This window comes from Gymnodraco acuticeps, unplaced genomic scaffold, assembly GCF_902827175.1.
Source record: "Gymnodraco acuticeps unplaced genomic scaffold, fGymAcu1.1, whole genome shotgun sequence".
In the NCBI taxonomy this organism is placed as follows: Eukaryota; Metazoa; Chordata; class Actinopteri; order Perciformes; family Bathydraconidae; genus Gymnodraco; species Gymnodraco acuticeps.
This window is the reverse complement of record NW_022992081.1, coordinates 3,367,507-3,511,685: the sequence shown is the minus strand read 5'-3', so window position 1 is coordinate 3,511,685 and position 144,179 is coordinate 3,367,507.

Sequence of the window (144,179 nt, the reverse complement as noted above, 5' to 3'; positions counted from 1 at the left end):
TGTATTATCTCTTCGATTTACACACAGCATCTATTGCACGTCTGTCCGTCCTGGGAGAGGGATCCCTCCTCTGTTGCTCTCCCTGAGGTTTCTCCCATTTTTCCCTTTAAACTGTGGGTTTTCTCTGGAAGGTTTTCCTTGTACGATGTGAGGGTCTAAGGATAGAGGGTGTCATATTGTCATACTGATATTCTGTACAAACTGTGCTGTTGTATTTACTGTATAGTGTCCTTACTGTAAGGTAATTATTATATGTACAGCACTTTGGCTCGACCAAAAATCGTTTTAAAAATGTGCTATATAAATAAAACTTGATTTGATTTGATACTCAATGTATTATAACTTTTCTTATGGTCGACATATTTAGCCATTCAAACATTGGGTTTTAAAAAAATGTATCTACATTTTAAAGGCTTTTCAACAATATTGTAGACTAAACAACCAATCGATCAAACAATAGTCCAATTAATCAACCAATATATATAGATATAGTCAAACGTATTTGTTGATAATAAATAATCGTAAGTTACACTGTTATTATAAATGGAAATCCATTCAAATGTCACCTGTTCAGGATAGGGTAAGATTTGAACTGGAAAAACACTTGACACAAATGCTTTTGTATAGAACATAATAATTAAGTCACTACATGCAAAAACACAGAAACAAATTAATTCTCCAAGAGTTCATCAAAAGTTTTAAAAAAGCATAACATGTATCTAGATGTGCGTTGTTGATCGTTGACTTCCACGGTGGCAGCCACAAAAATAACCATAAAATGTGTGAAAACTAAAGTAATTGCTGTGGTGTAAAACAAGCGACAGCATCACATCTCATGTCACATGTAGATCCCCCCTCCCCCCCCGCGCACACACTTCCAGTACAATTGGTCTTTACTGCAGTTAGAAAGGTAACACTGTTAGCATTTGTATGTTATGTACCACAACATATCATCTATTATTCTTATTTGTATCTATTTGTATTTGTTTGCACAGTTAAAATGCAGCTATTTCAAACATGTAAACATAAATAAACATATGTAATACAAACAATCACATTTACACCTGCACACATACAAAAGCCTGCACAACCCCAGATCACCAAGTAGATGAGTATAGGTAAGAAACAAACGAGCCATCTTGGTTGGTAACAGTGTGAGTGTAAAACACTGTTACCTGGTGGAAACAGGATGTGACCCATGGTCCTTATTCAAGCCGACCACGTTTCCCTCCCACGCACCACCCCCCCCGACCTCCACATATGTGAGCGTCACGCTACTTCCTGCGTTGGCAGTGATCGTTGGCATTTGGAATCGTGTCCTGCAGCATCAGCCAATATAAATGTCATTCTTTCTGAATTGTAAAAATGGCATCTCGTAGCCACAACAAAACGTTGCCCTACCCCATACCTACATAAAGAAAACAGTTTAATAACCTCCTTTAATAGGAGATAAACATATGAAAAGAACAAACAAAAAACGATTTAAAAACATTCATCATTACTTCCTCTTCAAAGTAATTGAAATATTAACCGACCACTTTCTGCAGGCAGAAAAAACATTGCCCTAATATTGCAACATCCTCCTTTTATAGCTACCACGTCACTGGATTTATATTTACTCTTAGCCGTCAGTATTTTTTAAACAGATAACTGTCACTCTATGACAGTCTAATGTATTTTATGGACATAGCATCTGCACACATGCTTGTTTTGTAACTTTGTTTTGTAATAATTGTTATTGCAAGATTGTGAAGCACCCCCCCAGGATTGCCAAAGCACCCCCAAGAAATATGTGGTTTTTTTTTTTCGAAAATTATTATTATTTTTATTAAATTAAATCAGAAAAATTATTGATTACATCAATGCAAATGTGAAACAAACAAATGTTTGACCAAAAACATAAAGCCAACACAGGTGATATGATTAGGCCAATGGCCAGCACCCATTAGACTTTTGACCTACCCATAGGCTAAATTACTTTGTGACACTTGAGTGACTTCCTGTTAGCTGGAGCCCCACATTATTTGCTAACAGCAAAGTGACAAATGGATCGTTTTTTAGTCCTTAAACGTCCACGTGTGGACACTCAATCAAAACCACCTAAAAGCGAGAGGGATTCTGCACATAATAGGCCTCGTGAGTACAAGTAGCTTACTTCTGGGTCTGTTTCATTCAAGCTCTGCTCTGTGTGTGTGTGTGGCACGAGCCATTTTGTGTGCGTGCGCAAGCGAGCGAGAGAGAGAGCTCGCGCACCGGTGGGTATCTACCGGAGATCGTTGTGGTTAGCATTGGTGCTAGCTAGCCAAGCTAACGGATATAAGGAGCTTTTTCAACAACAAGGTGGAGGGAGAACTCTCTCCTGTCAGACTGAGAGTCTCAGATAACCTCAGCTCAGGTGAAGTAAAGGACTCTCAGAGTTTAGTTAACTTTAGTCTAGTTATCTCAGTGGGTCTCAAACGGTTTGTTTTAAAAGGAGAGTGATTTGTAAAATATCTATAAAGAAATAGAAAATCTGTTTACAGTTCTGTTTCATATGTATGTTGAGAGATACTGTATATCCATAGATCTCTTCATTTTGGCTCTCAAAGTGCACCAGATTGATGCTTTTAACTTCAATATTTAAAAAAAAATCGTCCCAGACCCCACTAGAGGAGGTGAGGACCCTCCTAGAGGAGGTGAGGTCCACTCCCCACTTGTAAAAATAGTACTTTACCCACACCTATATGCCGTGAGCTGATTACCGAGCCTTCATTGTAACAGTCGCGGGTACACTGTGTGTGTGTGTGGGGAGTGTTGCAGTAGAAAATTCAACTGTAGCGCTGGTGCATTAATGGGAAACCCTTAATGTTTGAGCTTGAAACGTCAAGCTACCCCACAGCAACCCCCTAGAGAAAATCTCTGGCGCCGCCACTGTATGTGGGTAATCATAAGCCTTTCAACCCACATTCAATAGGTCATGATACTGACCTATTGTAAGGTTTTTACCATTAATATGATTTGTAAATACAGTTTGCTTTTCACAATTACTTGTTCAAAGTCTGCCGGTTTGAACAAATTGCAGTAAGCACCCTTCACCGAAGCACTTCATCTAGTCATCGGGAATCATTTCAAAACATCCATTGTGCAACGGTGAAACAGCAACTCACATCTTCTTCTTTAGTGAAAGCTTGAATATAGCAAGATTATTGAAAGAAGTCCTGGATAACAATTCAACAACTAAAAAGTAAAATGTTTTATCAATGCAATGCACTGAAAGGAAACTTCAAAGGTTAAAGTACTCATCATGTTAGCATCATTTTACTGCCGCTCAAAACGGAGCTTGTTAAATTGAGAGGGTACAACTTTAGTTTATAGCACATTAATTACTTTTTGTATATTTTTATAATAAATTAAAAATTAAAATATATTTTTGAAAAAGGATCTTGGACAATTTTCAATTCTTTAGTATATGTCATTGTTGGTATATAACGTTGTTTTATGGAATCTTTTGCTTTTACTATGTCAAGTAATGATATGTTGTCTTCGGTTTGTTTCATCTGTGAAACATGTGGGAAAAAAAGTGGTAGTTGAAGATATATATTTTTTAATCTACAATATTTCTACATACAATCAGGATTAGACTTAAAAAGATAATGCGAGTAAAAAATGTATAAAAAGAAGATAATGTTCTCACCATTTAAACATTGATATTTGGGATTAAAGCCTTTATAGACCATACATGTACAACAGGCAAAAGGCAAAGGCAAAACCCCAGAAGCACAAAAGGGCCTGTATAAGGCTACACACACACAGTGTCATTTACATTATATTACATACAATTACAACTGATGATTTAGTGCATGCATCTTGTATAACCTGTATGTATTCTGAAAGTAATTGAAAAGTTTCTCACTTCCACCCAACCTGTGATAGTTTGCATGTGAATTGCACGTCTGTCCGTCCTGGGAGAGGGATCCCTCCTCTGTTGCTCTCCCTGAGGTTTCTCCCATGTTTCCCTTTAAACTGTGGGTTTTCTCTGGAAGTTTTTCCTTGTACGATGTGAGGGTCTAAGGACAGAGGGTGTCGTATTGTCATACTGATATTTTGTACAAACTGTAAAGTCCACTGAGACAAATGTAACATTTGCGATATTGGGCTATATAAATAAACATTGATTGATTGATTGATGTGAATGACTGGGGGTGTGGCCTAAAGCTCAACTAATTGTGGTTTTAAATGAAAACCCCCTATCCAGCGTATACTGGGTATCCATTATCACCTCATGAATGGTGGATTTAAGTCAACCATTTCTGGCATATAATGGATGGGGGGGGACTGGGAAACAATTGGGCGCAGAGTGAGTGAAGACGGTTTCCCCAGTGACCATCCTGCCTGGACCATCAGTCGACATCGAAACAGAAGCTGCCATTTGCTTATCTTCCGCAGGCAGCAGGCTAACTATTCACTGAACAGTTGCTGTTTCCAAACTTCATTTAATGACATTTGTTATTTCAATTTCACTCCAAACAGTTTCCTCTTCAAGTTTCGCAGAGGCAAAGAGCGAGTAACAATCTCTGCCTTTCACATTAGGATATTGACTTTCCGTTTTCAGTGGCAGGGATGCTCTGCTCCGACTCTGTTTCTTGTTATTTTCCCTGCCTTCCCTATTTAGAGTTAAACAAACTGTTTTTTTAAGATGTTCCACTTTAGTTTAAATGTCGTCTCTCTGCATGGTCTGTAACCATAATCCAAAGGCCTTCAAAACTCTTGCATTAAAACTCATTTCCATTGCAAGGCAAAAACAGATGTGCATGAATCTAGATTATCATTTACATGCAGCAATATTTAAATACAATGAAGAGACATAGCATTAAAATATTAAAATGCTTAACTGTAGTCAGAGTGATTTCACATGAATTACAGCTAAACATTTATATCACGCAATTGCTCTCTCACTTTTAATCGTACATGGGTTTCCATGGTGAGCAGTGTGTAATGGGGATACCGACACCAGGATTGCTTACACGTGGGTTTTGGGATAAACTTTGGATTTCTGGATTAGCTTAAACATTAGTGCGGGTTAAACGCTTTGGATCTGGATTAAATTGTTTCCTCACATTAATATCAAATGTGTAGCTTTGCCCTGATAGAAGTAGCATTAAGAGCTTAGCACATTTGCTCAGAAAAGACCAAATTAATGACCATTGCAGAGATTTAGTTGTGCTTTTATTTCAGTTAGAGTACATTAAAGGGATTAAACTAGAATATGCATAATATTGATAAATGACAACCAAGCCCTACTCTTCTTCTTAACTGTCGATTCTCATGCTATTGTAACATTGTCAAGTGTGCCAGTACTCATACAAAATGATGAATATCTTAATATATAATCTCACACTCATCTGTCTCCTACCTTATCAAATTGATATTCCAACATGTGCATCTTTCATTATCCCTCTCTGCATTACTTAATATAAATGATTAGCGATTGTTATGCTAAGCGATTGTTACATGATAAGGCCAATCTCATTAAGAACAGATCAGAACAATATCAGACGGTGCTAATAATACAAATCACATTATTCCATTCTAAATGAAATCTCGAATGTTGACGACGACAACACAAAATGTAAAGACAAAGCCATTCAAAAGTTTAAAAGGGAAAGTTGTTTATTATTATTTTTGATTATTTGACGGAGCATGTGCTTCATGAATAATCGTTGGAATACTCTTCATACCAAATGAAATACTGCTCTTATTTGTTGCTGTCCTTGTATGTTCACCAAAAGTCTACAGCCATTATATTAACCACATTTACAATCTATGTGTATCTTGTTGGCATGCTAACATTAGCTAATTAGCACTAATCTGAGAGGAACTCCAATAGTTTGTTTGAACTCAATCTAAACCACAGCATTGGACAAATGTAATTGTTGACCTGATACAAGTGTTGACCTTTCATCCTGAGAGGTATATGAATCTCAGTACCAATTATTTATAGTGCAGTTAGAAATGTGTCAATAAAATCAATTGTCAATAAAATCAATTCAAACCAAAGTTTATAAACATATCCGTTTGTCTCAGTGGGTTTTACAGACATCAACAATTGATGACAGTGTTAACAGATACATACAATTGAAATGATAAAAACACAAGAAACAACATGAAATACAAGTAAAATAGATACAAATAAACAAGATACAATATAACAAAAGGATAGAATAATAATACTACAATACAAATATAGAAAAAATACCTCCGAAAATGTGAGTCTCCGAAGGACAAACAGGCAAGGCAAGGCAAGTGTATGTATATAGCACCTTTCAACACAAGGCAATTCAAAGTGCTTTACAACAATGGAAGACATTCTGAAAATGGCATTTAAAAACAGTCATTAAAAAGCAAAGATAATAAAATAAACATTAAAGAAAAAATACATGAATAAAAGTTACAGTGCAGTTAAAAGAGTCTTTTAAAACCAGCTCTAACTATTGGCCTTAATACAAAAGAAAGGTCTTCAACACACTCTTAACATTTCGGACACTGTCTGCCTGCCTAATAAAAACAGGAAGGTGGTTCAAGAGAATGTAATATTATATATTAACGAAAGTGCCATCGACAATTTGCTAGGTTTTGTTCCTTATGGTTTTCCATTTCCAGACCTCAAACGGCTATGTCACATTTTTATGCTGTCATCTAGTGAGAAAAGAAGATTCTACCAACTGATATCAAAATATTGTTAGACATTACAGTTACACGACAACAGAAATCATCCCTCGTTAAAATAGGTGGCCTTTCGAACGAGCTCTACAGAGAGACGCTAATAAGACATGCTAATGATGCTTAGTGAAGCCAATCGCTACACATTGACAGACTAACAAGCCAAAGAGCCCACTCTCCACAAATCATCTCTAAAACTTTGTTCAAAAACATGCGGGGAGACAGATGGACACATGTACATTCCAATGGATAGCTGAGAGGGGGCTTTGCACCATTTGTTAAGGCTCTCTCGCATACAAAAGCCAAAATAAATCTGTTTACACTCACAGAAAACACATTGTCACCAAAAAAAACAGAAACTCTTGACAGGATTTAATTTCACAGCAGAGCAGAATAACCACATCACAATCTGATGCTTACCATTAATGTGAAAACGACAGCCTCTATGTAATTACATTCTGCTCATCCTAAAGCACTCAAGGAATTAGTTTGACCCAATTATCAGTGAGACTCTGGCAGCGGTCCTTCTTCTTTTGTGCCTACAGGCCAATCACGCAGGCTGCATGGGGCCCCGCCTTGCGCAGGGGGCCCCGCCCAGAGGGCCTCAGCTGCTGTGCGCAGTTCTCCGCACAGTTCTCCGCACAGTTCTCCGCGTATAAGTCAAATTGCCAATTGCCATATTAAAGCTGCAATTCACGACATGAAGAAGGCAGTCTCTGCGTAGCATATAGGCTAATGGAGATGCAGTTATTTCCAGCATTCTTTATTTACCATTCATTCATTATGTTATGCCTTGTATCTGCTAATGTACAGGAGGAAGAGTGATACACTGTCTGTCTAGTTGGCTTACATAACAGTTAAAGTTTACAGCCTAAAAAACATGGAGCATTTTTTCCCCTTTTATTCATTTTTATGTCAATTTGCACATTTCATGGTGATGCTCAGCCTCTCCCCTTAACTCCTGCAGTCATCATCATGTCAACCACCACACAGAGAAATACTGATAGAAATGTGTGTGTAGTTGTTGATACATTGCTGACAGAGGGAACTACATTTTAATACAGATTTAAGAAATATCAGTTTTTGAGCATGTAATAAGCATGTTTTGTCTTAACTATATTATAATAAAATAATATAGAATTTATATTATTGAATTGATTATGATTATTATTATAAGTAGAAGTAGTTTATTTGCATTAATTATATTTGAATCTTTTTGAGGAAAAAAGGCTAGTATTTAGCAGGAAATGCAGACGTATTCACCTGTAAACGCATACTGAACGACATACATGCACATTTACCATTTACCTCACTGTATACAAAAGTAACTGTGTTGATAATAATAATAAACAGGAATTATATTTGCAAAGTAGCCTACATTGTTTCCAAAGAAAATGTGTTCACTCCTGTCGGTTGAGGGGGGGGGGGGGCCTCATCTCACAATGTCGCTTGGGGCCCCAAGTTGGCCAGGGGCGGCCCTGCCTGCACGTACTGATGTATTCACAGAGAACCTCAGCACACCTGTACGGTGGTAAAAGAAGATTCTTCGAATGCCTTTTATTGTTGACATACATGGTTTCTAATGGCTTTACCAGGTGTAAGACACTTCAAGAACTATAGCTTGACCTGCAGTACAGTAAAATGGCCCCATATGTGTCCTTTGAATTCATTTGAGCAAAGTTGATAAAGATAAAGAAATGAATGAACATCCAATATTTACTCTCACCTTTTCAACTTTATTCAGTCTTCTTTATTAACTTCCTTTTGACGTTTATTTTGCTCAGTACTTCCATAAAGAGAAAAGCTTGATCAATAAGCACCAGGGAACATCAACACTGTGCGAATTGTGCGATATGCGTCAAGTTGAACATTCGCTACACCTACCCTCTAGCTGTCCACAAAGCTCTGTACACAGATATGTGCCATTTTGCTTCGTATCCAAAGGTTTTCTGCAAAGGGAGCCAAGCCGAAGAAAGCGTGCCAAACTGGCAGCGCACAGTTGTATTAAGCACTCTTTTCATGTTAGAACGCCACACAAATGGGGCCATACAACACGTTGACAGGTTTGTCTTGGTAGAGGACTAAAGAGGAGAGAGGTTTTCTTTATATGTATTTACATTGTGGCACTGGACCCCTCAACCTCTGTATAAGTGTGAGAATAAAGCATATCATCTTGCAACTCTTGCCTTTGATAGCGTAGATTTGTTCACAAACGAGTCCTAAAACCCGAAAATAATTTTTTCTTTCACTCGTTTCGAAGCCAAAGCTTTTTTTTCAACGTGTTTGTGGCTAGTACCTTAAATAAAGTCAGTGGTTAAAACAAGGTAAATACATGTTTACGTTTTGTTCTCAGACATAAAACACGTCAATAATTAAGCTTGTATGTGTTGAGAAAATAACTGTGGATTCAGTTATATGCATATTTTACCCTAACAACTAATGACTTAACAGCTATAAAAGTGTTTGTACCAGGAAGTTCTTCACATAAAAAAAGTATACGCTGGTTTACAGACGTGTTTTTACCAATGTAAGTCAAAGGGAACAAGTATTTTATGGTCCAAAATGATGTGAGTTTCTGCAATACACTGACATCCAATGGGACAATCCCATTCATCTTTGTCAAGGGGCCCTTTGCAATGGTAAGATTCCAGGTCAGCCAATGAAAATATTTCATTACTGCACCACTCTATACACTTGGCATCTATTGTGAAACACACACACATGTTCCGATGTGTAGAAACCTTGAATTGCACCATACTCACAATGCTGTGACCCACCTCACATCATGTTGCTGGGAAGAGCAGCAGGAATGCAACCCAATTCCATTATTTTAAATGTAAAAAATGAAATAGATAACTAAATAAATAGAAATGTAACAATAATATAATTTGAGCAGGAACATTGTCAAAAGTACAAGCCATTGCTGAAGGGAATGACATTCCAGGGTGGATTTGTTTCCATGGAGACCCTTCTTTGTTAGCCATGCAGTTGTCAAGCAATTTTGCAATAAGTGCTCCATGGCAATGGTGTGTGTGTTCCTGTGTGTGTGTGTTCACCCATGAATGTGTTGAGAGGTTTTGTTTAAGGTGCATGCATGGTTGTTACTAATTCACAGACAGCCCTAGAGACTGCGCTATTCCACATAAAAAGATCACTGTTGCATATTCAGATGATCTGTCCCACGGGGGTCATACAAAAGCATGTTTCGAAGGAGCCAGCAATCCCTGCTGTTAATGAGCTATGGTTATGGCTTTATTAAAGCTAACACGTGTTAGCTGGTCTTTATCTGGTCTTTTTTTGAAAATGTGGGTGTTCTTTGTGTCCAAGTTCGTTTAGCTGAGGGAAATGTATGCACTCGGCTCACTGCCCATCAGTTACTCTAGACTTTTTGAATATGCAGTGTGCATTAACTGTGCGGTGTCAGTACCATGGCCCTCATATTTTGGGAACAGATATGCGCTGCCAACCTCATAAGTGATAGGAGACTTGACAGCATTGTAATTCAGTGCAATGGGAAGCGAGCCACCCGCCGACTAGTGACAGAGCTCTAATTATGGTGCGGCAGCTGAAAGCCTGTTGACAACCATTTCCATGCATTAGCGAGAACCACTGTACTTTAGTTCCATTAAAACAATGTCTCTCCAGCCACTCCTGAGCTGGAAACACGCCACTATACTTTGAATCTGATAAAGCAAGGTTATAAAACATTGCATTCTGATGCCATTATATATAAATATTTAAAACGTACAGTCATAGGATCTGTATGGTACTCAAACCATATACTAAAGTACAAGTATTAGTACTGCAGTGTAGAAATACTCTGTTACAAGACAACCTCCTGAATTTAAGTTCAAATAATAAATGTATTGGCAGCAAGTACTCCTAATCACAAGTAGCCATTTTTGGAATATTATGTATTATATCACTGTTTTATAATTAGTGATGCATTATTGAGGCTATAACTTACATTTTGCAGCTGGTGAAGGGTGAGACATTAAAGAGGCCCTATGCTTTTGGGCCTTTTCCCTTTCCTGTAGTGTGTTATATTGGTTTTTATGCATGTAAATGATCTGCAAAGGCTAAAATCCCAAAGTTCTTCTCTCCAACACACTTAAAGCAGGAATGCCACAGTAAAGGCACAAGGTATACATAGGTACCTGAAAATGAGTATAATAGGGCCCCTTTAATAATATGAATCTGATAAAGTAACTCTAACTCTTGTCAAATAAATATAGTGAGTAAAACGTACCATATTTGCTGCCAAAATGTAGTGGAGTAGAAGTATAAAATAGCATACAGTGGAAATCATCAGTGAAGTACCTCAATGATGTATTTTAGTAAATGTACTTAGTTACTTCCCACTAATGCACATGAATGAATTTCAGAGCACAAAGCGTTATCGGCCCTGCCTTTAATTCGTAACATTTTACAAGACAACGACACAAACATTTAAAAAAAGGATTTCTTTACAGAGTCTCTGTGATGTGAGTCATTATGAATACAAGCACCCAGGTGACTTCCAACAGTGCCATGACAACGTATGGTGAACTCATAAAGTGCATTTCTTCCCGCGTGTTGGCAGCGTAAATCTCTTTAGCTGCTGCACTCTTCCTTTTGATCTCGTGTCTGTCTTTCTTCCTACCAGCGTGTTTGTGTTTCGCTGTGCCGAGCTTCAAGTACTTCCTCTGGGGGGGGGGGGGGGGGGGGGGGTTGATCAAGAAAAAGCAAGAAAACATCTGGTGAGGTCATCTCAACCTGTTGTGCAGTCTGCAGAGTGTTTTCTCACTGATAAATGTCCTCACAAAAACCCATTTTTACTTTAAACACAACCGATGAGGACAGTGCACTTTCATGTATCTCTGAGTGAACAGACTTGTCTAAATGTGTGTACTCAATGCCTCTGTTTATCCACCTTCCTTTTACTTATTATAACCAAGTTAGCAAATACCATTATTTCAATGAACCCGTCGGCCTGAATAAGCAGACTTGCTGGCTTTTAAACATAATTTGCCTTGGCTGAATTACTTAATATTGCCTTTTTATATTGTAAGATTCCAACTTTTGCTTTTGGTTTGGATCGGTTTCCTTTTAAGTGAGGTATTTTTCTGCTTGATCACATGCTTCCAACTGTCAAAGAGTTCAAAGCAGCTCAGACAGTAAACTAGAGAGGCAGTGAGAATATGATGATCTCTTCAACAGTCGCTTTTCCTGCTATACAGGATGTCCCGCCTCACAGATAAAGACAGCAGGACCACAGAAGCAAAAACTCATCCAAGCCCAGCATGTTTTTCTCGTTGTCATGATGGCAGTTTCACGTCTGGGTTCAGAGTCAGTTGTACGGAGCTCGGGATAAAAAAACAAAACCCTACCATTCTGAGCTTTTCCACAACCACTCAAAGATGGCCCTGACGGAGCTCCTGCTGCTGTTTACAACAAATGTCTGTCCACACATGCCACTGGATCTTCAATGCCAGAGGCAGCTTGCTCCACATGCAGGCAGATACAGCTTGCCTGGTGTGCAGCAGCCACTGTGAGCATGCCAGGACAAGAGAGGCCAGAGAGGACACAGACAGTCTAACAAAGCCAATGCTTGGCTGTGGTAGTGCAGTGGGTGCTAAATAAAAGTGGATGAGGAGCAAATCAAAATAAGCCTCATAGGGGCCGGTGCTATGCTTGGATTCACCTGACTGACTAACAGATACTGTAAACTCTCAAATAAGGGACGAAACCTTATTTTCCCAACCATAGAAAATACCAAGAATATATTTAAAACATGCTCTGTTTTAAATGGTTGTATTTACCTTAAAGGGGACCTATCATGCAAAATGCACTTTTTAATGTCCTTTATACATCAACATGTGTCCCCTCTGTGTAAAGAGATTTGGAAAGTTTCTGGAAAAAAGATTCTCTCTCTTTTATCCATTTATATAAAAACCTGTCTGAAAATGAGCTGATCAGATGTTGGCCACTTTATGATGTCATAACGATGTTTTGGCTTGTGTAACCAGTAGCCAATCACCAACCAAGGTAACTTCCCCCCCCAAAATCTCTCTCAGAGGGGCGTGGGGAGGGGCTCCTTATTTTCATCTAAACTAATAGACAGAGAATCAGCACTTTTGAAACAGGGCTGAAACAGAGGGGATTGTGGGATGCTGCAATGATCTGTTTGGTGTTTCGAGAAAAACACTTCAGAGACATGTTTTGTATATATCTGAGACCTATAATACATTGATGAAAAACAGTATAATAAGGGACCTTTAAATCAAGGAGGTTTAGTTTTTCGGTGAACAGTAGGTTGGTTTGTTTGCTTGCAGGAGAAAAAATGTTAATAGTCGGCGAAAGAGTACGTTTTGGAGTGGATCCTAATCACTTGGAATATACCCATTATTTGTCACCTAAGGAGACGTCCTTGGTAGAGGTCTACGCCCTCTAAGTGCCCTTTTAGTTTACCAGGTTAAATATTGACAGTTTGCTGTTATTGAAAGAGGAACTCCTTCCATGTTTAACTGTCACCTAATGCACCTTGTTCTGCCTCTTATTACAGCAGTACAAGTTTGAGTGTGCCTTTTTTTACATAAATACTCAATATTTCGGTATCCATGACCCTCGATAGTTCCGATTTTTCAAATGAAAGGCTTTGCAGTTGACAAGGAGCATAATCCCTCCCTGTCGAAGCTTTTAAAGGGCCCATAAAAGGTAACATTACCTCTTTAATGTGATGTCAAATAGGACATTGAGCAATAAATGAGCTATTCATAATGGAGGGAAAGATAATTTGATTTGATAGGATGGAAAGTAAAGGCAGGATTGTTGTATTTATAGGCCTGAGTTTTAGATATCCCTACTTGTGCAGGATAACATTGACATTTGAAATGCACTGCTTTCCAGAAAGTTCAACTGGCCATTTAATGGCAGCTTGAATGTCAAACATCCATTGTTTTTATTGACATACAATACAAAAAGTACAGAAAATTAGTATTGATTAAAATAATAACAAAATTATTGAGTGAGAACAGCTTTTCTGTTAAAAAGAGATGCTCAAGGGTTGAACATTTACGAGTATTACAATGATTGGGCACCATTAAAGTACAGGCTCTGAGTAGAAAAGCGCTATATACGGAAAATATTATTATTATTATTATTTCCAGCCCGATGAGCGCTTTTATTTTTTTTTGAGTGCCGTGACTCAATTGAAATATCTCAACAACAGTCAGATGGATAGCCATGAAATATTTTACGTTGATGGTCCTCAGAGGATGAACCCTACTATATTGGTGATCTCCTGACTTTTCTTGTAGTTCCACTATCGTTTACTTTTGGTTTCTTAATGAAAGGTCCAGATAACTTGTGGGTGGCCTGCCATGAAATATGGTACATTCAGGCTCCCTTCAGGATTCATTTTCATACATTTGACAATCAGATTTTCCCTTTTTTTAAATCAGCTTTTTATTGTACATTAACTCTCCTCAGTTCTTATTGACAGATCTCCATTGCCTTGTTTCAAGCATTTGACTCAGCCCACCACATGTGACTGATTCACATGGCATTGTGAAACACTGTTTTCAAACAATCAAGCCAACAATCACTGTGGGGGACGGATGATTATTGAATCAGCGCAATGGTCAAGACTAAAGACGTTGTCGAGCAATGTGTATGTAGCTTTGCTCTGTAGACAGTTTCTCAATATTGCCCAACACATTAATTTGTTTCAAATTCGCTAGTCTCTTAAAACCCCAGCAAAATCCATTGTTTTTACGTTTCTGTGTCAACGTACAATGCTGTGATATTTATATTATATATTTGTATCAGGCAGTGGTCACCAGTTTCTTTATAATATACCTCTGTGGAATGTCATTATCGCCCATTGTTCACTGTGTTGTACCAGCACAGCCATTCTTTACATGCCTTCATGTGGGAGAGAGAGACATGCTAAACTAAGATGGTTGACAAAGCATCAGCATCATTGTGTTATCATCGTGAGAATATTTGTATCACTTTATATCTATTCACCTCACCTCACAGAATTGACTGTATCTTAAACTTTTATCAGAGACCATGATATATTTGTTAAGGCACTGAACTCCTGCATCCTGTAAACCTTTAATGTGGACATTTTGAGTATACACACAAATTTGTGTGCATTGAAGTCCCTGAACGACAATAGGGCCGAAAGAACGTTCTAGATATTCATTTGAAACTACCATTAATATATGATGGCATGATCGAGGACCAAAATGATTCTGAGAGCCAGAAATGTTTTACATTGTACTCACATATATATGTGTATTCCTCATCTGTTAATATGTATTTACCTTTTTGTATAAGCATTTTGTACGGCATTGTCATGCCGTAAGGGTAGGAAAACAAATAGTTTTATTTGAAAGAAAACCTCTTACAGACTGCCACCATTCATAATTGAAAGTGTGAAAAAAAGTCTTAGTGGAATCACAGAGACGTAATTATTCCTCTTTATTATTTATTAATATGCTTTGGTTTACATCTGATTGCTTTTTAATAGAATAGTTCTATTAAGATTGCGTGGATGTGTTTTTTTCTGGTCCACTGCCTCTGATATAAACCCCCAGACTTAACCCACCCCTAAATGCCGTAGCATTATGCAAAGTGGGATCTGTTATTTATCTTGCATTACTTTGAGTAAGGTACATTGATATGTATTCACATGGCCTGCCTTCCTGCACCTAGGGCTCCATTTGAAATGAAATTGGACCATCTCATCCCTCGTTGGTTGACTCCCCTCTCTCTCTCATGTGGAAAATCAGTGGCTGGGACTTAGCTGTCAATCATATGCGACGACTGACTCCTGCCTGTGATGCTTATCAATAATGAAATGGGCAATTTAACATTCCTCTAGGTCTCTCTCACTCTCTAACTTTGAAATATAACACTTAACTCTATGGCTGACATATATTGTGCAGCTTATATCGCCATCGACAGACTTTGTTTGATTCCTACACCAGCCTATGCTTTATCCCTCCATATGCGAACATGTGTAATATGCGGCATTGAGGATGCCCCTGTCTTACTTTGAAACACCTCTCTTCCGATGTTAGCATTACCCTTGTCACAAAGCGGAAGCCTATTTAAGACTGGCAGCTTGCTGTGATGGATGCCAGCTCAAGTAGATCAAGCCACAAGTGCCACAGGAGAACCAAATGGCACTCCTCCGACTCAGTGATGAAGGATAAGAGGGAGGTTTTACTAGCTTATTTTTCTCCTAATGATGAATTATTGAGATTGTAGTTATCCATTTCCCACTTTATAAAATTGGTCTTTACATTTGCTTTTTTTATTACATTGATATTTGACTCCGCCCACTTGACTGTGTTGACTGACTCACCTGGCAGTGTGAAACATTGTTTTATAGATTTAAACAACCCAATTGACCAACGTTGAGGACGAACAATTATCGAATGCGCCACATCGAGTTTAAAGACAGTGTCGAGCGTTGTGAAGCTTGCCTTGGGGCGTGTCACGATTGCCCATTTTAAGTTTTGTTGTATAACCACAGCCATACTTTTGATGCCGTCATGTGGGAGTTTATAATATGTACCTATTATTGTACTGTTCACGACATGGCAACAGCACAGGCAATTGGACAAATATTGAGAAAACTAAGTCTGAAGAAACTTCAAGATTGCATTACCATACTTTTTCAATATATTCAGTTTCAAGACTTAAATGTCAATATTTAAGCCACAAAAAGGTATTAACAATGTTAGCCTGAAAGCCTAACTTATTTTCTCACACAGCTGCTGAGAGACTTGTTCATTTGCATCTTCAGGGGCACATTGGTAAGCTCCGGGACTTACAGAATGTTGGCAAACTCACAGAGCGTTCTTGCTTCCTTTTCACTTAGTGTCTATTAGCTTTTTACAAATGACCCGCGTGCTCTGCGACGTGCGATGCCTCCTCAGTTTCCTCATATGGAATATGAAATGACTTGAAGGGCAAATAGAAGATAACAGTGAAATATATTCAGAGAGAGCTTGAGGTATATTTTAGGCTGTCTTTCTGCCCGACCTACAGGTCCCCGCGGGTGATTACGGCGCCTGGCAAGAAAGACGATCATTTGGGTCCTGACTGAATATGTCAGCAGCCTGAGCTGTACAAACTACCAGGGGCTTATTGGAATGTATGGCCAGGAAGAGGGTTTGCTAAAGCCGGAGTGTATTGGCCGCAGCGTAACAAAAAAAACGAGATACAATCCTCTTGTGTTATGCATGTCTGGCTTGGCTGGTTAGTGTTTGCTATGCATTAGCCGCCTTCACTCTTTGGAGACTGGCAGCGTCTGCACACAATGTCTTGCAGCAGGAGGACGTGCACGGGAAGGAGTGATACGGAAGTTAGCGACAGAGAGCAAAGCATGGATGGGAAAAAACTTGGCTGAATGGGGGAGGGATTGGAAAAAGTTGTTAAATCAAAAACATAGAGAGGGAGACACACAAGGGGAAGAAGAGGAGATCAAGTGATGTACAGAGTGAGATAATAATTGAACACAGAGAGCAAGACGACAACAAAGACAGACAGAAAGCATCCAAAGTAAATCCCAGTGGATCTTGATGTGCGTGTGGAGTTATTAACTGACAGATCAGAAGAGATCTCACATCTGAGTCCAGCCCTTTCAGAACATGACTGTAACACAACTCTGCTTTAACCATCATGCGAGAACAGGTGCTTCAGAGAGTGAAACTGTCCCTTTCTTGGCGTAACAGACTCATTGAAACAGCATCAAATACTCGTGTAGCTTTCTTTCTTGTTTTTGTCTTGCGATTGTCTTATTATGGGTCAACATAGCTGAGCCTGAATAAGGGGGTAAGAAGTGCCAGTGGAACTTCAAAGAGGTTCAACATGATGCAATTGGATGCAATGCAATGCCAAACTGTAGCAACGTGGCCTCACAATGCAGGTGTCTGAAGAAAGAGGGCAACACATTTTGCTTAACAGCGTGGACAGAAAACTGCCGGTTGTCATTATCTCAAACTGATCCTCGTGATAATCAGAATCAGGCCCGAGACGTGGCTTGATTTCAATTTCATTACGAGCGCTCCTCCGCGAGAGAGTCTGTGTCGTAAGACTAACATTTGAATGAGCTGAAATTGGGGTGCAATCGTGTGACACCACATCAATTGCCTCCACAGATGAGAAATTAAATGATAACATGAACTTGTGATCAGAACGGGGACTAGAAGCGAGCACCAGTATTTTTTTTAAAGGAGTACATTCACTGAGTTCAATCGTAAAGCACTAAGACAGAGGAGCATTTCACATGTCGAAAATACTGATGCACATTACCGGCACGCTTCCTTATTTCCCGTGTGATTTTCCAGAGGTGAGAACTTAATCGGAAAAAGCTTTGAATCGTTTAGACATCATCTAAAGCAATGTTGTTTAATTATAAATGAAATCCCATTTTCTCCAAACTGCCTGGAGTTATTACGTTCAGTGAATATCCAAATGAATTTGGAACATGAAAAAGCTGGTATCATTGACGAGGTCCGCTTTCCTACGAGATTAGCAATCTATCATCAGTTGTCGGAAATGATTAGTTTCTCCATCGGCAACTGATTGATGTTAAAGTAAAGCAAGGAATCGAGGCGGATGGAAGTGAAACACAACATAGACAGATATCAGTAATATTGGTTGTGCCCACGTTCATCGCAGGACTTTGTTGTTCACCATGTTGCCGGCCAACGCTCTGAAGAGCACTGCCCTGCGTGTGCACGAGGAGAAGCTTTTGTACACATACATTTACCATAATTAGCTGCGAGCTGTTTTCTAAGGCTGGCGGAAGAAACCCAGCCCTTTGAGATAAGGGCTCCTTTGTTTTTAATCAAAGCCGCAGTTTGAATGAGAAAATGTTCCAAATGACTAGAGTCAAAATGAAAAGGAGGTTTTGAGGCAGCCACAGAGCTTTTAGGAATCAAATCAAACCTCAGAACCACAGTGGGGGAAAGCTGTGAAAAACACAATGAACTTTTCATTGCTTTGCACAAAGTTATGCCTTTTATTCCCTTCCTGAAATATGGTATTAACATTCTGTCGGCATGACGTGCCCTGGACTGGCCTGACTGAACCATCACTCAGAATAGATAGAAGTTATGCTACTGATCTGAAATCCAAAAGTTGCCGGACATTTATCATGAGACCTTGAAAATAGGCTGTGTGTGTGTGTGCGCGCGTGCGTGTGCGTGTGCGTGTGATTGTGCTGCTGTGTGTGTGTGTGTGTGTGTGTGTGTGTGTGTGTGTGAGCAGGCTCGGATTGGCCATCGGGAGATTCGGGACTGTTCCCAGTGGGCTGCTGGCTCTGGCATACAGTAGATGGGCGGTGGACTTCCACAGCACCGGTACCGCATCCGCCACCGCAAACACCCGAGTTGCAAGCTGGGTCTGTCATCGGCATCAAGCTGGACACTTTTGAAGCTGTGGAGGACACTGGACAGGCTGTTGTCCATCATGGATAACCCCAACCCCCCCTGTCCACCTGCAGCTGGACAGACAGCGGAGCTCCTTCTCCAACAGACTGCTGCAGCTCCGCTGTCACAAGGACCGATACAGGAACACATTCCTGCCCACTGCAATAACTCTGTACAACTAATCACCTCTGGCTGGTAGAGAACTCTCTGCTCCATAGCTTCTCTCTTCACTGTACATTTTACATTTATATATTCAGTTTAATATTTAATATTCCATCTGTCACGTACTTATGTATCTATAATACCTTTCTTTATATCTTGTTATTGTTAATTTGTAAATTCAACATGTATATTTTCTACTTTCTTGTTTATTTCTTGTCTTTTAATTTCTATTGTACAATGCCATGTCTTTTTTATGCTGCTGCAACACAAACATTTCCCACATTGGGATCAATAAAGTATATCTTGTATTTTCTTCCTGTAGTGTGTTTTTATAGGTTCCTGAGCATGTAAATGGTCTTAAATGGTTAAAACACAAAAGTTCCCTCGAGATGGAGTTTTTTTGTACTTATGTGACAACACATCTCTAAGTGGTTGACCAATCACAGAGCAGGCTGGGCTCTGGTTTCAGACAGAGGGTGAAAAGAGGTGCTGCAGCACAGGCAGTATGAAACAAATATAGAGCTTTTTGAACATTAAAGCATGGAGACATGTCTCAGTAGAAGCACTAAAGACACATATTAACTAGAAAATTAGCATAACATTAACTCTTTAATTGTAGTGTTGGTTGTGTCACGCTGTAATGGTATATGGGGAAACAATTAAATGTACTTAACATGATAATTGTAGCTTTTCTGTTAGTGTCAAAAGTGTTCAAGTCTATGTAGCATGAGACTATTTTTGAAAGGTTATGACATTTCCTTTGTAGTCACATGACCTAAAACATATGTAACACACAAGACGCTGGGAATCAAAGTTGACTGGCAAATGCCGAAGTGTAGACTTATGGCTTTCATGTTCACTGTTCATGAGTCCCTTTGCAGAGTTTCATTTTACTGAAAGATAGGGATGCTCCGATCGATCGGCCGCCGATCGATATCGGTCGATGCCGATCGGGAGACCCGATCACATGACGTAAAATACATGACACTTTTCTCAGTGCGCGGCAAAACAAGCTCGCCAAAATGGCTTCACCGGCCTGGCAGTTTTTTAAGGTGGCCGAAAAAGACAATAAAATAGCGGTATGCTCCGTGTGTGAAGCAGAAATCCTGCAGCTCCGCCCGCTGTGACGGACCGGTAAGCGGAGCATAACACACTAAGAGTTAGACCTAACACACTTAGCTATTTTATCTACCTCTGGAACAAGCTAAACTAGTTATAAATATATGTATTCTTCACTGTCGGGTCACTCATTACTGGATCAGTGAGCTGCATGAGACGATACTGACGGCCTGTCAGGAGAGAGGAAAAGAGAGCGTTAATGTAAACTTGAATAATGTACTTCATTTGAATGTAATAATTATGTTGGTTGTTGTTTGTGGAAGCTCCAGCTAATGAGCCCCATTAACTGAGTTTTAAACATCACTTTAAATGGAAGATCCCCATAGCCCCCCCCACTCCATCGGATCGGCGATCGGTATCGGCCGATACTGATTCTGGCGATCGGCCCCAAAATTGGCGATCGGAGCATCCCTACTGAAAGACAATGGCAGCAATAAAGTAAGAACTTTGTTTCCATAGAAACCAGCAGGCCATTGTTGCCCTGGTAGCCTGAGTAACTGATCCTCTGACTGTGAATTCCTCAGTTTGATATCATTTCTCTCAAGACTTATTTTCTTGTTTGTTCTGTTGCTTTTTTCATGGCAAGGTTCACATTGCTTCTTTTCAGGTGGTTTCACACTTCTTTTCATGGTTGCCTCTGCCAGAGTTTGAGACAGCTGCAGTGTTAGTATTGGGCTAATTGGGTAGATAAATAACATAATAACGAAATGAACAAATAAAACATATAATGTATTTAACACTGCATGGATAGTATTCAAAACAAAGACAAAAATCACCAAAATGAGTGTAAGATGTTGAGTAAAACAAATTGTATGCATCTGCCTGGGCTTTTTGAATGGAAATAATAACATATTATGTTAATACTTTCTACCCAGAAGAATGCTTGGATTATGTCTTTTTTTATGACCACACTGTTATGTACAGTAAATAACATACTAACCCGTTGCCAGTTATGTTACAATATACTTTTTTTATTTAACAAACTTGCATATTATAACCCAACCCACAATTATGTTCTAAGCTTTACCACATTCTTTGGATGTCTAAACCTTAACAAATAGTTTTGTTTATTGAGTAAACCTAAAGGGAACGTTTATTTAGCAAAGACAGTATGCATGTAATACAAGCAGAAACTGTGTGGTAGAGAAACTCCATCTGTATGGAACTTTGGGACTTTAGCCTTTGAAGACCATTTACATGCACACAAACCTACAACACACAACAAGAAAGGGAAAACCCCCAAAGGCATAATAGCGTATCATGTCGACACGCACACTGAAATGCCCGTTGTTGCCTTAGTTGGCAGCGTATTCGTCTATTGCTGAGTTAGAACAATATTGTCTAAAAGCACAGTAAAGACTTTGAGAGTCCGTGAATCTACTTCTAGTGAATGAGGAGCAGATGAAAGGAGTCGGACGGATTGAACCTGTATTTTAGGGGAAGATTGCATCTACTGCTCAGCACTAATATTTTCTCTTCACAATGCCTACCTGCTGGTGGACCCCGGTTGCCCTGGCTCTGTGATTTCTTTTTTTTCCCAAAATGAGAAGGCCTCCCCCTTCTACATTGTAATGTCCAATAAGACATATATATATATTAGGTTAATAAATCGTATGCCCGCTGGAGATATCTCCATTCTAATGAGGTCCTATCTCCTCAGAGTGCAGCCAGTCTCAACACCCCTCTGTCTGGCAGGATGATGTATAGCTATGCTAACTACTGGACCACTTCACACAGTGCCACTGAATTATAATATTCCTATTGTCCCAGAGGAGTGATTCTAATCTTGTGGACTGGACAGGGCTCTAATACTAAATCTTCTTTCTTCATATTTATCAACTCACTCAACCCAAACCACCTCAACGTACTTTATGTATGCACTTTGAACTGGCCTTCCCTGTCCTGTGGCTCCTGTCTTTAAAAGGTCTGCGGCCCTCCGGTGTACGCAACACTATCCCAACCCTATCTCTGAAGGTCTTTTAGAAGTCACCACTAACTAGAAGCTGGGGAATAGGATGTCTGGCTTGACGGAGGAGAGATGGGGGTCCCCCCAAGAGGCACCATCGGTCCCTGACGCTCACACCTCATACAGATTCTCTTTCATGTGGACTATTAGCATCAGGTAACGCTGCAGCCCAACACTTTGAAGTCGAGGCAGATATCAAAGGATCAGACAGAGATGGGGGGGGGAGGAAAAGGGGACGTAGACGATGAGTGTATTTAGATATGACCGGCACGCTGCATAGGAATAAGTGGAATGTTAGCGTAAAAACTGCAAGGACGCAGCATTAATAACACCACTGAAGGCAATCACTACTCCGTGCAATCCGCTCATTAAAATAGCGCTAAATAACTGAATAAGCCTTTATGCTCATTGGTTGAATAATGGCTCGTTCAAGACATATTCATTTTGTATCAACAGAAAGTAGAAGGCACATGCAGTGGTCTTGATAGAGTTGAATATTATAGATACAAATAAAAGTAAGAAAACTAGAGCTGCAATGATGAGTCATCTAAGTAATACATTGAATACAGTTGAGCATGAAAAATGAGCAGTTTTCAGCCTCTAAATTCTCAGTTTCTTTTAATTTAATATTCATTTTAAATATGTTTGTGACAGTGTTGAATTGGGGAGACAGAGGGGATGACCGCCAGCTCTACCATCTGTGCTTTATAGTGGCCATCTTTTATATATTTCTAATATCTTATTAAACTGAAAATCTTTGTGTTTTTGACACAGCTTGGACATTAACCTTTTAACGATTTTCAGGCATTCTGTTAACCTACCGGTCCAATCTAAATCCTTTACGACCAATCCAAAAATCTTAAAAGATAACGGGCAAATTAATCGATATAAATAATAGTTAAAGAAGACCAATATCTTAGTCGAACCATGACAACGTGGCATGACACTAGCTGTATTTTCAACAGTGTAGGGGAAGATAGTGTCGAGGGAAAGTCGCGAACAGATGTCTGATACGCTGCAATCGCTCTGAAAGCTGATCCGCCAGTGTTGCATATTCCCCGTGTTAAAAAAAGAGGCTCATGACCCAGCACTCCAGATGTGTTTCTCACACCACTTTGGGCTAAGACTCTCCTCTGCGCGGTGAGCTTCGATCCAGAGCAGTCCAAGCAACACGAGCGCTGCAGGGGAGGGGAGATTTAGCTGAAGTGCTTCCACACTGCTATGTTAATCCTGTGGCTGCAAAGAGAGGGAGGATAATAGAGCGGCGGGGCGAAGGGAAACCGGGGGGGGGGGGGGGGTTGGGGGCTTTTTGCATCTAACCGGCGGTTGGTTGTGCAGGTTCAGCCAAGTGGGAACACTAGATATGTGGGGCATTGGCAGGAAGCCATATGCCCAGGGCCCCAGTCACAAACACTCTGCCCACATGTGCACACATTTGCTGTATAGGCAGGTGAAGTTGTGGGCCAGCACAATGTGTCACCCTCCCCACCCTCATATAGACTCTATATAAAGCAACAGTCCATTATGTGGTTGTGCAACAGTTGAAGGCTGTATTTCAAATCAGTCGATTCGCTACCCACTGCACTCTACTCGCCCCCTGCCTTTTTTTCTTTAGAGACCACATTGTAAGAAAGCTGACCAGCTTCACTTGATGACATGTGACATTTCCACAAAAAAGCCAACATTGTTGCATTTTGCTTAACCTCCCACAATGCCATTTTGCATTGAGTGGATTTGTAAATGGTAGCAGCAGTGGTTGTATGCTGCAACAAGCCATTATTTTTATTTTTTTATAATTTGTTCCATTTATTATGATTAGGAGTTTTTTTTCTCAAGTTGATGAATTCAAAGTAAATACATTTTGGGACCAATTCTTACATGTTTTTTAAGTTCATTTAAGTGTTGGAAATGTTTGTATCACACAAGTCATAAACAATTCTACACAGCACCGTACGGAGCCCCTAAAGGGACATGGAAAAAAAAAAAATGTCGGGATAACGGCTCTCTTTTTTTCCATGTCCCTTTAGTACGGAGCCCCCTAGGAGACATGGAGAAGGAAAAAAAATGTATTTGAAAAATATAATAATAATAATGTTTTGCGAGATCTCGCAATACTTTTCATTTAGCTCAATGTACTTCCTGGTCAGTTCGGCTGCTACGGTAACACAGAAACCACAACAATGGAGCGGTTTTATCAAAACATTTTTTTATAGGATATGTACATTTCGGTTAACCGGTTAACCGTTTTTTGGGGGGTCGAATATTCGAATATACATTTGCTTTCAAATTCCCATCAGCATTAAGTGCGGAATTTGAATGAATTTGAAACTTACAAATTATCATCACAGCCATAAACGCTACTCATGGTTCACACTTAAGGATTTCAGTCCTGACACCATTGGTTACATTGGTGTTGTTTACTACTACAGCAACTGCTTTGTTAGAAATACAGCCAAACAAACTCATGTTTCCATAGAAGTCAATGGTAATCGCAACCTCAATCCAGACTTGATAAAAACGTTTTTTACGTTGCTGAGACTTCCATTGTGTGAAACCTGTCTGATTGCATGATAGCTTGTGGAAACATCATATAATATCTGAACTGTGTATTTCATATGTTGTTTAAAAATAGCAGTGCAATACTCCCGCAGTCCGCACTTCAATTTCCTAATCGTTTCCAATAATAAAGATGATTGAGGTCAGAAGATCTACTACTGGATGTGAATATGCAGGCAGTGCGTGTCAGTGTGTGTGCTGCTGATCTGCACTCATCTGTCGCTGTAAACACACACGCAGAGAATCATTTTGATGATGTGGTGTTAAACACAGCTGCATTAGAACAATGAGTCATTCACCAAAAGCTGCAATTATTGGTATTAAAACCTAGTGCCCCTAACCCTTCCACAGAGTGGTTCAACAAGTCATCTCAGGAAACAGTGTGCACTCACACACTATGCACCATTCAAGTGGCCCAGTTGTATAACACCCAAATAAGTAGTGTAGCGTATTACTGAAAATTGCACAAAAACACGGGGGCTTTCATTATAAAAACACACACAAATGAAATGGATTTTAAGTTTACGCCCTTCGCTGTCTCCCACCCCCGAAAAATGTTTAGTGAAAGCGATATTAGGCGAGAAGCGAGTGTGGCTGGTGATTTTTGGTTAAATGTGGGGGTAATCAGCTTAATGCAGAGTTAAAGGGCCGATGGGACGGCGGCCAAATCTCTAGGCTATTAAAGTCGCACCATGTCCCCGGGAGTGACCTCATCCTCAGCTTTAATTATGGCAATAGTGTCTATCTGCTTTGGCGTCACCCTGTCTTCCTCAGATTCTTCGTTCTCACTTCATCTATTCCTCTCCTTCCTCCTTTGCAGCCCTCTGCTGTTCAACATTCCTCCTTGCTGCAAAAGTTGTAAACGTCATTTAAACTCGGCTCCACTTGCATCTGTATTTTCCTTTTGGTCTTGCTCCTTTCCTTCGCACTCTTGTTATTTTTGTTTCTCACTTCCCTTCCCAACCCACACTTTTCTCTCTCCTCATGCTCCAACCTATACATCCTTCCCTTTTTAATGTACATCACAAACCCTCCCCTATCTTTTATATCTTGTCTTCACTTTTTCCCCTAGTCATCTCTCCCCCCAGTGCCTTAATCCTGTGCCATGCTGTGCCTGTCACTGTGTCAGTGCATGCTGGAAGTGAGTGACAGCAGCAAGGGGAAAAGTGTGCCGCTGATATGATTATAAGGCAAGAGGCTGGTGTGTGGTCGGACACTTTATTGCCTGTTATGAAGAAAGGCTTTACGAAATAACAAGTTAGAAACCAGTGTAAAAGCTGCTTTCTGATTGCCCCAATGGGAAGCAGCAGTTTGGGTTTCTACTGAGCTGATACGACGCCATGTGATACTGCGGTAAGATCATCCTAAATGAAAAGACTTGTTGAACCCCTTCATAGGCAACTGAACAGAGGCACGTCTTAACTGCATGGTGCACAAAACAGTTTTTGGGCCTTCAATTTATTTTCAATCTTCAATTTTTTTGCTAATCAATACAAATGTAAATTTCGAAAGGATCCCGGGTCGAGATTGGGACAAGGAGCTTTGACCAATCACTATTCTGCGTTGATTTAACTTCACCTTCAAGTATTGGCCCAAGCTGCTTTGAACCTTCAAGTTCTATCCACAACTATTTGGCATTTGAAATCCAAAAAAAGAGAGTCATGGCATGTTCTTGGGTTAAAGGTCCTCTATTATACTGTTTTTTATAAATATATTATAGGTCTCAGATATATACAAAACATGTCTCTGAAGTGTATGGTTCCAAACACCAAACAGATCATTGCAGCATCCCATAATCCTCTCTGTTTCAGCCCTGTTGCCAAAGTGCTGATTCTCTGTCAGTTACTTTAGATGAAAATAAGGAGCCCCTCCCCACGCAACACACCCTCACTCCCTAAGCGTCCAGGAGCGACGTTTGGTCAGTGTCCGTGGCGTCCAGTTGTGACGCTCCATAGGCTCCTTCAGCGTCATAAAGGGACGCAAATAGCTTTCAACTGATTGCAATGTATTCCCATCTGCGGCGGGATTTGACGCTCATGGAAGCACGGCATTCGTTTGTGTCGGCTGCCCTTAAAGGCAATGTGAGCGTCCATTCCCATTGGATAACGGAGAATTGCACACCCGGAAGTAAGTATTCCTCTTACTGTCGATTGATTTTACAGTGATATCTGCACTACTCATCGACTAAAAAACACCAGATTATCCTTGTTAATTACACAACATTGATTGGTTTAAATTGTGTGCAATGCTTTTGTATTTTTCCCCTTCGATTCGGAGAAACAAATGTTTTTTCTGAGTAAAGGATGGCAGAAGACACTACACTACCCAGAATCCCCAGCTATCGTTTGGACTACACCATGTGCTCTGTTTGACAAACCCCCTGATAGTCCTCAAGCTCTGTGATTGGAGAGTGTGCTCCGAGGGTTACGCCGATTCTCGAACAGCACTTGAAATGGGATGGAACCATGCACGGCAGACTGTCCAAAACTGGATTTGAACGGGTCCACCGCGATGGCAGTAGCCATCGATCAGCTAAAAATAAGATATACTTTATTGATCCCAAGTTGGAACATTTGCGTTACATCAGCAAGCAACAGTTGTAAATATGCAGTGGTGTTTATTTGTCAATCATTTAGTATAATCACACAAATTCTGTGTTTTATATTTAACAATTCTGTGTTCTTTATTTATTGATTGTTCAATACCTGACAAGGCCGGAGATGAAATATCTACATACATCTTATAAGAGTATAATACATTATGTATAATATCAGTTAAAATAAGTGCTTCAACATAGTTAACATTGCTGGAGGTATGCACAAATATTGATAGATGTCTTGTAATGCACTATTGAGGAACCTGCGACCCAAGTTTTTCATTCAATGCAGAACTACACCATAGTTGTGTAGGCCTATATGATATGTCAATAAACCTTAGAAAATCTTGAAAGGGATGTGCAAAATAGTCATTATATACAGTCTTTAATTAACTATTAGTAGAGAATAACGAGTAATGAATATACTTTAGGGATCCTATTAATATCTAATAATACAAATAATGAAATTCAATAACATGCTTTAACCACTAGGTGTCCCTTTATATCAGCTGTGCACCTTTATGGTGTAAATACAGCCTATCTACCAATTGGATCAAATATAAAAGTCAGCCGAATTAGTGTTGATACTGCAAGGAGACGTATTGTGTGAAAAGAAATGTAAGATGTCGTTTAATGGCTGATATATTTATGATCCACGTCACGTTTTCAGTTCCTCATGTTTGTCTAGAAGTCTTCTCATCAGGGCTCTATAAATACAGAACTACGGCAGATATGTAATATTTAATGCAGCCGAACCGTGTATTACAATGCCGTTATGTGATGACTTCCAAAGAGAAAAGCAAGCACACTCGGAATAAAGTATTATTTTATTTTAAAAAAAGTTTTCGGTCTGTTTCCGGTATTTGTTAATGACGATGTGCTGTGAGATGTGAGACTGGAATTGCACAGGGGAAAATAACGTAGGCTATCTTTAGATGCGGATTTTGTTAAACTAATATGTTTGCGCTGTGGACCAACACTATACATTGACCGGAGAAGGGGGTAGCAATAAAGATAACACCATTAAACAGTTACACAACATAACAGAAATAATATCGATAGCAGCGTCCCTAGCAACCACCTTGGTAACAATAAAAACGTCGCGATTTCCTGAAGTAATCTTCGTAATAACTAGAAAACTAAAGATCATGGACATCCACTGCACACATAATCTGAAATAACAACTCATATTTCTCGCATCAAATGACATCAAAACGCATTTTAATGGCCAAACTAACTTTAAAATTGGCATTTTCCACCGAGAATAAAACGAAGTTCGGCCATGTTTTCTTTTTCTGCAGGGAGAAATTTGAAGATCACGTGACATAGACGCCAGCCATTGGAATGAATAGTGAAAAAAACGGGGTTTGTCAAACAGAGCACATGGTGTAGTCCAAACGATAGCTGGGGATTCTGGGTAGTGTAGTGTCTTCTGCCATCCTTTACTCCGAAAAAATATTTGTTTCTCCGAATCGAAGGGGAAAAATACAAAAGCATTGCACACAATTTAAACCAATCAATGTTGTGTAATTATCAAGGATAATCTGGTGTTTTTTAGTCGATGAGTAGTGCAGATATCACTGTAAAATCAATCGACAGTAAGGGGAATACTTACTTCCGGGTGTACAATTCTCCGTTATCCAATGGGAATGGACGCTCACATTGCCTTTAAGGGCAGCCGACACAAACGAATGCCGCGCTTCCATGAGCGTCAAATCCCGCCGCAGATGGGAATACATTGCAATCAGTTGAAAGCTATTTGCGTCCCTTTATGACGCTGAAGGAGCCTAGGAGCGTCACAACTGGACGTCACGGACACTGACCAAACGTCGCTCCTGGACGCTTAGGGAGTGAGAGTGTGTTGCCCCACGCCCCTCTGAGGGAGATTTGGTTAAAAAGAACATAATGGTGCTCTTCTAGGAGGAGATTCAGGTGATAAGGGGGGGGGGGGGCAAATCACCTTGGTTGGTGATTGGCTAATGGTTACACAAGCCAAAAAAATCGTTATGACATCATAAAGTGGCCAAAATCTGATCAGCTCATTTTCAGACAGGTTTTTATAGAAATGGATCAGGACAAAAAGAGAGAGAATCTTTGTTCCTGAAACGTTCAGAATGTCTTTACACAGAGGGGACACATGTTTATGTATAAAGGACATGAACACGTGGATTTTGCACAATAGGTGACCTTTAACTCTTTTCATTGTCTCTCTCAATTTTCGTGACTCCCATCTTCCTTGCCGGACATGCCTCAGTCTTTACCTCCCTCATGCAAATTCAACCACATCCTTTGTTGCTTCCCCTTGTTATCGTCCAGGAAAAGCACAATCAAGTTATATAACCTGTCCCTCTAATCATTCTGCATTATGATTCCGCCTCTCCACTCCCTCGTGCCACTTTACCCTCTCTATCTGCCTCACCTTCAATCCCTCTGTCAGACTCTGGGTAACTTCTTCCTTCACGGTCTCTATCATCTATCATCTTGTCTTTCATCATCCGTGTTTTTATAACTTATTGGTACTTCCCCGGAGGCCTCGCTTGCTTCCTGTAACAATGCGGTATCAATATTGCAAAGAGAACCACCGGTGGCCTCTCATGTTCCACCACTCACATAAATGATTAATTCCTCAAATTCATCTTTGTGGGCTTAGCACACATAGACACACACTTACTCTCAATCCCATGGGGAGATGAACACCAATTATATACACACACAAAGAATGACCAGACACAACATTTGGTAAAACACACACAAGCTAATGCAGGGACAAGCGCATACACACGAGTAGATATACAGGAAGTGTCAGACACCCATAACATCCCTGCCAAACATCTGTTGGCACATCTATAATTTCCACAGAACCCGGGTATGCCATTGAGATGCACACATTGCCAGATGGGCTTCCACTGTTGCCAGGATCACAGCTGCTGTGTGTGTGTGTGTGTGTGTGTGTGTGTGTGTGTGTGTGTGTGTGTGTGTGTGTGTGTGTGTGTGTGTGTGTGTGTGTGTGTGTGTGTGTGTGTGTGTGTGTGTGTGTGTGTGTGTGTGTGTGGTGTGTGTGTGTGTGTGTGTGTGTGTGTGTGCGTGTGTGTGTGTGTGGGGGGGGGCTCTTGTTTATGTGTGTCTTGGTGTGTGTGTTTAGCAAAATGAAAAACATCCATCTGATTGGTCTTCTTCATACACATAATTAGTGTGCATGTTTCTATACGCTGATGACACGTGTCACTTTCCACAACAAGCCAATCAGTTTCACAGCTCCACTCGTTAGCGACTCATCCTCTACTATACAACTTTGATGTGGAGCCAACAGTCCAACATGACAGCCAATGGTAAATGTCATGTGAACGACAGCACGTCTTTATATTCCGCATGCAGGATTTATTCGACCATACATGGTAGATATAAAAACCCAGCTGTGAGGTAAAGTGGTATAGATTTTCTCTGAGGTACGTTCCCCTTCTTGCATTAACTATCCTCTACAATTTCAAGGATTCCCTTAAACATCTCATTCTTACTGTTTCAATCCAATTATTTTTAGTTTTGAGCCCAGGATGATTGTACATATTGTTCTATATATCGTAGCCTTTATTGTTGTATCAATGCTCGGTTAATTTATGGTTGGGTCATGATTTAGTCAATAGATTATAAAAAATTAAAATAAAGTTGTGATTATGTGGAAACTTTAGAGATATCAGATATAAAACGAAAGGTCCGGAATATACTGCATTGTATTTTTGGATTAAAATGTTGAAAATATGCTTAATCAAAATTGCAAGCACATTTTTTAAATACATACTGTAAAAGCAAAACATATGCATACATAAGTCTAAGAATAGATACATAACTTAGATATCAATGTTAAGATCACTTAACATGTGTTACTTAACATTTGTTACTTAACATTGCTAAAACTCATGGATCAAGTTCCTACTAACAATCATGCATTATACCTGAAAAAGTACAATTATCCTTTTTACAGTCAACATTTTGTTAGTGACATGGATATATCTAAGCATCCAATGATATTATTGCATATTTATATGAGCAGTTTATGTTAACCAACAGATGACAATACATGTAAGCACGAAAATACCAAAGATATGTTTTGAAACATTGTTAACATCATTGTTTTTGAACCAACAAAAGTAGTTTATTTTCCACCTGTCATTTGCCTTGCCTTCACATTTATGTTCACACTTTCTCTGCTTCGATCTCTCAGGCAAAAAGCACTTTCTTTCAAGATAAGATCCAATCTTCCTATTCCAATCCTAAAAAACTATTTTCCATCTTCTCCACCCTCTTGGACCCTCCAAAAGCTCCTCCCCCCTCCTCACTTCTGTCAAGCGACTTTGTTACCCACTTTGAAAAAAAGGTTGATGATATTCGCTCTTCTTTTTCTGACTCACCTCTACTCACCGCTGGGTCACCAGACCCTCCTTCCACCAACACACTTACCTCCTTTTCCCCTCTCTCTCCAAGTGAGGTTCTTACCCTCATTACCTCTGCCCGCCCTACCACCTGTCCTCTGGACCCTATCCCTTCAAACCTCCTTCAGACTATCGCTCCTGATATTCTACCGTTTCTCACCCATTTCATCAACACTACTCTAACTTCTGGTCACTTTCCAAACAGTCTCAAGGAGGCAAGAGTAAACCCTCTCCTAAATAAACCCACTCTCAACCCGTCTGATGTTATAAACTACAGGCCTGTCTCTCTCCTCCCGTTCCTGTCTAAATCACTTGAACGCGCTGTCTTTAAACAACTCTCCTGTTATCTCAATCAGAACAACCTTCTGGATCCGCACCAGTCTGGTTTCAAGGCAGGTCACTCCACAGAAACTGCTCTCATTGCTGTCACTGAGGAACTGCACACTGCCAAAACTGCATCCCTCTCCTCTGTCATCATCCTGTTGGACCTGTCTGCTGCATTCGACACGGTGAATCATCAGATCCTCCTTCGCACTCTCCAAAAACTTGGAGTTTCAGGCTCTGCACTTTCCCTCCTCACCTCATACCTGAAAGACCGTACCTACAGGGTGACTTGGAGAGGGTCTGAGTCCGACCCTTGTCAATTAACTACGGGGGTCCCTCAGGGCTCTGTTCTTGGTCCCCTCCTCTTCTCCCTGTACACAAACTCGCTCGGATCAGTCATTAGCCCGCATGGTTTTTCTTACCACTGCTACGCTGATGACACCCAATTAATTCTGTCCTTTCCCCGCTCAGAGACCCAGGTCGTCGCACGCATCTCTGCTTGTCTAGCTGACATCTCTCAGTGGATGTCTGCTCATCACCTCAAGCTCAAACTTGACAAGACTGAGCTGCTCTTCCTTCCGGGAAAAGATTGTCCCACTCTTGACCTAACAATCAACATCGGCACCTCAGTTGTTTCCCCGACTCAGACTGCAAGGAATCTGGGTGTGACCCTAGATAACAACCTGTCCTTCACTGCAAACATCGCTGCTACAACCCGTTGCTGCAGATACACGCTTTACAACATCAGGAAGATACGTCCCCAGCTGACACAGAAAGCGACTCAGGTTCTGGTCCAGGCTCTCGTCATCTCACGCCTAGACTACTGCAACTCCCTCCTGGCTGGTCTACCTGCATGTGCCATCCGACCTCTGCAGCTCATCCAGAATGCAGCGGCTCGTCTGGTCTTCAACCTTCCTACATTTTCCCACACTACTCCGCTCCTACGCTCGCTTCACTGGCTTCCGGTAACTGCTAGAATCCACTTCAAGACACTGGTACTTGCTTACCATGCTGCGAATGGATCTGGCCATTCGTACATCCAGGACATGGTTAAACCGTACACCCCAGCGCGTGCACTACGCTCTGCATCAGCCAAACGACTCGCTGCGCCCTCGCTGCGAGGGGGACCCAAGTTCCCAACGGCGAAAACACGTGGGTTTGCTATCCTGGCTCCAAAATGGTGGATTGAGCTCCCCATTGACATCAGGACGGCAGATAGCTTGCACATCTTCCGGCGCAAGCTGAAAACTAATCTCTTTCGACTCAACTTCGAGCGATAGAACTATTAACGAAGCACTTTTATACTAATAAAGGACTGGCTTTTCTAAAGCCAGTTGAGTAGCACTTGAAATGTTTGGCTCTATGAAACCTGATGTACTTATATGATTCTGTTTTCTTCAAGTTGTATTTTGTTGGACGAACGCACTTATTGTAAGTCGCTTTGGATAAAAGCGTCAGCTAAATGTAATGTAATGTAATGTAATGTAATGTAATGTTAAAAACATATTTCTAAAGGAATTTTGTGAAAAATGTCATTAACATTGTGTTGTGAAAAGAAAATCAAGATTGGCTTGTTTAGAACAATTCTCAGATATCAATATCTGCATTAACCTCAACACATTTGTATCGTCAGGCTGTAATCCACAGTTGATGAAGTGGTCAGAAACATTGTAGATGTGGAATATACACAGTCATGTTATCTGGGCAATCACAGTCTTCTGATGATCATGTGATGTGTATAAAAGCTCCAAAGAAGCCACTGAACCGGCCTTGTGCTATTTTCTCCCCTAAATGCTGATTCCAATGACAAAAAACCAGACTATTTATTGTTTTATTTTCTTCTCTTATACGGATTCAAAATTGATCTTGCAAATGTTCTTTAATAAATCTACCCTCTCAGCTGCTGATAACCACTCACTGTGTAAAACTGAATATATTCAGGATGGAATGCAAACCTCCTACCTACTATTTTACACTTTCTCAAAGAGCCGATATGTCTATGATGAGGTGTTTTGGGAAATCCTTAATCTTTGAAAAAGCAAATGAAGAAATATCCAAGGCAAAGCACAGCATGAGGAGCAAAGTGTTATTCACAATACAACCTTTAAAATGTAGCATACTCACATTTTTCACCAACTACAAGCCTAGACCTACTCTGCTTGAAGGAGTTTAATCTATCACAGTGTGGAAAACCTTTGCATTTGAGTAGCTTTAGAAATATGAATAATGTGGATGTCATTCACATCCAAATTAACAAATTGACAAAGGCATTTGCAATAGAAATAAATAACCTCTTGTACTGATTACATTGTGTTGTTGATTGATATGGTTAGGCTTCCTTATACAGATATTATGCCAATGTGAGGTTGTTATCTATGTGGTATTCTGAATACGGTAAAATATTGATTTGCATGAAACGTGCATTGCTTTATCCATCAGATCTAGAGGGTATCTGTGAGATTGGATGGGTGTTTTCAGAGATATAGGTATTGATTTAATATCTCAGTATTCATACCTTGAGGTCCTTTAAAAGATTGGCAGGCTCAATTTCATTTTAATTATACCTTTAGGTGCTGCTGTCTGTATTTAATTGCTAAACATCTGAAATATTACAAGCTGAAATGTGGTATCAACAGACCAGTCCTGAGGAGTAGGAACTATTGTCCAACTGTTTCTAAGTCACCAAGATAACCATTATGGATGTACTGTATATTTGAAGGTGTTTCTCTCTTGCAGCGGGGGGCCTGTTAGTTTCTGTGTGGACATGGACGAAAACGGTAAATAAAGAACAGCAGGAGTCCAAAGAGCTGTGAAGTCTGGGCAGACAGCAAAAAGCTGGAGCAAGAGTTGGTAGGAGGGAGACTGACCGTGGGTGGAGCGTGAGTAAGATAGAGGAGGGGTATTTTTTTCAAAGTTATTTCTAACCTTTATATGTTCACTTTGAGTACATTTACTGCAGCAAGTAAACATATTTATCCATATATATAGAAGATGACCAACAGGCCTACTGGGCGGAGGCTCAAGGCTCCCCTGGCCTCGATCTGCAACTTATCCCTCCAAAAAAGATCAAATTGTCTGCATAGAAACATTAAACAACGAAGACATGCTGGGAAAAACAGCTGCAAAGAGTCAGAAAGAACACGAATAGACACCAAAAGACTACAAAGAGATCAAAAGCAGACGGATGTACACAAAAGGTGAAGAGACAGAAAGAGGCTACAAGTACACTCACAATGAGTACAAAAGACACAAGCTACAGACACAACACAATCACACAGAGACACAAAGTTAGTTCAAAGATACTTAAAACTCACTACAAAGACCCAAGTAACATCAAAAAGACTCAAACTGATGCAAACAGATAAAAACCACCACAAAGAGACACCAAGTGATTACTAAAGAACACAACTAAAAAGAAAAACAAACACAAACAAATACAAAGACAGGCTACATAAGTGTCAAACAACCTCAGAGAGAGAGAGAGAGAGAGAGAGAGAGAGAGAGAGAGAGAGAGAGAGAGAGAGAGAGAGAGAGAGAGAGAGAGAGAGAGAGAGAGAGCTAGAGAGAGAGCGAGAGAGAGAGAGAGAGAGAGAGAGAGAGAGAGAGAGAGAGAGAGTACACACAGCATTAAGCCACATTAAAAAAGATTAGGGCAAGCAATCAAGTATTGGTCGCCATGGCAACACCAAGCCTAAACTGTCATTAAGTGGAGCCGGCTGGCAAACCAAGACTAAGATTGTACAATGGGGATAAGCTAAATATGATCTGTCTCCCATCCTAAACCGCCCCCCCTCTCGCAGCTTTCTGCCTGTAATTCGGGATAACATGACAATCTACATCCCAGATAATCTTTGTCCTCTAAATGTATTTATACGTGTACTTGTTATTTATGGCAGCATGGATTGTGGGAAGCTATCTTTCCTGTAGTCTGTATCGTATGTATTCACATCTGTGACTCCACTGGCCACAGGTAAAAGTGTTAAGAGGTTCAAATGTAAGTGGAACAATTAAAATACTTATGTTCTTAAAAAGAGGATTTTCATGCTTTTTTAAAACTATATCCTGAAATTGTAGCCAACAGTATTTCCTGGCCCTTACTACAAGAAGTAGGCTTTTATTTTAGCGTGTTTATGTGAACAACCCCCATGACGAGAACTGTCCACAAATCCAACTATGCCGAACAACAAAGAGGGTGAGATGCTTTTCAGCCCTCAGCCTCTTGAAAGGCAGTCGGCTAAAGTGAAAGCTTAAATATGAGCGCTAAGCCACTGAGCGTCCAGTGAAAGAGAGGAGGGGAACATAAGGACACCATTGTGTGTAGTTGTGTAATTTGAAATGTTTTATTTCAGGCCAAGCACTCATTAACTTACTCTGCAGCACATTATGCAGTCAGGACAATAACGAGCCTCAGCTGGATGCTGAAGGATTCAGGTATTTTACTAAACACATTTCTTATATGATTTGTATTTCAATAAAAAGTGTGTTCTTTCCTCCCTTGTGTATTAGTCCATACTGACTTTACCAGGAAATAATAAAACAAAAAAGTATTTTTTAAGTATCTTTATTGCTTCAAAGTAAACATAATGTATTCACAAATATACAGTAAAACACCCATAAAAGACTAAAGGGCCTTCAAAACAAACACCCATAAAACAAAAAAGTGCATAAATAAAATACGAGATCTGGAGCTTCGATTAAAAAGATCTGGAGCTTCGATTCAAAATTATGAACACAATATGCTATAATAATTTCAAAACTGTAGTTTACTTTATTAAAGGAAAATGTCATGTTTTTGTTAAGCACCTTAAATGTGGTCTCAAATCCTTTAAACCTGGTGTCCTGTATAAGTGTCTTAATCATTGTAGTATTGACTCAAAGTAAAGTAATATGCCTTATTATCATATCAATGTATTAATTCCCAGGGAACATGTGAGTAGGGGAAATAATTTTTTTCATTTAATATATTATTTAAATCAGTGCGCACAGCTAGAACAGTAGTCATAACAAATGCTGCAGGTATAGCTAGGAATAGAAACCACAGCCTGACACAATGAGCGTTATGTCAGTTACAGTATGGTATGTACAGGAAGTGTTAAGGGGAGTTATTAAATACGGCAGCTTTGTCACCAACCCATACTTTAGGTTGCTCTATTAAATATTTGTATATGATCAACGTGTAACGGTGTTGCTCCTAGTAAAAAAGAAACGGAACAGATTAATCGGCCGACTTTCAACTAATTTCTTTGGTTTCAAAGCGATATGTTTCAGTTATACCACTCAACTATGTTTTACCCACTGTACAACCTCAATAACGAACAGCAGACGCACACATTTAGAAACAGTATTTTGACCATAGTGGAACAGGGTCCAACATTAACTTTTTGGTCGCACTGTAAATGGACTGAAGTTCTTAACCTGGAAACCAAACTGATATTCCCAACCGCTTATCCGTCAAAACCTTACTTCTCTTTCATTTATTTGAACCATTATTTCTCCCCTGCTTATTCTCTTAGGTTGATCTACAGTACAGTACTCCAGCTACTTGACGTTGGCGCAAAATGAATCCTACGAATAGTGGAGCTTTGTTTATAGCTAGACTGAGTAAACACCACTATTGCAATGGTTGACAGTGAGGGAGAATCAAAGGATTGCAATACTATATTCATTGTCATACGTTACATGCCGCCATCAATGTGCAAAGTCGATTGATCATAGAATGTGGTCAAAGAATTAGTGATGTATTGATGCACTTTTTTGCAAAGACAATGCCAGATGAACACAGTTTATATGCCAACGTAGATTTTAACCCATATTTTGGAAGAAGTGGTTGTTAATTTCACCCTCTAATGTAGCATTTAGCAGAGCGAAAGCCACCTATTTATTTCAGGAGATAGTGGAGACCAAAACTACGGTGGCCCTGAAGTGCAAGACACCACAGCATTTCACATAACCCAACAGCATTTCAGAAACATCACAGCATTTCAGAAAACACCACAGCATTTCACATTGGACGTAAAGGGTATTACTTAGGGAGAACACTTCTTGTTTGTGATTGGACAGAGCCAGCCAGAGAAGCACTGCTGTGATTGGTTGTTTTTGCTGCCAGTCAAAAAATGACGCTTCGTGATTGGCCCAACACATCAGCCGTTAGCTGTTAGCATACACTCAGAGCTCACAGCTCCTCATATCTGTTCATAAACTGGACAAAAGTTAAACATATACAAAACACAGACTGTCTATCTATGTCATGGTGAATACAGTCGCTGCTTTATTTGTGTCTGTATGACGTTGTTGTGAGTGTGGACGGAGCAGCTACAGGTTAGTTTAGCCTGATGGATCCGATTCCGATAGGATTTACATGGAGATACGCCCCGCCCCCTCTCCAGCGTCTTGTTTGAATGACAGGAGTAAACACAGAATTAATGCTTTATTAATTCATGTTTTTTAAGGGGCTTATCTCCATGTAAATACTATGGTAGACTACCCAATATTCGCATCGCTCTAATCGCTCGAGTTTCACCGCGGCTGTCAGCTGTGTTTGCTCCTGTCATTCAAACAAGACGCGCTGGAGAGGGGGCGGGGCGTATCTCCATGTAAATTATATGGGAGATACCAACTACAAATATGACATAAATAAATAAATAAATAAATCACGGTCAAATATGTTCATTTTGTTGTAGTCTACAACAACATGAACATATTTGACCGTGATTTAATTGTAATACACGTTTCAAAGTGATGCCGAAGTAACTACATACTGATAACGGTTAGTACAAATCATGAATTAACGCTTTGACAAGTCTGCAGACAAGACGGCAGGCGAAAAGCTTTTAAAATGCGTGTTTTCTGAATGGAATCGGATCCATTAGGCTAAACCAGAGCTAAACTAACCTTTAGGTGCTCCGTCCACACTCACAACAACGTCATACAGACATAAATAAAGCAGCGACTGTATTCGCCATGACATAGACAGTCTGTGGTTTGTACTTGTTTAACTTTTGTCCAGTTTCTGAACAGATATGAGGAGCTGTGAGCTCTGAGTTTGTGCTAACGGCTAATGTGTTGGGACCATGGTTGGGACATATTGCGCTGTCGGCCGTTGACCAATCGCGAAGCGTCATTTCTTGACTGGCAGCAAAAACAACCAATCACAGTAGTGCTTCTCTGGCTCGCTCTGTCCAATCACAAACAAGAAGTGTTCTCCCTAAAGGAATACCCTTTCCGTCCAATGTGAAATGCTGCGGTGTTTTCTGAAATTCTGTGATGTTTTCTGAAATGCTGTTGTGTTATGTGAAATGCTGCAGCGTTTCCTGAAATGTTGCGGCGTTTTTCTGAAATGCTGTTGTGTTTTGTGAAATGCTGCGGCGTTTTGTGAAATGCTGTTGTGTTTTGTGAAATGCTGTAGTGTTTTGTGAAATGCTGTTGCGTTTTCTGAAATGCTGTGGTGTCTTGCACTTCAGGGCCACCGTACAAAACAGAGCTAAAAGAGAGTCATTATTGGACAAACATTAATTTCAAGTAAATGACTGGAAATTGTTCCTTTTTTACAAATTCAGAAGACACAGAGCACCACTTAGACACAGAGCACCACTTAGAAGTAAACAATAGGTACAGTATGTTGATAGGTCAGTTGTGTTTTTACAGCATTTCTTTCTTTCTATTTCTAGGTGGCAAAAAAATCTGTTAATGCATTTTTAGTGTGAGCTACAGTACATTTCGTACTTTTTCTTTTCACAGCACTAAACTGATACTTTAGCACTGTTTAAGGCTGTAACGCTTAATTGCTGGCAGTTAGCTCGGTTATACACAAAAGCAGTAGAAGGTGTGAGACTTTTTTTTCTATCCCTGAAGCATCAGTGCAGACCTGCTATGTATCAAGTAAGAAAATGCAAGAGCACCAGTAGCCATAGTTTATCCAAGCGTTATGTTCTACCTCGTTATTAGGTCAACAAACACACAATCCCTGCATGCTCGTCATCCATTACACAGAAGTGTCGACACTGCTCATCCAGGAAGTAGCTTTGGCTCCCGCAAATTGAATTGGGAACATTAATATTCCGCCCGGGGCCCCGGAGCGCTCGGCCGGCGCTCTGCGCGGGGGAAGTGGAGAGAGCCGTATAATGTCCTGTCAGCATATGTGCTGGGCCCTGTCCATCTGTGTGATGGGGCCCCACAGCAGCACTAATATCCCTCTATACCGCCCTGGAAACCAGTATAGTGAAGGGCCCCATCGGGGGGGAGGGGGGTGGGAGAAATCAGGAGAAAATGTTCCCTGTTGTGGTGGAATCTCCACACTTAATCACCTCCTGGTACAAATATACAAGCTTAAACCACAGTTGTGTTGTTTAATAAAGAGTTAAAGCATTTAACAGAATCAATATATTTCCAGCCGGAAGGACAGATAACCTGTACCACTAATGTAGTACAATAATCTGACCAAGTTACACAGAAAAGCAAAGACTGTATACAGGGAAGAGACACAGGAATAGGATTCATTCAGCTAGGTAGTTTACATTACAGTCTTAAAGGTCACCTATTATGCAATATCCACTTTTTCACGTCTCTTCTAAATCAACACGTGTCCCCTCTTCTTCACGTCTCTTCTGCATCAACATGTGTCCCCTCTTCTTCATGTCTCTTCTACATCAACATGTGTCCCCTCTTCTTCACGTCTCTTCTACATCAACATGTGTCCCCTCTTCTTCACGTCTCTTCTGCATCAACATGTGTCCCCTCTTCTTCATGTCTCTTCTACATCAACATGTGTCCCCTCTTCTTCACGTCTCTTCTACATCAACATGTGTCCCCTCTTCTTCATGTCTCTTCTACATCAACATGTGTCCCCTCTTCTTCATGTCTCTTCTGCATCAACATGTGTCCCCTCTTCTTCATGTCTCTTCTACATCAACATGTGTCCCCTCTTCTTCACGTCTCTTCTACATCAACATGTGTCCCCTCTTCTTCACGTCTCTTCTGCATCAACATGTGTCCCCTCTTCTTCATGTCTCTTCTACATCAACATGTGTCCCCTCTTCTTCACGTCTCTTCTACATCAACATGTGTCCCCTCTTCTTCATGTCTCTTTTTCATCAACATGTGTCCCCTCTGTGTAAAGAGATTCTGAAAGTTTCAGTAAAAAAGATTCTCTCTCTTTTAGTCCTGATCCATTTATATAAAAACCTGTCTGAAAATGAGCTGATCAGATTTTGGCCACTTTATGATGTCATAACGATTGGTTGGCTTGTGTAACCAGTAGCCAATCACCAACCAAGGTGATTGCCCCCCCCCCCCCCTTATCACCTGAATTTCCTCCTAGAGCACCATTATGTTCTTTTTAACCAAATCTCTCTCAGAGGGGCGTGGGGAGTGGCTCCTTATTTTCATCTAAAGTAACGGACAGAGAATCAGCACTTTTGAAACAGGGCTGAAACAGAGGGGATTATGGGATGCTGCAATGATCTGTTTGGTATTTCGATGCCAGACACTTCAGAGACATGTTTTGTATATATCTGAGACCTATAATATATTGATGAAAAACAGTATAATGGGATCCTTTAAGAAAGGTGGGGGGCAGACATTAGGGGAAGTATAGCATGTTAATTACAACCCTAACATCCATAAGATAATTGCCTGACAATGGTCAAGGTGACACCCTTATGTCTGAGAACATTTTGTAGTTAGGGAACCTATATATATATATTTAATTATTATAAATTCCAATGACATTCCCTATGCTGTACTTGTGCATTGTATCTTGTGTACTTCTGTCCTGTATGTGTACCAGCGTGTGCGTTGTGTCTGTACTAGACAAGCTCACACATGCAAATCCTGCCCTTTGCTGACCATGCGAGGTCAGCAGAGTATACTACATGGCCCCGGCTGCCGTACTGTGACACAGGTCACCTGTGTGTAATCCTGGGGACTGCTCTGTCATTCTTTCTTCCCCCCTTTCCTATTACCCTATTAGCCGTTTCCCCAGAGGCACCATATCCTTACTGCCATCTGCTGGCACGGCATGCATACTGATTAATTAACAAACAACGGCTAAAAACAAGCTGGGCACTCATTCAAACAGTCATTATATAGGGCATCCGGATTCCTTGAGGTTTTTTTTTCATCTTTGCTTTTAGGTTCATCAAACTCTTAGTTTCCTTTTTGCCCTCGTCCTTTGATACCATTGGGGACCAGTGCTTTGAAAAAAGGAGAGGCTGGGGATCTTCTCAAAAAAGGCCGAGATTTGAGTGAGGACTCGAGGATAAAGGTGGAGGATTCCTGCCAGGCATATTGCGAGGCGCAGCGATGTCATATCCGACAGAAGTACAAGACGATTAAGGCTGAGTTATCAGCCTCCGGGGAGTTATTGGCTTTGGGATTTTTTACGGGCATTGTGTTAGTCGGAAAATTGCTTGGCCCTCAGTCAGGATCTTAGCATTATTGGATATATTTTTTAAAAGGTGTGTGCGCAGGAATGAGTTCATAAATGTGCACATTGTTAGAGGTTAACCCCCTTACACCCCCTGCTGCTCCTGGAGATTGAGATCAAGGTTAAATACCATCTTGCTTCAACACACACAGACTTATACACAGCATGCGGTAAAGCCATCTCTCTTTTATATAATATTAGTGGATAAGAGATTGGGAAGGATGGATTAATTGTAACTGATCTGGGTCGGGAAGAAGTGAACTACGAGAGAAAGAGAGAGAAGCGGTCTAAAACCATTCTGCAAGCATTATTCCCTCACACACACACAAACATAAAGCATTATCATGAAACATCTGTCCGCCCTGTTGACCCCCTGCTGCTCAGGTCAAATAAGGCCGATTACACTGTAGTACGATAGATGGCAAGATACAGATTGATGTGTGTATGTGTGTGTAACCCTGTCTGGACTTTATGTTGCGTAGTGTGTGTGTGTGTCCTAGGCCACAGGGCTACAGCAGAGTAATCCTGATAGTCACATTATGGCATATACCACTGGGAGGATTCCTCAAGTTCATTTTTAAAGCACAGCATTAATTGTTTCTGCATTTAGCAGGGGCGTTTCCTGGACCTGGAAACATTAGGCGCTTAGCCCACAGTGGCGGCACCAGAGATTTTCTTTTGAGGGTGCTGTGGGGTAGCTTGACGTTTCATAAAGGGTGTTCAAACATTTAGGGTGTCCCATGAAGGTACCGGGCGCTACAGTGGAATTTTTTAATGCAACACTACTCCCCACATACACAGTACACCCGCGACTGTTACAATGAAGGCTCGATAATCAGCTCACATATAGGTGTAAGCAGGGGTAAAGTGCTATTTTGTAAGTGGGGGTTGGACTTAAAGGTCCCATGTCATGCTTTTCCGGTTATTACCCGTCCCCTTGTGTGTTATGAAGGTTTGTATGCATGTAAACGGTCTACAGAGTCAAAAACCCTCAAAGTACACCCTGTAGCGAGTAAAACTCTAACACAGTCTATGCTGCCCCAAAACGCCTCATTGGAGATTTCTCATTTTCTACCTGGGTATCGCTACGTAGGGATACCCAGTAGCCACGCCCAGTAGCCACGCCCAGAGCTATGGCCGCACCCTCTGCCAGCCTTTCACGAAACAAAGCTTCCCAAACCTTTCAGCGATTCATGCCGGATATGTACAGCGTAGGACACTGAAGAACGATGCTGTTCCTACTTTGTTTGTACCAGCGGGAGATTCGGGTACACAACCTGTAAGTATTCATTGTTGTTTGTGTATTTATGATGTTTAAAACAAACAAGGTATCTACCACAACTGTTTAAATGGGTAAACGTTTTTCGGACTGCTAAGTTGGGATCGCGGAGAAATGCTCTCCGCAGACCCATGCTTACAGCGTTATAAACCTTTTTCTTACTCAATATCAAGCCACACTTATTGTTTTTACTTCGGCTGTGAGTGTTTGTGTGTGCTCAGGATGAGTTTAGCTTGTTCTAGCTGTATCGCCAAGCCTGTCTGCTCCTGCAGCAGTGTGTGTGTCTGTGTGTGAGCAGCAACAAGCCTGTCAGCTTATCGACCAATCAGAGCACACTGGGCTCACAGGGAGGGGGGGCAGGTGCTCGAACAAGCCGTTTAGGACAGAGAGTGAATACCGGTGAATACATACTTTACAGAGATGCTGTGAGAAACCAATGTGAGTTTGGAAAATTGCACAGTCTAAATCTATTTTAGTAGACCTCAACAATGGAATTATGATCAGTAGAAATGGCCATGACATGGGAGCTTTAATATCCTCTATGGGGGGTCCGGGGAAATGCTCCCCCAGGAAGATTTTTTGAAGTTAAAAGCATCAATCTGGTGCACTTTGAGAGCAAAATTAAGAGATATGGATACCTCTCAACACCCATATGAAACAGAACTGTAAACAGATTTACTTTTTCTTTATGGATATTTTACAAATTACTCCCCTTTTAAACTGTAGGCCTATTCTTGTTTTACTGCCATATAGTATTTCATAACTGTTTTTCATGTATTCTCTTATTTTTTTATAACTATAATGATCATATGAAGGTGTGCCTTGGAAATAACATTTTACATAATTTGTGACCAAACGGTTTGAGGCCCACTGAGATAACTTAGACTAAAGTTAACTATCTAAACACTCATAGTCCTTTAGCTCACCTGAGCCTCTCAGTCTGAGAGGAGAGGACTCTCCTCCAGCTTGTTGTGGAATCAGCTCCTTATGTCCGTTAGTGCAGCTAGCTAACCAGATGCTAACAACACGGTCCCTGCTGGCACCGGTGCGCTCTCTCACTCTTTCTCGCTCGCTCAATAACACTAAATGCGCTATTGCCACACACACACACAGAGCCGAGCTTGAATGAATCACAGAGACCCAGAAGTAGGCTACTTGTACTATAGCATATTATTCCCGAATCAATCGTTTTTCAAAGTATGAATGCAACTCTCTGATTGGTCTGGTGTCTTGCATCTGTTGCATTCACTGAACACGGGAAATGACAATCCCGCCGTCCTCTCTGTCATGATGAGGTTCAGGTAAACCACAGTTAATGTATTAATAATATTAAGGGAGAATTGGCCGGGGCTACAGAAAAAACCCAGGCCAGCCGACGCCACTGGCATTTAGTTATAATAAAATAGAGGCAATTAATTCCATTTGTAATCAAATTGAAAGCATAGTGGACATTCTGGTTATTTTTGTTATATAAGGAGGACACCTTCCCAATACATTGTATCTTATTAATGTCTCCATAAACTTCCCCAGTTGAATAATTACATTAAGAAAATATATTTAGCTTGACAAGATTCCTAAATGTTTTTGTTTAAATATGCAAATGAGGCGTTTTCTAATACTAACATTTGTTGAGTTTAGCATACATCTTCAGGCGTAACTAGTCAAAGTGCAGCAATTAAAACAAAGACATGTGTATTTTAGATTTTCTTCCCAAATATTATAAGGAAGTAAAACAGTCAAAACTCTCAACATTGCTCCACATTTTTTCTCTCAAATGAATTTCCTGGCTTTCAATATATCAATGAGACCTGGTGAACTTTTTGCAAAATGGAAAAAAAAAGGGATGGTGATTTTTCTGACAAATGAATACGTTTCTATTATATTGGGTATGTCATTATTAAGCTTACAGAACATGTGTGTGTGTGTGGTGTGTGTGTGTGTGTGTGTGTGTGTGTGTGTGTGTGTGTGTGTGTGTGTGTGTGTGTGTGTGTGTGTGTGTGTGTGTGTGTGTGTGTGTGTGTGTGTGTGTGGATGTGTGTGTGTGTGTGTGTGTGTGTGTGTGTGTGTGTGGTGTGTGTGTGTGTGTGTGTGTGTGTGTGTGTGTGTGTGTGTGTGTGTGTGTGTGTGTGTGTGTAAGCGTGCATGCTTAATTATGTGGAAAATTGTCAAAAAACTGACGACACTCGACGGGCATGACATGTTTCATGGAATGAAGGTCCTGACATGTCCTCTCCTTGATTGGCAGAACGTCAACTTGGCGGGTCTGCCACTTGTTTGTCATGGTCGATGGTATCTTTGTTCAGCCAGTGTGTAATGGTTCTTTCAGGGATACCAAGTGTAGAAGAAAAAAAGCTTTGCACACTTTAAGATTCGTTCATTCCTGAACTTTCAGTTGGTAGGGAAATTATGAACTGCGTCTGGATCCCTCACCAACTTTCTTTCTTTTGCTTCATGGCAACCTTTGTGACCAAAGTGGTGACGTATTACCGATGTTCTTCCCAGTTGTCCATTGACCAAACTTTCTGAAATATCCACTGCCTCTGCTCTTTCTGTAATGGATTGACAGTCTCGAGTTGTGACTCGTTGACAGAACTTCAAATTGCAGGGAAGGCCCATAGCCTTTGCAGCTATTTCTTTGCCACCTTTGGCCTTGTATGCCATTCCTTTGAGACATTTCTTCTTGGATTCATTTTGCTTCCATGTTTCTGGGCTGAGGTATTTATGTTGTTTCCTTTTGACCGTATTGTTTTCATACACATCCTCTAGATGAGGACCATAATGTTCTGAAGTTCATACCAGACTGTCTTCATTTTCAGGGACAGAGGATGGATTGTAGTTTGGTTCTGTGATAACATCATCATCATCATCATCTGTGTCTTCTTCATGGTGTGGACGGGTTTGCTTGGCATCTTCAGCAACACTCTTCTTCAATGAAAGTGTTTAGATTATTGTCTGCTCCATCTGATACAGTGTCTTGGCCTGGTACATGCTGCTCCACCTCTTTAACGCCGGTCTAATTTTTATTGGATGATCAAATCAAATCAAGTTTTATTTATATAGCACATTTGTAAACGATTTTTGGTCGAGCCAAAGTGCTGTACATATAATAAACATAGCCTACAGTAGAGACACTTTACAGCAAATACAACAGCACAGATTGTTCAGAATATCAGTATGAGAAAAACGACACCCTCTATCCTTAGACCCTCACATCGTACAAGGAAAAACTTCCAGAGAAAACCCACAGTTTAAGAGGAAAAAATGGGAGAAACCTCAGGGAGAGCAACAGAGGAGGGATCCCTCTCCCAGGACGGACAGACGTGCAATAGATGCCGTGTGTAAATCGAAGAGATAATACATTTTACAGCATATAGACCGAATGTTAGGAAATGCATGTGTCTGTAATAAGAAGATGAATCCACGAGGATGTCAGCTACAATCCTGTGGAAGCCTTCAGGGAAGCAGCATGACGAGACCCAAGGCAGGACCGCAGAGACAGGTTCAGCCACGACCCGAAGTCCACGACTTAATCCAGAACTCAGGATAGAGGATCCAAGACACAGGACCACAGCAAGAGGATCAGCCTCGACTCCGGATCCCGGCGTAGATATAGATACAAAACAAGAAACAAGATTTGGCTGGGTTAATCGGAACAAGAGAATACACAGACACAGACAGAGAGGGGAAATGATTCCTGATTGGTGTCTGACAAGTCAAGTGCATCTCCTACCAAAGAGGAGTAGGTGTATGGTCACAACTGTGTGATCATTATGAAAAACATTTTTGTAATTGCACTGTGGTCCTATGTATTAATACATTAAAGCTATTTTGATGAATAATATTTGGCCGAATTCAATACAAAAAAACATTCAATCTTTCCTAATAAGATGGAAATGTAATGTGGAAAAAGGAGACAATAATAATATTAAGAATTGAAACAGACAAACGCAAAATGTACTTTTCGTAATTCATAATTATGCAGTAATTGTAACCATTACTTTTGAAAGATTAGATTAGTCTTCATTGTCCCAGAGGGGAAATGTGTGCAGACTACAATTCCCACGGCGCCTGTGCTAACGCCACAGTGATGGGCAACCTGTTGAGAGACGCCGTCGAGGAACAGTTTTTAACCGTACACGTAACCGTACTCGTAACCGTACTCGTAACCGCACTCGTAACCATATGCGTACCGTACATGTATACAAACCGTAGAAGTACCCTTTAAGTTGTGAAGTTATAAGCATTATCAAGAAAGAAAGAATACCTAAGTTGTGTTGTTTTATTTGAGTTTTGTCTATTTATTTTGAATATTGTAAAGGCCTATTTTTCTTTGTTAAATGTGCAAAAGTTTGTTATTTTATTTTGAGAAAACACATTGCAACATCTTCTAAACCATCGGAGGCCAAGCAACACTTCAAGCTGTGAGTAATTTAAGGAAATAAACAAGTTTGAACTGTCTGTTTAAGGCGTCTAGTGGCTTGGTGGAAAAACAAGGAAGGAAGCCACGACAGTCATTAAAGGTCTCCTATTATACTTTTTCCATCAATATATTATAGGTCTCAGATATACAGTATACAAAACATGTCTCTGAAGTGATTGGCTCCAAACACCAAAGAGATCATGCATTGCAGCATCCCATAATCCCCTCTGTTTCAGCCCTGTTTCAAAAGTGCTGATTCTCTGTCTGTTACTTTAGATGAAAATAAGGAGCCCCTCCCCATTATGGATTATGCATACTAGGTGACCTTTAATAAAAATGGCATAGTTGTAGAAGAAAACAGGACATGATTGCAAGATTTGAGTAATTAGACTATTCTTGGAACAACATACATACGCTTTCAGAATATCCCAGTGTGTGAGCCCAATTTAACCAATTATTAATAAGACAAAATGAAAGGCAGTGTTACAAAGAACACCATGAACAAGTTATTTCCTCTCGCGCAGGAACAGAACGTACATAGTTTGCCGTTGGCTGTAGTCTCCGCAGTGTTTTTAAGTGCAGTAGTCCAAGATATCGTGACATGATGTAATGCAACAGCCCCGTCAACGCTAGTCCATAAATGTCTCTTTGGTCTGCCTTGTCCTTCAACTGTACATGGCTGTATTTACAGGGAACAAGTTGTTTATATACTTGAATACAATATTGAAAAAAATCCATCCAATTAAATATTGGTGGGGAAAAATGTTACTGTATCTCGGCCAAGGACACTGTGTTTGCAGTCGTGTTTGTCTCTTTGTTTGTTGCCTTGAAACTTTTGAAAACGTGTTAACAGATTCCAATTCAACAGCATCGCCACTTGGCCAAGACAAGTTATTAGTTTTCTGTCCTTTTTTTAACACTTAGCATTGAGAGAAATTTCTGCTTAATTTTATCACAAATATGTTCAGTTAAAAACTACAACCCATGCATTCAATAACTGGCCTTTCACCTATTATTCAGATTTATAATTTCTTAAAATGTTACTACTGATATTGACTAACGCAGCGGTTCCTTGCAAAACATTATGATTTGTGTGGAAACATTTCCATTATTAACATTATTTTTTATTGTAACCTCTTTTCCTTTCTCTTTCTTGATCCTCCTTGGCAACGGTCATTACAGTCCTTGACAGCGGTCTGTTCTACTGGATTTACAACGTGTCACATGTTCTGAATTGACCAATCAGAACTGCATTTAGCCTCCATATTGTTTATGGTTGAATATGGGCTGCACAATCTTTTTAGATTCTTAAGTGGGCCCTGAGTTAGACTAACACATTTAGATGCATGTGCAGTGCTTCTGGACTTTTTGTTCCATTTTGGGCATTCAAGTTAAGTCTAATTGAGTGGAATGTAGAAATGCCAAGTCATAGCACTTAGAGCACTGGCTGTTTGCCACAGGTAAGATTGGATGATGCAAAACATGCAATATGCAAGATTTCAAATCCTATGCCACCTCCTGCAGGGATGGGATTTCTACTTAAAAGCCAAAAGTTCAGGAACTAAAAATAATTACTATCTGTGCATTATAACTCAATCAAACCAGACACAAAAATAAACATGATAATATTTTCATCATTGAGTCGTGGCTGTGCCAGTTGCTGTGGTCCTGGATCATAGGTCCTGGATGGATATCCTCGTGGATTCATCTTCCTATTATACACACATGCATTTCCAAACATTTGGACTACCTATGTTGCAAATGTATTATCTTTTCAATTTACACACGGCATCTATTGCACGTCTGTCCATCCTGGGAGAGGGATCCCTCCTCTGTTGCTCTCCCTGAGGTTTCTCCCATTTTTCCCTTTAAACTGTGGGTTTTCTCCGGAAGTCTTTCCTTGTACGATGTGAGGGTCTACGGACAGAGGGTGTCGTATTGTCATACTGATATTCTGTACACACTGTGAAGACCACTGAGACAAATGTAACATTTGTGATATTGGGCTATATAAATAAACATTGATTGATTGATCACCGCATGACACATGTCTCTCTTAATGACACTCCTACATCCTCTGTAAATAGACTTTGCGATGCCAAAGCGTTGCTGTTTTTGCACCTCAAAGCTGCCGTAATTAACAGAAGCCTCGTGCTGTGGCATTTGTATTCTGACTTTAATGGTTTTCCTATGACTGATTAATCTTCTAAAAGCTATTTGTCAGATTTCAAATGCGTCTCACAGAGTTCCCCTGTGGCTCAGCTGTCTGGTGCTCTCTGCTGACTCTACCTCCACCCTGACTGCATGGTTGGACCAGCAGCTCCTGCTGTGCATCACATCTGTCTCTATTACTGGGTTTCCTGCCCCTTACAGCTGCTCTCCTGAAACACTAGTAAAACAATGAGGAGAGCTGAACTCTTGATCTCCTGATAGTTCGGATTGTTTTAAGTACAATTGTTTGAGGGTACTTTTTTCGGTGTGTTACCAAAGGTAGTTCGGTTGACACAACCCCGCTTCTAGAGATTCCTGGCGTTATCGCATTGAAGCAATGTACTGCTTTGGACGCAAAATATATTTAGCCACCTTACATAATCTATATTCCTAAGTGTACACTACTCTGCTGCCCCTTTAAGAGGACTTGCAAAGGGTTTTGGGTTTTGCACTGTGGGTGTTTCTCAATCTCAAGTATGCTTGCTTGGTAGCACATGTCTTCCGAGCGTCTTGCTTCAGAAGCGAGGCAAGAATACTTCCTGGCAATCGGAAAACAAAGAGTGGAACAAGCTAGCAAGTGTGCAGGTGTGCGTCATATGAGAGGCCCCACTTTACATTTTCCGTCACAGATTTGGGGAAATTGGTCGATGCGCAAAGCATTGTGGGGATTTTAAGACCGCGGAGTCTACACATGTGCAGCCTCGAAATGTCTCCAAACGAAGTACGCCGGGCTCGGTAGAATTCCAAGTATGCTGGAGATTGGAACAGTACTTCGGCGGCACTCTATGACATAGTATGCTTGAAATAGTGGCTCTGGAGCAGCTTTACTCAAGATTGAGAAACACCCCGTGTGTCCATAAATGCTTGCCGTAGTTTCCTGTTTCTGACTGTATATGGAGCACATGGGTTGTTCCTGTCTGTCACTACCCGATCTGCAGCTCTGCCCGATCTGCAGTGCGCATGTGCGAGATGGTCCGCCATATTGGACAACTCCGGACGGCAACCCAAGTAGGACAACATTGACACAGTGGCTTTTGGCAAAGCTCAAAAGGAAAACTCGAGAGAGATGAGTTATTGTTATTACAACGTGACTTCACTATTATTTAACAACTCTTTTTATTGGGTTCTTTTATTTGGGGTTAAGTACATTGTCAGAATAAGTGAGACATTTATTTAACTTCTGTTAGACAGCTATATGCCATACATTTTTGCACACATTCACAGTAAATATGTATTCAGTATGATAGCTGTCTAACAGAAGTTAAATCCATTTCTCACTTATTCTTAACTCATCTCTCTCGAGTTTTATTTTTGAGCTTTGTCAAAAGCCACTGTGTCCATGTTGTCCTACTTGGGTTGCCGTCCGGAGTTGTCCAATATGGTGGACCATCTCGCACATAAGCACTGCAGATCGGGCAGAGCTGCAGATCGGGTAGTGACACTGTCAATTCAATCCTTGCTCAAATCCTAGGGTCTTTATGTCTGTAAGTACCATTCCATATATTGTCTGTATATACTTAGTTGCACTTTTAAATTGATAATATGCAAACATGTGGAACAATGAATGTTGCTAAACTTGTTAGCCGGTGAGCAGCAGTTGAAATGTTTGTAGCATTTATGCCAACAGGTACTCTGCTGTTTAGTCTTGTTTATTTGTATTTAGTGCTTAATGTGACAACGTCTCATGACTGTGTGTTTTGTTTGTATTACAGTTTTTAAAAATGGAAATGGAAATTAATCAAGTAAACATCCGAAACTGACCTGCTGTCTCCTGGGTGTTTATTCCGGATCTTGTTAAGCTATCTGCCAAGTCTGCAATCCCAACATATTCTTGCAAGGGCAGAATAACTACATTTATTAATTTAAATGGCTCATTTTGTATTCAAATACACTCATTTTGAGACAACGGAATTTAAATAAATGTCTTGTAAAATGACACTTAAAAAAGTTAAATAATGACACACTTGTATTTTGTATCACACATTTTTTCAAGTCAATGTTTTAGTATGCAAATGAGCTGCTCACTTTTTGAGGATGTATTAAACATATTTAGACACACAAGTAGTAGGATAAACACCATGATGGGGATTTTTTATTGTTTTCTTTGCACTATATTAGACATATTTATGCTTTGTTTTCATCTGAGACCTGAAGCCATTATGCTCTCATGCCACCAGATTCCATTTAAAAAACAAACGTCAAAAAAGTATAGGTTACTTACGTAACCCCAGTTCTCGGAGTAACATGAAGTGAGATGTCTCACTATGGGATGCGCCTCAACGCGTATGCAAACAGAAGCATCAATCTCATTACGCCAATCCTGATTGGCTGGTGATCTTGACGTCAACGTCAGGGAATCCACCCACCCTGTAAGTAGCTTGCGCTACGACGCAGCGTCATTCAAAATAAGCACCTCTTCTCGCTTCGCCTTAGCAAGAAGGGCCGTCTGGTGAGACATCTCACTTCATGTTACTCTGAGAACTGGGGTTACGTAAGTAACCTATAGTTCTCATTCATAACACTCCGTTCGATGTCTCACTATGGGATATTGAAACTCCCGTATTGCTAGACATGCTTATCTCGAAAATCACCAAAAACAACCAGAAATTAACAGGTAGAACTCTGTCTCAACACGGGACCCAGCACTGCGCGGGCCACACTTGGAGCAGAGACATCTAGCCTGTAAAAGCGGACAAAAGTGAGCGGTGAGGACCAGCTCGCTGCTGCACAAATGTATTGGATGGAAACACCCTGGAACAAAGCCCAGGATGTAGCCAGTCCACGAGTAGAATGAGCATGCAGGCCCGTTGGTGCCTGCAAACCCTGACTCGTATAAGCCAGAGTAATCGCTTCCACAATCCAGTGGGAGAGCCGTTGCCTGGTAACGGGCTTGCCCTCCTGAGGGTTAGCCCAGGATACAAAGAGTTGGTCATTACAACGAAACTCTTTTGACCTGTTCATATAGATGCGTAAAGCACGAACTGGACACAGCAAATTCGGCCGCTGTTCCTCAGAGGAACACAGTGGCGGAGGAAATGCCACAATGTCAATGGGGGTACATGAGCAAACCACCTTAGGTATAAAGGAAGGGTTGGGCTTCAGCAACACTCTCGTTTTCCCCGGGGCAAACTGAGTGCATGAAGGATGTACAGAGAGCGCATGAGTGTCACTGACTCGCTTGGCAGATGCCAGAGCCAGTAACAGCACTGTCTTCAGTGACAGGTGTTTCATGTCAGCTTCTTCCAGGGGTTCAAATGGAGGTCGAGTGAGCCCATCTAAAACCACTGCCAAGTCCCATAAGGGCACCAGTGACCTGGAAACAGGGAGGAGCCTGCGAGCCCCTTTCATAAAACGGCAGACCAAAGGATGTTGGCTAGCTGTCTTTCCCTCAAAGCCCACATGGCATGCAGCAATAGCAGCCAGGTACACTTTGATCGTAGAGAAAGCTCTGTGTTTATCAATCAGGTCCTGTAGAAATGATAGAATCACCCCGACAGGACATTGAAAAGAGATGTGTCCTTTTTGAAGGCACCACTCCTCAAACACCCTCCACTTACAGTCATAGAGAGACCTGGTGGAGGAAGCTCTTGCAGTCTGAATAGTGTTTATCACCTTCTGAGGGAGCCTCACTGTATTCAGGTTATACCACTCACAGGCCAGGCCCATAGTGCCAAGCGCTCTGGGTGTGGGTGAAAGATCGCCCCGCCCGCCTGAGACAGTATGTCCCTGCGTAGTGGGAGCTGCCACGGCTGCCCGCACAGCAGCTGATATATCTCCGCCAGCCAGTACATTGCAGGCCAGTGCGGAGCTATCAGGATAAGTGTGTGGCGTTGTTCTCTCACTCTGGCCAGAGTTGGGGGTATCAGAGCCAGGGGTGGGAACGCGTACAGAAGGACCGGAGGCCAAACGTGCGCGAGCGCGTCCACGCCTAACGTTGTGTTTAAATCGTGCATTCAAAAGAACAGCTGACATTGAGCGTTTTCTTTTGATGCGAACAGATCCACGCAGCTCGGCCGTAACGCACCCACAGCTGACTCACAATTATTGGATGTAGAGTCCAGTCTGCATATAGTGGTGCACCTCTGGACAGCAGATCTGCCCCGAGGTTCATCACTCCTGGTACGTGCGTCGCTCTCAGAGAGAGGAGACGTCCGCAGCTCCATAAGATCAGTTTGTGTGCCAGCATGTGTAACTGGAGAGAACGCAAACCCCCTTGGCGGTTTATATACGATATTGTGGTCGTGTTGTCTGTCCTCACGAGGACATGATGTCCTCTGAGAAAAGGCAGAAAGCGTTTCAGGGTGAGGAACACAGCTAAAAGCTCCAGATAATGTATGTGTGACCGTTGGAGGTCTCTGCTCCAGAGACCCCTCACAGGTCGACCTTCGTATATACCCCCCCAGCCTGTCAGACATGCGTCTGTGGTGACCACCTTCCGCGATAGGACAGCACCCATAGGTACGCCCCGCAGCCTACTAGAAAAGTCAGGTGTAGCCAGTGGCACAGAGCCATTACGCATTTCATAGTGACCATCACTCTCCGCACGCCATGACGCGCGGGGTCCAATCTGAGGGCAGCTAGTGCTGAAACTCCCTCATGTGTAAGCGTCCCAGTCGTACCACCAGAATGGCTGACGCCATGAGCCCCAGCAACCGCAGACATGACCTGAAGAGAACATATTTGCGTGGCTGGAAATGAGCGAGGCAAGCCCTGAAGGCTTTCACTCTCTCTGCTGACAAGCGGGCTGTAAAGGGCACCGAATTCAGGCGTCGGCCCAGGAAGAGTACAGGCTGGGCTGGAGACAACATGCTCTTTTCTGTGTTTATTACAAAACCCAGGTCGAGCAGGTGTTTTAGGAGGACATTCATCTGCGTAATAGCCTCTTGCTCCGACTGTGCGAGAAGGAGCCAATCGTCCAGATAAGTTGCCAGGCGAATACCCTGTTGTCTTAACGGGGCTATCGCGGCTTCCGTACACCGTACAAACACTCGCGGGCTGAGAGACAGACCGAAGGGAAGTACTCTGTATCGTAACAGACACCCTGAAAGGCGAACCTCAGATATTTCCTGTGTGGGTAATATACTGGGATGTGGAAATACGCATCTTTCAGGTCGACTGATGTGAACCAGTCGTTTTGGCGCACGAGACGCAACAGAGATGTGTGAGTGAGCATTCTGAATTTGTATCTTTTGAGATATTTGTTCAGAGCTCTCAAATCTAGTATAGGCCGAATCCCGTTCCCTCCCCGTTTGGGAACGAGGAAATACTTGGAATAAAAGCCGCTCTGACTCTGCTCGGTGGGTATTATCAATATAACCTTCTTTTCTAGTAGCGAGAAAATCTCTTGCTCTAGAATATGGGCCGACTCTCCCTGGGCCTGTGAATACAGAATGCCCGAAAAGTGAGGGGGGGTGACAGCGAATTGGAGCTTGTAACCCCGTGTTACTGTCTTGAAAACCCAAGCAGAATCTGTGAGCATCCTCCACTTTTCGCTTCTCAAAGCGAGCGGAGATGTCACATCTCTGTCGTCTGCCCTCAGTGTCTCTATTTGTTGTGTTATGGGGCCCTCTAGTGTCTGAACACGGTGGTACCCCAGGTTGACAACCCCGGCCGACACTGCGCATGCGCGTGGCGGTGGTGCCTTCACAATCCCGTCTATTGTCCGCCTTTTGAGAGAGGCCGTAGCCGCTCTCAAAAGAGGGGCAGACGACAGACTGTTTATTGTTTTTATTGTTTTTCTTTTCATTTGTATTGACTGCGCCCTAGGCTTCAAGCCTGGAAACGATAGTGGAAAATGATTTATTTTGAAACAACAATGATGACATGTGTTTGTGTGACTTAAACAGGCAGCGGAGCTTGCTGTCTTTGATGTTAAGTCCATTTCCCTGATGGCGCAAACTTGAGGATGACGTTCTGGCATCACTCGAGGCGGCGGGAAGATGGGGGCATGGTGGCACCCCGAGAACACATGAGCATCTAACACTGGAATGTGCTCTGGAGCTGGAGAACAGGGAACTTCCAGCTCCTTCATCGAGGAGAGGAGGGGAGGCTGTCAGGCCGCCCGCTTCTTCTTCCTCGCCTGGTGGCTGAAAACCTGGGTCGGCTGCGCCTGAGCGGCAGATGCCGGGACCGGAGATTTTCTTGGCCAGCTCCCCCTCGCCTCGTGCCTGGGCTGGGGACCCGGGACGGGCTGTGGTCTCTGCTGCTTCGGTATTTTGAACCGGGCAGGACGTGAGACAGCTTGGGTGAAGGCCTGCCGCGGGACCATTGGAGGTGGCGGCTGGACCCTTCGGGGGAGACAGCGCTGGAGAGCCTCGTCTACCTTCCTTTTTGACTCGCACCTCAGCTGCATTGAAGCTAGAGCGGAACAATAGGCATGTCCAGAACATCCTCTTTTTCCCGGTCTGGAAGGTTCGTCAGGTTGAGCCACCTGGCTCTCTCCTGTACCACCATAATTCCCAGTGCTTTGCCCGTGGCTTGGACTGCACAGCGCTGCACACGGAGGCAAATGTCCGTGATCGCTGCGATCTCGTCCCACACGGCAGGCTCAGGTCTGCTCGACATGTCTTGGCAGAGCTCCGCCTGGTAGGCGGTCAGCAGCAAGGAGACGTTGAGTGCCCTGGCGGCCCATTCGGTCATCGCTGACTGGAACCGTCTGCCTTTGCCGGTAGCATGGGGTTCCTGCTCGGTGTCGAAGCCAGCCTCGGTTGGAGGTGGGCTGCCACCAGCAGTTCCATGGGCGGCATGCGGCGCAGGCTGAGCTTCTCCATACCGTCACAGTCCAGGGAGGTGGCACCCTGGATTGGGGCCTTGTTGCTAAAGGGACGGTCTCTCCACGAGACCGACACCTCGTCCAGCATCTCCGGAAAGACTAGAAGGAGCTGCCTCTTCGTCCTCGCTGCTTGGGGCAAGTTCTTCCCCTCGTAGTGAGATCTGGAGGTCTCCTTGGCCACTTCAGGCCATGGGATGTCCAGACTGGACGCAGCGCGTTGACACACGGCCTGCAAGTCTATGCTTAGGATGGGCGAAGCTGGTGTACTCTCGCCCGGGGGAGCGGACATCGCTCCCGGCTTTGCAGCCTGAGCCGATGAAACGAAGATGTCATCCTCATCTGAGTCAGACAGGAGGAACTCAGAGGTATCCTCTTCGTCCTCCATGTAGTCCAGCTCCAGGACATTCTCCGCGGGTGGAACCATGGTGAGGTCCAATTGGGAGCCACAGCTTGACACAGCGCAGGGCTCCACTCTCGCGGCTCTTGCCGCCACCGGGTCCCAGCCTGAAAAGGCGTGGGGCTCCGGTTCAGCGGCTGTCGCTGTTGTTGAGCCCCAGTCTGACACAGCGCGGGGCTCAATCTCTGCGGCGGACGCCACCATGTCTTGATTGCCGGCCGGCGAATCAGTGGACATGAGGGGGTCCTGTCCCGACAAGCTAGCTTGGCGTGCTAACCGTCGGCGGAGGCTCTTCATGGTGAAGTGGGTACAATGCCTGCACGAGCTGGGGTTATCGATAGCCTCCCGGGCGTGTTCCAGCCCGAGGCAGGATGAGCAGACCTGGTGTGAGTCTGTGCCTGAAATCTTAAACCCGCAGCCGCATAGCCGAGCCTCCGAGTCCCTGACTCCTCTGGTGTGAGGGATAGAAGGGTCCATCTTCGATCACCGGGGTGTCGGCGTGGAGTGGACACGCTAGTAACAGGTACGTTACTGAGAAAAAAATCCAACCTTGCCGTTAGTCCGAAAGGAAAAAAGGCGACGGTGTAGATTTGATTCTTTAAAAGAATATTAACTGGTGTGTTAATACCTTTTTTTTTATCTCTGTCTCCTCTGGTGTGAGAGAGAAAAGAGAACTTCCTCTTTACCGTGGTGTCGGTGTGGAGTGAAGAACAAACTAGCAACAGGTATGTTAATAGCTTGAAGAAAAAATCAAACCTTACCGTTATTTCGACAGAAAGAAACGGCGAGGCAGATTACAATATTAACTGGTGTGTTAATATTGCTCAGTCTTCTTGCAAAGCAAAAATGTAACCGGCAAGCGCCCGTCGACCGAATGTTAGCTTTGGGTTTAGTCTGTGGACCGTTAAGCTAGCCCGGTTACTGATAAATCGAGATGTGCTCTGAAGCGAGAAGAGGTGTTTGAATGACGCTGCGTCGTAGTGCAAGCTACTTAAAGGGTGGGTGGATTACCTGACATTGACGTCAAGATCACCAGCCAATCAGGATTGGCGTAATGAGATTGATGCTTCTGTTCGCATACGCGTTGAGGCGCATCCCATAGTGAGACATCGAACGGAGTATTATGAATGAGAACTGTAATTGTATCTGTTACACCATGACTTTTGTGAATCCAAACTAACAAAATAATTTAAAAAAAAGTTATTAACTAAGATGGAAGTACCTGTATGCAAGCAACCACATTGCATTACATTACATTTCATTTAGCTAAACATTTGATCCAAAGCAGTTTACAATAATACGGAAGAGGATTAGGGCCACATGATTTCTTTTTGTGGAGGATTTTAATTTAATTTTTTGAATTTCTGACTTTAATCTTAGAATTACGACTTTTTAAAAAAAAAAAAAAAAAAGAATTGGGAGAAAAAAAGTCAGAATTCTGACTTTAATCTCAGTCAGAATACCGGTAACTGTAGAGAACGGGCTTCAGTGAGAGATTTACACATTGCATTAGGCAACAATGGAGGACTTGAGTGAATTTCTGCGCGCCAGAGGGGTCCAAGAGGATTCATATTAATATGCTGATAATTCTGTGATTATGGAGTAAAAGGACAATGGCTCAAACCCCTGCGGTAACCCGTGTTGGGCAAGTTACTTCCAAAATGTAATATATTACATATTACTTATTACTGTCTTTTGAAAGTAATAAGTTACATTACAATATTACTGTCTCTGAAATGTAATGAGTTACACTACTTTAGTTACTTTTGAGATACTTTCACCAAAATAACCACAAAAGAATGGCTAGGTATTTTAAATGCCAAAATGTAGTTTAGTGCAGCTCATTATACATCCAGTGAAGGGCAATGTGGTATAGCATAACAACTGTGTAGGCCCTTAGGCTACTAACAACTTGTATTACACGGCTTAGTTGAATACTCGATTCTGATTGTAACTTCTTAACATGTGACACGTTGTTAATACAGCAGTACAGACCACTGCCAAGGACTATAATGAAGGTTGCTAAGGAGGATCAAGAAAGAGAAAGGAAAAGAGGTTAAAAGACGGAGCGCTGGACGTCAGATAAATCACCAGAAGAAGGCAGACAGGAAGTAAACAATAACAGGACACGGAATGGGCTCTGTAGTTTGTTTAGTATATGGCCGTGTACAGGCCCGGTTCCAGAACAAAATGACTCAGGGTGCCTCTGAGATTACAGGGGTAATAGGTATATGTTTACATGAGCAATAGTGGCCGGCAACAGCAATGACAAATAGCATTCATGGTCCCCAATGAACAGATTATGGCATTTGTTATGTTTTGAAACCAAGCAAGTGAGAACATTTCAAGTTAAAAGTGCAATCCTGAAATATTTCATTTAGTCCAAAGTGGACTATGGCAAAGAAAAGCACAAAAGCCTAGTGATAAAACAAATGAGAACATATTGTAAATTAAGGCAAATATTATTTAAACCAGCTCATGGTTTGAAATGGCAAACATTGAAAAGCAAAAAGTATTATTAAAACCATGTACTACATCATCACTTTGGTCCCATCATATACTCTGGGAAGAGAATATTTACTGTGCTTGAAAACTGGTACATCATGTGGCCCTAATCCTCTTCCGTACAATAAGACTTAAAATAAGTGGAATAAACCATATTTTTACACCATACATTTACTTAAAATAAGCCAAACCATTGGAATAACTAGTGCCTTAGTATTGAATGGGCTTAACCCTTAACCCCCTGATCCCACCGGAAGCGTCTGCGCTGCGGCTGCGCCGCGCTGCGACGCGCTGCGACCTCCTCCTGCGTCATAACCCACCAGGCGCGTTTCAAAACGTTGCGGAAGCGGAGCGTCATGTGTGCAGGCTCGCAGTTGTTGGATGAACGTTCCACTTCCTGCCTGCGCCGCGCTGCGCCGCGTCAAAAATAGGATTCATCCTATATTTTAGAAATTCCTTGCGGCGAGGAGCTTCTGGGACGCTTCGAGCCGCGGCGCAGCGGGTCTGGTGGAATAGCACCCATTGACTAGAGTGGCCGCGATCGCTAAAAACGCCACAGCCGCAGCGCAATGCAGCGCAGACGCTCCTGGTGGGATTAGGGGGTTAGGTGCATCATTTTTTATCAGCAAACAGGTAGGTTTTCTGTCTGACCCCGCACCATCTGCGAGGTACAATTACAGATATTTTCAATGAAGTCTGGTAGCTTTGAAGAAAGCATCGATACCGGCTTCAGCCCCCTGTTGCAAAGGGCTGTTCGACGTGAACGCAAAGCTGCTAAAATATTCACAATTCAGTGTACACTTGGACTAATATTGATTTGCTTTGCTTTAAAGCCGCTTCTTCTCTTACTACCACCATTTCAAAACATGTGAACCATCCCTTTAAGACCAAGTGTTCATCCCCTATTGAAACACTGCAGAGCAGAAACTGGAGTGCATGGGATCCACTGTACTGTACTTTATAAGCTTAAGCTGCGCACTGGCCTCCTTGATTATTTTCACTTGAGACTCAGGGTATGTGAGCTGTAGCCCCTCAGGCTCAAAGCTGTGCATTTGGAACTGCTCTGCTAAGTGATTGCTGCAAGCTAAGCGGCAGTCATGTCTGTGCCTATATACATTAATGGGATTTAGCCTAAATGAGATAGTAAGTGTGTTGTCTGTGTTAATTCACGTCAACTTTTCTCACAACACCAACACTCTGCTGTAAATACTGCATACAGAACTCTATAAGTGGATTTACCCCGGGTGTATGGTAAACATGTTATATCACCATGAAGCTTCCCCGGTCAGTGATTAGATTAAATGCAGGCAATTATATGTTTTATATTTAATTATTCAAATTGGGCATTATATCATTAAATATGTACTCATTTGCATGCATTTACGCTAGAAACATCTGCAGCTGTGTTCAAGAGTCTTGTCTTTTTTAGCTGACCTATCACATTCAAAGGTTTTCACCTTTTTTTAACACTTATTTAATCTTAGACTAGTTACAAGAGCCATAACACATCTAATTTCTAATCTAATTGTTTTTAGGAATAACATGTTATAAATCAGGTTATGGATGGTGTGTGAAAAAACATATTTGTACCTTCTGAATATAGATAGGAATGAAACTGGAATGTAAGGATTCTGCAGTGGATACTGACAATAACTCATGTTTAAAGAAATCACCCTTTAGGTCTTTAACAATGTGCAATTGCAACACACTACAGGTGAATAGGGTCAAACATTTACATAAAAAAAAAACGGAATATATATATATGTTTTGTGTTGCACATGTTCCTAAATGTTAAGTTTGAATATACATATGAGGCATTATATTATGCTAACCTTTGGAGAAATCTAAGAAAACGTATACACTTTTAATGTGAAAAAAAATAAAAGTATGAAGGACAAAAAAGCCCCAACTCTTAAAATGTACATTAATTTCATACATTTTGTCTGGCCTTGGATTGCGGCTAATCCAAAACCAGCAGCATTGAAGATGAACTCATAACACTCAGCTTGTATTTCATATAAAAACATCACATTGATATTGTTTCAAAGCGTATTCATTTCCTCTGAATGTGCATCATCTGCATGTATCGCTCCAGACGTGCTCCTACTGTCAGATTCTGCAAATCTGCACTGTTTTCCTCATCAAGTCCACGGGGGTAAAGTTAGCAAGTCAATACAAGCTGAAAGATCAAGTCAAAGGGTACGAGGGGGGGAAAAGAACAAAGACACAATTCCTTATTATATATTTAAAAGGTAGGCTACTGCAAAAAAAGGCCAACATCAGAGCAAATGCAAATGATCGCTCACAAACCTTAAGGAATTGCCAGGTTGACATCCACATCTACAAAGCTTCCCGTGTTATCCTCGCAATTTACAGTAAAGCTTTTTTACGATCTCATAATGGAATAAATAATTTATCAAATGCGTTGTTGACCTCCTTGTCACCCTGCACAGTACACCTCTGAACCAAAAAATCCATATGTTATAAACACACACACACACACACACACACACACACACACACACACACACACACACACACACACACACACACACACACACACACAAGGGGACACTCTTAATATGAGCATCGCAAAAGCCGCATCAATATTTCATATTTACCACACTTGCTGTATTTATCCACTTCGTTCATCATTTATGAATGTTATTCGGAGAGTTACGGTGCCCACGCGGAATATCTTTCTGTGTTTATTCGTCCTTTTGTAAGTGTGCCATTTAGATAATGTCAAGCCGGGCCATAAGCTCCTTTGGCATCTCTGGTGTACAGCCATGGACGAGGCTATTCTCCGGGAAAAAACAAGTGTCCCCTCTTCTCGACACTCACCCTTAATTATTCATACGGAGCTGAATGAGACATTGTTTATCAAGGCTGTGGCACTGGGGGACCTTTTGCTCCGGGCTATACACCTCTATATTTGTGTTAGTATGAGAAAGCAAGAAGGAGAGTGGAAAAGATATAGAAGTAGCTCGCATACAGCTAGCCAACTTTCTAATTGGTAATTAAAATACCTTTGCCAAACTCGCTTTAGCTGTCTACTCGCTATTGGTATGCTAATGAAGGTTGAAGAGGTAAACTGCGTTCCCACCAGAGGGGAAGAGAGGGTGAAGAGAGAGTGTGTGCTTGTCATGATGAACACGGCTTATTTTAGCACGACTGACTTTATTTGACCCAGAGCTGTCTACACACATTTACACATAAATTAAGAGTGTAAAGTAAGCCCACAAACAAACTCTGACATATATGTAGCTGTAGATTATGTGTTAGTTGTTTTAATCATCTGATTGAGTTGAGTTGTTTGGTCTATAGAAAATTACATTACTAATAAAACAAATTGTGATTAATAAGAAGCTGGAACGAGATACGTTTGAAAACTTATAAGAAACCAATTTTAAATAGTTTCCCAATGTGTTTCTGTCTAGTTGATTGATAAATACATATGTGTAGCTCTATAGTGATAGTTTATCAAATTACTTTAAAGGCGAGAATAAGAGGGCTACTAACCCTTATTTCCATGTCAATTCAGTTGAACATTGTTTTCTCAATTCATCCATTCATCATTTGTTCTATTAAATCCCTAAATCTAGAAGTAGGCTGGTGTTTTTCAAATATCTCTGTTGTCCGTATTGCTAATTCATTACATTTACCATCACATGAAGCAGAACAAGTAGTTAATTCAAATGTTGATAAAGCTATAATTACCAAAAGCGATTTATAGTTTAAGCTCTATACAAGGATGTAACACGTATTTTACGGCAGCCCTGTTTATGTCTAGCTATGGGTTTACAAATATATTCAACTTCTGAAAAACATTTGATAAATGTGAGCAAAGTCTTGGGATCTCCATTCGCCCCATTTCATTTTGTTGGCATATTAATTTTATAATAAAATAAACAAGTATCTGATATTGCGTATAAAGATACAATACCAGCTTTGTTCAATAATTCAGAATATGTGTTGTTTTTATTTTCCATAAAAGTAACATACAAAGATCTACAGTAGCAGTACAGTGAAGGAACGATGAAATCTCACTAGCACCAACTCAGTCCTGCTTCAAACTGAATACAAATTCATTATTTTAACAGAAAAGCCACAAAACTCATTAAATACACATCATGTTCTGACTTCTAAAGAGCACTGACATGTCCATTTGTCACGCCACTATCATTTCATGCTCAGAAAAACTGTTAAACGAAGCGCATAATAGTGTGAGCAAGACACATTTACTCATGTCACACCAGTCTATAACATGTATTTGTTTCAATGAAAACAGAACAGTGACATATGTATGTTTGAAAGCCTAATATATATCAATATAACACAAAGGTACTGTTATAGTTCATACATTTTGCCGATTCCATGTTTGTAAAGGTGAATTATTAATGCCATACCGCAGAGCCACATACACCACTAGAACTTATCAGAAATGTTACAACTATCATTTAGATTTATTTTTGTGTTAATGTCACTTCCAAAAATATGTGACATTTCAAGCATGTCATCATGTTTTAGCAGCTTAAATGCCACATTGCAAATAACAAAGGAATGGCAATGCTTTTATGCTACAGGTGTATCTTTAGATTTAATGCACTGCAGAGTTCTATAATTACAGGGTCGAGTTGGAATAAATGAAGAATAAAGGCTCTGCAGGGAGTAAAAAGTGGCCTTTCAGAATGAACTGCTGCAAAACAATTTGGTAGTTTTAACGTGAAAATCAATTATTTACTACAAAGACATCATGTTGACCATTATTAAGGGATGGGACAAACGACTGGGAACGATTATCGTACAGAAGGGACTTTTTGTGTGTCATAAAAAAAGAATGTCTTCTGGGTATCACAACTTTTTTTAATGCTTTTCATTAGTATTATCTTTGTGTATATGTATCCTTCTTAAATGTGAAGTTGCACTGCCATCATTAGTGTGAATGCTGTTTACAGAATTCACACTATAGTTCTTCAAATCTTTATTCTTCATCTTCTTATTTCAACCAATATTTTGCCGTCAAATAACTTCAGCCTAATTTCAGCTGCAGGAACCATTCAAATGTCAAACTATTCAGCATGTTCAGCACATGATGGGAAACTTTCAACTTTTTCAAAATATGTTATACTTTTCAAAATATTCAGCTTTTTAAACTCTTTTTTTAACATGGAACTCAAAGGGAGGAACCTTCAAATCCTCTTTTAACTACACCGTGCGCCAAATGCTACTCCTTCCACATACTTTCAGCTAGAGACCATGCATTCATTCATTCCAACTTTAAAATGATCACAAGCCATTCAGCTATAAAACATTTTAATCAGATCTTTCGTATCTTTTACACTTTTTGAGATATTTAACTTAGTTTGGAGCTTGGTAAAGAGGCCTCCCTCAGATTAACATTAGTGTGTATAGAGCAGCTCGTTAAGGCTACAGTGCGTGATGTCACAGCTAAAGTGGGGGACAGCTAGAGTGCTAGCTACAGCTTGAAATGTACCTTCATTTTTATTTTTAAACTTGCCATCATTCCCAAACCCTACACTCCTCAGACATAATCTTTCATGAAAAACGTAGGAAAACCTCTCCTACATTGAAACATTTAAAAACAAATTAAGAAACAATATTAAACAAAATGCCTCTTGAGGGCATGAAGAGACAAAAACGTGTCAAAAAGTCCACCTAGCTCCCAATAGACTCCCATGTAAAAAAAATCCGGATCTTTCTTCAGACTTGAGAGAAGTTATCTTTAAACAAACTGCTCCCATCTCCACATTTTACACACGAAACCTAAAAGTTCATTGGGGTTCCCTGATGCTCACGGTCTGGTAATTTTTTTATAGGAGCCATAGTTTTTGAACAGGTGGCAAAATTGTCAGATATAATCCTCAATGCTTTCTTAATGACACTCAGTGCTGCAGTTGGATACCATGGTGTTGCTGGGCAGATTGGGGCCACAAACCTGAGCGACATCATCTAATCAGAGCAGACACGCCCACAGACAGACTGGTACACCAGGGGTGCCCAACCAGTCGATCGCGATCGACCGGTCGATCGCGGGGAGATTCCCAGTCGATCGCGAGATGTGTCTAAAAATAGAACAACAATATTCGGTTTTATCGTTAATGTCCTATAACATAATCTTCCTGTGCCAGAAAAATGCACTTGAACGCATCAAAGATTTGCGATTGGCCGGCGTGACCCCATGTGTCGGGGCGTGGCTGGTGGGCAGTGCACTAGTTCGCTGATGTTGTCCGTGTCAGAGCCATATAATAGAAGAGTTACGACAACGGAAGTCCAAAAACGGTTATCGTCACGTGGTTCATGTAGAAGAGGATCGTTCCCCGGAAGTTCATGGCGGGCAATGTGAATGCATTGATAACAGGAGATAGAACTACGATTTTTGGTAATTATTAGTGAATAAAGGTTTTGATTTGCAATATTTATACAACAAATCGATATGTGTATGTATTTACATCAATATGTTTTAAAAAATAAAATAGAATTTGCTAATATTAAGTGATAATATTAGGATTAGTGTGAACAAGGAGTTTACATGTTAGGCTAACAGTGCCTTGGTTAAAGAGCCTGTTGCTGTTTATTTATAGCTTTGAATTCTTTAAAACCAATATTATCTTCTTAAACTTGTATGGTAGTCAGGAGCATCACTTTCTAATGTTTATTGATATATTTAGAGGGAGGGGATCTAAAGTAATGCTTTAAAATTCAGATTAGATTAATGTCTACCATTTTCTTAAATTCATGGTAGTTTCAGTAACCATGGTAATTGAGGACACAAATTATCTAAATGACTAATGTCATCTTTATGGCTTTCAGAAAGGACAGGTGACTATCAAAGGACTAGCAGCAGCAGCATGATGATGATGATGATGTTAAATGTGTTGTTTTAGGAACATCCATTGCAAATACATGGAATTCAATAAACATTGAATAGCATATCATGCAGTTTGTCTGTGCCTTTTCCTCCTTGTTGTCCTGGTTTGCTGTGCTGCCTCCCAGTCGCCACCATGGTTTGCTGTGCTGCCTGGGGATGCTCCAATCGCTCAGAGAAAGGAGTACGAATGTACAGCTTCCCCACTGACACAGAGCGGAGGAAGCAGGAGCAATTTCACGACCAACAGCAAAAAAATATGTGATTTATATACAAACACTGCATTTGCACTTTTTCACAAAACGAAAACCACACCATTGGGAAAGCTTAATGTTTTGTTTAATACAAAAAACAGGGAAAGGCTTGAAAAACACTGAGAGTTGAGACTCAGGGTGCAGGGTGAGGGTCTCAGTGAAGGTATTCAGGCTCCATTGAATCCCCCTCTGGTTCTTGTGCTGAAAGAGGGATAAACAGACAGGAGAAAGGGTTATACACACCTATATAGCACACCTATTGGATGGGAAATTGCCTTGGGGAGATAAGGTGTGGTCTTTGTTCCCAACTGAAGTTATAGAACTTTATTATTTGTGAGTTTAACAAAGTATGACAAATGGCATCAGTAACATATGTGATATGAATTTCTATAAAGTTGTCTCACATTCTTGGTCATATTGTATATACAGTATGTAATGAGTATAACATGTCCAGTAAGTATAAAGTGTTTCCTAATACTGTGTATTCAACCACTATGGAATATGTATGTGGGCAGACAAAACTGAGTTGTTCTGTGTGTGAAGTAACCTCAAGTCACTCCGCAGGCACATTTTGATGCAGACCAGTTTGTCAAGACAAAAAAGGGCAAGACTAGGCTGAGAGCAGAGGCTATACCCACCATCTTCGTGCATCGCCCTGTGGTCAAAAAGAGAAGGGCTCCTGCACCACGATTCACCCCGGGACCTGTATCTACAAAGCCCATAGCTCATGATCACAGCGATAGTGTGAAAGGTGACACAGGTATAATAAGTATGAACTCTTAGTAACAAAAGTAATATTTCTTATTTTTAAGTGGTATAATATTTTAAATGTTCGAACATTTACAGTGCCATGTCTTCTACTTACATTAGTCTCAAAGATTGAGGGAAGAAGGGAAGGGATCACTGCCCTCCACCTGCCAGAGGAGCGCAAACAACAAAAACAAGCAAGGTGTCCCGTCATGTACCTGGAAGTTTGGGTTGACAAAATGGAGTAAGAGAGGGACTTGAAAAACCTTGGTGGCTCTCTACTCATGTTGTTACAGTTGTCTTGGTTACAGCTCTCACGTGTTTTTTTGTTGCCATTTCCACATCTTTAGAAAATATGAAATAAAAAATTGAAGTGAAATCAACCTCTTCTCTGGAGAACAAACTTTGATTTCTCTGTCTTGTGAGTTTGCAGTCTTGCTCCTCCACCTGTAACATCACTGCCCCTCCACCTGCCATACAGTAGGTTACTAACAAGATTACTTATATAATACAGTGATAGAATACATGTTTAGTATGCTTACTTATATAAAACAGTAGTATTAAACTTACCTTGTGTTTTCACACTCACTTAAGTCCCTCTTCCTTTGCCATCAATCCAAAATCAGCTGAGCTGCAACATTATACAGGCAGGTAATAATCAACATAATCACAAGGACACAATATGGCTCTGCTAAAAACACTCACTCTTACACGCACCAAAGTTATATTTATCTAATATTTAACTCCCTCCACCCCCGCATACAATCCCGTTTAGAAGCCCCTCTTCTCTAATTCAACAACGTTGGACGAAATGACATTAAGAGAACGGAATTTACAATTAAAAGGCTGTTCAACGCGTGTTGCTAACTTGCTTCGGTATCCTAGCTTGATCTGTTATCTGTAAACGTTCCCTAAATCTACTGATTTAGGGATAATCCACTGACATCCTTTAACACACATGTTAATTTGAATCAGATGTACTGATAATATCCGCAATATAAATCTTTAAACTTCTTCTTACCTTTAAAAGTCCGTCACGAACGGTTATTATGCTGCAACTCTACCGCTCTGCTAGCCTTGGCGCTAACTTCCGGGGAACGAATGAGAGGCTCCACGATCCGCCATTGCTGTAAAAAAGTGGTCCATTGGAGTGAACGGAGATGTCATAACTCTTCTATTATACGGCTCTGGTCCGTGTCAACAGGAGTGACAGTCCGCACACACACAAGACCGCAATTATGGCAGAAGCAAAAAAGCCCAAAATATATAATTTTCACTCCGAGTGGGAGGATGATTATTTTTGTATCTATGCCAATTCAAAGTCCATCTGTCTCTCATCTGCAATGCGAGCATGGCTTTATCGAAGAAGGGTAATTTAGGAGCGGCATTTCAAAACAGTGCACAAACGCTACGAGACGGAATTCCCTCCTAATTCTGCCCTACGCTCCAAAAGGGGAGGGGCCTGAAAGGACAGCTAAACGCACAGCAGTCCATTTTCACCAGGCCCAACAACAAGAGCAAGGCTGCTACCAGAGCATCTTATCGTGTCAGTCACGTTCTTGCAAAACACATGAAGTCTTTCAAAGACGGCGAAGTTGTGTTAGAAGCTTTCCTGGAGGCTGCCGACGGGCTTTTGGGGGACAGTAAAAATAACAGAAGCATTTCAACAGGTTTTTGACATAATAAAAACTCAAGTTGGATACCGTTATTAATCAGCTGTAAGTTTTAGTTTGTTTGAACTTATTCATTATAATTATTGTACAAAATGGTATAAGAATGCAAACTTAAATTGATTATAGTCTATTATCAATTCAGGTTAAGAAACTAGTGTTGCTTGCATCCTATTTTTAAAAAGGCATTTATTTGTATACTCTACTAAAATGCAACAAAAAAAGGGTTTGATTCTATTAATGTTGTCTTTTTTATTGCACTTTGGCAGCAGATTCCTGTGTAGCTTCAGATCTGAGTTGTCTTATTAGTAAGCGTAATTTATACTTTTGTAGCAACACTATTTGTATATAATGGCAAAGAAAGGGTTCAGAGTCTTTTATTTTTTCTCTGTGTCATATGTGGCAGCACTGTTCAATGTTTCTTGAAAACATTACCCACTGTAGTATGTGACGTGTGAATAAACTCCAACTCTGTATCAACAGCACTGTTGTGTAACTTCAGTTAAATACTTGTATGTGTGTAGATTAGAAAGAGGTAAGATAAAGGATCTGCAGTATTTTATGAAGTATTAATCGTACAAAGGTCAGTTTTATACAAGTAGAAGTGTGTATTTACCTGGTAGTAGGCTGTCAGTAATGGCTACGCCTCTCTATTTGGACTGGTAGATCTCGGCAGACTGGCAACTTTAAAAGTAGCTCTCGGTTCAAAAAAGGTTGGGCACCCCTGTGGTACACGCACACACAAACACTGGAGGTTTGTATTATTATTTTTTCAACAAAAGTTGGAAAGCCTCTCCTTTCACAGCACATCTCCATAGAAACCTTTCATCTCTGGGCTCACGTAAACAGGTTTTTGATAACGTCGTCACCATGGTAACCTTTGATCTCTTACACCAATCAGCAAACTCTGGGGAAGAGCCAGGAGGCCAATAAGGAAGTGCCACAAACTGCAGTTCATCTATTGGCCGACAGGCGATGACTGCAGAAAGGAGCAATTTCCATAGACCCCCATGTTAAAATGGCCAACTTTACAGCAGAAATAAACATGTTTCTGCCCCTGGATGCAATACAAATTATTGGGGATATAGTTAGATTCCACCTTCATGATTATTAATTGGTGAGTGACTTGTTTTATAACGCAACCCTGTTATTTATATTAGGTCTTAAAGTTTTTGCATGAATTAGGGCATGTTCACTTTGATGGACAGGTACGTGCCTCACTGTCAGTTAACAGCAACTTGTCCACTCTGCTAGGCTACAACGTTAGCTAGTTGTAGTTACTGTACTTGATATATATACACATATATGTTTAGTTTATGATTCAGCCTTGGGTAAGACTTTTATAGTCTATGGCTATGACGCCCATAATGCTAAACGGGAGCAATTGTTAAAAGGGGACCCAATTATCCCAGTGGTGGCCGCCGGAGTGCGGCCCCCTGCGGCTCCGTTAACTCATACTAACACACACATATAGGCGGCGGCTGCGACGGCGTCCCTGCGGCGGCATCGGCGTCCCGGAGTTATAACTGGAGATCAAGGAATGCAGCGAAACGCGGACTTGGTTCGTCTGCAGCCCGCTGTAGTATTAGCTAAATAAATTGTGTTGAACAAGGCTTATTAAGCTGAACATCGCCACAATTATTCTGCTATGTATCGGTAGCCTACTTATTTTATTTGTGTATTAACGTGTGAATGACAAGCATTAAGAATAACAAAAAATAGCTACTTTTCTTGCAGATTGTCTCGTTTGATTATGAATGTAACGTTTATACAGTGGAACTACACTGTTTTATCAAAACCAAAGTGCCACGCAGTAACTTGGTATGCATGTATTTCAGCAGGAAATGTGCATGACATTTACCAACACAGACTATATAGAAATATTTGTAAAAGTTGTTAATGCGTTATTAAGTGAATATGGCATAACACCTATGCTTTTTGACCGTCACATTTATACATTTCAGCATTGCATCACTAATTTAAGTTCTATGTTTTGCTTGTTAAGCAGTCTGTAACCCTACAAACCTAACATATCACTTTTCATATATTTTTGTATAAAGGTTTCCTTTAGCTTAGCTTCTTAGCCTGAGCTAGCTCTGGAACTGCCAGCTCGGTGGCAGCAGGTCCCGCCTCGGCTCCGCCTCTTTGCCCTTATTTGGATCAGGCTGGAGCAGGTGGGAGTTAGACTCTGACGTTACTGTTGAGCCGTTAGTGGCCGACTCCGCCTACTAAGGGCTTCTCGGCAACTCTGCAGAATCCTATGGGTGACGTCACGGACACTACGTCCATTTATATATACAGTCTATGGCTTACACACACAGGTGTTTGTAAACATTCATTCACTACTACTTACATTTCATATCTAACTCCTTCAGCCTACTTTCAGCTACAGAAACCATTCAACTATTAACTTATTCAGCTATTTCAGGAAATTGAGGCTATACATGTTGTTGTTTATACCTTTTTTTTCTTTTAAATGTTAAGGTTCTTCACTATTTTTCCTACTCTTCCAGTTTAACATTTCACTTTCAAGTTTTCAACAAAGTCATTGCAATGCATTTGAGCTGTAAAAATGTGATTAAAATAATTTCACTTTTCTGCATTTCTCCGCTAAGTTCAGCAACACACTTACTGGTTTTTGTAGCTAAAAGCAGCTACAGAGACCATTCAGCTAATAACATATTCCACTTTTTCTGCATTTTCAGCTAAATTCAGCCAGAAATGTTCACAGTTTACAGCATTCGCACGCATTTTCTGCAGGAAATGCATTTTCTAGTTTATATTAAGTTGCTAAATTGTAGACCTTAAACAGACATGAACTACTAGAGTGGTTCATAAATGAGTCATACAATCCGGAAATGAGTTAGCATTTGACCACTTCTGGTTCCTTTGTCTCGAAGTGAAAGTTGTGTTGTTAGATGCCTGAAATAAAATATTAGGTTAAAACAGTGGTTCTCAAACTTTTTCTGTCATTCCCCACTTTGAACAGGTGGGCCTTTTCAAGCCCCACCTGTTCCTCATCGCTCCAATAAAATGGTCGGACAAGCTTAAAATTGTCAAATGTATCGTTCTATAACAGGGGTCTCCAACCTTTTTTAGGATGAGAGCTACTTTCAAAAAATAAGTGGTGAGCTACTTTTACTCCTCTTTTTTTGTTTTTTGCAGTGTATATATTTAGCACATTTTAACATGATTATATGCTTACCTTTAACTTTTGTGTGCTGTTTGGGTCTGTGGGACCCATTTTCAGTGTTTACTAAAATAACTTGTATGCAATCTAATTATTTTAACCTGCTTTATTGGGGGTGGACCTCACATCCTCTAGGGAGGTCTGGGGGCATGCACTGAATGCAAACAGACATCCAATGGTAATCAGCGTCTATATGGCAATTGTAATCCAACCGTAGAAACCATTGATGACATGTAATAGCACTGACAGGTGCTGAATGACATCTACATGTTCACATTACAGTTCAAACTAATGAGCCTACACACACATGCGCGCGCACACACACACACACACACACACACACACACACACACACACACACACACACACACACACACACACACACACACACACCACACACACACACACACACACACACACACACACACACACACACACACACAACACACACACACACACACACACACACACACACACACACACACACACACACACACACACACACACACACACCGCCGCGAGTGTCCGGCTGTAACAGTCCACTACCGCCCACCGGACCCAGGTTCGATTCTGGCCTGATGTCCGAAAAATGTATTAAAAAAAAAAATAATAATAATAATCTCCCGTTCATCGCGTCCATTCGCGACCCACCTGTCACATCTCTGCGCCCCACTAGTGGGGCGCGCCCCACACTTTGAGAATCGCTAGCTTAACACAAGCTTAATAGATTCCCACGTTTTGTTCTATGACATTCAATATGTCAGTGAATGTAGAAAACGTATGTCATAAACAAAGCAGTAACTAACAGATGACTAACGCTTCCACTTCTACTTCCTGCTCCTATAATTCCACCATTTCCTCACATTCCCACTTCACGCTGCCCTTCCCCTCCTCCACCATTCCCTACTTGTCAGCGGGGTTGTCAGTGTTGCACTGAGAAGTATGGGGCACATTCAGACACATGGCTGTTTGATCATTCTCCGCACATCCGCGCAGAAAGCCATCCTGAATAAGCACACACTTTAGAGATAACGTCCTTGTATCATTTAAATGTTAATAGGCTTTATATGGGCTCAAACCTACATTTATTATTGTGCAAATGAGCCAATTTCCCCCTATCTGTGCTGTCGTTAGCGCTGCATGTTAAGTTGTCTGAACATAATTAGAATTATTGTACTGTAAGGACTGGAGTAGAGGATGGAGGAGAGAAGAATAAAGGAGAGAGGGAGCTCATCGTCTGTTCTGTGTAGAGTGGGACAAGCTCTTTTGGTGAAAGTTCTCTTTGAGAAAGAAAGAAACATTCTCGCTTTTTGTTTCATCCCATAGGTTTGTGGATCATCCCAATTTTCCCTCTTCTTTTTTTCCCCCCCGACACGTCTGTTGGCACCATTTCTGTTAGGGAGTCACTTTCGTGTTGGCGAGGGGTGGATGAGTGATCTGGAAAGTCAGAGACAGTCACAAATAATGTAGCGCGGATATACAGTCGGTGCAGAGCACAATCAATGTGAGACGAATCACTTTCAATACCAGGGATCTGTTGGGGGCCCTGATGCTTTAAAGATGGCTCTGATGTATAACCGTCAAAGCTCTGTGTGTGTGTGTGTGTGTGTGTGTGTGTGTGTGTGTGTGTGTGTGTGTGTGTGTGTGTGTGTGTGTGTGTGTGGGGGCTCTTTAGTTTGAACTGTAATGTGAACATGTAGATGTCATTCAGCACCTGTCAGTGCTATTATATGTCATCAATGGTTTCTACGGTTGAATTACAATTTCCATATAGACGCTGATTACCATTGGATGTCTGTTTGCATTCAGTCTGTAGTCCTAAGTCATCAGTTACACATCAGTTAGTATATCAGTGATTGCTGTACAATTAAAGACATCATTTGATTGCAGGATATCTATATAGATATTACAAATATAACATTATGAAGGGAGCATACAGTAGCAGTGCATTTAATGTTACTTGTTGAAAATGAAAGCCCAGCATTTATTTTACATATCTGAGATCTTTTGTATATATTTACCTTACTGTCCTTTGCTTCTCAAGTTATATCTACATCTCATTTAAATTAATGTTGCAACAAGAAGGGCACTCGGAGAATGCCATCTCCTATTTCACAATGTGAACGGAAGAGGAAAACACTTTGATGGATACACCCGGGACTTAGATCCAGAATTAAATGGGCTCTTCTTTGGCCCTTGTTCCAGGTTTCTTGAATTGGTAATAGGGACATTGTTCTTTATGTAGTCATACCACTAAATGTGTCCAGTAACCAATTAGCATATTAGCCCAAATTAAATACAATTTCATAAGCTGTAAATTATGTTTGAAATACATATGGGAACTATTACATTCAAGAGTTGACATTTATTCCCAACCGGAGATCATATACTCTATGGAGTGGTACTGTTGTAACATCTCCTATTAGGAATATTGCATCATGGATGTTGCCTTTACATTCATTATAGTATACTTTTAGAATGAGCCAACACTGATAAGTACAAACTACCAATAATTACCAAAGTCACGATATGTCCGAATTAGTTCATAAATAATTATAAAAATACTAATGGCAAGAAGACATTTTTCTGTCCACCTACATAAGTCGAAAAGGGAATATTACTAGACAAACTACATAATTTAGTAAGCCAGTGTGCTTACATTGTGTTGCTTGTAAAGGCTTCAAGGATGAAGACCTTCTCTTTTTCTAACAGGACCAGTCTAAAAAGTGTATATCCTCAAATAAAATAGTAATTAGCTCAGAAGTTCTGAATTGTGAAGGAAATGCCTTCTGGGAGCTTCCTTGTGTATGTATTCCGGGTACTTCCCATGGGGAGGAGGCCCTGGGGGCAGACCCAGAACATGCTGGAGGGATTCCCAAGGATTCCCTAGGAGGAGCTGGAGGATGTGTCTGTGGAAAAGGACCTCTGCCACCTTGCTGCCACTGCAACCAAGATCTAGAAATGGAGTGGAAATAAACAGTGAAGATGGTATCCAAGAAAGAAAGAACATCAGAGAAACGACCAATGGCAATGGTTTGTCATGTTGACATAGCAACATATCTCCCATGTCTGTGTTAAGACATGTGATTTGCAGTAGGCTTTAGCTAAAAGGACTGTATCAGATTCTGCTGTCAAAGCATACAATCCGAAGAGCTGTCAATCATTCGTCTCCCTAGCGACAGATGACCTCTATCATATCCGTCTTTCTTCCATGTATCTGTACTGCACTTCTATCTCCTCACTGTTCCTGTCACCCTCTCTGTTTTCCTGTCTCTCCCCATCTTGCCTTGAACCTGCATCCTTCTGTCTGCCTTTCCATCATAGTTACCTCAATCCCCCTGTCAACCTCTCTCCATCAGTTTGCTTGTACAGTTCACCTGCTTGAATCTCCCTTTCCACCAAGAGATCTATCCCTCCCTCCTGTCCTCATAATCCATTCAAAGCCAACTAATCTCCTCCTTCCCGCTGTTTTCTCTTTTTTTCTATTTTGCCGTCACTACCTGCTGAACCAACTCATATTTTGCTGTCCCTGCATGTTTAAGTTCCCAGCACTTGTCGTTGCATTTGGTCCAGTTCTGGTTGCGCTTGTGTGGGTTCCAACCTGTTGTAGGCCATCTGTTAGCTGATCTGACGGAGCTGAGTGTGGCTGTAACGCTGGCAGTGGCCGTTGGCATTGGCACAGTCCAATGTCTGGCTGTGGCAGGGCAACCACACAGCCAAACAGGCAGCCAGCCTTCACACTGTTTATGAACAGTCAGATTGTTCATTCGCAGGCAACCTGGCGAAGATGCTCAAGACGGATTGTGGTTCAGTACAAGGATGAGGTTAATTGACAATGGACAAGCAAATAGCCCCTTACCAGTGGCGAGCCGTCAGGGCCCTCTAGGCCCTCTGTGAGGGCCTAAGATATTCTAAAAAATAATATTTGAAAACATTAAAAAAATAACATTTTTTTTTAAATATTTATTTTTATATTTTTTTGTTGTTACATTTTTCATTAGTTTTACCAAAATACCTTGATTTAATTGTATTTAAAATAAAATTTCCAAATAAATAAATCCTTCGAATCTGCCTGTTCAGTTTCTGTTGGAATGTGAAGGGTTAAATGCCGTCTCTGCGAGTTATGTGAAGACGGGAGGGCTTGTTGGTCCCTCTGTAGATTCACAGAGGGCCCTACAGTAACTCAATGAGAGAGTAATGTCAAATGACAGTACAATTGACCAATCATATCTTCCCTCTAAATGGGCGGGCTTTATTTTCGCGGACTTTATGACAAGTTCCGCCCGCTGTGAGGTCTATGCAAGTGGTGCAGTGACGCGTCCTAAAACCCGGAAGTAAGCTTCGCTCGGATTTCCTCGACAGAAAGCATTGGGATTTCTCCAGAGGATTTTGGAAAATAGCTCGAAATAAGGTCTGTGGAAAACGAACCTGTTAGATAAATGCACGTTTTGTTCAGCCGGATAATATCCACATGTCTATCCTACTTTTATTATTTTCTAATCATAAATCTAAACGATAGATTTATGATCGATAGATTAGCATAAGTTCGTTCATGATGGCTCACTTCAGTTAGTGATGGCAAAATGAAGCTTTGAATGAAGCATCGAACCACTTGGACAATTGTGTCGGAAATAGGTTAATTTCTCGAAGCTTCAGTTACAGCGACCTCTCCTGGCGAAATGCAAGGCTGCAGTGGGTTTAACGTATCTTTACCTTGAAAAATATTCGATGCACACACACACACACACACTAAGACTGAATATCATGTTCTATTTGCAATTAAAGATTGATAATTGTGTGTATTGGGTTATTGAGAAGAGACTAGAGAGTGCTGGACATTTTTTTGGGAGGAGAGGGCCTTTTATCAGTTATTAAAGTTGAAAAGCAATGATTAAAATACATCCATTCCGGGCTTTGAACCAGCTGCGCGGAGGACATCTCCGCATTCGGCTCCCCGGCTCTACACACTGGGCTATCTATTCCTTGAAATATTGAACTGTTTTTATATTACTGATAATTGTCTTTTTGTTCCCGAGCCAGAACGACCTATCTTTCTTCCTGGCTTGCTCTATAATGATACTACAATTCAAATGCAATACCAACAACAACTCAACAGCAACAACGCAAACTATGACAACAACCCACACATTGCGCATTGTTTAGAGCGGTCATAAAGTGTTGAAGCGCTCAAATTTGAAACTGTTTCAACCTGTCAGAATCGAGACGAGGCAGTGCATTGAATCGCGTGAATGGACCGCGAACCAGTCAAGTGATTCATTCAGGAAATGAAGCAGTTGCTGCTTCGGACGTCACATGTCACGTGATTTGAAGCAAGCTTCGAAGCACTGCTTCTATGGAATAGGAAGTCCAGGGTTGAAGCTCCGTTCGAAGCTTCAGTGTCAAACTGCCAACTTCAGTGATAGTGATGACATTGTTGTTGTTTCGAGGGAAGGGGGGTCAGAGGGCCTAGGTATAAAAGTCACGGCTCGGCTTTGCCCCTTACACTTTCTTTATTTCTCTGTTCCTACCTCCTCAACCTTCCCTCCAGAAAAAAAGTACCTCGACAACCAAGTATTACACAGTGTCCATTTCACCCTCATTTGCAATCAGGTTGCAAAAAGGTGTGAAATTGCTTACTGCTTTGTGAACCAAAATATGCGTGCTTGGGGTAATCCTGGTTTCTGGAGCAAAACCTACAAGGACTGCCTTACTGCATAACACACAGAGCGTGGAGCATGCTATTATGCATATAGCTACACATTAAAAGCATACAAAGCCGAAACAAACTGTCACACAGTGTAGGTTACAGTACAAACTTACACACAGACATACTGAGAATATGAATGTATACTTAATGCACATTCTCCTTGAAAAAGTATTACTCAAATGGATGTCAGTGTACTCATGAGTTGCAGTACTGAAGCACCCGTTTTGAATGTTAACTTACAGTAACATGGCCTTTATCCATTGTTTCCAACACCAGGCTTATGCTTTCGAAGTTGCAAGAATGTTCATATTTGATTGAACGAAAGGGTAGTAGTTTTTTACCTAACTTTTCTTAAAGGTCCCATGTCATGCTTTTCTGGTTATTACCCGTCCCCTTGTGTGTTATGTAGCTTTTTATGCATCTAAACGGTCTGCAGAGTTGAGTTTGGAAAATTGCACAATATAAATCTTTTCTAGTAGACCTCAACAATGGAATTATGATCAGTAGAAATGGCCATGACATGGGGCCTTTAAATAATTTATGTTTAACTTTGTTGGCTTATGGGTTAGGGTTAGGGTTATACTAACGGATAGGGTGTCAGTTAAAATAGTATAACCTTTCATTGTGGTTTTAAATAGACAACAAACCTTTGTCTTCTGGGTAAAAATCATGTAAGTTGATTGATACAATTTATTTCGGTACCGGTTGAACAGAGCAAAAACAAATGAACATTCACCCCATGCAAGTGTGAAAGTAACAGCCATGTGGAAGAACTGGAGCCACTGTTCTGCTCATTTGTCTATTTGCGGCTCAGAGATGCATTGTTCCAGCTTCAGCCTGTAAAAACAGTTGTATATTGCCTCTGTAACCCTAACCCTAATCCCAGAAGCCTGATAAATGTACCCCTATAATGGCATCACGGATAGCTTGGATTGGGTTAAAGAACAAAACTGCGTCACAAACTAGGTTGTAATGTTTTAAAGGCATGTCATTTTACCAGGCTTGGAGGTTTCTAAGGACAGTTGCAATAGGGACATTGTAGAAGGTAGTGTTTCCAGAGCTTGACCCTTTTAAAAAGCCCTTTCGAATGATGAAAAGTTGAAGAGTAAAAGGTTTATGGTTTAAATGGGCAGTTGGGCACTCTACTTAAGTGGCATCACTTGAGTGAGTGGGCTACAAATGTTCCAATATAAACTTAAACATATAGGGTTTGAAACACCTTGGCATTTGCCAGACATGGAGTAACGGTAGAAAGTTGCATCACAGGAAGTGTAGGATTTTTGCCTTGTCATGTACCTCAAATAGTGTTGCACTCATTTCAACATGACAAAAACAGTTTTTGACTTCTGCGCAAACATGTAATCGCTTTGTGAAGTGGGCATCCTTCCAGGTTGAGGCGCGTTAAGTGTCAAATCACAGTGAGAAGTACAATTGGTGTAAACAAAAGCTGCCGACCAACAGCGATCCATTACTAATGAAACATGTGGGTAACAGAAGTCATTATTATTCTTTGTATGCTCTTACTCAGAGTGTACATAATGTGATTAGGGGTTTGATTAAGAATTGATCGTGTTGCTCATAGGTAGCTTGTTAACAATGTGGGCTTAGTGGCAGAAAACGCACACACACGCACACACGCACAAACACACAGACACCTTCCACAAATAACAACCAACTTCAAACAAATCCAAATCACTACCCAGCAGCCACTGGTGACTTCAGTCAAATCAGTTGATTTGGCAATTAACATGGTTGAGTAGCTACTTTGCTGAAAAGCTTTCCATTGATTTGCTTTCATGTGAAGTTGGAAATTCATATCACAAAAGCTTTATAATCAAGGCTCCCATGATTATATGATTTGCGAGTGATTGCCCTTTAATTAAAGCTCAAAACAAATATGGATGGTGCGTCTACAAAGCTCGCAGTGTGTGCCACTGGTAAACTAAAACAATTTCTAACAATCGAATCAACTCTGCTCGTATTGGTTTCTACCGGAAGGTACATTTTGATTGAGATAGTAGAGACTCCCACTTCCTTTTAAAATACGTTAACATTTTAGCTGCTGTTTTCCATCTAAAGATAATTGCCTTCAGTGTCTTGAAGTGTGTAGTGTGAACCTGCCTACTTTGTCTATTACTAAACCTGGCTGTGCCTCTACATGTGCCACACAATCTAATTTCAGAGAGGGAACAGAGTCACAGGTTCCATTTAATCTTTTATAAAATAATATGTCATATTTAGTGCTTCAGCAGGTTATTCTAGGAAAGAGCTGGGATTAGCTGTCACAGGTGTGCTCACAAGACGTAAAGCGCGACTTGAGTGTTTTGATCTCTTTATAAGAATAAACATGAAAATTCCATAAGGACTTTGTGGCAGCTATTGTCAAAGCTCGGGTTTTGCTTCAATCATCTGATTTATTCACCATTTAATACATACAAAAGCAGCTGAAGAAAGAGATGGTTCCTCTTTATGTATGATAAAGTGGGCTTTTATTGAATTAGTTTACTCCCAAGGTTGAATTATGTTATTAATGAGCTACAAGAAACAACCTGGCCTTAGAGCTAGAAACTGATAGCTGTGGCAGAAGAGAACACATTAGGAAACACTATTGTAGCTTTGGGCCTGCATGCAGATAATACAACAGGGTTCATAATCAAATGACAAATAATCACTCTACCACTTAAAGTCAAATACATTTATACATGTGTCTTGCAAAGGGCAAAAGCAAGCCTATAGCTTTTCTCACCTTGTTGCACTCGTTATGCTACGCTATGCTAATCAGTTGCTGTCCAATGCTTCATACAGTATGTACTGTACAGCACAGGGATGCCTGATTCATTGTGCTAGTTAATGTTAGCTATTAGCAGCCAAAGTTCCATTCAATATCATTATGATGAGTTTATGCTCTTTTCAGTGAAACATTAGTTGGATAAACATTGGGTAAATGTTGAACCCTATTCCTGGTGAAAGAGATCAGCAACAAAACACGTGTAAATGTGGTAATACATGTTTACATTTAATGACATTGACTTTATGTTTCATATAAAGAATTGCTTTAATGGGCTATATAAGTACCACATTATTCTCATTTGCTAGGTAGTTTTATTGCTGACTGAAAAATCATATTTGCAGCCATTTATCCCAAACTTTTTTTATCTTGATATTTGTTATGGTCTTATTGGAGCTCATTCATAGATAGATGAAATGATTAATGACTTAACTGAATAACTTGATGTATCTTTCTATAAATAAACAGGAATACAATTGCCGATATAGAATAGAAAGTGATACCCTTTAATGTGTCAATGAGAATTAAAAAAAAATGGTTCCCACCACTTTTCTTTTTTTAGTACAGGGTTCAATTGAGGAGACCCTAAACATTCCCTTGTGACTCCTGAATATCTTTGTTTGTCCAACTGGCACCAAGCTAAGGTCAAAGAGGCGGCGTGGGGGGGGGGGGGGGGGGGGGGGAGAGAAAGGGTACCTCAGCTGATTAACATGCTCTGTGGCTACATCTTTATTCCTCCATCCTCACATGCTCAGCTTGGGATATCCACGCTCTTTGAGTGGCAAGCGTAAGCCCTTTTGATTCGAAGAGGTTTCTCCCCTCTGGCTGGTGGGCTGCTCTACAAAGTCATAACACAGCACAATGGGCTCCTTGTTGTCAGATGATTAGGTAGACTAGTGTGTCTGTGTGTGTGTGTTTGAGAGAGTGTGTGTTGTCTAGTTTGTCTGACAGCAGTTTCAAATGACAATACATGTCAGAGCGGGTGAATATGCAGTCTGACTGGCAGAGCCTTTTGTCTTCCAGACCTTTTCAATATTGTTTGAGAATGTCAGTGTGTTGATTGGGGATTTGCCGGAAGGGAGCACATATAGAGAGAAAAGTCAGCTTTAGTCATTTTAAAAAGCTTAACACATTTTTCGTCTCATCTAAAATAACTTTCTGTAGTGTGTGTGTGTGAATGTTCTTTCACCCTGAGAGAGAGGTTATTGTTAATCATAGACCCTGTAGCCATCAAAGACAAAGGTGGATGAGTGTATTTCCTTTTCCCACATTTATTTAATTCCACCATGAAGCAACTTGCCAATGTCTCTAGAACACATCTTGCCGTGACAGATATTGTATTTGCTTATATCCTGTTTTTTTCATCTAGAAAAAGACAACACATCTTGAAACAAGCATGATCTCAACGGCTAATAACTGTCTGAACACTAATTTGCATGTAATTGTTTTGTAGCAATTCCTCTGGCAAAATTGGCAGCAAATTAGTTTGGGGAATAGCGAGTAAAGTGCTGAACAAAAAAGCACTTATTTGAACACAACAATGAAAGAAAAGCACCAAGGCAGCTACAGGGGAAGAATTGCGGGATGACAGGATGTGAGAGGTGGAGCCGGGAGTAGCGGCAGGGTCTTTAACTGCCTATCAGGTCATTGAAATCTAAGCCCCCGGGGCGCAGCCAAACCAAACATGTCCCACCCGATGAGGTGCGAGCGCTGAGACAAGTTCTGACCTTTTGAACTTCAACCTCTCTGTGTTTTGGAGGAGGTCAGGGAGCCACATTTACCTCTCTGTTTGACATGTCTAGCCCTGAGGGGGAGTGTTTTTAAGCTGACGGGGACGTATCGGCAGACAAGGAGATAATGGTTGATAGCAGATTTGTTGTTGTGTGTGGTTCTAAGCACTGAACCCTTTTTATGCTCTGAAGGTGGCCTATTTTCGCACGTTTGCAATGAGTTGTAATACAATGGAGGGTAAATGTGATTTTCGCTCATTTTCTTTCAGTAATACATTGCATTGTTCCCACTTGTAATATTTAGCTATTACTGTTGCTATATCAAGTTCGCTGAAGCGGAAAATGCGATTCATGCCACTTAACCACCATCACCTTCAATTTATTGACTTTCTGAATGGTTCCCAACGGACATTAAAACGGATGTTTAGCTGGTAAAATGTGAAGTCCCACAGGACTCCACTTCCATTCATTCATAGTGAAGTACTAAAATAGCAAATGGAGATAAAGTTAATTCTGTTAAAATTAGTTTCATGCTTTTTATTTCTCCCGCATTGACCCCCCTCAACCCTCTCTTCTCATTCTGGTTTCATACTGATTTTATTTCTCTCCACTGTCTCCATCACACGTTGCAGTAATCACCCATGTATGTATTTAGCTAAAAACGAGTGCAATTAGGACTGCTGAATGTGTACTCTTTGGCAGCACTGTGTCTGCCTTGGGGCTGTCTTGATATGGATGGGATTATTATAGCGCAGACTCTGTTCCTGCACAAACATGCATAACCCCAAAACAAATAAACACACACTGAATATATTTTTCAAAAAGGGTTATTGCCAAGGTATGATGCCACCTCGTTTCGTCAAAATCAGTTATCAGCTGGGTGGGCTCAGTGGGGTAGAAGTAGGCCACAAGAAACAATGTGTGTGTGTCTGTGAATGCACACATGCTCCTTTTTACGTATCATCAATTCAGTGTGAATGATATCTGACCTGAAATAAGACTGGGGAATTACAGGGGCAGAAGAAATCAAGAACATTTAGATAATGGGAAATAGAGTAAATGAAAAATGTAGATGATCTGCACTTTCGAGTCTATAGTAAACACGAAGTCAGGGAACGGGGATTAAAACCGGCACTTATTTTTCTCGAATCGGAACAGCATTGGAATTATGTCTTGAATCATGACATTTTTTTTAATTAGTTTATTTTGTTGTTTGCCAAAAATTGTGAAGAGAAACTTGATATCACTTTCCAATGTGTGAGACTGACCGTTGAGCGGCCCAGACCAAGCAAGGAGGCAGAGGCAGAACGTCCAAAAATATAACCCGACGTGGGCATTTATTAAAATCATGTGCACAAAGTTCACAGCCTCAATCCTGTTGTTCTCCTTGCACACATCCTGCAGCCACAAGGATCTCACACACCCTACCACCTCTCAACAGACAGGGAAACAGAGCCTAAATACACACACTCTAATCAGCACAACAAGACACAGGTGAGCGGGGAGGAGACAACACAGGACAACAGGTGCACACAATCATCAGCCACAGACAACATATGTACTGTGCAATCACGCTAATAAAGTGCAATATTACCCGGCCTGAAGCCGTCAGTCCATAGTGACGAAGTTATCTTCGTCACACAATGTCTGTGTAAATGTAAATGAAACATTCCAATCAAATCAAATGGCATCTACAACAAACACCTTCTTAGCATATTAGCAAAAAGACTGGAAATGGTAGTACCTTCAAAAGCTTTTTTTGTTATGACTTTGTAGGTTGTTTATTCAATTTGTAAAACATGTGACAGAAGACATAGAATTGTTTTACACAGGGATTTTGTGCGGGACTATTTCTTGTCTTGAAGCTAGCTAAGCTAGCCTGCTGCTCACGTTAGCTTCATATCCAGCCCACAGGCAGAGACTGGTATCTTGGCAAGACTGCAGATAAGCATATGTCCCAACATGTCAAACTATTGCTTTACATGCTTGTTGAACTTTGAAACAACACATTCAGTGAGTCTCAAACCTCTGTCATCTTTTACTTCCATTGCCATTTTGTCTGTGTTTGAAACGGAGAGCGGATAACAACTGTGGGTGTGTAGCAATCGTAAGTGACGACCAGAATAATGAGTAGTCAGGGGTGAAATGCCAGCGCAAGTAAGATAAGAAAGTAACGAGGAAAAAAAAGAAGAAGATCATAGCTGACTCAAATTGTAATTCTCAAGTCTTCTCTCTATTCTACTCTTTTCCTCTCATGTGTCAGTCTCTTTTAAGGCCCCTCTTGCCACACGTCCACCTCATCCCTCGTCTCTTTTATCTCCCTGTTTCACCCACTCATCTTCACCTCTGCCTCATTTACAATTGCTCCTTTTCCTCCGGGGAGCATTAGCCTCGTTCGTCCGTTCGTGGAGCCCTAAGGCCACGATTAGAGAGAGGGAAAAGAGATGGACGGATAGACGGAGGAAGTGAGTGCTGCTTTAAAGGTGGGTGGCTGGGTGGGGAGGGGAGTCGGCATGTCTGCAATGCGCACAGGCCTGACAAAGCTAGAAACCCACCAATCTTCCCCAAAAATGGTGCCGTACATACACACACCTCACTTGCAGAAAGCGCTCCTCTCACAAATACCGGAAGCTCTGTGAGTCCAAAGAAAGTGAAAACCTCTTCCAACGTTCACACCTGGAGTTACACATCCCTAAAAAGATGTGACGGAACAATTTTTGTAAAACATCTCGGTTTGCAATATAGAATCAGAGGCCTTGCTCGCACGTTTCCTGCTTCTGGCCAGCTGTCGGTTTCCCTTGCTAGACTCCAGTAAAACAGTGTGTACAACCATAAACATCTCGAGTTCCAGATGAAGGATCATCAGGAAATCAAATGTAGGCTGTTCTCAGAGCATCATGCTGTCGAATGGGCCTAATGTTTTGTTTGCTGGTCTCTCGCAAGATGCTAAGAGTGCTTCAAGTTAGGGCTGCATGATCTATTGTGTCGTGACGATAATCGCGATATGCACATGCGTGATATTCACATCGCAGGACGTGCGATTTAAAAAAAAAAGTTTTTATTTTTTGTTACGACGTGCGATATTAAGTAGGCAAATTAACTCAAACTGTTACAATTCTTTTGCTGCTTACTACAAAAGGAAAACTCGCGCGGCTCTCATGTCAGGGGTACTTGAGTGCGTGACAGTAAACCACTGTAAGGGTTTAGTGTTTTTTCTGTTTCTGTTGATGTTAATTGCTCTACTCTCTCTCTCCAGGTGTCGGCACTTCCTGTCCGTGTGGCACCTGCTAGGCTGATTGTTATTCCCGCCCCTGATTGTGTCCACCTGTGTCCCATTACCTAAAGTGTATATTTAGTCCTCCTCTCCCTTTGTCTGGTGTTGGTTCGTCTTGTCTTTTCGTCATGTCCATGCCTGTATTCCATAGACCTGTTTTTGCACTAGTAGAACCTAGAGATTCTTGGAGAGTCCTAGTAGATCCTAGAAGTTTATTGGAAATCTTTGTATTCTTGAAAATAAAGAATATTACAAAGCAACAGAATCGAGCATCTGAGTTCTTACGAGCCCATCGTGTCAACCACCAATCACAATCAAATCTCCAAAGCAAACGGACCTGGTGATTAAAGGTAGAAACACTGAATAAAGTAGTTTCATGTGTTTCTCCAGGGCAGTTCGGCGCTGCTAACCGAGCTAGATCAGCTTGTTGCTCTGATAACTTAAGATCCAGACGTCCGTGACTAAAATCCTTCATCCGGTTAAACATAGTTAGACAAATACCAATTGTATAGCATTAAAGTTCAAGAAAGGATTGTTTGCGGACAAAAAAAACGGTATTTTCTTCAATTCCTGTATTTTTTCATATCGCAATATATATCGCAGGAGAAAAAAAGATATATCGCAATATCAGTTTTTTCCAATATCGTGCAGCCCTACTTCAAGTGTTCAATTTACCTTCAACGCAGCCCCCGTCTTTCTTTTTTTTACAAAGTGCTGAAAAAGTCCTTGATATTCGAATGAAACACATAACCATGTCTTTGTGATTAGCCTGTGCTACCCGGTATAGGGATTCAGGGGCTCAATAACCTGGTGTTTGTGCCATTAAAAAAACTGAAAATGCACTACATGACTATCATGGAAAATGTAGTGTGTGTCACAATGACAGCTCGAGAAGTGCTTGTTGTGAGTTGTTAAGCCCTCAGCGTTGTCTCTCGTGAGTTTTGATGTGTGTGTCAGCAGCTAATCTTGACCACTACTGACCAATCAAACTAATATCTTTGGAACACATTCATGACTGTTTGGTTAAGGACCTCTCGTTGCTGCGGTGATTCACATATGAATGAACACGACTGTCACTAGGGCAGCGTTTCTCAAAGTGTGGGGCCCGCCCCACTGGTGGGGGGCAGAGATGTGATAGGTGGGTCGCGACTCGCGAGTGGACGCGATGAACGGGAGATTATTATTTATTTTTTTAATAAACCTTTTGGACCTCAGGCCGGAATCGAACCTGGGTCCTCGCGGGCGGTAGTGGAGTGTTTACAGCCGGAGCCCACCAACGGCAGCGGCCCACCGGGAAAAGTCCAGAAGCTCCCGATGGCCAATCCGAGCCTGCTCGCACGCACGCACGCACGCACACACACACACACACAACTGAAACCATTGGGCAGAGAGCTGTGCACATTCTTCTTCCCTTCGCCACATCTCATCTCTGTGAAATGCGTTTTTCAGCTGTTGCAACACTGAAAACAAAATACAGATCTAGGCTCAACATTGAGCACGACTTGAGAGTGGCATTATCAAGCCTGCAACCACGTTTTGAAAAGAGGTGTAGTGCAAAACAGGCTCATTGCAGTCACTAATAATCCAGTGATGAGACTCATGCATTAAATTGGTCATTTACATTGCTGAATGTATTTCCTGAATGTATGAATGTATTGATTTGTCATTGATTTTCTCTATTTTGAACTGATTTGGAATGACAGAAAAAGTTTGAGAACCACTGCACTAGGGTGTATTGGCAATGTGGGTGTGTGATGGACATCAACACTCCCAGAGGCTGAGGGGGTGAATGAATGATTACAAAGGCAAAAACTAGAAAGACAAAGTTAAAAATACATATACAAATTAATCACTAACCATAATCGAATCCCAAAACTGACAGAATTTAGTAAAATCTTATCAGAAAGATAAGCTAATTAGCATTAGCTAGCATTTTGGGTTTTAGCTAACTTTTCAGTTTTAGCTTGCTTGCTTTAACATCTACATGCTACCACTGGCTCAGATAATGAAAAACAACAAAATAAGTTACCATAGCTATGTGGATGACACACGAATGTACGTAACAATTTCAATTTGTTACTGCTGCTGGTTTATAAAGCTGTATATAAATGGTTTAGGCCCAAAATACATTTCTGACCTCCTGCTAAATTATGAACCATCCAGATCTCTCAGGTCTTCAGGGACTGGTCTGCTTTCTGTCCCCAGAGTCAGAACTAAACATGGTAAAGCAGCGTTCAGTTATTATGCTCCAAATATCTGGAACAAACTCCCAGAAACCTGCAGGTCCGCTGCAACTCTGACTACTTTTAAATCCAGGCTGAAGACTTTTCTTTTTGTCGCTGCTTTTAATTGAACTATTCATATCTTAGACTGCACTGTAACTTTTATCCATGTACTTTTTCTTTTAATGTTTAATTGAACTATTCATATCTTAGACTGCACTGTAACTTTGATCCATGTACTTTTTCTTTAATGTTTATTTTATTATCTTTGTTTTTTAATGACTGTTTTTAAATGCCCTTTTCTTAATGTCTTTCATTTTTTGTAAAGCACTTTGAATTGCCTTGTGTTGAAAAGTGCTATAAAAATAAACTTGCCTTAGCTTAGCAACTGTAACAACAGTTTTTTTCAGTGATACCAGGACTATAGAGTACAGTACAAAACACACTGGCTCGATTAGTTTTATGATAAATGATACTCAAAGTAACTTTAGTTAATTAGCTAGCTAAACAAGCCAGTGCAGTGTGATGTTTAACCAGCGGTAACTGGCTAGCATAAAGTATTTTCAATTGCAACAATAATGCTGCTACACACACACACACACACACACACACACACACACACACACACACACACACACACACACACACACACACACACACACACACACACACACACACACACACACACACACACACACACACACACACACACACACAACACACACACACACACACACACACACACACACACACACACACACACACACACACACACACACACACACACACACACACACACACACACACACACACACAAATCATGGACCAATGTTTGTTCTAGACACACAGGCACATGAAAAAATGTCTAGGTGAAAGGTAAACAAAAATATATATATTAGTATGGTGCAAGTCATTTCCAAATCAACCTCAGTTTTTGACTGAAGACCAAGATAAGAATAAAGCAACAGAACTCAAAACATGTTTAGGTCAAACTCAAAAAGAACTTTCTCTCGCAATATATTTCAAGGAATATCATGAAGCTTTATATTTCCTTTCACATTCCATTGGAATTATTTTACTAAAACATTATTACATTCATGCATATGGTTATTTTGACATAATGTCAGTTTTCAAGCTCCATAAAGAATGCATGAGTGCTGACGTAAACAGTTCGATTCAGACAATTATCCTGCTCTACGTGTGAACTCCTGCCATCCTTCATTGCATGGCTCACTTGACCTCCATACTCTCTCCTTCCCCCATTCCCCATCACTAAGTACATATAGATCAATAGATGGACAGATGGATGGACTTAGTCCTTTCACATGGTTTCCTTCGTGTATATTTTCATCCTCAATCTTTTCATGATCTCCATTCCTTCATCTCCAGTCTACTTACTCTTCTTCCTCTTTAAGGCACATGTCAATCCTCCACATCCATCTCGTGACCTTTGTCCTGTGGTGAATCTATCCTTCCTAATACATGTTTTCTCTCGGATCATCATCCCCCTTTCCTCACCTCTCTGATCCTTCTATGTATATATTCCTCCATCTCTTCCTCAACTCTCCTGTCTGACGTCAGACCTTCTGCCCCCCCCTCTGATCATCCTTTTTTTTTTCTCTTCCCGAATATCAACCCACATTTCAATCCTCCTTACATCTCCTTGCCTGCCATCAGGCTGCTCTGATCATTCCTTCCAGCTTTCGTTCTCCCTCCTCCAACCCCCCCCCCCCCCCTCTTCCTCCCCTCCCCCCCCTCTTCCTCCCCTCCCCCCTCCCTCCCTCGCTGGTTCCTGACCTCCATCCTCCCTGTGATCATGCCTCCAGAGTTAAGGCCATCTGTTCCTGAGAGAGAACCAAGTGCATCCTAGCCCCCAACGCCAGCCAGGGTGTGTGTATTAATACATGTGTGCCAATTTATCTGTGTGTGTGTATGTGTGAGTTTGTTTGTGTGTGTTAAAACGCAACCATATGTGAGCAAATAAATACACAAAAAAGTATTGCATATTCATGACACTTAGGCTGGAGTAGTACCATTTTCTACCTTTTATGGAACTCAGGCGTGCCCCTTCACTGATGGATCGCTGCATAGACACAATCACTTTGATGTCTAATGCATGATGGCTACATATGGATTATATGGAGATGATTATAGCTAATACAGCTGATACCTGTGCACGCAATTTATCTAAGTATTGGTCAGTGTGCGGTGTTGTTTTTTTTGCATGCGCGTGTGTGCGTGGTTACAGTGAGAGTTCAAGCCCTCAGTGCTCTCCCTGCTCGATTAGGAAGTAAACCATGTTTATTCAGGAGCAGCTGTCTAAGGGAGATGGCTGTATGCACGCACACACACACACACACACACACACACACACACACCACACACAGTCAGAAAGATGAAGACTTGAAGGCTTGGAAAAGAGAGACGGATTAGTAGCTCTGTTCAGCCAAGGAAAGGCCCCAGTGGAGTGTAAACACACACACATAAAAACACACATACAAGCATGCACAAGAAAAGGAAATGAATGCAATAAGTCCACATGCAGCTACTTCGGCAGGCCAGCATTTAAAAGGACCATTGTGAATAATCCTGCTCTATTGAGAATCATGGGCGTCATTGAAAAGATGCTCGCTGGCTCCTCAGCACGTAACAGAAACAGAATGTGGAACTCAAAGTGAACTCTCCTCAAAGAGAAACATCACTCTTACCTTTTTCTCTCTATAGAAACACGTGGGAACCTGCAAGCTACTGTTTACTTTTTATAAGAAAGAACATTATAAGCAATATAGGGAGCTGGTATTTTCATTTAATTGTAAAGACAATAAAAACATTATTTGTTGTATCTAACAGATGTCAGAGTGGAGGTGCAAAAGGAAAGCTGATTTATATTCTGAGCCACGGTATAGTCTCTTTTCAGATTTTTTTGTTTGACAAAGACTTCTGAAATCTGCCGTTACATTGAAGAGTCCATCCACCTCTCCCTTCACCCTAGTATTAGCAGCAGCTGTGCGTGTTCCTCCTCGGGCTGAATCCGCCACTAGCAAGAAGGCCGGCTTTACAAGAATGACCCAATTTATAAGACACAGCCCTCGCACTGTTGATGGATATAATTAAAAATCTGTGTACGAATCGTATAAAGGCCGGCGGTAATCATATTTACGGTGTGAGATTTCATTCATTCTCTCGCACTGATGAACCAGGATAATCCATCGCCTAATGTATAAAAGGGGCCTTTTTTGTGGCAAGTATGATCCTTTCAATGTCTACTGTTGTTTTTTTTGTTTAGCTGTGACATTGTTTTCAGTCACGCATGACTTAGCATTGACTCAGGCGTGATAGCAGTGAATATGCAGTATTGTAACCACGATTCTTTGGGATATAATGTTTAAAAAAGCTGTCATTATATATTATACAGCAGGGATTCGGGGAATTCTTCAGTGAAAAGCTGTTGCATTTTACACAAAGCAAAGATTCATTTGACTGAAAAGCTCTCAGTGGATCCCCATGTGAACTCCGTATTGGATAACAGCATGGCGGCCATAGCCAATTCCACTTCCTGACACAAATGTATTTTAAAGATATGGATTTGTTTAAATGTGCCCACCCCTCTTACCGCACTTCTGCTATTTATTGTGCCATCAAATTATTCTGATCGGCTGAACCAACCCCTGTCAATACATTACGAATATAAGCGCTTCTATGGAGGCTTTGTGTGTGTTGAGACTGGAGGTACTTTAGCTCATTTCCATATTACGTTTCATCACACCCACTGTGGATGGAGTTGTTTCTAATGGACTCTGAAACTAGCTCCCAAAGCTTCAAATAACACTCAGCCACCCTGCCGCCTGCATCGGGAAATATCATTTTTAGTTGGTGAAATATCCACCATCTGGGAAACAAATGAGATGCAATCTTGTCAAAGCAAGTGAGGCGAGGCACATTTATTTGTATAGTAGATTACACACATAATGGTTATTCAAATAAGTAAAGAAGTGCATTGGAGAAAATTACACTGCAATGGGAGATAATAATTGAATGTTGATTTGACAATAGTTGAGGTTACTGCTCAGTTTTGTGGAACCAAAGCATGCAACCTCTAACAGGTAATATGTCATCGCTTGCTCACGGACTTTGTTGACCTTTGTGCGCATCGTGAACACATAAGCAAGCAGTTAATTATATATAATGTTGGGGAATAGTTTGCCCTGCATGTCCTCCTTCGCCCTCTGTTGACCAACCTTGAGCAGCCGTTATCTCCCTTAAGGAGGGACTGCCCAAGCATTTTGTTGTTGTTACCAGATGACCGGGCAACTGTCGGTCAGAGATAGTTATTGTTGTGGGACACCTGGAACACATCCTTCTCGGGGTTTAGATGACCCCGAGCCATAAGCGACAACAAATGTGATTCAGTGTCCTCGGCTGTTTAGTCTATCTATTGAAGAATGTTGATTATTACGCTCTGAACTAGTTAAAACCTGGAGCTACAGGAGGGTTCAGGCTACAGCTCCAAATAAACCGCCAGTGTTTGCCATCAAAGCTCCAGCTCTCCTCGTGTCTCTCTGAGTCCTGACTCCAATTGCTTCAGAAGTTTCCCCCACATATAACATATTCATAATCAGCAGTCTCGGCAATACATTATTTTATTTTTGTTTTGAACACATTTAGTCAACTCCCACTTTAGTCTTTCTTTAAAAAAGGTTTGCCTTAAGTCATTTGTTGTTTCTATTTCATTGTTGAGGGTGCAACTTTGGGCTTTTAATGTTCCAAGTAGCATTGAGACTATAAACTGCTACCTTTTTCCCAGATTCAGAAAAAAAAGATCCATTGTTTGCTGGCAGGAAGCCAATCACTGCAAGCATTCTTTAATTTAAAGCAATGTGTGATTCGCCTACTAGCACAGCTGCCTCATTCCTTAAAGTCTGTAATGTTATTGGGAAGTTAAGCGCAGTGTATTTCAAGAAGTCAGAAGTTCAGCATGCAGACGGGACTTGTTCCATGCAAAGACTACTTGAATCATTCATATTTTATACAAATGATTAAGTATTGTCAATATCCATAACTTGTATGTATCAATAGTGATGGGCAGGAAGTGTAGTACAGTCTGTTAAACCCAGTTTTTGTTGTAAACAGCTGCCTGCTTTGGGTTAAAACAAGGATGTTTAGGGCTGTTAGACTGAACCAAAACAATGAGCTGAAAGAAACTAAAACGCTCTGTAGAGTTAAAGGTAACTGCTGAGTTTCGAAATAATTCTCTGTGGGTTTATCACTTTGACTTTCCACAAACATCCATTATTATTTAAATATAAGAATTATAGCAGGTTAAACTTTTTAAATGTCTTTCTAACTGATCTCGGAGACCAAGAAACCACTAACGAATATGTTATACTTTTACATACCAACATATTTTGTTGTGTTTGTTGATGTAATGGTCCTTGTCACAAACACATCTGCTTTCAAGAAGTTAGCCTGTGGTAAAAAGAAAACATTTGAGAACATCATATCTCCCTGGAGTTCTGCTTTGTAGGTAGTGCCATCAATTCATAACAAATGATGGATTTTGCATTCTTTAACTTGCTGGCCCACAGCTGGCACAGAGATGGCTCACGGTTGGGAAGCCTAAATAGTTGTATTGCAGTAATTGTGTCGCTCACTCTGCAACAAGTAGAATTGTTCCAGTTATCCAGATGGCTTATCTGGTCTTTCACATGAATATTTACTCTGAAAACATCCTCTTTCCAGAGAAGTCAAGCAGCTTGATGTCATGCATGCTCCTTAGACAGTGAGTGACATCTAATGTTACTCAGTGCTTTTGTCATTGTTATTCACAGCTGAACTACTTTCATTTCCCAAAACATTATTCAGGGAACTTTAACACTGCGTCAAATGTTCATCGTCAGTGTTTGGAGATCACACAGTGCATTATGGTATTAACTCTAAGCAGCAACATGGTGTTCTGTTCATTGTTATGCAATTTGGCTCAGTGTTTTTGAAGCATTCATTTGTGAATGCTGTTTGTTTTAATGTCAGGCAGTTTATCCTACTGGCTGGTGGTACTGTATAGCCTCTTAATGTCACGCTTTACAAATCTTGTTTTCATAATTTAATGCTTTACATTTGTGAGAGAAAACTAATTACACTTTTTCTTGTGTTTTTCTTAACTTGACTTATGCATTTTTAGTAATGTTCTGTTGCTGCTGCCTGATATGTTTGGCCCACAGAACATTGTGGCTATTAGCGCTGCTTGGTCTTGTATCATAATTTTTTTTGTCTATCTTACTCTTGTTCTTTCTAGTCTATTTCCCCCCCACCACTTTGCAAATATGAGCTTGGAGCACAACTGAACAGTCTTAATTAAAAGGGTTGTTTGCACAAAGGCTAAAAGTCCTGATAACATGATGTTTTCCACCCGTCTAAAATGAATGCTGCTCTGTGTGATCGCACAGCTCATGCTGAATGCAATTAATTTTGTTATTATGAAAGACAGAGGAAGAAATAATAGTCACTGGCTAAACCAAAAGGTGTTTCATATCTATACACTTGGTTGCCAGTTAATTAAATCCAATGGAATATATAAGAAGCATGATATAACAGTAGGATTCCAGTAAAAATACTGATAGATATATATCATTCTCCCTGTTTCAACCCTAGAGGATATTCTCTAGTGGAGCTGGATCATACACTGTATTAGTAGTGGACGTCCCATTATTTTGTAGACTACAGTGTTGAGGCAAATGGCCATATATTTTGGGTTTTTAGTGGTTGCAATCCGTTTTATTTAAACCAACAGTGACTTAGGGGTTGAGCTACAATCTTCTAAAACTGAACATTGAACACAGCAATTTTCATTAACTGAAAACACACTATAAAAACGTTTATGTTCCAAGACTTAGACATGGACAACACCCAGATAAAATGGTGGTAACACCAGTACTGACATGGTAGCCACACCCTAAGTCATACCCTGTTATTTATTGTTGTCATTAACAAAATAAAAATGATGCTGTATTGAAGATGACTTGACACCAGTGATCAAGACCATCAACTCATTACAAACATGTTTACTCGTGTAAAGAATCAAGTGAGATGTAGGGTTTATTTTCTCATAGACTTCTAAACAATAGTTCTTCAGAGGCTCTTCCACATTGACTTCCCTTGCTAGACCCGGAGGACATGTCATACATACCTCCAGCCAAGATTATTTCCAATTAGTCTCATGCCACTCATGTGCCTCACTGGGAAACATCCAGGACTGATCCTTGAGCACTGTTCCTTTCAATGTCTCTTAGGCATGCCTGTGCAAAAAGCCTTGCAAAATGACTTAATTCAGCTGCTTATAAATGCGTCATCGTGTGGTCACTGCCCAGAGCTGAAGACCCTTGGTGAGGGTTGGACTGTGCCTTAACTGGTTCTGACTTGTAATTACTGGTAATACAAAAGCAAATCTTTGTTGGCTCCGCAACAATGGGCAACGAAACAAGGAATTCCTTCACTGTGCACTTCACAATGAGCTGCAACACCACCCCAACATGTGTATGGGGGGTCACAGTCAACGCTACATCCTCTGCCAAACATTTTTTTGATTCAACCCCTCCCCCCCAAGGGATTACTGGAGAGAATAAGGAGCTCCCCACCACATCAGTCTCCTTTCCAGTGTCAACAGGCTTGCTGAGAAAGCCTAGGCAGTGTGCCCCCTTGATGCTTATATTGCTACAGCATACTGTCCAATCCACCTTTGTAAAGACAGGACACCACCAACTGCCAGTCCACAGGTTGGCCAGGTGTAACATTATCCTCCTGAGTTCAGCTTTGAGAAAGCCCGTCCTCCCTATCCTGGATACCGCACCAGAAGCCAAACTAAATATACAACAGAAAATATATATTACTCCTTCTGCATAGCTCACATGACATGCCAGTTTATCTTATTCCAGACACATCTAACTGCATTGACTGGTAAGCCCATTAGGCATAATTTACCTCAACCCCTCCTCTCTTCTCTTTTTTCTCTCACACACACTATAACAGATTACTAATAAAGTCACTAAGCAAGCTCTTTTGCAGGCAGGAGTACATCTTCACCCCTTCTCTTTCTCTATCTTACTGTCTTTCTATTTCTATCTCAAAGACACACACACACAAATGCCAACACAGCTCAGATACATAAAACAAAATTGTAGAACCATGTCTCTTTCTTAGAACAGAAGGTTCTCTTGGGTATTGAAGTATGTACTTGCTGGCATGATGTCTGGAACAACAGATGGGAAACATTCTCCCAGGTGAATGAAATATCAGAGGTCTTCTCTAAGAGAACACGGAGAGAGAGAAAAATAAACTGAGGATTTTAGAAGCAGACACACACAGAAGTGATACAATCTTGTTCAAAATCTGTACTCTGTACCCAAATCCGCTTATATTTTTACTGTTAATTATATGTATTTTTAATATGTTCACTAAAAAACAACAATGTACTAAAACTAGGGATAAACTTAATTATGAAATGTGAAAGGTCTAGTTCTCGAGGCTATATGTTTGTAGCAGGACAGGGGAAAAAGTAAACTCCTACAGATTCCCTGAGAAAAAGGGGAGTGGCTAATCAAGCCACCCCTGAGAGAAACTAGAGGAAACCATTCAAGGAAATGATTGGCACCTGTGTACTGTTAAAAGGAGCATGTCATTCAACAACAATAAAAATAACCAATAGGAAGTCGGATCTAGCAAGGAAGAAAGTGGATTCTTATGGACTTCATCAGAGAAATCAGGCTATTGTTGGGAATGTTGTCACTGAACACATTTCACTTTCCCCTTCCCAGTTAAAACCTGCAATCCGGTGATCTACTCTGGCCTGTCACCCTCAGATAAGTTATTCTCATTACACCAATATCATTTCCCAACACACTCTCACTCCCTGATCGTCCAATAGCGACGCTTGGTCAGGGTCCCGTGGCGTGCAGTTGAGACGCACCGAGTCTCCTTCAGCTTCATACACGGACGCAAAGAGCTTTCAACTGATTGCAATGTATTACATTACATTACATTGCATTTAGCTGACGCTTTTATCCAAAGCGACTTACAATAAGTGCGTTCGACCAACAAAATACAAACTTGAAGAAAACATTATCAGGTTTCATAGAGCCAAACATTTCAAGTGCTACTCAACTGGCTTTAGATAAGCCAGTCCTTTATTAGTATAAAAGTGCTTCGTTAATAGTTCTATCGCTCGAAGTGGAGTCGAAAGAGATGAGTTTTCAGTTTGCGCCGGAAGATGTGCAAGCTATCTGCCGTCCTGATGTCAATGGGGAGCTCATTCCACCATCCTGGAGCCAGGACAGCAAACCCACGTGTTTTCGCCGATGGGAACTTGGGTCCCCCTCGCAGCGAGGGCGCAGTGAGTCGTTTGGCTGATGCAGAGCGTAGTGCACGCGCTGGGGTGTACGGTTTAACCATGTCCTGGATGTACGAAGGGCCAGATCCATTCGCAGCATGGTAAGCAAGTACCAGTGTCTTGAAGTGGATTCTAGCAGTTACCGGAAGCCAGTGAAGGGAGCGGAAGAGCGGAGTGGTGTGGGAAAATGTAGGAAGGTTGAAGAACAGACGAGCCGCTGCATTCTGGATGAGCTGCAGAGGTCGGATGGCACATGCAGGTAGACCAGCCAGGAGGGAGTTGCAGTAGTCTAGGCGTGAGATGACGAGAGCCTGGACCAGAACCTGAGTCGCTTTCTGTGTCAGCTGGGGACGTATCTTCCTGATGTTGTAAAGCGTGTATCTGCAGCAACGGGTTGTAGCAGCGATGTTTGCAGTGAAGGACAGGTTGTTATCTAGGATCACACCCAGATTCGTTGCAGTCTGAGTCGGGGAAACAACTGAGGTGCCGATGTTGATTGTTAGGTCAAGAGTGGGACAATCTTTTCCCGGAAGGAAGAGCAGCTCAGTCTTGTCAAGGTTGAGCTTGAGGTGATGAGCAGACATCCACTGAGAGATGTCAGCTAGACAAGCAGAGATGCGTGCGACGACCTGGGTCTCTGAGCGGGGAAAGGACAGAATTAATTGGGTGTCATCAGCGTAGCAGTGGTATGAAAAACCATGCGGGCTAATGACTGATCCGAGCGAGTTTGTGTACAGGGAGAAGAGGAGGGGACCAAGAACAGAGCCCTGAGGGACCCCTGTAGTTAATTGACAAGGGTCGGACTCAGACCCTCTCCCAGTCACCCTGTAGGTACGGTCTTTCAGGTATGAGGTGAGGAGGGAAAGTGCAGAGCCTGAAACTCCAAGTTTTTGGAGAGTGCGAAGGAGGATCTGATGATTCACCGTGTCGAATGCAGCAGACAGGTCCAACAGGATGATGACAGAGGAGAGGGATGCTGCTTTGGCAGTGTGCAGTTCCTCAGTGACAGCAATGAGAGCAGTTTCTGTGGAGTGACCTGCCTTGAAACCAGACTGGTGCGGATCCAGAAGGTTGTTCTGATTGAGATAACAGGAGAGTTGTTTAAATACAGCGCGTTCAAGAGATTTAGACAGGAACGGGAGGAGAGAGACAGGCCTGTAGTTTATAACATCAGACGGGTTGAGAGTGGGTTTCTTTAGGAGAGGGTTTACTCTTGCCTCCTTGAGACTGTTTGGAAAGTGACCAGAAGTTAGAGAAGTGTTGATGAAATGGGTGAGAAACGGTAGAATATCAGGAGCGATAGTCTGAAGGAGGTTTGAAGGGATAGGGTCCAGAGGACAGGTGGTAGGGCGGGCAGAGGTAATGAGGGTAAGAACCTCACTTGGAGAGAGAGGGGAAAAGGAGGTTAGTGTGTTGGTGGAAGGAGGGTCTGGTGACCCAGCGGTGAGTAAAGGTGAGTCAGAAAAAGAAGAGCGAATATCATCAACCTTTTTTTCAAAGTGGGTAACAAAGTCGCTTGACAGAAGTGAGGAGGGGGGAGGGGCTTTTGGAGGGTCCAAGAGGGTGGAGAAGATGGAAAATCGTTTTTTAGGATTGGAATAGGAAGATTGGATCTTATCTTGAAAGAAAGTGCTTTTTGCCTGAGAGAACGAAGCAGAGAAAGAGGAGAGGAGAGCCTGATAGGTTAGGAGGTCGTCACGGTGTTTGGATTTCCACCGTTTCCGCTCTGCTGCCCTAAGGACGGTTCTATTAGCACGCAGTGCATCATTCAGCCAGGGAGCAGGAGGGGACTGACGAGCCTGCCGAGATGTGAGAGGACAGAGAGAGTCCAGAGTGGATGAGAGAGTAGAGAGGAGAGTTTCTGCAGCAGAGTTTGGAGGCAGGAGTTGGATCGAGTCAGAGGAAGGGAGGGCTGAGAGCACCGATGAGGCAAAGGTAGAGGGGGAGAGGGAGCGAAGGTTATGGCGGACAAGTGCAGGATGAGAAGAGATTAATTTGTTATGTTTGGAAAGGGGTAGAGAGAATGAAATGAAGAAGTGATCGGATGTGTGGAGCGGGTTTACAGAGAAGTTAGAAGTAGCGCTGTTCCTTGAGAATATGAGATCAAGGACATTGCCAGCTTTATGAGTCGGTGGGGACGGAGACAGTGAGAAAGCAAAGGCGGTTAACAGAGATGTTAGTTTGTCTATCTTCCCCGTCTGGAGGTTGAAGTCTCCGAGAAGTACAGCGGGAGGGCCAGTTTCAGGGATGTGTGAGAGGAGATTATCTAATTCCTCCAAGAAGTCCCCCAAGGCGCCTGGTGGACGGTAGAGAACAACAATGGTTAACTGTATAGGATGGGTTACTGTGACGGCATGGAATTCAAAGATGGAAGGAGTGAAGTTAGGTAGTTTGAAGAGGGAAAAGCTCCATTTGGGAGAGAGCAGGAGACCAGTGCCACCTCCTCTGCCAGTTGGTCTGGGTACATGGGAGAAGGAATATGCAGTGGAGAGAGCTGCTGGGGTGGATGTGTTGGATGGAGTAATCCAGGTCTCAGTGAGAGCAAGGAAATCCAGAGACTGCAGGGAGGCGTAGCCAGAGATGAAGTCAGCCTTAGGAACAGCTGACTGGCAGTTCCACAGGCCACCTGAAACTAGATGTTGGATCTCAGCGGAGCACGTGGGATAGACGAGAGCAGGCCGGTTATATCGATTACGAGATACACAGGGCCAGTGATAATTGCGAGAAGACACATGAACTGGAATGGAGAAAATACACATGATTATAGCATGAGGGGCTAAACAACCAAATAAAATAATAAAATAAAACACCAGCGATACTTAGCTCAATCAAAGTAGGATTTGCCTCCTCTTTGCCTCCCTCGTGACTCCCACAGGACTCTAATGTCTTTGCCTGTCTGACGCTGAAGCTGACGCTCCAGGAAAGTGCTACCTAAAATGGACACCTGATTGCTGAGTTCTCACAGCTGTGGGGCAACGTCCCTTTAATAGTGCTTGAATTGGAATGAAAAAGGTGCCAGTACTCTAAAATCAGCAACTTTTTCAAGTCAATTTTATATACAGCCCACAAACAAGAATTTGGCTACTATAATGCTGGTGGGTTTGTCTCTTTACTACTGTATATTTTAGAAAGGTTCACTGTACTTAACATTTTTTATGATAGGCAGCGGATATGGCTAAAGCTCAGTAAGGTCAATATTAACTGAAAATATAGCAATCAAAGTCTAGATCTTCTGCTGAAGACACATGAAGCAGAGACCTTTCAGGTGAGAGCCCCTCTGGTGGTGTTCAACATTAATGACAAGGAAACAAAGCTCTGGTCAGAAGCATTTTTTATAAAAAGCTTTAACAAAATTAAGTATTTCTGTACATTTTGAATGCAATCTAACTTTCCAACTCAGAAAACGAAAAACGAAAAAGTGCCAAAAGTCTTCTCACATGGCTGAGATGCTTTGCAATATACTTCACCACTGAAGAATACAAATATGTATAAAGTAAACTATGATGCAATCTAACTTTCCAACTCAGAAAAATGATAAAGAGCATGAACAAAGAACATGTAAAAACAAATGCAAAATTTGCACAATCTAAAATGAGAAACTGTAACTGCAAGTAACAAAGTCTGAGCCATGGTAAAGAGTTACATTGAACACCAAGCTGATCAGATAACTCCCTGGTTGGTCTGAAGTCCTTCTATCTCCAGGATCTGTACAAATCGGCACATTATGCCAAAAGTCTTCTCACTGGGTGAGCTGCTTTGCAATATACTTCACATTGTTAGAAAAGGCTCCAGAAGGCCTTGGGGACATCAGTATCAGGGGCTGGAGCTGGACAGGCTCTTTCATCAGCACTTCTCCTTCCCTTTGCCAGCCAGGACCTCACATACTGTTCCGGATTGAACTGTCCTAGTGATGGTCCATTACATTTAATGAAAACCAGGCTGGACAGTCGGCTGACAGAGAGAACATTCCTTTTTGCAGTAAGGATATCGTTCATGCAGCTGAATGCCCGCTCACACTCACTAGTGGAGACAGCGATGGTTCGGACTGCTTTCAGTAGAGGCTCCATGGCAGCAGGTGTACGGGATGCCCTGGTTTCCTTGTATTCGCGAAAGCCCTGAACAGTCTCTCTTCTGTCCACTTTCAGCACTTCGCACAAACGTAGCACCTCTACGTCCCCATACTGTACGTCTAACTCCTCTTCAGGCCAACTTCCAGGATGGATAACTTTCATGTCCTGGATTAGCTGATTGTCCCGGGCCTCCCGGCCATGTAATGGGATTTCTCTTGTGCTGACATGAGAGGAGGTTGTGGAAGTCATTCTGTGTCTCAGATGCTCTACCATACTGCGGAAAAACTGACCTGCATGAATCTGTACAAGCCTGCCATTCTCACGCAGGGCAACACCCTTGAAGGACTTCTCAGCTAGAGCTGTATGAACTGTAGTCATGTGTGGGCCAGGCATGGTGACTCGTATTTCTCGAGTTAAGAGCCTATCTGCTGTAGGCAGTGTCATCTCTCTTTTTTGGAGTTGCCGAGAGAGGTCGCTGAGCTCTGTGAGCGCATCGTACATCAGTCCCAGATTGCTGACAAACGTTGCAGATGTGAGCACATCATCCAGGCCCTTGTACTTTGCTCTGTCTCTGGAATCCCTGCTCGTGTCGTTTGCAGCATTTGTGAAGTGATCATGAAGCACTCGGTAGTTTTCCCAGACTGCTCTGACGCTCCTTTCACTTGAAGCCACCCAGCGGATGGACAAAACACGCCCTATCACCAGGAGACGCTGTCCGACTGCTTGCGCACACTGCGCTAACTGCCTCTGATTTTTGGGGGAGGCATGGAACAAGGAATAGAGTTTGTCAAAAAAGATCTGGAAATGATTGAGCCCTGAGACCTCCTTGACCACATCCCCAACTGCCAGCTCTAGACGATGATTGGAGCAGTGCCACACAAACAGGCTTGGGAATTTACTACACAACTGGGTAGCAACGCCTGTTCTCTTCCCTAGCATGACTGAAGCCCCATCACATGCAAAAGAAACGAAACACTGACCTAAAAAGTCCTCGTTAAAATCTCTTCCAAGACACTCCATTAACGCCTTTGTGATGTCAACAGCCGTTGTTCCATCCAACTCGATCAGTTCCCAAAAAAACGTTTCGGGCTCAGCATCAGCTAATGCTGAGCGTAGACACACAACAAGCACCGTTTTACCACTAATAGTGGTAGATTCATCGACCAAAACACAGAGTTTTCTTTGGTTTTCTGTAATGTCTTTTGCCATTTTTTTCTTCAGCTCATGAGCTATGTGGTCGATGATTTCGCCACAGGTTTTATTGGAGTGCAAAACCCTGCCCACGTTCAGCCCATTCAGTTTCTGTACATTCAAATCAATTGGCATGTCTGTGAATGGCCGGCTATGTTTGCCAATTGTATATGCCGTTCGAAAAACTCTGATAGTGGTGTCTAATTCAGATTTATGCATAGACTGCACTTGATGTTGAATAGTTTCACGTGAAGCAGATGTAAGGATGTCAGCAGCTTTTACATGGGCTTGTGATTCTTTATGTTCTTTGATTTTTTTTCTCAGGCTAGCTTGTTGTTTGCCCTTGTCAACACCGAAATGAGACACTGCACACTCACCCCATTCAGTTGACAGTTTCAGTCCTTGTCCAGTGTGTATTCCCAAAGATTTGACATCTCTGCATATCCGACATTCTAGCTTCTTATCTTTAAGAAGGAGCCATGCATTGGTCTTGCAAAAATATTGCACCTGGTCCGTTGTCCAGCAGTCAGGTGCATCGCTTTGCCCGGTGTTGGTGGTGGCAGTTGCGCCAGCAGCAGCTAACGTTAGAGGCTCTGGAGGAGGCGGCGGAGCTAGTGCTAATGCTAATGCACTAGAACTTGGAGCAGGAGGATCAACCAAAGAAAGCTCCCCATCAGACACAATTTCCAACACAGGCACAGCATTCTCTGTATTTGAAGTTTCTTCCGGCGACAACCGCTGTCTTTTTGCACTTTTATTAATCCACGCTAACATTTTAGAAATGCTAATTTGTGACGTGACTTGCTTTCCTTCTCTCGGGGGCGTGCCTGCTCTGTTCTATCACTCTACATAGCCACCCACTGGGTGGGAGTTGCACTGCATAAACACAACACACGTGCATCTAGGTATGTAAATTGTAAAGCATTAAAACATGGTTTTACTAACAGTTTTCAGTATGTTGTTACTTCGGCATTATTATTATTAATATTTTGTAACGTGTATTACTATTAAATCACGGTCAAATAGGTTAATTTTGACATAGTCGTTTCCACCACAGTATTTACATGGAGAAGATAAGCCCCGCCCCCTCTCCAGCACGTTCTGTTTGAATGACAGGAGTAAACAGCTGACACCCGCTGTGAAACTCCAGCGGTTAGAGCGATGAGAATGTCCGTTCGGCACCTCATGACGCATCTACTGAGTACCGGGCGGCTGTAGGCTATATATATATATGGATGTATAATAAGAACGGCGGGAGAGTGTTGAGTACTGGTACGGTGCATGAGTACCGGAGTACCGCCAGCATGCCGGTACTGAGCAAGAAGTGCCGTACTCCATGGGTCAGAACCAGAAGTGCCGGTACTGCGTACCGGTGAGTACCGGCCCAATTCCAGCACTGCCGGCCTTTAATTAGTTAACTCTGCAGCTGGTGGCCCTCAAAAGGAAATCTAGACTGGCTTCCTCCTGATGTGTTATTGTCTTTTAAGTCAATTACATTAAACCCTAAGTTATAAAGTTATGAGTTTAACCCTTAATACATTTACACCTACTCAATAAAGCTCTTAGTATTCTACAAATGTTTAAATCAAAGTTAACCCTAGCAGTCAGTTAGTTCACTTTTAAGGTTTCAGTCAAATGACTTGTCCCAAGTTTCTGCCTGACAGATACTGTAGCGGTTTTGAGTTTTGAAATCACAATTCCAGTCAGATCAACTACAGAGAATTGATACAGAGTACACACACTGAAACAGAGAAGTCTAAAAACACAATGTTACTCACACAATTCTAGAAGTCTCCAGTAGCTTTCTTGTCAAAATCGAGTTGCACACACCACACTCTGGCACTCTAGCTTTCTTGTCAAAATCGAGTTGCACACACCACACTCTGGACTGGTATTACCATTGACGGCGGTATTTGACGCTCATGGAAGCACAGCATCGGTCCATGTCGGCGGCACAATTTAAACCAATCATTGTTGTGTAATTAACAAGGATAATCTGGTGTTTTTGAGTTGATGAGCAGATATCACTTTAAAATCAATCGACAGTAAGGAGAATACTTACTTCCGGGTGTAAAATCCTCCGTTATCCAATGGGAATGGACGCTCACATTGCCTTTTAACTGCCACCGACATGGACCAATGAGCGTCAAATACCGCTGCCGATGGTAATACATTGCAATCAGTTGAAAGCTCTTTGCATCCGTTTATGAAGCTGAAGGAGCCTCGGCGCGTCACAACTGCACGCCACGGGACCCTGACCAAGCGTCGCTCCTGGATGTTTAGGGAACTGAGACTGTGTTGCATTTCCCCTCCTCTTGCACTATACACCCACACACCACACTCTGGACTGGTAAAACAGAATTTTACAACTTCACTTTCACACATCCCTATCCCCTGAACTACACTCTTAAACTGAGTGACAAATGACAGAAAATACTTCTTCCCCCCCCGCCCCCACACTCACTCAGTCAATCCCCATGATTTAAACAATCGTAGGCTCTCGGAGTCACATAAGTAATTGATGTTTTGTGAGTTAATTTGACTTATTTGTTTGTATTTTTGTATCTATTGGATTTCAGTTTTTCTGGTAAATGGTCTGTGACATGAGTTGCTTGTTTAATGTACTAATTATTATTATTTGGGGTTAAAAATACAGACATTTTATGTTGAAAGTTAATTGGTTGATTATTATTTTTCCTTTGTAAACTTCAGTAGCTAGGTCACCGGGCTATCCCTCTGTTTCTGCGTGTTTAAGCATATCATTTTTTTGACAGCTGGCTAAAGTAAATATTCCTCTGTCTGGTGCCCAAATTAAATATATTTGTTCAGGGATAAGACCTGCGCTACATGTTAGTTTAAACAAATATTAGGTTTAAGGTCTTTACCTTTGCTTTTGTTCAAAGTGCTGAATACTGCAGATACAGCATATACATATACCATATATATATATGGGATTTCAAAGGATAACACTATCGGTCCAATAGCAGACATCTCAGCTGGTATTCCCCGAGGGAGAAACATACACAGCAGGATCCAGCTTTTTCTACACTGACAATAAGTTATTCCCTAGGCTTATAGGATTCAGCAGTATTAATCCTCTGTAGAATAAGCTCACAGCTACAATGCCTTAGCCCTGAACTGCAGTCGATTCTAAATTCACTAATAAAATCAGCTGTTACATGTTTGAGCCATGTTGACCTTTATGGATGCACATTTGACGTTAAATCAACTCGGTTTTCTATAGTACTGAATGTCACAACATCCCACTTCCCAATGTTTTCATGTCTTAATAACCGTGACCTTCTCCGTTTGCCAATTGGACGTTGTAAGAATCAATTTGCTGGTTCTGGTAAAGCAACTGATATATGGATTTTGTAGGAGGTTAATGGCCAGCTGGTCCCATTGGTCACCATGGAGGAGAGCGCGGTGATGGGAGCTGCCAGTTTGTACAACTCGCTTCAACATTGGATTATTAAGCAATAAGGAAGGTTGACTCATCCATGTGCACATATTGTTTCCTCCAAGGTTCCAAGCAAAGGACAAATAAGATGATCACAAAGCTAACGTCATGCCCCCCGGTTCAATACTGTTTAATATTCCTAAGAAATTGTGTTTTTGTTTCTTTTTGTTAAAGCCTTGAAGCAATAATGGTGTGACAGTTTGATAGCGTTTTTGGCTTGGACAAAGAAGAGATTACGAAATGATTATACCTCAGTTTAGCAAATTCACTTCCTGTGGCCTCTTCTCGTTGTTTTGCAAATTCATAATAAAGACTACTTAAGATTTTGACTTGCACATAACCTCTGTAAAACTCTGTTGTTTTTACATCATAGAATGTGATATTTTAGTGAGCCGTATGCATCTTTTATTTCTTTTACATTTGAATAGAGCCAGGCTCTCTGTTAACCAAAGCTTCCAGTCATTGTGCTAAGATAGGCTAACCCTACAGGCATAAGAATGACATTGATATCTAACTGTTACTTTAAATGGGGTGATTGTATTTTTTGACGAAAAAAATGACAAGCCCTATAGTTGGTAACATTATTTTCTTAACTGCCAAGAAAGAACCTGAGGTATAAGTTCGGTAAATTATGATATACGCGACAATATGCTTGTTCGGTGTCATTGACATTTTGCCATGGTGTAAAAAATACAATATATCTGGTTCTGATGTATTAAAGGGGCCCTCGAATGTTAATTTGCAGGTTCATTTTTGTATTTTGTGCCTCTCCAGACTTTTCTGCCTCTAAAGAGACTACATTTTCTGAAATTAGTTTTCTTTGTATAAGCTGTGGTATTTATGACCCCGTGGTTTTTGACTGAATGTATTAAAAAAATGAAATGTTTTAACTATTCTCTGACAAAATGTATACAAGATTATTGAATGAAATTACTTTTTGATTAATCAATTACTTACTGAATATAATCTTCCCCTAAACCTCCAAATGATTCAGTAATTATTGGACATGTAAAATGAAGTGTACACTTAACAGCGATATTAACTAAATCCTCATTGTCAGCATGGCAGTGAACACTGCCTTCTATTTTCATGGCCTTGTTTTTGTACTTACATGTAAGCTCAAAGTAATCCTGTTTTTGTCTTCGGAGAAACAAACAAATCCCGTTTTTGTCTTTGGTATTAGATTAATAGAGAGCTCAAGATGTTTGTCATTGACACTCTGTTTCGGTCTATTTTAGCATTACAAATGAATATTAACCACATGGGGGGCAAATGCTAAATCAAAATGTGACATATTTATAAATGTAGGGGTTGAGAGTTGATTCCTCATTAAGACACCGAGCCAAATAAATAAAAAATTAACATGGCAAAAACAAAGGAATAAAGAAGATGTTGCTTGATTTCACCGTGACAGCCGAGTCAAAAACCTTAAGTAAACGACCCAAACAAACCCCCCGGTGTCAAGCTAAAAAAGTCTGATGTTGACACAATGAAAATGCAAACTCCACTATTTCATTTCTATGTTCTTCCCTTTGTTTCTGTGCTTAATGCTGTGTGTCTCTAACCTTCCCTCGCCTCGCTCAAGTGTTTATCTTTGTTGCCTTAAGTTGACTGACTCACAGGTCACCGTAAAGTGGATGTTTTTACTCTCCTGGAGAAATTATTCCGTCTTTGCATATTCATTCACTTTGCTCAAGCAGGGAATTGACTTTCTTGGGAAAATAGGGCAACTACAAACAAAACAAAGCTCTGAACGCCTTTTTGTATTTACTAAAATACTGGCAGTACTGTACACGGAGTGATACAAACCTTAGTAATGCATTTTGGAAGCCCCATCCATCTAATAGGTGAGGAGGATTATGGTCACCCAGTGTTTTTATTACTGCAAGCTAAGTGTTAGTTTCTTAAAAATAAGATGGCTGTATGAAAAGAGCAAAGCCTTTTTTCTTTTTGGAAATACAGATGCAAAATACACGCACAAACACATAATTCAGCAAGCTGCATTTCCCATTATCTCGTCTTCAGTGTTTTTGGGTTAGCGACGGTCCCGTGATTACAGCATGTATATTGATAGACATTTTAAATGACACAATCAAAACCCTTGAAGAAACAATTTTCTCTTTTTTCCTCATAATTTTGAGGAATAAAAACGTTTTTTCCAACAACTAACTTTGGATTTCAAACCAACATGAACACATGTGCCTAAACCTCAGTGTAAATATCCTCTCTGAAAACATTTTAAAGATGCCCTTAATGCTTATTTGGGGTTTACCTTTCCTGTAGTGTGTTATAAATGTTTGTGTGCATGTAAATGGTCTGCAAAGGCCAAAATCCCAAAGTTGGCTCCAGAGGGAGTTTCTCTCCCACATAAACCCCCCCTGCATGAGACGCAAACAGTCCTTTGTTTATTCTGCTACAAAGGGACGTCACTATTTAACACTCGTTCTTCTATTGGTTAGTGCTTCAACATATTGTACGTTATAGCCTAAAGGGCGGGACATCTCTAAGTGCTGCAGTCAGAGCAGACTGGGCTCTGGTTTCAGACAGAGGGTGAAAAGAGGTGCTGCAGCACAGGAAGTACGAGACCAATAAAGACCTTCTTGAACATTAAAGCATGTCTCAGTGGAGGCACAAAATACAATTCTGAAAACTGAAAATGAGCATTATAGGGCCTCTTTAACATTAGGAAAAAAACGTCAGTAACATTTACTTTTGCTTTTATTGTTAGTGGTAAAGGTTACAATCAGCATGCATTACAGGGGGAAAAAACAATGTTGTATGTATTGTCTGAAGAAGACAATATAAAATAAACAGGATTTTTGACATTTATTACATTTAATTAACGTACTACACTTCGACAGAAACTTTAAAAAAAAATCAATCGCTGCAAACGCTGGTTTGAGATTTTGAAAGACAGACTAATTAAGTAACAGATGTAAATAATGTGACCCCCCCCCTTACAACCCTGCTTCACACCAGAAAGGCATACTTGCTAATAATAATAAGCAAGAAGTCTATCGCCTTTTTTCCCATGTTAAAAAATAACAGCCTGTCCTCCTACAAAAAACGACCATATAGCTCGATTGTTCAGCAGCTTAGTACGACCCAGAGTCACGTTTTAAAGTGTACAGTAGCACCTCTAGTGGTCATGTAAGGAACAACATGCTCCTGTTGATTGCAAATGCTCCGGAGGGTCGTTTATTCATAAATAACCCTCTCTAGCAAGAAGTGTATATTGTACTTTTATAATCTACGTCCAGTCGATGTGTAGGATCTATAGTTTGATAGATATTACGAAGATGATCTGAGATCTCGCCAGGAGAACGTGTATGCAGCTTCCATGTAAAGATAGCGTCAACCCTCACGGGGTGAAAACAGTACATTTCCAGTCTCAAAGTTTTCATAATAAAACCGGAAGTATTCCCCTCACTGTCAAATGATTACACAGTGATATCTGCATTACTCATCCACTAAAAAACATCAGTTTATCCTTGTTAATTACACAATATGGATTGGTTTAAATTGTGTACAATGCTTTTGTGTTTTTAACCTTCAATTCGGAGAAACAAATGTTTTTTCCGGAGTTTAGACACTACACTACCCAGAATCCCCAGCTATCGTTTGGGACTACAACATCTGCCTTGCTTTACAAACCCCGTGATTAGTCTCAAGCTCTGTGATTGGATGTTGGAGTGGCAGTGCGACAAGGTTACGCCGAGCGTCAAACAGCTCTTTCAAATGGAATGGAACCACGGCAGACTTTCCACAACTGGACACGGACGGGTCCAAATCGATCATCTTAAGATAAGATATGATATACTTTATTCAGATTCTGATTAATGATGTGAAATATAAACAACCCTTAATCAGACTTTAGTTACACCTGAGTCAAATTCAGGGAAGGTGATCGTCAAGTGCCAAAATAAACTATGCAATATATTGGATATTAAGTACTTTGTCAGACTTCATATTTATCTGTGGATAACCCCAACGTTTTTTTCTTATTCAAAAGAAGACCTTAACTTAAAGTATTCTTTAATGTTTAAATAAAGCCTTATTAGTTTGTCTGCTTTGCACATCCTCCTGTTAATATCTTTGGACGTCCTGCACTAAACTGTTTTATTGTAGAGATCACTACAGTATCTTCTTGATATTTTCTATTCTATATTTCTATCATGCCTTCTACTTTCCCCCAATGTTGTATGTAGGCTACTCTTAATATTTAAATGTTTCATCAAATAAAACGTATTCAACAACTAAATTCAATAATGTGCGGGTTAAAAAACCAGTGGTGTAGTTAATAAAACATAATAATATCAAACATAAGACTATTAACTTTATTGTGAAATTAAAACAGAATGGTAAAGGAAAATACAGTTTCAGTCTCTCGATTTGAAGCTTATGCATTGTACCATGAAGCTGTATAGACCTGTAACAGTCAACTGCATGAGGAGTTGGAAAGGTAGTAAATAATATCTTTAAAAACTACAAAAAAATCCCTGTCTATCAGCTGTGCACTGTTATCTACCAATTGGATCAAATATAAAAGTCAGCCGAATTCGTATTGATACTGCAAGGAGACGTATTGTGTGAAAATAAATGGAAGATGTTGTTTAATTGCTGATATATTTATGATCCACGTCACGTATTCAGTTTCGGCGGCATTTCTTCCAGTTTGTCCTGAAGTCTTCTCATCAGGGCTCTATAAATAGAGAACTACGGCAGATAATAATATTTAATGCAACCGAACCGTGTATTACAATGCCGTTATGTGATGACTTTCAAAGAGAAAAGCAAGCACACTCGGAATAAAGTATTTAATTTTTTAAAATGTTTTCTGATTTAATATCGCATAAACTCCATATCCCAACGTGCATTGCGGCTAAAACATCCAGGATTATGGGTATAGTTCGTTGTTTTAGCCTATCAAACCCAAAAATAAATATGTCTCTCAGAATGGAAAGAGAAAAACCTATTGGAAAAACAAAAAAGCAGTGTACACAATTTAAACCAATTAATGTTGTGTAATTAACAAGGATAAACTGATGTTCTTTAGTGGATGAGTACTGCAGATATCACTGTTGAATCATTGGATCATTGGTTTTATTATGAAAACGTCGAAACCGGAAATACTGTTTTCACCCCGTGAGGGTTGGCTAACTTTACATAGGGGGAAAGACATACACGTTATCCTGACGAAACCTCAATCATCTTCGTGATATCTATCAAACTATAGATCGGGGCGTTGGTGAACTCCAGTTCGAATCCCGCCTCGGCCGCCACTGCGTCGGGCCGTTGTGTCCTTGGGCAAGACACTTTACCCGCATTTGCTCCTGTGGGTAATGTCCGCAGTAATGACTCTTACATGTCTAATATGTGTAATGTGTACTTGTAAAGCGCTTTGAGCACCTGTAAAAGCGCTCTAATAAAAAATGTAATGCATTATTATTATTATTATTATTATTATTATAGATCCTACATATCGACTGGACGTGGATTCTAAAAGTACAATATACACTTCTCGCCAGAAATCTAATCAAAAAGCGTTTTAATGGCCAAACTATCCTACAATTTAGGATTTTACAGAGAGGGTTATTTGTGAATAAATGACCATCTGTAACGTTAGCATTCAACGGGAGCACTAGAGGTCGAAAACTTTAAAACGTGATTATAGATCGTATTACGCGCTTGAACAATCAACCTATTTGGTCGTATGAGTTGGAGGACTTGTTGAAAAATAAATTTATATGTGCACATTTTGGTGGGAAAAGTATATATAAGACGTGTTGAATGACGGCCCGTACACACAGCAGCTTTTGGCGATTTGTCCACCGCTTCCAGCGCGTCTCCGCCCATTGACTTTGAATGGGGATGACATCACTTTCCCTCGCTTGTCGCCGAACTGCATTGTGGGGGGGCGAGGCGAAGATTTCCAGGATTTCCAGGATGTTCAGGATTCCAAAGTTGAACAATGTTCAACTTTTGAGGCTGAGCTGGAAGCGACAGCCAATCAGATCCGTTTATGCAAATCTGACAGTTCAAGCGCTAGCCAATCAAACCGCGTGCAAGCTGGGAGAACCAGACCCGCAGTTCATTTCTATATTCCACAAAAATGGAGGAGAACTTAGTTATTGCGGTAGCAAATCACCCGGTTCTTTATGACCAGTCCCTATTTACTTACCGGGATACAAACCGGAGGAACCAGGCATGGAGGGAGGTGGCAGAGGCAGTGGGTGAAACTGGTAGGTTTTCGCTTGTTTAGGGATTTTATATCCAGTTTACTTCGTTGCTAGTTTACTTCGTTGCTAGCAAGCATAGACGGTATCATTAGCCAGCATGGAATGTAGCATAAAATAGCACCATAGACATTAATCTCATAAATGTTCAAAATGTTAAAAAAAGAAATAGTGGAGAAGCACCAGGGTTTTTTGCTTTGTATGTCGGGGGCGGGAGATTCATGTGATTGGTTGTTGGTCGCGAAATCCCCAAGCTTTCAGACACGCCCAGCTCCAAGATTTTCAAGATTTTTGAAAAGCTGCTGTGTGGACGTACCGTAAGCCTCTGAGGGAGACTGGCCTATGGCTGACAGCTGAAACATTTTGTTGAGAGAGTACTGAGCCGAATACACACACATAAGCACACACAAATGTGTTTTAACTGACACACTCAGTGACACCTGCACTGTTTTGCAAACAAACAAATGCAGAGACAGATAGGGATGGGTGAGGTCATGTGCATGCACACAAAAACATGAACACACACACACACACACACACACACACCTACACTTCCTCAGCTCCTGAGTTGATCAGAGGCTGTAACAGTGTCACCTCGCTCCCCAGCTCAAACCCCCCAGGAGATCACTCTCTGTCACTGATGCCAATCTGTAGACAGCCTCACACAGCCCGTGTGTGTGTGTGTGTGTGTGTGTGTGTGTGTGTGTGTGTGTGTGTGTGTGTGTGTGTGTGTGTGTGTGTGTGTGTGTGTGTGTGTGTGTGTGTGTGTAGGGAAGTCAAATAAATGTTTCCTACCTGTGGAAAGTTTCTACTTATCTTTGAACCTTTCTTCCTGTGAGAATTTTAGAAGTGTGTGCGCTATGAATCCAACAAGCAACACGGCATTAATCATATCAGTTGAAATGCCTATGAAGTAAAAAAAAAAGTAAACAGTTCAAATATAGAAAGCCTTAATTCTTTTTTCCAAAACAGCTGATGCAGTGAACTTTAAATGAATAAATAACATGTTTCCCCGAGCTGCAGTTCAAAGTGTCTAAATGTACATCTTCTTTTACAGTTTTTTGGCGACATAAACCAAAAAAATAACAAAGAAGGTTGTTTACTGTTAATATCACATTGTTTCCCAGTTGAGAAGGACAATATTCTTTTCATCTCTCACAAGGCCCAGGGAAATGTGGATTTTGTGGGCACAGAGCAACAAAGAAATAGCACAAACTCTTGTAGTCCCTCTGTTTTGACATCTCCAGGCAGAATGCCACAGCTGAGCTAATGGTGTGGTAAGCGATAAAATGTAGGTTTATGAGGGATTAGTTGACAGTGTGTGTGCAACATACACACACACACACACACACACACACAAACATAGACATGAGCGTACACTGAGGCACACGAGATTCCCCAAGTTTAGCGATGCATTAGTGGTGTTTACGACAGCTTTGAGTGTAGCTTACCCCCTGCTCCAGCACACGGCCCACCCTCACCCCCACCACAAGCAACAGCAGCATCACTACTACACACACTCTCAACAGAAGCTGCAGAGACCAGTATGACGCGGGGTTTAGTTAAAGAGCGGAATTTTAAGTCACAGATGGTCAGGTCACTGAGATTGGGAGGGGTGGTGGTGCTTAGCTATGTTTCAATACAATTCCAAGGGGGAGGACACAGAGAGAGGATATACTTTGCCACGATACAGGGAGAGGGGAAGATGTTGTTTGTGGAAGACAAAAGTGGGCCGGGGGAGGGGGAGAAAGATGACCAAGTGGGGCAAACATAAGGATTCCTGAAGAGAAGAACAGCTAAGAGACTAGAGCCAGGGCCAATGAAGTAGTCTGGGTCCCCACCTTGGAATCTTGGACTTACCAGAGTCAGAGGTTTTTTGATAGTCAAATATAATTGAGATGGTCACTGGCCCCTGGACAAGAGCCTCTGGTATGAAGTTACTCCTATATTTCTTGCTGGAAGGATAATCAAACCACTTCAAAAAGACACAGATGATTAAAAAGAAACACAAAAATGACCACACTGAGATGCTAGATCACCTCAAATAGACATAAAGCAAGCCATTTGCAACATTTATCAACTTCAAAATAACCCCAAAGACATGCATAGCAAACTATAAGGGATGCGGTGACCTCCATCGACAGCCAACTGAACCAAAAGAGATGCAAAATGCCCCAACATACATGGGAAGTTAGCTCTAAGGGTTGCTAACTAACTAATAAATCAGAAAACAAACTAAAAGAGATAATATACAACCTCAAAGACACACAGTATTACTTCCAAGACACGCCAAATGACCCCGAAGACGCTCAAAATGTACATGAGGGATGCAACGTGGTGCCAAAGAGACGCACAACAATCTCAAACAGTGGCACCATTTATTAAGAAAGAGAAAGGAAAAGAGAGGAAAAACCTTAAAGAAATGCAATTGGAGCCAAGTCAGAACGTATAAAAGTTAGCGCTGAGCTTCAGTGTGCAATGTTCAAAACAACAGATAAAGCCAGAAATCTAGGTGTAGTCATGGACTCTGACCTGAGTTTCAACAGTCACATTAAAACTGTTACTAAATCAGCCTACTATCACCTAAAGAACATATCTAGGATTAAAAGACTAATGTCACAGCAGGATTTGGAAAAACTTGTCCATGCTTTTATCTTCAGTAGACTCGACTACTGCAATGGTGTCTTCACAGGTCTCACTAAAAAATCTATTAGGAAGCTGCAGCTGATTCAGAACGCCGCTGCTCGAGTCCTCACTAACACTAAGAAAGTGGATCACATCACTCCTGTTCTGAAGTCTTTACACTGGCTTCCTGTGTGTCAAAGAATAGATTTCAAAATACTGCTGCTGGTTTATAAAGCACTGAATGGTTTAGGCCCAAAATACATTTCTGACCTCCTGCTAAATTATGAACCATCCAGATCTCTCAGGTCTTCAGGGACTGGTCAGCTTTCTGTCCCCAGAGTCAGAACTAAACATGGTAAAGCAGCGTTCAGTTATTATGCTCCAAATATCTGGAACAAACTCCCAGAAACCTGCAGGTCCGCTGCAACTCTGACTACTTTTAAATCCAGGCTGAAGACTTTTCTTTTTGTCGCTGCTTTTAATTGAACTATTCATATCTTAGACTGCACTGTAACTTTTATCCATGTACTTTTTTCTTTTAATGTTTATTTTATTAGCTTTTCTTTTTAATGACTGATTTTAAATGCCATTTTCTTAATGTCTTTCATTTTTTGTAAAGCACTTGGAATTGCCTTGTGTTGAAAAGTGCTATATAAATAAACTTGCCTTGCAACTTTCAAGACATGCAAAATGACCCTAAAGACACAATAAAAGGGGTGCCAAAACTTGCAGAAAAGATACAGGGAAGAATCTTGATGAGAGGTTGTGAAAAGGCTGAAAAAAGGGATAAAAAAACATTACTTAAAGGGCAGAAAATGTATTACAAGAGATGACAAATGACACTAAATGTATACAATACAACCACAAAAACACGCAAGACAAGCAAATTGACCCAGAAGACACATAAAGAGAAACTAAAAGGGATGCAAACTGGCCCCAAAGATGGTCTGAACCAGCTCAAAGAGAAGTCCAAAAACATTTGAGAGATAGAAAACGAGATAAATACCTATCTTAATGACAATTAATAAGACTTCCAAGACACACAAAATGACCCTGTAGACGAACAAAATTGCTCCAAAGATAGACAACGTAACGTCAAAGAGACACAAACGCAAAATACATAGTTTTTTAATCTCGATGAATTTTAATTCCCATCACCTCCTGGGCCCCGCAAGGCACCGGACAACCCCCCCCCCCTCCTCACTCCCCAGTGCTCCGGGGCGCTGCCCAATAGCTGCTCTTTCATTAAAGAGGGTTTCATCCCTCCAATTCTATAAAAACAACAAAGTGAAAGAATCACAGAGCGAGATGCACACGGGGAAAGAAATTATGTAAAGTAGAACTTAATTGGCTTTTCCAGTTTGACTACAGTAATCTTTTCCACATGCATTATTGATTTATTATTAAATTCCCAAACAGCTTGCATTTAGCGGGGGCACACACACATGCAATCTGACAGTCCACGGCTGGGATTCACAATTGCGCTCGCAGCCCAGAGCGCCTCAAAGCAGTCCGTGCCAAACGCCACAAAACATCTTATTTACTCCAACACATTTTGTGTCCAGCCAAGACATCTAAAATAAAAAAGGTGATTTATTTCTGAGTTCAGAAGGGATGTTGTGCTGCAAAGTACATTTAGATTTGTTTTCATGCTGAGCCACAGTGACTCCATTGTTGTGAATGTGTTATTATGATGCCTTTGTGTTTTTTGGAGGTGTGAGTTGCTTTATTTTTGCCATTAATTTCTTGTTATGAGAAAAGTGAATAGCAAATTGTACATTACAGTTATTTCTCTACAACAATCACAAAAGAAGCCCCTCCCTCCTCCCATCTCAAGTGACAGATTAAACGTGGTGTCTTTATGATGCAAATGTTATGTTTGGATTGTATCTAAAAGACGAGCTGTGCTTGATATAGGACACACACACACACACACACCCACACACACACACACACACTTACTTAACAGATAAATCTTCTTAAATCTATACTAATCCATTATCCTCTGGGTGCGCTGTTTCCTACTCCTAGCAGTGGGATGGACCAGCGTGCGTGCGTGTGTGTGTGTGTGTGTGTGTGTGTGTGTGTGTGTGTGTGTGTGTGTGTGTGTGTGTGTGTGTGTGTGTGTGTTGGCGTGAATGTGAGCCATAGTTTGTATGCAGCATTATGGCAGTAGAACTACATATATATTGAGAATAATTATGATAAATGTATATTCATTTAATGTCCATTCAAGGCCCCATTATACAGTAAAACACATTCTACAAAAAATCTCATTTGAAATCCAAAGCAACACATTTTCCACCACGCCCCCTTCCTGTACATGATTTGGATTCAGACAAGACTTGGTATGGGTAATGAGGCAGCATCTGTTGTGTTCTCTACCACCCCGAAACACCAATCAAAGATGATTATGATGTTGACAAAGTTACCCAGCAGATAGCACTTATTCAGCCTCCGCAGGAGCCGACTGTTTTAAATGGAGCCACGGAAAAAACATTTTTGTTGGGTAGCTTTCGGTGGAGTTGGTATGTTTGGTGTTGCTAGTAATATAAAAGGATTTCTCAGCAACAATAAAAAAGATTATTCTGGATTTGATGCTTTGTGTCTAAATCAAGACACATTTTCTGAAAATATATTCATACATCATTCAATGTTGTGTTAATTAGAAGGACACTCAGAGAGTCCATACCTTACCTTTCCATTAGTCAAACATGAAGTATACTTTAGTCTTCATTGCTCTGATCAGCGACACATTTGTATATTTGCTTCTCGGACAATGCTACGTCCTTCCACCAAGTGTTATGTAAATCAAGACAATATTGAATTGTTCTGTTATTTGGCTGACAAACGGACAAATAAACCAACTAAACACTGGAAGAATGCATACAGTAGCCAAGAGCCTTCCCTATTTCACGATGCTAATGAAATTAAAACGTTCTTTGTATGGCCATCCTGTGATTCAGATTAAGTTAAACAATGTCATGGTTTCTTACGAGGCCTGTGATTCACCCTTCCACTAAAATCCATTCATTTGTTAATCTATGTCATTGTACATTGAACATCTTTGGCTCATGGGCTGTTAATCAGATACAATCAATCAATCAGTAGTCTATTTGAAGTCATCATTTTGGGTTCTGGGACATTTTAATGGTCATTATTGTGCTATATTTCAACAATATGTTGATGAATATGAGACAGATTAAGGAAATAATGGACAGCTTAATCAACAATGGATCAATACATTGTTTGCAGCCCACTCTAAACTCAGTTCCCAAATCGATTACCTTTTGTTTTCTCACAGTGCTTAGCATGCACAAGTATCAAAGACAGTTTGATGCAGGTATTCTACACCTGTGGTTTCTTAAATATATAAAAAAATGGTCTGGTAACAACACCAAAGACAATGATACCATAGGTACTGTAGACCCTCATGTGTAAGAAATATTAGTAAATAAATACCCTTGTCCAATGCTCTGTATTGGGATTTAGGGACCTACAGGACCCTCAGTGTTAGAGTTTACAAGATCAATCTTAAAGTGTTGTTGTTCTGAAACAGATTTATGTCCAAATGCATGAATATCCCCGACTAATGGTCTGATTCCATGAGCTTTAGGGGGATACATGGTAGGCTTTTTCCAGGAACACATGTTGTTGAAGGATTTCAGCTTTTTAATACCAATGGGTCATCTCGGGATGATATGAGCCTCTTGTATTTGTGACAAACTCTTAGCCATGGCAGCTCTTGCAGTGAAAGCCATTATCCTGACCTTTAGGCTGAAGGCAGTCTGAAGTAGTCATAGGATAATATTATAGGGAAAACCACTTGAATTCATGTATTTTATAGCAGACCTGCTCAGTAGGCCTACTTCCTTTTTTCCATTCCCTCACTTTCTCATTGTGTGTTATCCATTAATGTTAACCATGATGCACTCAGCATGCAGGACTTCATTGATGAATATCAGCTCACGCTGGGTGTATTTAAGGTCATTTAAATACAAAATATAAACAAGTTTCCCTCCGGATGAAACATTTCATCATTTGAGAAGTATCTAATCTTTTGCTTTTCTTTCATTCCGATGCACTCTGAAAATGCATTAATCTGTCTTTCCATCCTGCATATATCTGTTCTTCCACCCCTGCCTCATCCATTATTCATACCCCTTTCTACTTTATCCGTCTCCAACATAAACTGACTCCACTTGAGCTGTAAACAGATACATGTTACCTCCCCGTACATCTGTTTACCCATATTTTCATCATCATGAGCTTTTGAAAATAATCACATTTGTTTTTCACAATGTAAATCATCTTTTTATGTCCCTTCACTCCATTATTAAACTAGATCAGATGACTGTCCTATCCATTTACACAGCAATTACAAGCCTCTTGAGCCAGAATGCTTTTGCTGCTTATGTTATTACCTGCTTTCTTACACTTATCATTGCATCTGATTTTAAGGAAAACCAATATAAAATAAGCCTGTATCACAGTGCCAACACGGGGAAAGCCAGATCTGTGAAAGGTTGGGTAGCTAGTGAAAAAATAATTCTGAATACATTATATACATAGATGAGAACAACCCTAATCTTTCACTCAGGAAATTGAACAAGAATCCACTTGAACCTACTGAACACTCTTTTCCTGCTCTTGTGTCACATGCAAAATCCTCAATGTGCACTTACATTTGAAAAATCAATAGGAGGGTTAGTTGGATAATCTGCTTCATCCAATGTGTATTGGACTTGCATTTTGTACAATTTGGGGTAAATATGTTCCCGTTTGTCAGGTAATGATAGTGATTGAGATCCTACTATTTTACATCTACTACATAGGAAGCTATAGCTCTTTGTTGCCTAAGACTCTTGACAGACTGCAGCAACGAGGAAGGTGAGGGTAATGTGACCCCCAAGGTGGCCTACAGGCGCGTTCACACCGCAATACTTTTCCCACTTTAGTTCCGATATAGTTCCGAAATGTTGCGTTCACACCAAAAAGAGCCGGAACTAAAATTAGTTCATGAGAACCTTTTCACCCCCTTTTCAGTCCCTGCTAGAGAGCAGGGACTTTCGTGGGAGAAAAAGGTTCCTGTGTCTGATTGGCTGGGCGGATTGCAAACCACGCCCCGTAAAACTCCCAAAACGTTTTGTGAAGCCGCCATTTTATTATCCTCGCATTAGCATTATTAGCATTAGCATTAACCCAGCGCAGAAACGCAGAGAGACTAACTTATGGCAACACAAAATAAAACATGGGAGCGGTGGAGATGAGGAGGTGTCGGCGTTCTGGCGATTTACTCGGAAGCCAGTCCCCAACTCCGGGGACTTCCGGCCGGGGACTTTGGGCGGCAGTATACGCTGTGAAGTGGTTTGCGGCCTGCCAGTAAACCCAAAGCAGAAGAAGAAGAAGTGACGTCAGCGGCCCCATTTGCCTAATCCTCCCTCAGGGACTTATTCCGGTGTGAACGCAATCTGTACTTAGTTCATGAGAACTAAAGAGTTCTCATGAACTAAGTTCTCATGAACCTTTGTGGGAAAAGTACTGCGGTGTGAATGCGCCTAAAGACATCAGTAGTACCCCCGAGGAGTAAAGCTTGGCTGTGCGCAAAATGAGTAAAAAGAGTTGGATAGCTGTATCTGTAACTCATATTATACCATTAGCATGTGGGGGGTGTCCACAGGAAGTCAGTAATGCAGGCAGACTTGCCCTAAACCATCCCAGCTGTAAAGGTAAATGCTAAATGTGAAACATGCTATTATGCTAAATTTGTCCCAAAACTCAACATTATAACAAGCCTTTAGCTACTTTTCCAGCATATATGGCCCATTAGTCATTTTCATGAATGGCCACCAGTTATTCTCAATCTATTCAGGGTCAGGGTCGCTAATTCCAGTTCGCTCTGCGAGAATGTCTTCTTATAACATTGTAACTTGTTAATGAACTTGTCATATTTTTTTCATTTGTCCACCACTATTTAATTATGAAGAGTTACATTTTAAACAATGCCGACCTTTTCAATGGTAAAAAAAAAGACAATTGCCAGAGAAACTAAAGACTCTGAGCTAACCTTCTTCCAAAATATGGCATTATATCCATTATGACTATCACTTCAAACCTTTAGTAAATCAGAATTTAGATGCTGTTTAGATGGTTACTTTTTAAATTCTGTAGGAGTTCTATTAACAATTATGTTGGTCAAATGATTTTCTATGTCATAGTCTGTTATATTTAACTTGATTTAGAATTGTGGAATTTTAAAGTCTTCGCAATTATTAAATGATTAAAGTTTCACATTGAATGAGCTGATTTGACCGGTTTCTTGAAAAAGAAAAACTCATTTTGGAAGTTGCATATTGTAGCTCGCAGAGGCAATTAGCGTTACGCTAACTCAGCTGTCCCTTAATTTGAAGTAGTCTGTTGAGATTTTTCTCTCTCCCCCTGCTTCAAGTTTGTACAAAGCTAAACGCTACATATTCAGCACAAAGACACAGAATTGTATCAGTCAATGTTTTCATCAGTTTTTAACTAATGTTTTGTGTAAAGGCTGATCATTTACAAAAGGCAGCAAGAACATTTGATCCTATTTCAACCACTCTGCTTGAATTTTCTGTTTCTTTACTTCATATTTTATAAAAGAAAGTCGTTTTGGCATCCTCACATAATCTTTTCAGTGAGTCATTGAGCAGTTATATTACCACACGTGAGTCAGACAGTAGTTATAAGAGCGCAGAAGAAGACAATGAAGAGCAGCGTGGAGGTGCTTTAGAAAGTGTGGCATCTTCCAGCGTTTTGATGTTGGCCTCTTTGATCTTGTTGGCTGCTCATAGATGCTACCTGTGCCAATGCTACGTTATTGTCAGACAATGCCAGTTTCACGAGTCAGAGTTTCACTAGAAGTTAATCATGTTGTTCCAGGCCTCATTACCAACTTGTTTTTCCATTTTTTTCAATACTGGGACATAATAAATTCCCTTTCATGGCTTATCTACACACAACACTTTGCAACAAAACGCTATATTCTTTAGTTAAAAATAGAACTGACCTTGTACTACTGCTCTTACTACTTTGAAAAGCTAACCTTGGAGTAAGCGTCACCTTGGTTCCTTCGACATTGCATTACATTGCATTACATTTTATGTCTCCAAAAAAACTCAGCATCGTTTTTCTTGCTTCTGTTAACCTGATGCAAATAAAAATAAATCCATTAAAACAATGCATTACTATTGGACAAAGCTACAGCTCTTTGTTTTGCAACCCTGTCTTGCATATTAACAATAAGTGTTTATTCAAACCATGAATGTACAGCAGTACAGCCTAGCAAAGTTGCCCATTTCGGCCTGCTGAAGTTTAATGTCTTCGTCAACCTTTATATTCTGATTTTGCCACTTGTTGGCTTCCACATTGTATGTAACATTAAAGCTTTGAAATTAACGAGAAGCAGGACATTTGCTAATTCATTTCAGGTAGTTATTACAATGTATCTTTTGATGACCACAGAAACAAAAAGTCAATCAAAACATCCATTGGCCTAAAAAAAGATGATCTCTCTCTTTTCGGGTATTTAGGACTTATTTCTGCATCACTCCATGACTGAGCTAATGCAAGTTTGTCACTAGACATTTAAAAAGGTTTAAAAATAACAATACATGCAGTCTTTGCTCAGCTCTTGAGGCAGAGATAATATGCCAGGTATATAAGAACAACTCCACAGTGAATAACTGTCAGGGTCACCGAACGCAACACTTTATGTTCACTGAAACTTAGCAATAACTGTGTTAAACCTACAGTAACCCCACGAGTGATGTCAGCTACTGTTTTGCATCATCCGTTGGAGGTAGAAACACCTGCTGTGAGATCAGCGGTAGGGTATTGACAGCAAATCTACATCCACAGAGAGCAGTGCAGCAGCTGGTATGATTCAGAGCGGATTAAGGGAAACAAATATGTGACTGTGGAGGGGACATGATTTCCTTGCCTCCAAGAGAGGGAAGATACTGTTCAGAGTGTACCCTATAGACAATTACAGAGGTTATTAAATATACACTACCTCCCATGCAGCAGATGGAGATGTGCTGCACAGTAATATGTTTACTGTAATTACATGTATTGTATTTGTTAGAATTGTACCGCTGTGGTGTCCGAAATAACTCCCCCAGTTCACTTCTCCTTTTATAATAGAACAAATTATCTATAGAGGGCATTTTGAATCAGGCACTTATGAATAGCCATCATTTTTAATCTTTACTGACAGGGGGATGAGATGGTCGGCTGTAATTTTCACACCTATCAACGTTATACATTGCACTGTTGGTTTGGTAGCATGCACATAGTAGAATCAATGCCTAATTGTTTTAAACAAACAGGTAATGATGTAAATTAAAACCAAACCAAACAAACAAGGCCACAAAACAACTCTGTTAGGTTAAGTACAAGACCATGGTTTGGGGTTGTTTGTTTGGCCATTGAATGTACGCACTTAAATGAAATGTATACAGTGTAAAAAAAAGTTTTTAGAGAGTACTTGTCCATGGACAAGCGAGTTTGGCAATTTACTTGTCCGAATAAATGTGTCACTTGTCCATAGCTATACTTTGTGCATGCTGCACTTATTTTAAATATTATTAAATATCAACATAATGTTGTGCACCGACATAAATGTTGAGATAGTCACATTTTATGTTGGTTTTTGGTTGTATTGTCTTCCACTTCCTGTTTTGTTTTGTCACACACCGTTTACCCTGTCATTCCAGGCTCCCTGATTGTCTACCTCTTGTGTGTCTCCCGCGCTCATCAGCACCCGCCCCTGATTGTTTCCACCTGTGTCTTGTTGTTGTGTGTTTAAATTCCCCAGTCTCCCAGTGTTCCTTGTCAGTTCGTCTTGTCTCATGCCTAGGTCAGATCTATGCTCTCCTTGTTGTCAAAGATATTTTGTTCCTCACTACGTGAGCGATGTTCTTTTGTTCTTTTTTATCATCTCGTCCAGAGATTTGAAAGTGATCATTTTTGCTCATCTATTGAAAATCAATCAAGTATTTTACATAGGGCTGTCAAGTTAACGCGTTAACGCAAAAAAAAATTAACGCCACTAATTATTTTAACGCATGTGTATTTTTTGTCCTGGGCCACCACGTAGTTTCAGAGCGCATCAAATTTAAAATACCATCTACAAGCTGATGCTGACATCCCCGCTCCTGCCGTCTGCTTGCGGCAGACCACACTTCCATGCTCACCGGCAGGCACCGACTGGCCATCGGGAGGACCGGGAGGGTGTGTGTATGTGTGTGTGGCACGAGCGAGCGAGAGAGAGACCTTACGTGTATTGTTGTTGTTAGCATCTGGTGCTAGCTAGCTGCGCTAACGGATATAAGGAGCTGTTTAAATTAAAACTGTTGGCGCAGCAGCCATTACCAGCAAAGGTCTAGATAGCCTTGGACTAATACTACGGAGGAATAAAAGACGCCACACACTTTCATTGTAGTTCACATGACACTGACTGAGTTCTCCGAGTGAGCCAGCAATGATCCCTTTATTAGAACCAGCTGTGTGATTGACAGATATGACGTCAGCATAAGAGCATTCAAGAGATGAATCGTTCACAACAGTTCAACAGAGGTACGACATTTCGCCGACAACTGCGCCGAGCACTTGACTTTATGCAGGTAGCCAGACAGTGGGACATTGTACGAAAAGTCAGCACACTCAGCACGGATAGTGCGCGTAACATGATTGCAGCGTCCAGGCAGCTCCCGTTCGAGCATATGCCTCCATCACGCGCACGCGCACGCACACACCACACCACACCACACCACACCACACCACACCACACCACACCACACACACTGTATGAGAGAGGTTCCAGGTTGAATTGAGGCGAATATTTGTAATGTTCAGAGGTTGTTGTGTTTAGTATTCATGAGAATATTTGTTATTATTCAAATGATAATAAACATTTGTATAAAGCATATTTGTCCACTCATATGTTGATAAGAGTATTAAAAACTTGAAAAATATTCCTCTAAGGTACATTTAGAACAGATCAAAAATGTGCGATTAATCGCGATTAACTATGGACAATCATGCGATTAATCGCGATTCATATTTTAATCGACTGACAGCCCTAATACTTTACCTCTGTCTCCTGGGTCGTGCAATTGGGTCATATACCCTGAGATTCTGAGTTTGTAACACACAAAGCTGGGTTACTGCAACTAAAGTAAGATTTTATTGTTTATTTGTTCATATTTGGCAAGAAACATGCTATACAAGAATCTTCCTCTTGGGGCCACTGGAATCTTCTTCTTCAGCATCGTGTTTTACATTTTCCCACGGTTTTACGACACCGCTAACTAAGTGAGTGGTGAGATTTTACTGCATCACACAAAGGGATGGCTATCGTTTTAACGGTACTACTACTTTTATCGATACCGCTTATCGATCCGGTCTTTTAACGTTACTCTTATTGGTTGTTTTAAAAAAAAAAAAGGTACATCAACTAAACAAATTGTAAATGTTGTGTGTGTGTGTGTGTGTTGCAGGTCCTTTCTTCCGGAGCGTCACGTGAAGCGACGTCCGTTTGTGATGACACCGCACAGCTGATGTCTGACAGCAGCTCTAACCCTAACCCTTTTCACACACACCCCCGCCTCCGTTAGTTCACATTTACTGACATATACATTTGTATCATCTGTTGTAGACCCAAATAAATAAAATAAAATAAGAACTCATTCTCAAAAAAGATAAACGCCATTCTTAAAATGTATAAACGAAAAAAGCAATCATGAAAATGTTTCCAATAAATGAATAAAATGATTTTTGACCACTTTGTTGTTCAGATATATCACATTTGTAACTAAATGATACATTAATTGAAACAAAACACGGTATAAACTGAGGAGTGACTCGTGAGTTTCATGTGTTTTCTTCACTCCGCTGGGAAACTGCTCTCATGTCAAGAAGCAACAGATCAGTGCATGCGCTGCATCGTCCAATCAGTGAGCGATGCACAGTAAGGGGGCGGGGCGAGTGTCTGAGGATTTCATCGGAGGATGGTCTGGTGGTTCCTCCATTATCGTTCCTCCGTTATCGCTCCTCGATCCTCCGGCAGAAATAAGCGCCATGGGACGGTACTCAAGATGGCGCAGACAAATCAACTTCCGGTGAGACCGAGGACCGGGGAGCGAGGAAATGAAAATAATCGACCTGAGAAGGACCCCGAGCCTGCTGCAGGAGGACTCTCGCCGGGATCCTTTCCCCTCGCCCATCCTCTCATGTTTCCGGTGTTGTGTTTAGAACTATCACAATAAAAGTGCTGTGGTTTTTGGAACCCTCGACCGTCTCTCTCTGTTTTCATGTTGTGGCCTACGGGCCGGGTGTGTGTGTGTGTGTGTGTGTGTGTGTGTGTGTGTGTGTGTGTGTGTGTGTGTGTGTGTGTGTGTGTGTGTGTGTGTGTGTGTGTGTGTGTGTGTGTGTGTGTGTGTGTGTGTGTGAGCCATACGAGTTATACATGAAACTACATAACATAAAACTACGTACAGAGAACCAACAAATAAATTGTTCATCAAACTAAAAACACTAAAACTACAAGACTATAAAACTATTCAAATTATGTTCAAAGCCGCAAATCAACAATTACTTCATAATATCCAGGGACTTTTCACACGGAGAGAAAGCATGCAGTTGAGAGGAAACTGCATTTGCAAAAAACCACCCGTCAAAAGGTGCTAGTCTGTGGAATAACTGTAATGATGCACTGAAATATTGTACAAGTCTATCTAAACTGAAAGTATTATTTAGGAGTCAAATCATTAATGGTTATGAACAGGACCTGTAAAATCCCATTTGTTGTTATTTCTTGTAATTGTAAAAGTAATTTATTTCTGATTGTTTTGTAAAAAATAGGGCCGGGACTCGATTAAAAAAATTAATCTAATTAATTAGAGGCTTTGTAATGAATTAATCGAAATTAATCGCATTTTTAATCACATATAAATATTTGACCTAAGAACAGTGAGAAGCAATTTTTTTCACATGGATTTTAGTATACCATTAGGCGCATTCACACTGCAGTACTTTTCCCACAAAGGTTCATGAGAATTTAGTTCATGAGAACTCTTTGAACCTGGGGGAGGATTAGGCAAATGAAGCCGCTGACGTCACTTCTTCTTCTTCTGATTTGGGTTTACTGGCAGGCCGCAAACCACTTCACGGCGTATACTGCCGCCCAAAGTCCCCGGCTGGAAGTCCCCGGCCGGAAGTCCCCGGAGTTGGGGACTGGCTTCAGTAGAAGCTGCTGGGAGTCCCAGCAGCCTTCCGAGTAAATCGCCAGAACGCCGACACCTCCTCATCTCCACCGCTCCCATGTTTTATTTTGTGTTGCCATAAGTTAGTCTCTCTGCGTTTCTGCGCTGGGCTAATGCTAATAATGCTAATGCGAGGATAATAAAATGGCGGCTTCACAAAACTTTTTGGGAGTTTTACGGGGCGTGGTTTGCAATCCGCCCAGCCAATCAGAAATATAGCTCTTTTCTCACAAGAGAGCCGTACGAAAGTCCCTGCTCTCTAGCAGCTCTCTGCTCTCTAGCAGGGACTTTCGTGGGGGTAAAAAGGTTCTCATGAACTCATTTTAGTACCGGCTCTTTTTGGTGTGAACGCGATAAAAGAGGCTAACGTCCACGCTAGCTGCTATATGTTTTGCATTGAGGTGATACTTGAGGCTTGATGTGCTGCGGTGATATGCGAATTCCTTTTTGCATAATTTGCACACAACCGTGCTCTTATCGACGCTTCCATCCGTCCGTTTTTTAAAACAACATTTCCCACTGTTGTTCACTGTGGTTTGTTGTTGTCTGAAGTCATGAATGTTAGTTGGTGCTCCAGTATAATCGGTACGCCTGAAACTCATCCAGTGAGAAACGTTCCACGGTGCAAAAATAAGTGCGATTAAAATGCGTTAATTTTGTTAACGCGTTAATTGTTGTGTAATTAATTAATCTTAATTAACGCGTTAAAGTCCCGGCCCTAGTAAAAAAACAAAAAGCAAACAAATTAACAAGACAAACATGTCGCTGATGACGATGACCTAAAGTTTTATTTATAAGAAAAATATATGCTAGAGGGGGGAGGACCAGAAAAGTGTTTTTAAGCTTCTTCTTGCCCCTGTTGAACATGACAGAGACTATCTGAGAATTATTATTGTTTTTTTTGTTATTATTTGTTTTTTGTACTTTGTTATAATTATTAATTTGAGTGAGAAAAAAAAGGAAAAAAAGAGAATATATATATATATATTATTGTTGTATGTTTTTGTTTCTGACATGTTCAATAAACTGACTAATGACTCTAAAAAAATTTTTTTTTTTAAAAAAGTGTGTGTGTGAACTGCCCCGCCCCCTCACACACAGACGGGGGAGAGAGATCTCTCGTCTGGATTGGAAAGATCGAAAATGCATCATAGGCGCATTTTCTTATTGCATATTAGAAACGGAGTTGGCGAAACTAAAACTGCAATATAATGTTTATGTAGCAATAATACATATGACATTTTTTTTTTTTTTAAATGTCTCCAGTACCGATAAAAAGACAGATTACGTCGGAGCTTAACGGTACCACTGTCTTTAATAATTCTGGCCCGGGGCCTGTTTAATACCGGGGCTCGGTACCCATCCCTAATCACACATGACAAAGAAGGAAGCGTAAAGTGGCGGACAAGGACAATTTGCGAATGAGTTCTCCCTTTTGTAAGCTGAATTTATCAATAAATAACACGTCCCGGACGATCGGACATGTACTTTTTCGCACACTGGTGTGGTATATTATTATTTGGTTTTGCATGGGATACCAACAGCATTCTTTTTGGTGAAATTCCAGTGTTGTGTAACCCATCCATTTAATCACCCCCTCACTAGACATAGTAACCCTAACCCTAACTCCCACTGGCTACATTTAGAAACATATTTGGAGACTTATTATACCCCTGTTTTGCTTGTTGGTGTGTTTCCTTTCCTAGTGTGTTTTATAGGTTGTTGTGCATTCAATAGTTCCTTCCAGAGGGACTTTTTTCTCCCACAAACTACCCCTCTGCCTGAAACCTCTCCATTGGTATCCTTTGTTTACTTCCGTTTCATAGTGACATCCCTATGTAACACTTCAATTGCCTCCAACAGCTCTTCAACACATTGTTCGTGATAGGCTAAGGGTCTCTAAAAAGCTGTCATATGAACTTACTAGAGATATGTGACATTATTGAATACTATGAAATCTAGTACAGAAGCCTTAAAAAAATCAAATGATGGATTTAAACAACAATAAAATATGTGCTACCCTTTTTATAATGGCCCCTTCAAAATCAATTACAATTTCCACCAGATTTCGCCCTATAAAGCACTGTATGCACAGTCACCTGGCCATTTGCTGGCACTAGAGCATTATCACTAAAGCCTTAAGTGTATCACTTTTATTCATGGCTCTCTCTTTGGAATAAGATGAAAGTTCCCAGTAAACGGAAAAGAGAAAAATCCAAAGAAACTCGGGCAATACGAGCACAGTGTGTGTGTCCGTGTGTGTGTATGTGTGTGAGAGAGGGAGACCAATTTAAAGGTCACTGTCACAATGAGGCCTACTAAGGAGTGTGTACCGCACACAGCCTGACCCAGCATAAAACCAAGGCAATTAAAGCCCGGCCACGGACAGGGGAATCGACACGGCGCAGCAGTGGAGCGATCCAACATGGCCTCGCTCGCGCACAGTAAACAGAGTCTGAGGCGACTGGCAGTGAGAGAGAGGAATAGGGTATGCAAATGACCCATGGCCTCCGACAGAAGGGAGTCAATGGAGTTCCTCCACGCTGACGGGGGCAGAAAGTTAACTACACAAACAAGTCACTGGAGCTCTGAACCAATTCTCTCCTTCCCTCCCTGTCTCTTTCTTCAGCCTGATTTTTCTTAACTGAGTGCGCTCTGCATATCTCTCCCTACTGTTGGTAGAGTTTTGACCTGGATAAAAAAGACATTTGGCAAGCATATAATTGCACCTTTGATTTTGGATTCCACAAAACATTTCACATTTTCAAGTGTACGTTCACCCTAAGATTCCACATCTCGTGTCTCTGGTGACCGAATCAAATCCCTCTGTATTCCATTCAACCCAAACCACTGTGTTATCTTCACTTGTAGTCTGTGGATGACTTAAGAGGGAGCGACAGGGCAGCTGGGTATATGTGGGTATATTTTCATGCCATTCTGGTGGGAGAGACTTGGCCTGGTTTTCAAAGCCTGCTTCCAGATGGTGGGAGCAACTTGCAAGGCACAGGAGGAGAGAGAAAAAAGAAGAAAAAAAGCTTGACTCCATAATGCCAAGACCAGATGAGAAGATGTAACCCAAATCACACACACTCGTTGACACACACACAGAAACCAATCTTGCATCCCGATCACAACTTCAAAGACCTCTTAAAAAGATGTTCTTCTCCAGGAGCCGACAATACGCTGAGGCATGCTATTGTTGGAATCCAAACAAGACCTTCTGTTCATCCCACTTAGAGCAAACATTACAGTTGGAACACAAATGCATTAGTAGGAACAACACAGTACATTTTCTCTTTACATGTATGGTACATATCATCTGTTCATAACTACCCTAGTGCATTTTCCTTTTTATATAAGGTTCTATTAAAGGAACGGTATGTTGTAGAAGTATTCTTCTGTGGGAATGCATGTATAGAGTGAGCTGTATATATTCAGTTTAGCCTCTCCTTCCTGAATGTGTTTTATTTGTGAAGCTTAGTTTATCCACACTGGAAGGATAGGTTGTAAATGTTTCTATAATGCATTGAATCCATTTGGGGGGAATTTCCCTGCAGTTTTTCTGTTGGAAAAAGTTACAGGTAGCAAGTGCCAAACATCAGCTATCCTGTACACATAAACAGATTAAGGACCAGGGCTTGGATTTGAGGATGATTTTAGTTTGGCTTCGTAATCCTAACTGTCTTGAAGTTTCAGAAAAGTAGTCATTGACAAAAGGGCCTTTCATACACAATGCAAAGTCACCACTGTGCTCTGAAACGCATTATTTTCACTGGCTTCTGCAGCGCCATTGTCTTTGTGTCAAAAAAGCTTAGTGTAAAGTTTGGGCGGCATACTCTTACAAATGCCCTCGTGGCCAATAGATACAGCGTAGCCATCCCAAACCACCAGGAAGTCAGCCCGGTTTTTATGCAAATGTTTCGTAGTGGTCACACGTTGGTAATATAACTTCCCTGTCAGTTTGTTATGTCATTGGGCCTCATCCTTAGCTCATTACATTTGTTTAATGTGTTGAAATACACATCTGGAGTTATTATCCCTATCCATTCATTTGAATGAGCCAAGACCAGCCGCCCGTGACAAAATAGATTGGAGGTGGGGCTTAAGGAAAACACAAATATGCATAATCTATATGCCCGGATCCCAAGATAATCCAGGGATTTTTGTACCCTAGGGTCAGGCCATTTGGTTCTATTTCGTCCCTACTGACCGCCAGAGGCGGTGCTTTCAGCACTGGATATGTCGATCGCGCGCATGCGCAGCTCGAGTACCAATACCAACAAAGTCACCTGTGACCCACGTGACACCGGCTATATCAGCCGGTGTCGTCAGAGGATCTGTTCCTTTCATCTTCTCGCTGCGCGAGGGTACCATGGCTACATTTTTGTAGCCTACAGCGTTCAGGTTTGAACGTTTGATCTGAGGGATTTCTCTGCAAGCAGCTGGCCGCGTGCAGCTTTGTGACTGACAGTCGGAGCTACGGGTCGTTAACGCGTCCTCCAGGAGCTGTGGCCGGCTGTGCGCTGTGCAGAGCCTCGACAGACAGGTTGGTGTCAGCTTGTTGCTGGTGATGGCTGTGTCCCTGCACCCTCTCCCAGCCAAGTTGTCCTGATTGCTGTCTTATTTTTTGTTTGGCTTAGACTTTCTGGTGACGACAGTGTTCCCGCTTCCTCTCCCATAAAGTTGCCCTTATGCTCTTTTGAAAGTTCTGCTTGTGGCGTTGTGCCCGAGCTATCATTAGCATTTGAGTCCCAGCTTTGGCTGTGTCCCTCATTCAATTTAACACGTTTTTCGTTTAGATGCAGAGAGTAAGGTAAGTACTTTCTATTTCTTAGAAGCTATTATCTGGTCTTAACATTTGTGTTCTGACTTGGTCGCTTGATTGTTAGCAGCAGCCGCTTGGCTAACACCTTGCTGTTAAGCTTAACTATTAACTCAGCCGGTGAGGGCAGTGCTCCCGCTCCCGGTAACATAGGGTTTGATTGCAGTAGCGCTAGATCGTTGTATTACTGCTCCTAGTACTAGACTCCTAGCACTAGGATGATATGCAGAGAACATCTTCACTGCGGGTGCTGTGTGCTCTGCATGTGCGGTTACTACTGTAACCATGGCCTACGGTTCTATGCGGGCTGTTCTCTTTCTTAGAAGCTAATTATCTGGTCTTAACATTGTGTTCTGACTTGGTTGCTTGATTGTTAGCAGCAGCCGCTTGGCTAACACCTTGCATGTACTGTTAAGCTTCATTATTTAACTCAGCGGTAAACGCATGGTATGGTTGCAGTAGCGCTATATCGTTGTATTTACTGCTCCTAGTACTAGACTCCTAGTACTAGACTCCTAGCACTAGGACGATATGCAGAGAACAATCTTCACTGTGTGCTGTGTGCTCTGCATGTGTGGCCATTAAGGAGGATTTCATCCTCCCAATATTATATTATCTAGAGGGCAGCCGTTTGGCTGACACTTTTAGGCACTGGCCACAGTTACTACTGTAACTAAGGTTCTAAGCCGTAAGTACTGGCCATAATTACTACTGTAACTACGGTTCCAAGCCGTGTAAGTACTGGCCATAGTCAATACCGTAACTACGGCTCTATGCTGTGTAAGTACTGGCCATAGTTACTACTGTAACTACGGTTTTAAGCCGTAAGTCCTAGCCATAGTTACTACTGTAACTACGGTTCCAAGCCGTGCAAGTAGGCTACTGGCCATAGTCAATACCGTAAACGGCTCTATGCTGTGTAAGTACTGGCCATAGTTACTACTGTAACTACGGTTTTAAGCCGTAAGTCCTAGCCATAGTTACTACTGTAACTACGGTTCCAAGCCGTGCAAGTAGGCTACTGGCCATAGTCAATACCGTAAACGGCTCTATGCTGTGTAAGTACTGGTCATAGTTACTACTGTAACTACGGTTCCAAGCCATGTAAGTACTGGCCATAGTTACTACTGTAACTACGGTTCCAAGCCGTGCAAGTACTGGCCAGAGTTACTACTGTAACTACGGCTCTATGCTGTGTAAGTTTTGGCCATAGTTACGACTGTAACTACGGTTCTAAGCCGTGTAAGTACTGGCCATAGTTACTACTGTAACTACGGTTATATGCCGTGTGAGCACTGGCCATGGTTACTGCTGTAACTACAGCTCTGTGCTGTTCTCTTCTTTCGAAGCTAGTTATCTGGTCTTAAACATGTGTGTTATTTGACTTGATATCGCTTGATCGTTAGCAGCAGCTGCTCGGCTAACGTCTTGCGTGTACTGTTAAGCTTCTTTATTTTACCCAGCTAGGTGAAGGCAGTGCTCTCGCTCCCGCTCCCTCTACCGGTAATGCGGATGTAGCTACATCCCCTTTTTCTGTTCGGTGAGTAGTAGCACCGCTCTACTCTTCCCGTTCAGCAGGTAGCTGGTGAAGGCTGTGTTCCCGCACCCGCTCCCGGTTACGCTGCATCTGGCATTCGTCTCTAACTCAACCAGTGAAGGCAGTGTTCTCGCCCCCGCTCCTGGTAGGCGCTGAACTGCCTTGTCTTTCCGTTAAGCAGGTAGCTGGTGAAGGCTGTGTTCCCGCACCCGCTCCCGGTTACGCTTTATCTGGCATTCGTCTCTAACTCAACCAGTGAAGGTAGTGTTCTCGCCCCCGCTCCTGGTAGATGCGGAACTGCCCTGTTTTTCAGTTAAGCAGGTAGCTGGTGAAGGTTGTGTTCCCGCATCCGCTCCCGGTTATGCTGCATCTGGCATTCGTCTCTAACTCAGCCGGCAGTGTTCTCGCCCCCGCTCCTGGTAGACGCTGAACTGCCGTGTTTATTAATCCAGCCAGGTGAAGGCAGTGCTCTCACTCCCGCTCCCTCTGCCGGTAACGTGGGTGTAATTACATCCCTCTTTCTGTTCGGCGAGTAGCAGCAACGCTCTACTCTTTCCATTAAGCAGGTAGCTGGTGAAGGCTGTGTTCCCGCACCTGCTCCCGGCTACGCTGCATCTGGCTACCTACGGAGTGGCTCATTCATATAGCGCCTGTATGGCTTCTTTTGAGCCATTGAGAAATGTGAGCATCTGAGGGAGGTTCTCACGGTAAACGCCTGCATGAGCTGTAGCTGCATGCCTCGGGCGTTCAGAGTGGCTAGAATCACTGAGGTGGAACGTCTGGCAGCAGCCAACAGACACCTCTCCTTGTCACATCCTCCTCCAGATCAATTCGGCCGTTCCCGGCGACTTGAGGGAGCGATGGCTATGTGTGCTCCCCCCAATAGAAGGACTAGAAAAGCTGTCCTCTAAAGTGGATCGGCTAGCTGCCGATAGGGGTATGATGAAGTCGCCTCTTGGTCCTTCAGCCTGGGCCAGGTGTAGGGGCCTTCGGTTGACGCCCCTCATTCAGTTGGCGCACCTCCTTCGGCTGGCGCACCTCCTTCGGTTGGCGCACCTCCTTCGGCTGACGCACGGCTGATGCACCTCTGTATGAGGAGGCCTTGTCGCTGGTACAGACTCGTCGCCAGGTTTCGCTGGCCCAGTCACCACTAACGGAGGCATGTAGGAGAGTCCTCCGTTAATTAATTTAGCTTTTTATGTATTATTCAAGCCTTTACTGCTACATGTCAAGTTCTGTGAAATCCTGATAATTGAACATTGCCAGAAAATGTGAATGTTAAAACTGGTTTTCAGTTTTGGAGGATATTTAACTTTATTATCCCATTAATATACATTAGTCTCAATAGGAATGACATGCAGACGCGTAATGTAAACATTTGATCTCATGCTCACACAGTTTCTTTCATCGGACTGGAATGTATCCAGCAACAAGAAAGGCACAGTTGTGGAAGTGATAAACTTGTTAATGGAGTTATATACGTTTGACAGAAACCTTTATGGCACTAAAGGCCACACACTGTGACCATGAGAATGCTCATTGTGAAGGAAAACTGCCTGTCAAAAGCCTGTGTACATTTTCTTATCGAAAAACACTTTAATAACCCTCCACTTTTCGTCCAACTGCTACTCCCAAAAAAGACTGACATGTGGAATGTTTTCTCCCCACTTCAACAGATCTCATGCACATTTAAAACTCATGACTTTGCTGACTGCTGGTTAAGCGGGTCTTTGATGGCCGAGTTAGCCAGCATATGGTGAGCCAGACAGATTAGACCCTAGTTTGTCCAGTACAGGAGTACAAGTCAGGTCAAGCAGCCCAAACACAAAGATTGTGCTGATATGACCTCAGGAACAGATGATCCGAACTTGCGTGCACCCCTTACACCCCCCTCGCCTCACACACACAATGCACAAGATGAGCTGTTGTCTTTAGCATTGTGTACTTAAACCAAACACAGGTGTTGTCAAATTTAAGATTCTGAGTCCTGAAGCGAACCTTTGTTTCCACAGATCAGACAAATCGGATGAGGCGGGCAATTTGGTTTAAAGTCGTCTTAATGCTGGTTTAGGATAAAACACCTTTAAATGTATGCGTGTCTACAATTGTCTCTCTTTAAGGAATTGATTATATTAACTAATTGCATTAGTTAATTGCGGTATATTGCTAAGGTAATTAAAGATTACATTGCAATTGGATGACTTTATTTTAATATGCCTTTGTGAATTACAAATTAATCAGAGCAACAACCTAATGCTCTTTATACATAGCTACATTGTTACGTGTGCATATGCACTCCCACACTGGAGCAATGGAAATGTGTTCATTGCTCTCCAGTACAGAGACAATAAAGAACAGTTCAAATCAAAGGAGCTCATTGCCACTGGATTTCCTCTATTTGTTCAGTAATTGGATTAGAACAAACAGATGATTACTGAATCCAGTCAATGGACTGTCTGCCACTTACAGTAACACTGTGTACGCTGTCCGTTCACCACACACAGGCCTATTAACGACTAATGGATGGCAGAAGACTTCTGAGTTGTCAATCAACTCAAGGCTGCGGCTGACAGCTAAGACTTTAAGGACTTTTGGAGTGGAAGTGAGGCCAGGTTGCAATCTTCTGAACGTAAAGCGATCAGGGAAAGCGGATGACAGCATGATTGCAGATTATATGATGTGACATCAGGTGAAGGTTGTGTCTGGCCGAAGTCTCATTGACCTACATGGTGATGTTAAGGCCTTATCAAGATGATGTGATAATTATTTTCCAATAATATTTGATTTGTCTGGTGCCGGTGACTGATTGGACAATCACTAGGGTGTTGCACCATTGGGCAAATTGCTTGCAGATCTGACACTCTTGAGTCTGGCTGGCTGAAAATCTTTTAGTCACTTTCAGAATGATGAATCAACCCTTATAAGTGGGTATTTTTTTACCCGGAGAGGTGGTTTTCTTAGAGTATCTTTGTAATTACATTTTGTTATCATTTCATATTCCAGCTATTCCTCAAAAGACATGTTTTGGATATCATGCCATTCACATTTTAAATTGACATTTTAAGAAATTGTAGTTTTTGTATTACTACCCAAGCTTCCATAAGTGGGTCTTTTTTGACCCGGTGAGGTGGTATACTTGAATTATCTTTGTAATTACATTTTTTTATCATTTCATATTCCAGCTATTCCTCAAAAAACGTGTTTTGGATATCATGCCATTCACATTTTAAATTTACATTTTAAGAAATTGTAGTTTTTGTATTACTACCCCAAGCTTCCATAAGTGGGTCAAAAATGACCTGCATGCATTTTCTATGGAGCAAAATGTAAAAAAAAATTATATAAATAGTGAAAAATTAAAAATACAAAATTTCTAGTGTGAACCAAAATATAATACTAAATATTATACAAGTGATTCTTCTTAACCAAAATGACAAATGGCATAAAAACACATTATTCTAATACGGGTCCTTTTTGACCCACTTATGGAAGAGTGTGGAGTCACTCGTGCATCTAAGGGTTAAAGGGGGCATATTCTGCTAATTTTCAGATTCATATTTGTTTTTTTACATGCACAAATATATATAAAACACTACAGGAAAGGGAAAACACCAACAAGCTTAAAATGGCCTCTTTAATAAATGTAGGACTGCTAGATCTCGCAAATAACTTTTTTCATGAGAAAAATAACCTACAGTTTAATTGAAACAAATGAATATACAGACATATATTTCTAACTTTGTTATCTACTACATAGCCTGATTAGAAGTTAAGTTGGCTTCAGAAATTGTAAGACGCAAAAACATCTGCGACTTGAAAGTGACTGAAACTAATATCAAACTCAGCTGTACTTGATTTGAGGAAGTCTCGTACATTACAACCTCTTACTATTATGTCTGTTGTCAAAGCATTCACGTAATTTATTACCAATTCATAGCTCTGCTGTGAGAGGGCTTTGTCTTCATTTCTATTCAAAGTTGGCTTCTGTGTTCAGCAAGGCAAATACAGCTGAGCCGAGAGACTCCAGCCTCTCCTCATTTAGCTCTGTATGACAAAGGGAGATGAGTTGCATTTTCAGTTGCATTCATTATTCCTCCTCCGTCCCTCTCCCCATCTCTTCCTCTCACACTCCGTCCTTGCTATTACAATCTGTGGGTATTTTTGTTCCCATTAAATGAATTATACCCATTACTCTCCCTGACAACTCTGCATTGAGTGTGTGCGCCCCGATTTAACATTGTTCTAATTCCTCTCACTATTATTGCAATAAAACATTCATCATAATAATTAACCATTTTGACATCTAATTTAAGCTAATTAATTTGAGAGAAAGAATGCTTGTGTTATATGGAGCTCCGTGAATTGCCATGAAACTTCTACTAATCACAGAGACAGAGATGAGCTTTGATGAGTTTCAGTGCTGTCTGAAAGAAACACACACATATACTCACACGTGTTACACGAGCAGTGTTGGGCAAGTTACTTCCAAAATGTAATACATTACATATGACTTATTACTGTCTTTTTTAAGTAATATGTTACCTTACAATATTACTATCTCTGAAATGTAATGAGTTACACTATACTTTTATATTACTGTTGAGTTACTTTCACCAAAATAACCGCAAAATAATGGCTAGGTATTTCAAATGCTAAAATGTAGTTTAGTGCTGCAACTGTGTAGGCCCTTAAGGCTACTAACAATTTGTATTACAAGGCTTAGTTGAATACTCAATTCTGATTGGTCAATTCCGTTGCTAAGGAGGATCAAGAAAGAGAAAGTAAAAGAGGGTAAAAGACAAGTGCTGGACGTCAGATAAATGAACAGAAGAAGACAGACAAGAAGTAAACACTAACAGGAACACGGTATGGGCTCTGCAGTGTTTAAGGACTTGTTAGTGGATCAGAAACTGTGAACAGAGTTGGACAATGCTGCCGTAAAGTTGTTGTTGTCGTAGTTCCAGCCGTTGTTGCGCCGTGGAACGGAGTTTTTTTTTTCTTAGCGGAATAAATAAGATTATTTTAAGTCAATACAATCATTTCAATTAATATTGGGAGTCGATTCCTTAGTTTGTTTAGTATCTGACCATGTAATAAGCGGGATAATGTGCAGCAACTTGGTCATTACGGGGAAAATAACACCCTTCAGTTCAGGCTCATCAAGATCAGCCTGACTGATTACGTAAAAACCAGGTTTACTAATCTACCGGCATAATTTTTCTCCGGTGTCGGAATGTCTCGCGATGTTAGTGAATTCTTAAAAAACAAAACACCATTTCATTTCGGGTTAAAATTAGTTGTAACTGCGTTACTGAGAATTGTAACGGGTAGTAGGCCTATATTACCCAAATTGCATTAGTAATACGTAACATTACTTCGTTACAGCAAAAAGTAATCCTTTACTGTAACTCCGTTACTTTTGTAACGCATTACACCCAACACTACGAGACGAGTCACCTTTCCATTAAAAGACAATGACAGTTATCTATCTTGATAATGGCAGTAATGGCCAATGCCAGCGAGGATAGCCAGGGGTGGCCATTCTTCTGTATGCCAACATAATAATAGACACTTCACTGAAATGCTCTATTTTTAGATTATTAGTACTTTAAACTATCTGGATGGAGGCAATCTAACATCTCTTTCCAAAATCAGGCTATTGGTTTTCTCCTTATTGCTCTTCGGTTATGGATCCCTTTAGGCGGCACATTGATATACTCAGGGTTGGGTTGTAACGGAATACATGTAACGGCGTTACGTAATCAGAATAAAAAAATCAAGTAACTGTATTCAGCTCGCGTTACATTTAAAAAACAAGTAATCTGATTACAGTTACTTTCGTAAACCTGAAGTGAATACATTTTGGATTACTTATTGGAATTATTGGTGGAAAGATTTCCTCTCAACATTTAATATTCATTATTAAAAGGTACAGCCGAATCATCACAGCGCACAAACACTTTTACCGCGGCCGATGGACCAAAAAAGGGAGCGTTTGAAAAAAAAGGGGCGGGTCCGCTCAGTGAAACGATAACAACGAAACATGGAGGAACAAAAATCTGTGTTTAAGTCGTGTGTGTGTAGAGGTGTGTGTGGTTAAAACACATCAGCCTGCGGTCGCTCTTTAGCCTTATGATTCTGAAGATCAACACAGCGAAGGCGGTGCGTGAAAGGCGGTGCGTGAAAGGCACTGCGCGCTCGTCTTCTCAGAGGCTGCCTCCTGGTGCTGCAGAGATTTCATGAAGTGAAGGAGGCTTTCCTTCTATATAAAACAGCTGTGGGCAGCAGATAGGCTACTGTGAGTGTCACGGACATGAATTCATAGATCAAGGCAGACTGGTGCACAGAGTCTCCTGTTTTGCCGATCTGGTGCTTAAACAAATATAGCTCTACACCCCTGGCCGACATGTCCTTAAAATGAAGTCCAAGTTCGACATTTGAATTCATGTCCTGACAACACTGGCAGGACAGAATGCGACACGCCCGTTCTAAGCCGTGTCCCTCACTCCTCACATCCCAAGCTGCATCCCCAAAAAGTGTATTATGTTGTTACATCGTTTCAGAGGTTATGTTTCAGTTGTGCTCTTGATAAGCCATTAAAACAGTAAAAACACGTTCAGTTTCCTTTTGCTTTTTGTGTCTCCTGTTCACCAAAACATACCCATCTGTTATGGAAAAATAAAGTAATCCAAAAGTAATCTAAAAGTAATCTGATTATGTTTTTTTAAGACACGTAACTGTAACTGTATTCAGATTACTTTCAGAGCCATGTATTCAGTAATCAGTAACTGATTACATTTACAAAGTAACTCTCCCAACCCTGGATATACTACAATTTGCGTGTCTTTGTTCTCTGAATTTGGCCAAAAGCTTTTTTTGTTCCGAAAAAGACACGAATATTGGTATTGGTACATTGTTTTCTTTATGATGAGGCAAACTCTTGCATAGAATGCATTTTGGATTGATGTATTGCGTCTTTGAAACTCTAGCCCAGTTAATATATCGTTATTTTGCCAGGTTGTTGGCACTGAAAGCGGTACCCAGTGCAAACATTATTTAGTAGGGCTGTCAAATCGATTAATCTTGAAAACGCGTTCAAAAGTGAACGCAAACTCTACCAGATTTTACCCTAACTTCCTCCCGTAATTACAGCCTGAATGTTTACAACGAATAGCATGGCAGTGAAAAGGCAAAGAATATATGTTCCACAAGTTACATTACGCTATGTATTGCACTGACTGGAGACTACTGCACATCAGTAAGCAACAGTAACTACCTTGGTGTTATGGCGTCCATAATCCATGACAAATGTCAATTGACTTTGTTCGCCTTTGTGTGGCGAAAACAGAAGGAAGACATTTCGCCGACCCATGCGCTAACTCATTGTACTTGTAGTTGTACAGGAATGTGAGATAATGGACAAAGTCACCACTGTAGGAAGACTCAGGTTCACGTTGAAGACATGATGAAGATGAAGACTCAAGTTTATGGTGCAGACTCAGGCTCATGGTGAAGACTCAGGCTCACGGTGAAGACTCAGAGTCACGGTGAAGACATGATGAAGACTCAGAGTCATGGTGAAGACATGATGAAGACGCAGGCTCATGGTGAAGACATGATGAAGATGCAGGCTCATGGTGAAGACATGATGAAGACACAGGCTCATGGTGAAGACTCAGAGTCATGGTGAAGACATGATGAAGACTCAGTCATGGTGAAGACATGATGAAGATGCAGGCTCATGGTGAAGACTCAGAGTCATGGTGAAGACATGATAAAGACGCAGGTTCATGGTGAAGAGTCAGTCATGGTGAAGACATGATGAAGACTCAGAGTCATGGTGAAGACATGATGAAGACTCTGGCTCATGGTGAAGACTCATGCTCATGGTGAAGACGGATAGAATGTTTCCGTCAGGGTCCTTGCCTACTTACACAAAATAATTACATTATACAATTACATCCAGATAGCAACTTGCAAAGAACCATGATTATTGCCATCAACTAAACTAACAGTCATGTTGCATTATATGCGTGAACAAGCCGGTGAGTACACCACTGTGCGTTTTTCCATTATGAACCCCACCCTGGATGCTCATCTTCCACCACACTGATAGCTGATATTTAATGTAAAATGTCTTCAGCGGTGCTCCGGCAGGTATATTTATCGTACATACTAATAGAGTGTGGAAACACTAATTTTGTCACACGCAGTACAAGTAATTAATTAAACCCGCTTTCAAAGTGATTTGTTGGCATGCTCTATGGAAGTGAACCTGTGATAAATACTGATGTCCCAATCATAACAGATTGTCAGACTGCAGAAATAAATTCCTATTACAGGTGAAGCCTGTGGCGCAGTGGACTAGTACATTGGTGTTCAGATCAGGGTTCAGGTTCAAACCCCACTGCAGTCAGCATGTCGTTGTGTCCCTGGGCAAGACACTTCACCCCAAATTGCTCCTGTGGGGATTGTCCACAGTATTGATTATGTAAGTCGCTTTGGATAACAGCCTCTAACAAGTAACATGTAATGAAGCAGAGTGTAAGCTTGGGTAACTTTTTTTTGAAACCACAACAAATTGATTAAGTTGTTGGAGTCCTATAGGTAACACTTTTTTTGCTTTCCATCCAATATGCCCATACTTATATTGTAAAAAGGGCAGTTGGGGTACCTGTACATCAAATATTTTGCAGATAAGGACTTGAAATCCAATCAATGAATCTTGTATAACTTATTTGAAACCAAAAGAAAATAAATAGAGGCAGATAATGTACGTTTGCTTTTATTTTATGTTCTCTGAATTGAGCTTTCCTTCTCTATGCGTTTATATTTATGCTGTTGCCGGTCTTGCTTAGGTCTTCCTTGAAAAATAGAATCTTAATCTTAATAGGACTCTTCTAATTGAATAAAGGTTTATAAAAAAGCGCTTTTAAAATGGCAATGCCGGTCAGATATGAAACAAACTGTTGGATGGACAGTTTGTATTCATTTTCAGGATCCCCTCAATCCTACCTGAATAACTATTTGATGCTACTCTGTTTGTGTGCTTGAAATCCTGTTGTATAGACAATTATAAAAAGTGTTTATTTTGTTTACATCGGATACAGATGTCCCAGTCACGTTGACACCCTGTGCATCCCACAGTTCCATTTCACATCAGATATTTTAGGTTTTGCATTGCATTTTCTAAACTCCATTAATAGTATAACATCAGAAAAGTAATCAGAAGCTCAGGAATGTATATGTTTTTCTTTGCATCATATATCTTAATGGTATTTCTTAATTTCTAGTGGTGTTCATTGTTTATCGAGAAGCACTGCAAGCAAGGGTACATTCATTGACTTGAAGAACATGCAGATATATATAACCTAGAATACAAATATATACTAACCAGAACAATTTCAAATACACTAATTAAGAATATAAATAAGAAAAACATAATGGTGCTTGGGCTTTGTTTCTTCTGTGTTGTTCTTCTCCATCGGGTGAACTGGTACTATATTATACTGTAGGATTGTTTTGACACCCTCCTCCTTTCCAGTTCTCACCTCCCAGTTCTATTATTGGTATGATCTTCTCCTGAGCATTGAAGTATTTGTAGAAACGTCTTTCTCTTGTGTTTTTCATTCGACGCAGGTCTCTTTGGACCAAATTATTGGGTTTTCTAATATGGTTAACAACTAAAGCAGGTTTTTTTTGTTTTTCCTTTGGGGTTCTATTGTTTGTCATCTTTTATCCATATTCCATATTATGCAAAGGTCAACTTATGCGCCATGTGGAGCCTGTGAAATCCGTT